Raw genomic sequence first — 144,179 nt, 5'->3', positions numbered from 1 at the left:
TTTGACCCAGCGGCTCACTCAGCCAGGATCAGACAGAAGCTGAAAGTAAGAGGAGGGGGAGGGCTTACACGGATATACAAGTAATGATGATTGGCTAAAGATAGAGTGAAATTCCATGGTAAGCCAATCAGTGACAGAGTTTAGGTAAGTGGGCGTTGCTACCAAGCTTTTGCTGACAGTGAGAGGACAAGAAGTGTTACCGGCGCCAGCCCTAGGGGATAGCTGGGCGGTAGCAAGTGGCAACACAGCTAGTGTTAGACTGTGTAGCCTAAGGGTAAGTGGCTGTAGAGAGACGCGGAGCAAACGTTAGTCTGACCAAAGCCTGTTTAATTCTCAAAATCATTCACATAAGACATAATCAAATGATAAAAGACAATAAAATAAAATACAATAAAAAAAACATTACGTCCCTTTAATAAAATATATAAAAAGACACTAAAAAATATAATAAAGTGCATAATAAAATATTACTTCCAACATAAAACAATAAACATTCATTCTTCACTATTTCAAATATAATGTTACACAATAAGTGTATTAATTATACTAATTTACAAACTTTCACTCTCATACTGCTCTCTAACGCGCGCACACACACACACACACACACACACACACACACACACACACACACACACACACACACACACACACACACACACACACACACAAAAATACAAAGAAATAGTTTTCTACTCGGCTCTAAACACATTAACTGTATAAAAGTCTCTTATAATCAATACCCAGTGTCCTACATGACACTGGTTACGTTTCTTGTGAAAATATAGCTTATACAATGCTCTTCCACGGCTCAACACGAGGCTATAATGGTATCCGTGGAGAGAACGTGACTACAGCAAACTTCTACAAAACACTGCTTTACTTTGACAAAACTCTCAAAAATAAACACAGGTAGTTACACAGTCAGTGCGGATACCATTTAGACCAAGTTACAGTTACCAAAATGAACTTAAATGAGTTTACCTGTGGAGAGACGCGGAGCACACGTTAGTCTGACCAAAGCCTGTTTAATTCTGAGGCTGCGCCAGCGTAGCTCTTCTAGTCCCCACAGTGCGCTTACAGCGACATCTACTTGTGTGGAGGTACATGACAAATAAAACACTTAGTTCTAAAATATGAAAAATAGAATAGAGGGGGTGTCTGTTTCTAAATGAAAACTTAAAATATAGCATTTTTCCAACCTACTACACTCTCCCCTGCTTTAAAAGATGACACTGGCATCTTTCACTAAGTGTTTCAAGTCAGGTTACACACATATTGAGTGTAAATACTTGGTCTGTCAGAAATCTAATTGTTACACCAGTCTGTTCACATCTGACATGTCCAACCTGGTGTCTGGTAATAGTACATGTCAGGTTGTGTCAGGACTTGGGGCAAAGAATAAGGAACATAAGCATCCATCATGTTTGCCCCTGGTCCCCAAGCTTGGTAAGAGGGTTGTCCAACGTGGTTGTAAGTGAACATTTGTCTTGATCGAACTGTTCTAGTGGATCTGCGAATCGTTTCCTCATGTGCATTTGCATTAGGCACATTATTGGACAGTTGTTCCATTTCAAAATCTTCTGTGTCGTTGACATTGTCCATTGCGGGTATCTCCGCAGCTGGAACTGTGACAAGTGGCACTGGCCCTGGTGCTGATTCAGGTTCGACAGCTGGGAGTGACACATCCGGATTTTGTACAACTGGTGGTGTACTTTGCTCTTGCACTTGTTGAGTACATTGTCTTTCAGGTGAAAAAGCCGGTGCTGCGGGTCTGAGATTGTAACGTGATGGAGGTTGAGATTTGTTTTGACACACAGGGACATGTCGCCAGTGATATACATATTCTTCCTCTTCATCAGACTCTTCAGACTCGAGCTCAACAGCTTCCTGAGTTTGTCTTTGTTATTTTCTCTGTTTCTGTCTTTTCCGGTTCACATTTCCACTTTGTTCCTGTTCCAGAGGTAAGTCATTTATTTTGCATTAGGAGATTTCTGCGCAAAACTCTTGGATTTCGGTCACCTGTCTCAGCCTGTACTCTGTATACAGGTCCCTCTCCTATTTTCTCAACAACTCGGTGGACACACTTTTCCCAGTAAGCTCTTAATTTCCCAGGACCTCCTCGTTCCGAGAGATTCCTGACGAGTACTCGAGCTCCAGGTTGTAAGGAGATGCCTTTGGAATGCTGGTCATAGTACCGTTTCCCTTTCGCAGAGCTTTTCTGGCTATTTTCTGAGGCGATTTTGTACACTTCTTGCATACGAGTTGCCCATTTGTCAGCATACTCTTGTTTCGTTTTACAGTCACTTTCAGGTTTTAGGTCAAACAGCAAGTCGACTGGTAGTCTCGGCATTCTACCAAACAAAAGAAAAAACGGTGAGTATCCTGTCGCATCATGTCTGGTACAATTATATGCGTGGAGGATGTGAGGTAAGTGATCTTTCCATTGTACTTTTTTCTCTTCCTGCAGAGTGCGGAACATTTGGAGAATCGTCCTGTTCAAACGCTCTACAGGATTCCCCTGAGGGTGATAGGGGGTAGTTCGAGAGTGAGCTATTCCGGCAAGCTGTTGGAGTCTCTGGAATAGGCTATTTTCAAACTCCCGGCCCTGATCATGGTGGAGTTTTTCAGGGTACCCAAACCTTGGGATAAAGTCATAAAATATTTTCTCCGCCGCAGTTTTGCCTGACTTATTCTTAGTCGGATAAGCTTGCGCAAAACGCGTGAAGTGGTCTACCAGGACTAATATATACTCGTAACCGCCTTTGCTCTGTTCGAGGTGAAGGTAGTCAACTGATTCAAGTTCAAATGGGGCACTGGTTGTGATTGAACCCATTGGAGCTTTGTCTGGGACACATGGGCGTCTTTGTTTTAGGCATGCACATTGGCGGATGACATAATCTTCTATGTCGCGCTGCATGAATGGCCAATAAAAAACGTTCTCTTGCTAAGTGAATGACTTTATCTGCGCCTACGTGACCCATATCATCATGCAAATATTTAAGAACAGTCTTTTTCAGTGAGTTTGGCAACACTGTTTCCTTTTTCCTGTATATCTGTACAGCAGTCCTTTCTCAAGTTGTAGTCTGTTCCATTCATGTATGAGTCTTCTCGTTTCACGTGTCATTTGTTTCTTGTCCTTTTCATTTGGATTCCATCCTCTCCTTTTCAACTGTATCACCTCACAGATTGACTTGTCCTCTTTTTGAGCGGCTCTGAGGTCTTCAGGCGAGAATACAGGGATCCCTTCAGTATCTATGTCATTGGCGTTTGAGTTCAACTGCAAAGCTGCAACCCAGGGAACCTCTCTGTCTCTCATAGCTCTATCACCCTGCCAAATAGCAGATATGACTTCAGGTGGCATTGTCTCTGTGTACTCTGGCAAGTGACTGGGCAATTTAACTGGATATCTGGACAGTGTGTCAGCATCAGCATTGGCTTTGCCAGGGCGGTATTTGATGGTAAAGTGAAAATCAGCCAGTTCACCCACCCAGCGATGTCCAACTGCATTTAACTTGGCTGTGCTCAAAACATAAGTGAGGGGATTATTGTCCGTGAATACTGTGAAAGTTGGAGCATACTAAAGGTAATCCCTGAATTTGTCACAGATCGCCCACTTAAGTGCGAGAAACTCAAGTTTGTCAGAATGAAAGTGATTTTTTCAGCCGGCGTGAGCCGCCTGGAACCATAGGCAATGACAAGCAGTTTGTTGTTCTGTTGCTGATAAAGTACAGCCCCTAATCCTTCATTCGAAGCTTCAGTATGGAGGACGAAAGGTAAGTCAAAGTCTGGGTAAGCTAAAATAGGTGGACTAGTTAGCATATCTACAAACCGTGACACGACTGCACTATGTTCCTGTGACCAGTTAACGGGTGTTTTGGATGAAAGCTGACCATTACTGTTTTTCTTTAACTTGTGAGTTCGGTTTTTTTTGGGTCTGTTCTCTACCTCACTGGAACTTTCTATAAGTTTAAACAATGGTCTTGCTAATCTGGAAAAGTCCTGAATAAATGTCTGATAGTAACCTAAGAAACCAAGGAGAGCTCTTACTTCTCCGACATTCTTTGGTTCTCTCTCTCTGAGCTGGTTTACTGCTTCTAGATCTTTAAGGTCTATCTGAACTCCTTCACTAGTTATAAGACGTCCTACATACCTGACTTGGCGTTTAAAAAGTTCGCACTTGCTAGGACGTAGCTTAACACCATGTTCTCTGAGTCTCTGTAGAACGCGTCTTAAGTCATTTACATGGTCAGTGAAAGTCTTAGAATAACATAAAACGTCATCTAAGTAGGGAGAACAGCACTCGTCTCTTAGACCTTCTAGAACACCTTCCATACATCTCTGAAAGGCCGCTGGGGCATTGGTTAGGCCAAAAGGCAACCGGTTCCACTCATAGAGCTCCCAAGGTGTGCTAAAGGCAGTTAGGTGTTTAGAGTCCTCTTCCACAAAGCCTTGGTGGTAAGCACTACCTTGGTCTAGTATTGAGAACCACGAGTAGCCCCCCAAGTTGTCCAGCAGATCTTGGATGCGTGGAAGTGGGTGACGATCAGGGATGGTTTTGCGATTTAACCCCCGAAAATCCACACACAACCGGAGTGACATGTCCTTTTTTCTCACGCAGACCACCGGTGAGGAATACGGAGAAGAGGATTTCCTTACCCAGCCATGGTCAAGCAGCTTTTGAACATAGTCCTTCACTTCCTTATACAAGGGCTTTGGAATGGAGTTGTATGATGTTTGGACTGGCACATTGTCTGTTAGATTGATTTTGAGTTGGAATACAGCCAATGTCTGATTCACTCTTCGCAAAAACATCAGATTCCTCCAACAACATTTCCAGTATTATTTTTTGTTCTTTATCCTTTAAATGTGACAAATCAACAGGCGGATGCCATTTTTCACTTTTAACTTGAGTGTCTTTTGTCGTTTGGCATTTCTCACCAGTTTTCTGAACTGAACATGAGTTTATATTGTTTGAATCAACGTTACCCTGTCTCACTTCAGTCACTTCTTCTAAACTTCCCAAAATGGTTCTCTTTGGTAGATAAATGTCATGCTTAGTGATGTTCTGAATAGCGACTTTGACAATGTTTGTTAAACCACTAGGAACGGCTACTAATGCAGGGAACAAGTCTAGACCATCTGGAAAGTTGTCTTGTAAACTGGGCTGAAACAAAACTGCACCTCCTCTGACTCTACACTTTATTTCACAGTATTGACTTGCAGGCAGCATTACACCTTTCTTACCATTTTTGACTGTGCATTCAATGTTATCAGCTTGAGTGAAAACTTCTAGTGCTGACACTAAAGCTGTACTGTACTCTCATTAATGCTTAAAGCTTCTTTGAGTAGATCTGTGATATTAATATCAGTCTCTTTGTGGACTTTAATCATCTCTGCAATAACATTACTGCCTAAAATGGGGTGATTAAGACAGTTTTGGGTGACTATAACTGGTACTTGAATAGTTACATGTCCATGGTTACCGTTTATCTCAAATGCCATATCTGCCCATCCCTCAAATGGGACATCACTGCCATTTGCAGCAGAGATCTCAAAAGGCTGGTCTGGGAAGAGGAACGTGAGTGGGAGAATAGGAATGTTTGGTAATGTCTCTTGCATCCATGTTTTTCCCACCATAGTCACTTGAGCTCCTGAATCAAGTAGCATTTGGATTGGAGCACCATTGAGAGTACATGAAACCATACACCTTTTACCAATGAGTTGAGCAAGTCGTTTTCTTGGCTGTGGTGATGAGCGAGTTGACTGCGGTTTTTGGCTGTTGGAGATCTGGGACAATTGGGTTGTCTCGGTCACTGGCTGTCCCTCTCCCGTGACCGTGTCGCGTTTCCCGACACTTTGCGCTGAAGATAACCTATTGCTCAGTGTCCTGTCTGACCACACACAAAACAATGATAGCAGGGGATTATGTTTTGTTGAACGCACGCTTTGCACCTTCCCCGCATTTCACTTTGTGCCTGTGAATATTGTCTCTGAGGGCTAGAGTCAACAGTCTTAGGGATTTCAGGTGGTTTAGTCATTTGGGCTAGATGTTTTGTCAGTGAGGACACCTGTGCTGTTAGTTCTCTAATAGCATCATTTTGAGTCTGTCGCTCTTTGTTAAGTTTTATATTAGTTTTGTCACCACTGTCAAGTGTAGCGACAGTCACGGTTTTAGACTTAACACTTGTACCTAGTCTTTTCTGTCTTTCTGCCTCTTCACTCGTGGACTTAGTGATCTGTTCTAGTAAGAAGTCATCACTAACTTGCACGTCGTTAAGGAAGGGCTTTAAATCACGTCTCACATAGTCAATTTTCTCATTTAACCCCTGATATAGAGTGTGGAGAAAAGTACCCTGTACAAGTTTAGCTTCATAGGTAAAACCAGTACTAGTTTGTTTTGACTCAAAAAGTACACGCTGTTTTAAACCCATTACTCTGTACAAAAACTGTTGTGCACTTTCTTTGTCTGACTGCTTAGTATTACTTAGCTCTTGAAAAAGCTCTGTGCTGTTTTTTTCACGAATGTGAGAGCGGAGAAACTTTTTAAGCTCATCAACATTCAAATCACCTTTGTTGAGTAACATATCTCTGAATGTATCAGGTTTTGTGATTTTAAGTACACTTCTGATAATCTCGTACTCAGAAAAACCTTCACGTAAACCATCATTAATTTGCTTACACAGGTTACCGTATGAAACATCTGAACCAGTATCTGAAATCTGTCCACCATGCAGCATAAACTCTCTGCGTGGGAGCAGGCTTGCAACATCACTGATACTCAATACCTGGTTTCTAAAACTAGATGATGGACTAACCCCACTCAGAGAAGGGCCAACACTTCTGCTGGTTTGGCCTGGAGCAGCGGAACTTTTTGTTGGTTTGGCAAGGTCTCTGTCTTCTCCGGGTGAGTAGTCTGTTGGTAGAGGGTGGAGTTCGTTGATCTGCGGTGATGAGGGAGCAACGAGTTCTCCTGGTGTGATGACAGGCAGGACGTTGGGGTGCACAGGTGCTGGAGCAGGAACCGGGGTCTGGTCATCCCTCTGTGGATGCTCAGGACCCTCGCCTCCAGGACCCGTGGCAGTTGTCGCTGTCAGTAGGTCGGTGACCAGGTCATCGAGGAGGAGGAGTTGTGACATGCCTTCATCCTCTAGAAACTTTAGCTGGTCACTTCTCAAGTGTTCAACGATCAACTCATACAGGTCTGTGTCACTTAACTCATCGATGGTGGCTGTGATACTTCCATCATCAATAGCACGAGTGAGGTCTTGTAGCTGGCTAGTGTTCAAACTGGATAGTTGTCTCTGGATCTTAACGAGCAGCGCCCGCCGTGGTGCATTAGTTGTCATGACGTCGATGGTAGTAAATACTCTCTGGATGACACGCGTACGAGCAGCCTTCCCTGCAGTTCCGGACACATCAAATGGTAGGTTCACTCTTTCACCAGGCAGTTGCCTCTCAAATCATCCCGGACGAGCCCCCAATTGTTACCGGCGCAAGCCCTAGGGGATAGTTGGGCGGTAGCAAGTGGCAACACAGCTAGTGTTAGACTGTGTAGCCTAATGGTAAGTGGCTGTGGAGAGACGCGGAGCACACGTTAGTCTGACCAAAGCCTGTTTAATTCTGAGGCTGCGCCAGCGTAGCTCTTCTAGTCCCCACAGTGCGCTTACAGCGACATCTACTGGTGTGGAGGTACATGACAAATAAAACACTTAGTTCTAAAATATGAAAAATAGAATAGAGGGGGTGTCTGTTTCTAAATGAAAACTTAAAATATAGCATTTTTCCAACCTACTACAGAAGCAACAATGTGAAGCCTGGAGCAGTCTGTTGATTTAAAACTGGTGTTTACAGCGTGGAAGTACAATCACTACTTCAACCTGATGCTGTAAAAAGAAAAAATACATGTCAAGTGTCCTGTTCATATGTAAGTTATTCTAATCTAATGAAACATCTCTCAGCGGTGCACACCGCTACTAAGCTAGTGGCCAAAACAAATTACGCTATCAGAGAAAGACATGAAGCGCTCATGAGTGCTGAAAATATTAAAATGAGCATCACATCCAAGTGTGTTAGTGCTCATTTGAGTCCCTAACATTTTACAGTGCACACATTATTGCTACTCATGTTCTTAGGGATACAAACATTGTCTGGGGAAATTAGTTTAGGTAGGTGCTGCTACTGTTAGGTGTAGGTGCTGTTTCATTTTATGAAGTCAGATGTTTTCTGTAGGTTTTATTTAATGCCAATTTTGTATTGAATCTTATTTTATCAGAAAAAATATCTGACCCATTACTCAGACACCAAGAAACAACCTCTGGTGCTCCTTGACAACCAGATCAAAATTGTTGTGTGCACCCCTGGTTAGTACATAAGAGCCTTATGTAATAACCAGGGGTGAACTAATGCTCAGTGTGATGTGTTAACCTTAAGTGTATAATACAAATGCCTAAATGACTATATATAAGTACATTAGGATAGTAGACAGGTTATTTGTTCAAACAATAACATTGCTAAAGCAGATTCCATATCAATTATCCTGTGTTTAATAGATTTGCAGCCAGTGAATCGAGCAACAGAAATACTTTTAAAAGTACTTTTGAGTACATTTCAGAACCTGTACTTTTTACTTTTACTTGAGTCGTTTTTTTTTACATATTTTACTTCCGAGACCAAGACCAAGACCATAAACATTTTTTTAAATTAAAAAATATATATAAATAAATAAAATAATGAAAACGTTCGACAGTTAAATAGTATTCTCTCTTTAGTTTTAGTTTCTTTTAAATACATTTGACGGACAAAAAAGGTGCCTGCAAAAAATGAACTAAAATATTAAAACTACTACTGCTACTGATAAATTCACAACTATTCTACATATTTGAAAACAAGATTTTTATGTCAGCTGAATGTACAGCAAGTGTTTAAAAGTATTTCTGCCAAGAAATAACATGGTGAAACTAAATAAAACAAACTCAAACCCTGGAGCAGTCATGTGACAAATCAATCAACAGTTCTTGTTGAGAAAGATTATTATTATTCTGGATACAGTGGAAATAGAAACTATAAAAAAGAGTTAAATTGTGAACCTGTTTATATTGTAGTGAAGATATTATATACAAATATGTAATCGGAGTCTAAAGCCACAATAAACACCACTTTAAAAAAAAAAAAAGACTAATATAAGACCTCTTTACAGTTATTTGAGTCATTCTGCGCTTGCGCGACTTGCGGCGATGACACGCTGGTGACGACATAATGCAAGATGGCGGCTGCCCGGACTACAGCCTACACTATTTAATAAGAGCCTTAAATGACATGGATATAATGAAAAGAGTGGATGGACGGAGGCATAAACACGGACACACACGGACTTATTAAACACACACGACCTCGGTAAACGAAACAGGCTTCACCGGACGGCAGGCACTAGGACCCAGAGGCGGAGTAAGTGCGTTCCCGTACGGCATGTACAGGCTGTAATATCACCAGTTTATCATTTTACCAGTTGTTAGAGCTACTACCTTTACCAGGGAGATAATATTTATTACTGGTGATTGTTTTCCGGAGTTTTGCCGGTGATTAGTTTTTATCTCCCTTTCCACTTCGCGGTCCAAACTGAAACCGTAGCAGACACACACACACACACACGTCACTCAGTCACATTAAGGAAGGTTGTGGTCATTATACAGGGTGGATTAAAGAATGAATAAAGGATTGTTTTATCCCGTTCTTCTCCGTGTTATTATCACATTATAAAAAAGTTTAAATATAGCAGGAATTAGTGCTGGTCTCGAACGGTCTGGAGGGAAAATCCCGAGTCCGAGACAAGACCGAGTCAAAATGCTTCAGAGTTCGAGACGAGACCGAGACCTTTAAAATTTGGTCTAGAGACCAAGACCAGTCTCGACTACTACAACACTACCTTTTTGTATTTCTTTTTTTTCTTTCTCATAAAATTCTGACTTTATTCTCAAAATATTGTGACTTTACTCTTGGAATATTATGACTTTAATCTTATAAAATCGCGACTTTATTAGGATGCAACTTAATTCTCATAAAATTACGACTTTATTCTCAAAATAACATTAATCACGTAGTGGCATATTTTTATTTTTATTTTAATGTGGCCCTGCTATGCCATTGTAGAAAACACATTTTTACAATATGTTTGCATGACAGCAATTCATTATTAAAATAGTTTAAATTGGTTTTAATTACTTATAATTAGAAATGTGCTCTATCACTGCAAATTTAACAATACAATTGTGAACATTTCGTCCATGATTACGATGCTTTAAAGTCACATATTCATATCATCTGACTGACAGGGTATCTGTCCTGGATGTACATTTTGCCATGTCAAGTTCTAGCTGTGATGATAGGGGAAAACAGAAAATAAATTTTTCTTTTATTTTTTTATTAAGGAAACATGTTTGTTTTGGAAGAAGCAAGCTCCAGTATCTCACTATAGTAACATGAGTAAAGCTGTGAGTTTTGTTAATTGCATGCATGCTTGCTTTGGTTATGCATTTTTGCCAGGTATGGTACAGATGGTTTAAAAAAAAGAGTGGCAGTGCTCTGATCATGTCTCAGTTGTTACTGGCATTACACAGTGACACATCAAACACTCATCAGCCCACTGCACTGCAAGCCTGTGTTCTGCAGGAAGGAAGGACATAATTGGGTTGGAATGATGCAACACACAGTGTCATTACATACTGACAGGTAGGCCTACCTCAGTATGTCACACACACACACACACACACACACACACACACACACACACACACACACTCAGTAGATTGTATCGTTGAAGGACAAAGTGCATTAATGTCTGGTGTTCACCAGCAGATATACATAATGCATACCACTGTACTCTACATGCAAATATATTCTTTTACAATTGAATGAATACAATTAAACATAATAAAGCTCTAAACACACGCATGCACACACACACACATAAACTCACACACACAGGTGATGGTTGGAAATTAGAGTGCTCTTGATTGGGCAAAACAAACGTGTGTGTGTGTGTGTGTGTGTGTGTGTGTGTGTGTGTGTGTGTGTGTGTGTGTGTGTGTGTGTGTGTGTGTGTGTGTGTGTGTGTGTGTGTGTGGAGGGGGGGAATACATGTTTGGGGGCAATAGGGGATTGCATCATCCTGAGGGAGATGAAAACTACGCCTAACAACAGATACTATACAGACATGAACGCACCCACACACAGTGTCTGAGGGGTACAGTAAGCCCTCATGGATGTGTAGAAAGGCTGGGATTATTCATTAATAAAGAAAGAATGAGTGTGTGTGTGTGTGTGTGTGTGTGTGTGTGTGTATGTGTGTGTGTGTGTGTGTGTGTGTGTGTGTGTGTGTGTGTGTGTAGAGCAGCATAGAGAGTGGGACAGAAAGAGAAGAGTAAAAGAGAGGGAGAGAGGAGGAGCAGGGGAGGAGGAGGTGGGGGCTACACCGTATTAGACAGTAATTAAATAATCATCTGTGTTGCTCTCGTTTACTCCCCTCCCCTCTTCCTCCTCCGCCTCCTCCTACAGCACTAGCGGCCATAACACCTGTCACAACTCATCACGCTCACACACACAAACATACACACAGAAAGAGACTCCAGAATAAATCACATCAAAGCTGTTCACATATTACGGAACCATACATATAGAGCCGTATAAAATGCCTGTGCTTATACATAACACAGAGCACAGAGGGAGCAGTGGTTTTAGGAGACAGCAGTGGTTGTCAAATTAGTTTCAACCCTACAGCTGTATGTCATCTCCTGCCCCCTCACACTTACCACCATACTGCCCCTTCCTATTTATCCCACGTGTGTTTCCGTTGGAATCAGGTAGCTGTAGTCTACCAAGGTAAGACCTGGATGACTGCATGTGACAAACTCCCTTAATGTGTCAGCACTAATTATGGAAGTAAACCAACAGCGAGGCAGACCTGACTGCCTTACTGCACTACCTGTCAAGTATCCCGTTTTGGCCAGGAAACTCCCGTATGTTATCCCTCTTTCCTGCCAACGTCCCGTACTAGTATTTTACCGTAAATATCCCGTATTTTAATGTAATAATAATTAAAAGATAAATAAATAAAAACATTCCTCCACCGTCACTAGCCTTGCGAGAACTGCCACCTGAAATGGCCTGAGTGTCAGTTCTCGCAAGGTAATGCCGACAGCGGCAACAAACCCGGAAACAACTCAGAAGAGAGATACATGAATGAAGACGTTCCGGCAAAAAAAACCCAAAGAACTCGTGTAAATCCGTTGCAAAATGGGACATGGAGTTTACCTTCCTAAAGAGCAGCAGGATGTGACACAGTTACACGTTCTGTTAGATTAGTAACTGAGATTTTAGCGTCTACCACAGCGTGAAATCAGCCAATCACAAGCGTCACAAATATACACTGCTTTCAAAAAGTGTTAAAGGATGTAAAGTCTGCAACCACGAGTGAACCACGAGTGAGCATGATTAATTAAAAGAAAATATGTAATGAAGATAAAATGTTAATGTCTAACTTAAAGACAAGCAACGTGAAATTAACAGTATATGAACTATAAGTATATTAAATAAACACATGTGCTTCATATACCCATTTATGTTTTAATTTAGGCAGTTTTATAATTTAGGAATTAGGGCTAGGCAATATGTCGAGATTCAAGATGTATCGAGTTTTCCATTTTGGTGATATAGAAAACTACAATATTGCATATTTATATATACTGTATATATATATATACATCTAAAACATGCTGAATAGTGGCTCTTGAGGACCAGGATTGGCCACCCCTGATCTAGATTTATATTGTATATCAGCATTTTGAGAAAAAATATTGAGAAATGAGTTTTGGTCCTTATCGCTCAGCCCTAGTAGGAATGTCCACAGCCAGAAAAGGTCCCTTATTTTCAAATCCAAAACTTGACAGGTGTATTACTGCAGCTGGAAAATGAAGTAACATCAGTGACAGTCCACATGTTGGTCCCTGACAATCAAAAGGGAAACTTGTGTTTGTTTGTGAGTGTGTGTGTGTGAAGTCAAACTCTACTCCTGACTTTTAGCGGTAGTTTTGAAAATTCTCTGGTTGGGGAGGATTTTACCTATGGACAGTGTTTTTTCTGGCAAATACATTATAATGTAAACAAGATAAAATGCTGTTAAAAAAAGTCAGAGTCAGTATAACCCCTCAGAATCAGTATAACTCCTCGGAGCCAGTGTAATCCATCAGAGTGTTAAAAAAGGTTCTCCATCCCAAATCAAAGGACCCACAGCTTTCTTCCATGTTCAGCTTTTCCAATGTGTTATGCTTTTTATAATCATCCCTTACAAGCACTGCAAAGGCGGGCATACACTGTGCAATTTTTTTCAATTGTTTTACTCAGCTGCAGCTCAAATTGTGCAACTCAATTGCAGAGTCTGAATGTTCACAGCTTACGATTCATGTTCTCACACTGGACGGACTGACACTATGACACGACCTGACTGCTCACACTGTACGTTCATATACCTATAAGAAGAAGAAGAAGAAGAAGAAGAACTCTGAAGCATTGCCATTAAAATAGAAGTGGAGGAACCCGAAACTGGGGTCCTCCATTGTTGATGGTGAAAAGAAAGGGCGTCTGGTTGACGCCTTTTTTATATTCGCTTCAGACGCGCATATGAAGTGAATATGGGGAAAAAGTTTTTTGATTGTGCGAAACCATTCCTGCGGTGCTCGCATCACAAAAATTTGCACCGCGTCTGGTGTGAACGCAGCATAAATTGCTTCTCGTGACCCCATACATACTACACAATGCACGACACGATAGCGTCGTGCATTGTGTAGTATAGTCGCACAAGTGAAAAATCGGCTCGAAATGGGCCAAAAATCGCAGTGTACGCTCGCATTAACCTGATATGCAGTTTGAGGTTATAAGTACAGTAGCTCTATGAACAGTGTGGGTTTCTGTTTCATGCACACAGGTTAGTTGAGCTAAGTAAAAACTAAATAAATGACTTTGTGTAGTTCTTTCTGTACACTTTTGGCAACTGTGACACTGTAATATGAACTTCAGGTTGATTGATCTACAACAAATATGTCTAATATTGCCACTCTTAGAGTTCCACTGGTGACTGTTTGATTAAAGATATTTGACTATACATTTTCCCCTGTTAATATAGAATTATTGCAATGGAATTCCCTGATCTATACACAATGGTTTTTTCATACCATCAAAAGTAAACATAACTATACTGTATATGATCATTAATTAGTTTCATCAGAGGCCAAAGGTATACAATCAAAACCAAGAAAACCCCCCATTTGTAATGCAATCTCCATCTGGTGAGATATTAACCACAATTATACCTAATACAGTGAATCTACATCAGGAATGAACACACAGTGACAGTTTCACACACACACGGAGAGAGAACAGTAACAACACATACAGTACATATGTATAATTACAGCTGGCCATATGGATATGGGGCCTGTTGGCCAGGCCGATAGGTTTAACTAACAAACACACACACACACACACACACACACACACAAAGAGAGAGGGAGAGCAAAATACACATTCAATAGTGTTGCTGTGAGTTCATTCTCTCACTCATTGATTTATATTCCTGAGATCTGCCACAGGGCCTCACAGTGAAATCCAGCGTACAGTCCAACTATGGGTGGATAATATGGGCACTGTTAATGAAGATCTAAAAATCATGTCTCCGTACCGCAGGATGATCACAGAAATCAGAATAACATCTGCTCAGAATGTATCACTGATTCATCTTGTTTTTTTTGTTTTGTTTTATCATAAATTCAGTCCACACAAAAGCTAAATAATCTGCTTGGAGTTTAGCATATAACGCCAAAAATGAAAGAAAACAAACACTGAGGATGTTGTTTCTGTCGGTTTGTTGGTTTAGCATGACTTCTATTCTTTTACAGAATTAACACACATATGTGCCTAATCTCTGTAGAAGAAGTAAAATAATTAAAAATGTAAAACAGGTTGAATATTCCTGCTGAGACGTAGCATCTCTAACCTCAGTCCACCAGCACAGGAGACACAATAAGACTCAGAGAGAAGAGCGAGGAAACAGTGAAGAAAATGTTTTTGATAATGTCGTCAGCTCGGTAAATGCACACGGCCCCTAAGCAGCTCTGCGACTGTTTTCATGTTGAACTGAAGTACCCACTAATGCGCTTTCCTTCTCTACAGTCAACTTAAAATTGTTGCTGACTGGCTTCAAAAAAGGCACTAGATAATAATTGCCATTTGTCAAAGAAAAATATTCAGTTGTGTCCTGCCAGGCTTTTTATGGTAAAAGTCATTTTCCTCATCCACACAGGTTCTATAATAAATAGTTAATAATAATAATAATTAAAATAAAATTAAAAAAAAAAAAAATAATAATAATAATAATAATAATTGTTAAAAGTGCAAAATTCATTAAAGAAAATGCTCTGTTTTTTGTTTTATTTTATGTTACATACAATAGATTATTCTCAAAAGATTACATTTTGCATATTATGTTTCAATAAAAAAAGGGGAACAGTTGAGTATTGCCACCCATCATGAGTTCATTATATGTAGTTGTCACTTAACATGACATATAATAAAAGTATGAAATTAACATGACTCCAAAATACAGTGCAAGCATAATGCAGTGATTTCTAGCAATCAATCATCCTGACTCATGATTAAGCTGTATGTGGTCTCAAAACCATCCTTGTCTGGCAAACACTAGAATTCACAGTGAGAATGAAGTAAAATCATCCATGTCCCACAATGCAATGCGTGAAAATGTAAACAAACTGAGTGTTTACAGTGGAGATGAAAAGAAACTTTCGAGTGACAATTTTAACCCTTAATATCTTTCTTTCCAGAAAATTATCTTCAATTTATTGATCTATGGGGCCAATACTATGGATTTATCTGATATAATATGTTTTAAAAAAAACAGCATCATTGCATCAGATCAAAAAAAAAAAATTACAATACTACCCATCTTAATCCAGAATGCATTAAATTGCTGCATTGGGATTGGCTGATTAGATATGTGTTAGATTAGATTAGATGGGCAGGAAAACAGAGTGGCTGGTGAGAAAACAGTCAATATTGATTCACCTTTTTTCTAAATCACATTGAAGTGAAACATTTAAGTACCAGATGGTATCCAAGAGTTTCTGTGAAACTTGGTCGTTAATAAGTTACATGGAAACTCTTGAAAGTTCATCATCAGCAAAAACAATGACACACGTTAAGTGTAAATGCAAGAAACTGAGGAGCCAGGATGTGATTATTGGAAAGAATGAGATTTTTCTTCTCTGTTTCATAATGAAAAGGAAATATTCATATTAGGGGAAAACAAACTATTGAAAAGCTGCTCATTAAACCTCATAAATAAATGCAAATCGTCTTAATTAGTTCGAGGACCTTGGGTGCCTCAGAGCTTCCTCTGCTCTTCTCTCTTTTTATCACATGCTTTCTTTCCCCCTGTTGTTTGTTTTGTTGTTGTTTTTGAAGTCCATTCCCTTCGCTATCTTCTCCTCCTTCTCTCCATCGCTGCCATTCGCCTCCTCCCCTTGGTTTGGTCGTTGGACTTGCATCTCATGGTTCTTTCATCAACCACGTAGCCGACCCGGCCTTCGTCCCTCAGGACGCCTGATGAAGAAGGGGTGAGATGAAGGTTTGGGGGAAGCAGGTGGATGTTGCTGGTACTTCTTACGTCCACACCAGCCAGAATTCTGAGTTAAGAACCAACTCTGGCTTATGTTTAGTATGTGATACAGTTGATGTGCAGTGCTTGAGGAACAACTTTATATTTATGATGAAAATCCCAAAACAAATGAGTGTCCAACTTTTCTGATCCATAATGAATACACGCAAATGCACTCTCGTAAAGACTGTATCAGTCAGTTCAGCTGCCTTCTACAGGTTTGTTAAGTGCAACAGTGCAGGCTGGGCCATGGGGCTTTGTTAAGCACAGCTTACTTCTGAAACATATGTTGCTCTGAGAGGGAAATGTAGATTGGACACTCGTGTTGTCACTCGGTCTACCTGTTATTAGTTTAGGGACACCTAATTGGTCTCAGGTCTATCTGTGATATCTTTATGGAGCTCTAATGGGGCCTTTGGCTTGGAGAGGAGGCTGAGAGGAGCAGATAATTGGTCCTGAGGTGCTACACAGGCACACAGCCACTGCTGCGCTCAATTTGCAATTTAGCCGTGGATCTCACACCTATTCACTTTAACAAGGTGTTGCAAATCATGCTACTCTGTGTCCAGCTGGGAGACCAAGGGTCATAAAAACAGATGCAAAATACTTGGAGCTTGTAGTTTTCATTCATTGTTACTTGACAATGTGTCACTGTGACAAATGCCACCACCCTGTGTAGATATTCTCAGCAGAAATGGAATATTGCTGCAACGACCAGGGCTCCTCAGGATGTGAGCGCAAGCGTTTACTCCTGAGAATAAATGTATGAACAACTAAACCTAAATATGAGACACAGCGTGATATCCAGACTGCTCTGATGCACTGAGTGGAATTGGAGATTCAAAATGACTTTGCCTTTTTCCTGTCGTTTTTATTTGTTCTCTGCTTGTATCCAATGTTCATCTGCATGTGTCACATTTTGAATAAACATAAAGAGTGTGAACATCTTCGGTGTCACTAATGCTTGTTTTTCAAGCTGTGTTATTACTTTAACCTCCAAGTTAGTATAGTGCAGAATTAACAGTGCTACATAAATATTAACATTGTATGGTGCACAACAATAATTAGCTACTCATTAACAGTGAGTGACAAATTGTGAACATATAGCATGTCATTGTGTATTTATTATTGAGGCTCTGTGATCTAGTCCACCTGTAGAACTGTAGTTTATCACTTTTTAAAAAGCATACTTATCTGTTCATCTCTTGTTATGGAAAACATGTAAATAAAACCCTTACAGAGACGTTTAAACTAACGAGATCCTGCGTAAATTACGTACTAGCTGTCTAAAACAAGTATGTGGGTTTAATCTGTGTTTCTGGATTGATGGTGCAAATGAATAATGTGAGTGCCTGTGATTGTGTGTTGGCCCTGTGGTACGCAGGTGAAAGCTTTATACTGCCTTGCACTCTGATTCAGCTCCAGGACTATCTTATACTGATCAAGATTACTATGGGAGAAAATGGATTCACAGATTAATGATAAATACATGGAATATACACGAGTAAAATATCCAGATGAAATGCTCAGATCCAAATGAAACACTAAAATCAATGAAAGGCTGCATCTGCTTTAATAAATAGTAGCAATAAAGACTGTAAAACTAGCTAAAGACAACATCTGCAGTCTATTGACATGGCTAATGGAAGTTGTAGTTAAAAAAAGGAGCTGAGGAAGTCACATTGTATCACGTAATATGTTCTTTCTGTGAATCCCTTGGTGCCCAATGAGGGCTTTGCATCACTTGATGAAGTGGCTACCTGGATCACCAGCAGGTGCTGCAGTGTCAGAGTCAGAGCCAAAATTGGTAACACAAGCAAGTGATTAATGGGATGAGATTTATATAGCCCATAGTTACAATTCCTTGGCTCAGAACTAGCATATGCAGAAGTTTATTGTTTAGGATGTTTATTTACTGGCAAAGTGGAAGTTTTGTGTTTTTAAAGATTCAACAAATCTCAAATTTAACAGAAAATGGGTTTGAACCATTTTCAGCTGAGACACACAGCTAGTCTAGGTCATTCTCAACACGTAGGTTAGAACCCTGAAATTGTCACAGGTCCATTTTCAGGAGGTCATAGGCATAAATATATAGTGTGAAATCTTAAAGAGTTAGCAAGATTTGAAAATTGCATCTCCTATAAGCTCCTCCCCCTCCGTATGCTCAGTCAGTGCATCGTCCAAAGCCACACCCATACAATCATGAATGCGTGTGCTCCACATTTCCGAATACAGTGTCACATGATGAGTGTGCACGCAGGAGAAGGAAGGGATGGATGGGTACCTTGGCAGGACGAGACAAGAAGGCACCTGATTGGTTCTTTCCATTTGGACCGAATGGCAAGGATTGGTCAGAGTTTACAGTTTTTACAGTTTTCCAGCTGCTGTAAGAGGTCTGATACCTTTCGTTCCTTTTTCATGTATTGTTAAATGTATAGGGCCGAGCGCCAGACATCCGGCGGTGGGGAGAGGAGGACGGCGGCGGCTGCTCCTCCAGCGGCGGCACGAGCCCAGTCCCGCTTCGCACTTCAGCCTGACTGACCCAGGTCAACCACTGTCTGCATACACAATCAAAAGTCAAGGGAGGCTGGCCCGACTAACTGTTTGTTGATTTTTGTGACAGTGCCACGGCGCTTGTGGCCACTAGGGGCACTTGATGTGAAAGTTACAGGTCTAGCGCCCCTAGTGGCCAAAAGTTACACAGTATGCCTTTAAATATTGATGCTGACGGTTTCTGATTTGTTTTTGCTGTTCAACCAGTTTGTAATACTGATGTTTTTTCTCTCTGTCCACCAACCAGTTCGACAGATGGCAGAGACTGGTTCTACTGGAGGTTTCTTCCTGCTAAAAGGGAGTTTTTCCTCTCCATTGTCGCTGATGCTTGCTCATGTGGAAATGTTTTTTGTTTTTTGTTTTTTTTTTTTTTAAATAAAGAGTAACTAAACCCCAAGGTTTTGGTTGACGTGCATCTCGGATAGGAAATGCCTTGATTGGCAGACACTATACTGTATTTCGTTTTTATACCATTATATTTTACCTTAGTACTTTTTTTGCACTGTTTTGAATTTTTTAATTTTTACATTGTACTTTCCCTGCATGCCCCTCTGTTCCCATACCTGTAAGCTGCTGGAACTGTGAATTTCTCTTGGAGATGAATAAAGTATCTATCTATCTTGATTATAGGCAGGGCTTCTGGAGTAACCATAAAAAAGGAGAAAGTTAGTTTAAAAATGGATGGATGTATATTGTCAGTGAATGTGTCTCTCCAGCATCACCATCTGATTGTATGAGGGTTTTTTTTCTAATGTTGCCCTTCAGTGATGAGATGTTAAAATACAAATAAAAAGGGAATATTGTACCAGTTTGGGTCACAGCTTGTTATTGCTGAGTAATGGTGGATCCTGAGAACCGCGAACCACTGCTATAGAAGTGGTTGAGTGTCATGAAATTATTACCTGAGCACTGACTGGAGATCTTTAAGTTTTTCTGATCAATTATTATTCCTTAAAAGCTAGCAGATTCAAGTAAACCTAATTATTAATTATAAAGTTTTATATTTGAAAGGGAAGATAACTGTTGGTATTAATTAATAAAAGGAAGATTCTTTTAATTCAGACTGAGAGTGAGACTTTAACAAACTAGGGTTGGTTAAAGATAAAGATGATGTGAAAAAAATCGGGATGTGACCTGAGAACGTCAACGTGTTATGTAATATTACCATAGGGTGTGACCCCTGGTGTCACTGACATCAGCCTACTTACTGTGTACAGTACTGGCCAGTGACACACTTACATACACAAAGACTAAACCACATGCATTGAGTAGATACAGGTGTTAAAAATGCATGGTCTTTGCTGCGCTGTATGTAACAGTAGAGACAATATATCAGGTCATTAAAGACAGGACATTTTTGTTCATGAGTGTTCGATCATTTTCAATCATGTTGTTTAAAAAAAAAAAATGTTTAAGTTGTGGACCAGCTGGTCAGAGATGAAATTCAAGCTGCCTTTGAGTGGTTATGATTATTTCAATGTTACAAAACACCCACCGGAGGTCTAATTAGAATAAATGACCAATAAGTCACACTTATTAAAGCTTCTCTCAGCCACGCTCCTCATAGACAGACCTCTTTCCCAACATTGGCATCAAGAGCTTGTGATTTCTCATGTTGTTATTCCCGCTGCTATAAATTATTCAATATTTGTTTGAATAAGTGAACATGAGAAATAATCTCCGATGGCCACAGAAAGCAATATTTAATTGGAATTAAAGAAAAAAGTTTGAGCCTTCTTATTTTGTGTTGTGCTCCTTTCTCTTGCACTCTTGCCTTTCGTACTTTCTTGCATTGTACCAGTGGACTTTTTTCTTCTTTCAAGTAAGTTCATTACGTTTAATTTATTAATGTCCAATATTTAATGTGCCAAAAATGTCAGATTCAAACAGATGAAAATGGGGCATTTTCTCCTGGTATGAGGGATACACAAGCTGTTTGCTGCTTCTTGTTGTGACTCAGGGGGCCACACGGAGGATGGGAGGGGAAGAAACAGAAAGAGAGGGAGGCAGAGGGAGGGGAAGAGAGGGAGAAAGAGTGAACTCTTCAGTCAGACCTGAAGTATATCTTTCACCAAGCCTCGCGTTCCCAAACCACAGTGCTGCCTGGTGCCAAAAGGCACAACTTTACAGAAACTAACCTCAAAACAGGGCTGGAGTCGTCAGGAGGAAGACAACTTTACCCAAACAAATAAACAAACAAATAAACAGTCAGACAAACATTGCAATCTTAGTGTAGCGCTGAAAAAAAGGAACTTTCTCTGGACTGAAGTTTGGGTGGCTCAGAGGAAACGGAGTCACTTCAACTTTTGAGTCGCGATATATTTAATGGATAAAGAAACGTCTGATGCAGTTTTGGTTTTAAGTAGAATGCTGCTGTGTACACACACACACACACACACACACACACACACACACAGACGTAGAGTGTGTTGCTATTGATCTATAAGCAGTTTGTCCTTGATGTCTGTCCTGTTGATGCCGTGATCAATGTCTTATCGACAAATAAGGCAGGAGGTGGATGTGTGTGTGTGTGTGTGTGTGGGTGGGTGGGGGGGTGGAAATGTGTGCGCACAAACACACACAGACACACACACATCCACACACAAGATAATTAGTATACACACATACTCGTGGCTAATTAGATATGATTGCTGTCTTTCTGCATTGGTTAAAAAACACAGACGGACAGACACAAAAACTGTAAACTATGTAATCTGGTGATGTTTAAAAAAACTAGCACTAATAGAGCTGAAGGGTTTATGAATTAAATTAATTAAAATGTAATAAATGACTGTGAGTGTTCTGATCAACATATTAGGATGAGTGAGGGAAGAATGACAGAGCAAAATAAATACTCGTGTTTGTGTGTGTGTGTGCATGTGCGTGTGCAAGTGTGTGGTCTTAGCAGATTCTACTGATAATCATTTGTGACTTTTAATCCCAACACACACACAAATTCAGAGTTGCCATGGCAACCTAAAACAAGCACACAATGCAAGAAGACGGTTTCTTGAATCATTTGCCAATTTGGTTAATTATGTCTTTGTGCCGCTGAATGACCAAACATCCCCCACCCCCTCACGCCACCCACCCCGACTCTCCCTCTCCTCCCCGCTGCCCCTTGTGCTTGGCTCTGGCCTGGGCACAGCCAGATGACGTACACACAAATGCAAAGACACACTCACGCACACACACCTATTGTTTGCGGGGTGTGTTCCTGAAACTTGGAGAGCACTGATTGAGGTAGAAACATAGAACAGCAGCTCTAATGAGCCACTGGCTGTCAGGATCAGTTAGGCGTCTGTGCAGGATCCGGCATAGTGGTGGGGCCATTACACACACACACACACATACACACACACACACACACACTAAAATATTTTACTGTTCTCGTAGTATCTACTGCCCATAAAGAAACCAAATATATATTTTTTTTCCTTAAAAGTCCTTACAGTAGTGAGGAAGTACGGTTCCTGTTACCCTCCATTGTGCGCATAAGTCATTGGGAGCACGTCACACCTCCTCCCCACTCAGCCCCGACGCGCTGCTTGTGTGTTAGCGAGCATGTAATTCATGTAGCTAAAGTGTGTTTGCCGTGTGTTGAGAACGTGCATCCTTTAGTTCCAGTCAGCGAGCCCTGCTGTCCACTACATATGTCCGCTGCTTTTCTGCCTCCATTACAAGAATGTGCAAACCAGCTCTCATACAATGACAACCATCTGTCAATACATACACTCACACACATGCATGCACCCCCAGATTACAGTTAGTTCTGCCTCCAAACAGTAGCACGAGCGTTCGGTTAAAATTAGCAAGAAAATCATTGGAGTCCAAAAACAAAAGGTCTTCGTAGGAGGCACAGCTGAAGTTTTCGATTCATTCTGCACTTTCTTCTTCGGCGCACAAAAAGCAGATTAGCTTCTCAACTCACATACACATTGAGATGAGATCACTGAGGTTGAAAGTGAAGTGAAACCACACCTGGGACTTGAGGAGTCATCTAAAGGCTTCTTTTGCAAAAATGACAAACTGCAGACAGGAAGTGACTTGGTGGCACTATTGACTCAGTCTAAACGCTGTACATTGGCAAACCTCTGTATGGCACAGTAAATGTGTGCCTGGCTGTGAAGAAGTAGACTGTGGAGAATGTTTGCCAACAGCGAGACTGAGCAGCTTAACTCCACGCTGGAATAAAGGTACAGATGGTATCAATTATCAGGAGCCTTGGAGTCTTTTTCCGTACTGTCTGTGCTCATCAGTTCTCCTTTAGCTTAATTACACCTGCGTCTAGTCTGACAACTATTCTTTCTCTTAAAGAAGTAGTCCAGATTTCTGGGTCCTGTGATGGATGGGAGTTACATTATTGCCATCAGCTCATCTGTGTGAAAAGGGCCCAACAACAAGCATGACTTTACCCCAACAAAACAAAAAACTCATTATTACTAACAACATGGAGGTGTAATCAAACTACTAAATATGAAATATATTATTAATAATGGAATTAATGGTGAAGTAAAAATAAAATAGATAATATAAATAAAAATAAAAATAAAAACCAAAAGGACTGGTAAATGGACTTGATTTATATAGCGCTTTATCACCACACTGAAGCAGTCTCAAAGCGCTTTACATATCAGCTCATTCACCCAATCACTCTCACATTCACACACCAATGGTGGCGGGACTGCCATGCAAGGCGCTAGTCGACCACTGGGAGCAACTTAGGGTTCAGTGTCTTGCCCAAGGACACTTCGACACATAGTCAGGTAGTGGGATCGAACCCCCAACCTCTCGATCAGAAGACGACCCTCTACCACCTGAGCCACGGTCGCCAACTGACCTTCAAATGTATATTTTAAGAACCAAAAATTAAAACATTCAGCCACATTGTGTGAGCCTCAAGGCAAAGGCAAATTTCAGTGTTTATTTATATTTTTTTAAAGTATTGTATAGCTTTGATTATTTGGCTGCAGCATTAATTTTGTTGACTAAAAGTTTTTGTCATTTTTTCCGTCGACTATTTTTTTTAAAGTGAAAATAGACTATGACTAATTAAAAACAAAGTCGAGATATATTGTTATTTCCGTCGACCTGTACGCCTCCAGGATTTTGAGGCGTGCAGGAAAGATTGTGGCTGACCCCTCCCACCCCGGTCATAAACTGTTTCAATCTCTCCCTTCTGGAAGGAGGTTTCGGTCCATCAGGACCACAACCTCCAGACACAAAAACAGCTTCTTTCCCTCTGTCACCATCCACATGAACACACCCATATATATTTATATGTATCCTATTTATCCTTTATTCTCTATCTATCCTTTATTTATCCCTCATCTTTTTTTTTTCTTTTTTTTTGTTTGTTTTGTGCACCAACTACCAAGACAAATTCCTTGTACTGTCCTTAAAACTGTACATGGCCATTAAAAACATTTCTGATTCTGATTCTGATTTCTGATGAGATATATCTTGTTGGGAGATGGAGGCTATATTAAATAATTGTTTATGTTTCTTTAATGGTGTTTTACAATATTGATTTTGTTCTATGGCTAAATGCTTGTTCATGAGGATCTTGTTGGGTTTTTTCTTTCTTATTATGAATTTTAGATTTTTGATAAGCGCATTGAGATGACTTTGTTGTAAACTGCTTCATACAAATAAAGTTGATTTGAATTGAATTAACACTTGCCAGTAGAAACATATAAAATTGTCACTGGTGGTCTCGATTTGCAAAGTGCCTACCCAACCCTAGTGGTCACGGCACGTCACTGGTCAAAACGTATACTCTAGCTTAGGTTAGCTAACCAGATAATGTATAGTAGGTTAAATTGTGAATGTGTCAGGGACAAAGTACACACGAGTGTAGGTTTAGAGCTGCAAGTCTTTGACTGCTGGTACCACCCAAAACCTGATGAATAAAATGTGTCATAAATGTGAAATTCATTCAGAAGTATGAAAAACACACATTAAAAATACATTATATAAAGAAAATATATACTTTTCTAATTGCTCCATGACTTTGTCTTTAATATCATGAGCTATGAATTTACTGAAATTGAAATAATTTCTTACACATATCAATCATTCCGTCAATTAATAACTGTATAATGTGTCATGAAGAGTAGGAGGTAAGGTGTAGGAGGACCCACCAGACGCAGAGATAACAGAGGAGGCAGGTGGAGTGGTGTCCAAACACAAATCCATTTATCAACACAACAAAAACCAAAAACTACAAAACTAGACAAAACTCACTAAGACTGACAGGATAGAGGAAAACAATCCACTTAAAATGATGAAGCAAACACTATATGAGGCCTCTCTCATTTTAGAGTCATTAACCTGTAAAATGTTATATTGTGTTGAGTTTTTTATGGTTTATGTGATTAAAGAAAGCTATTTCATAATCTACAAGGTGGATGGATAAAATAAAAATGATACCCATGGGTTTTTATTGTTCAGTTGCTAAGAACACTGAGAGGCAGCACATATTGGCACAACCTCTGTCTTTCCTATACTGCTTTGCCATACAGGCGGACACATATGCTCTTCCTTTATCTGAGTGTCTGTAAATGTCATTTTCAATGTCATTTTTCCTTACATGTCTCCAAGCGAGTTCATCTGTTTCTCCTTTTCTGCCTGTCTGTGCTTGTTGTGGCGACATGTTCGTTTCCTTTCAAATGAGGAAAGTGTCAAAATGTATTCTGTCTGTTTTTCTACATTCTATCCTTTCTATGCTTAAGGATCTTGTTTTGTAAAAAAAAAAACAAAAAAAAACCACCTTTTGATGCAGATTAAAGCCTGTGCCGATCCTGTTGTTCGAGAAAGCAGTCTTTGAGTTGCTGCTCAGGTGGGAGCAGTGCAGAAATTGACCTTCAATGTTTGATGAAGGATTGACAGTCAGAAATGTCCAAAGATGTATTTACAGTAAAACAAAATGTGACGATAACACACTGAAAATGTAGGTGGCTGATAATGAAACCCTTGTAAGGCTGCGGGAGACAGTCATGCATCCATGTGGTTTTCAAATCGTCTCTGTCACCAGGTTGGGATTGTGACACAGATACAGACTGACACACTGAGTAATGAAGGGAGGAAACAGAGGAAGAGGTGACACAGCAATGAAGGTAGAGGAAAAAGAAGAAAATGCAGGGATGACTGTGAGGGATGAAGGGATGGAAGAAGTTGATGGCGGAGGAGAGAGCTGTCACTGAAACTCTGTTAATGATGTACAGATGGCCTCTGAGCCTCCCCTCCCCACACCAGTAATCTAATGAGGAGACGTGGATTACCGTTAACTCAGATTAATTTTTAACATGGTAGAGGAGATGATGGTGACAGCCATGATTATGATCATTATCATAATCATTCCCACTGTGTGTGCATGTGTGTGCGTGCGTGTTGCGTGCGCACACTCATAATTACAGTACACAAGAGTTTTTTCTACAAACCTCATTAATTTGCATGGAGTCTAGACATGGCATCACGTCATCACCCTTTTGTTTTTTATTATAAACAGAGTAGTGACCCTCAATCAAGCTGTGGTAATATCTCTCCATGTAAGGCCACCAGGAAACAGCAAGTAAAATAAAGGACCTTTTGTCCTGTGATGAGTAAACAAGGGAAGGAAGCGGGATGCAAATAAGAAGAGTTCCCATCATCATCAGTTCCATAAATTTAGGAATCAGTGTTGAATCAGCATTGAATATACAGAGAGAAGTCAAAGGCTAGATGCATATAATTAAGAGAAGAACTTAAATCAACTTAAAGAATCTACAAATTAGTTTATTACAGCTTGCTAAACACTGATTTTTCAAAGGAAGATGAATATTAAAAAAGAAAGAAGCCTTTTATTTTGACATAACAGTGAGATTTACCTTGATAACTTGTGATGAAGCACACCATTTTGATTGAGCACTTGTGTGCAAATACGTGTGTGTGTGTGTGTGTGTGTGTGTGTGTGTGTGTGTGTGTGTGTGTGTGTGTGTGTGTGTGTGTGTGTGTGTGTGTGTGTGTGTGTGTGTGTGTGTGTGTGTGTGTGTGTGTGTGTGTGTGTGTGTGTGAGACTCAGACACTGTCTGATCCTCACACCCCTCTCTCTTTCAGCGACATATGAATGCGGGATGAGACAAGGGAAAAACAATCTCTGTCATTGTTGACAGAGACAGAGGACAATGAATTCAATTGTTGCTTGTTGTTTTCAATGAGCTTGGGTCGCCAGGGAAAATTTGATTTACCAAAAAAAACAAAAAAACAAACTCAAAATCAATTAAAAAAACTACAATTTTTCATCATGACCACTGGTTGGTAAAGGAGAAAGCTTGGATTGTCTGTGTTTATCATGACACTTGTTAGGGCTGTGATGATTATTCTTGTAGGTTAGGTCTTCCAAGCAGGAAAAATCGAGAGGTGTGATGGTTTCTGGTATAGTTGTGGATTCTAGTAATGCTCGTTACTGGTCTTTAGAAAATAGTGCATATTTTTTAATCCAATATACGGAGCAAACCCACCAGGCCGCACCTCACACTTCACACTACTTAACGTATATCCTTGCATTACTTCCTTGTTTATTCTACCTTCATAAAGTTCATGAAACCAACACATCCCCACTGCAGCAGTCAACCATCAAATATAAGGATTTTGCATACCAATTATTGATGATGATTCTGGCACCAAAATGGCATTTGTATTTGGCCTCCACACAACATAGGCCCATGAAATAGTACAATACGGATCACTAATGAACCGTGTGTAAACCTCTGTATGTACTACTTGCACATAATTTAATCAAGATGTATCATCGTCACTTTACTATAGTCAAGCTACAAGAGCTCAAACTGCTGAACAAGTTGGTGCTGATTAAATGCTATCAAAACATTATAGTGTATTGCTTAAGTTATGAATGAAAAAGGGCCCTGAATCAGTATTATATCAAAGTATTATGAGAATGGGAAGAATGCATCTCATTATCTGTAACTTTTGTGATGTTTAGATCCAACCTTGCCATAAAATTATAGATAATAAAGTATTTCCTGTTAATCCTCTAGTCAGAGGTCACAGTGTCATGTTTTGGTCAAAATAATGAGGAATCTGCTTCACTGCCATCCTTATCACCACCGTACCTTTAACCCCTTCCATCTCCAGGCGGAGTTCCAGTATCACTGACACAATTAAATACTGTTAAACATTGTTAGCATTACTGAGATGTCACAGTTATACACACATGGGCACACGCATCCATTATAATCCACTTCCTCTCAGCCTGCTGATTCGGGGTCTTTGACGCAGGGATGTAGGTGAAGGCATCGAACGGCAAAACCGAGCTGTCACTTTGCTTGTCTGTCTGTCTTTGCAGAGGCACAATGTGTGTGAGAGGGTGTGTCTTAATAAGCAGGTCCCTAAAAGCTCGCCGATTACCCCAATTAAACAATGTTCCCATCACCATCTCCGGGTCCTGGGGCGCAGGAGGCTGCGAGCCTGTCTGAAAGAGTTGAGGAGGTCAGGATGACACACCCTGTCATCTATGAGCCACACAAATACACACAGACACAGGAACACCACAAGTGTCTCGCACATTTCACTGCAAGAAAACCTAAACATCAGCAGAGAGCTAGGACGTTAAATATATAGACAAAAAGTAAGGAAATGTACAGTATATGTCAGGTTTCATCAAGAACATACAGTATATGTATGGGAAATCTACAGACAAGGGAAAGAAAGAATAAAAAAATGGGAGCAAATTCAGCACCAATTATCATCTTCGCCAGATATTCACAGTTATCTGGATCACAGATCCTGATCAAGGTACATCCCACCTCCCACTTTAAAGCCTAGGAATACATTTCTATCCTCATTAATAAATACATAGTAGGTCCAAATGTATAAGCACCCACATTTTTTAGAAGAATCATGAGGAACTGTGCAATCCAGATCCGTTCTGGATGAAACACTGTGGAGTAATTGAAAATCAGTCAGTTACAAACCTATAATAAGAGATTTTTTCATTTTTTTCAGAGTCAGTTTATTGATTTGGATCTCCAATAAAACTTAATGGAATCTTCCATGGTCTATTTTTCTTTATTCAAAATGTTGTCAAAATGCGTAATTTATTTTTAATGTAATCCTACTAACAAGCAAGCAAATAAATGAATAAATGCAAGTGAAAATATTACCTTCTTGGGGGAGATAAGGCATAAATTATTTGGACAACATAAGTCAAATATAGCTCCAAATGTATGGTTATTCATTTTTACAATGGGAGGTGTTTAATAAACCAGTTTGAACCTCACATTGGAGTTACATTACAGTCGTCACATAAAAAACCACATCTGCCTCAAATGTTTGCCATCAGATGAAAACCTGAAGGGAAAACGACAACCTTTAAGTGACACTTGTGGCGTTGTTACAGCCGATCCCTCCGTCTGACTCCCTCTCTTCTTTTCCTTCATACAGATACAGGCGCATATTGTTTTCTTTCAAACAAACAGTGAAACAGACAGCCGTGTTGTCATCCCTGAGTGCAGTGGTCCCATGCTGTTGTCTAGCTGTCACAACCACAGTTTTGGGCCTGGTGCTGCCAGCACTGAGCAGATCCTATTTAGACAGATAACAACATTCATGTCCAGCTGTCCACATCAGTCCACAGAATGTCTTTCTGAAGGTCCCACCAGATACACTCTTCCTTAACCCTGCGCTGCTATCTCTCCATCTCATATCCACTCTTACATTATCTGAATATATTACCTTCTCTATCGCCTTGTCTGCACGTCACTTCTTCCCCCTCTTGCCTTTATTTTAGCTGCTCAACGAGAAACAATCCTTCAGTGCTTGAAGCAAGGAGAAGCTGTCACGGCGGTTTTAGCAGCTGAATTAGATTAGGCAGAACACAACAAATGCTGGTGAGGTTGAGTTGGCTTTTCTCAGTAGCGTAGCACAGTAAGCCTTTTTCCTTAAAAGAATGCAGGGATATGGTGTGGCTTTCAAGGTAGAGGCAGACATGGGGGGGAGGGGGGGTAAACTGTCTCTCTATTGTTCCATGAATGTAATATCGACACTGACATGAATAATCATAGAAGATTAGTTTTTCAACTAATCCTGATGCAACAAGAAAATATAGGATGTATCGCATCATGCTGCATTATATTCTAAATGCAACGTAGGAAAGTGTCTGCAGCACCAAAAGGATAGATTAATTCATCTTTGTATTTTTATTTCAAACAATCTTATTGGATTGGACATGGCAACGCAGTGGTGACTGTGTGCATAGTTGTGTACATGTGTATTCACATGTGTCTGCTTGTATAGCTGGGAGCACTGAACCATGTATGAATCCATAACTGTACAAGTAATGTGCATTTTGAATATGATTGTTGTGTGTGTGCGAGAGAGAGAGAGAGATGGGAGAGAGAGATGGGAGAGAGGAATACAGAGAAGACCCCCATTAGTTGCCCTGGCCTGAGGCTGAATCCCTGATGATGTCAAACAGTGTAGTAATGGTCCTCCATCTCCCCCATCTTTTAGTGCCTTCATTTTTCTTCCCTTCCTCCAGTGATCTCTACCCATTCCTCTCCACTCCATCACATCATTGACTCACTTTATTCACATCAACACACCCATCTTATTCCGGAGTATTTTTCTGCTTTTCTGTGGTCTGTACAGTAGATAAAGATATCAATATGTTCAGTGACGAGCAGTCACGGTAGGCAAGGTAGGCAGTGCCTACCCAAGGATGAATTGATATTTTGATTATTTGTTTTAATTATAATATAATTATAAATTATTTATTTTTCAATTTCCAGTAGCCTATAATACCTATAAGTTTGAAAGTGTCAGAATTCTGTGCGTTTCATAGCCTAAATCGCTAAACATCGCTATTTCCTAACCACTGTAAGGCAGGAGGAGGCCACACCCCTTCTCAAAGGCATGTTGCTGCTCTGCCTTTGGACGTAACCGCGCTATGCTAAATGCTATACCTAAGTTCACAGTGCATTAGTGAATAAATATCGCGTGACCGCTGCTGCTACCTTCTCTAGCTAGTGGGCGGGATAACACTACAGTCAGGATGACAGCGCTAGACACGATAAAGAAACTTTTTCTTGAGGAAAAATTACAGCTTTTAAAAGATGGGAGACCAACACCTGAGTTACCAGACCTCCAGCAAAGGTAAGGTCAGAAAATTGTTCGTATTTTCTACAGTGAATGGAAGGATTGACTTTGTGGATGAGCCTCACTGAGGCTGTTCTGAGTTTGTTGTTGTTGTCATTTTCTGAGAGTTTCTGTGTTTCCAACACAAACAACGGATGCGCTGCTGTGTCATGAGCTATATCTTGTTGGGACAATATGGAGGCTATATTAAATAATTGTTTATGTTTGTTTAATGGTGTTTATGATGTTGATTTTGTTTGATGGCTAAATACTTGTTCATGTGGATCTTGCTGGTTTTTTTCTTTCTTATTATGAATTTTATATTTTGGTAAGCACATTGAGATGACTTTGTTGTAAATTGTGCTATACAAATAAAGTTGAATTTAACTGAATTGAATTGAATTAACACTTGCCAGCAGAAACATATGAAATTGTCATTGGTGTTGACATTGGTGGTCTCGATTTGGAACGCCCTGCCTACCCTACCCTCGTGCTCATGGCACGTCACTGAATATGTTTGTGCATGCCATGCATCATTTACCAAATTGAGGGTTTTTCAAAGTCATTTCAGTCAATGAAATGTTTGTACAAGCTTGACAAATCCTGCCGATGTCTGCTGTAGACTATAGGTATGAAGCACTTGAAACACTTAAATGTCTCTGTAATACAGTACTGTACATACATACAACTAGAAATACATTTTCCATATTCCTTAATTATTCCTACTTTCACTCATTACAAAGTGCAAAATGCTGAATTGGTCTATTGTGAATGCACTCCAAGAAACAACAGAGTTACGGTAGTTTATTCCCTCTTTATCCAAGCAAGATTTCCCTTGGAGATATTGTAAATACTATCTGCCTGGATTCTGATATGGTCGAGCCTGCCAGTTTCAGGGGACTCCTTGAGAGAGTGAGAGAAAAGAAAAGGTAAATAGGTGTAGACTCTCCCAGACGACACTTAACTATATACTATTATCGGAAGTCACAGTTCTGCCACACACAGGCTGTTAGGTTAATTATTCGTATTTTTGATAAATTCTAAAGGATGGATGGAAGGATGGATGAATGGATGAATGAAAGGATGGATGGATGGATGTGAAGCCAATTCTTCATCAACAGTGTATGTGATGAAGAACTGGTCCCGACGAGCTGTCCACATGTGAGGGCAGTGACATGGAAAAATGTGAGAAATGCGTCGTAAAAGAGAATTCTCCTGTCTTGTCCCTAATGGTCCAAATGAGGCTGGGAGGAAGGACAGGATTGACTGGAAGGAAGAGAGAGTGGGAGGCTCAATGGTTTGCTTGACATGGTCTGAGCCTAGAGACAGTGGAAGACGAGAGCTCAGTGACTCAGGCTCAACACCATATGATCTGGCAGCTTGTCACATCCCAGTCCATCACTGACTCACAATTTTCCACAGAGCAGCTTTTTTCATTTTAAACACACACATAATGACATGAATCATTTGCTTTTATTTGCAGATTGAATTAAAGATTGTATTTTATTTCTGGATTCCTTAAGGTACAACATGATTTCAACAAGGTTTACTTTATCAGCCCTAGTTGCATTAAGGCAGCAAAACACGTCTATAGGTTGGTAATGTTAGTGACAGTAGCATTTATGTAGATGGAAAAAAAGACAGAAGTGATTGGTTTAAAGTGCGAGTGCAGGTGTGACCCAGTCGCTCCAGAAAAACCATGATTTTGTGATTGCAAATATGATATAATTAGATGATCTGCTTGATGAGTGCAAGCACATCATCACATGTACAATAATAAGACTCATAAAAACAATGGACAGCCACGTCTTCAACATCGTAAAAACCTCAGGGCAGGGCGATGTCATTACAAGGCAGTGGGTCTTTGTAGCACACGGGCATGGGCCGTTTTTAGGCGCAGGCTTGTTTTGCACCATTTACATCTTTTACAATCAGTATTAAGTGTAACAGAGGTTTTGTTGCAAGATGTTGGCTCGTTTGTGGCACAGTTTCCAAACCATGCATCAGGCCAGTCATATGCAGTCAGGAATCATATCATTGTACTTAAGAAGGAAGTGGAAGGATGCTTCATGTCCGATAGCCCAGTATAGTGCTACTGCAAAACCAGGTTTTCCTCGATACAATCCTGCAGTAACAGTATTTTCCAAGATTTTACAAAATATAGCAAAAGTAACAATTAAAAAAATAAGCTTCAAGATAAAGGCACCGAATAAAATAACTTTTTTCCACGCGCAAACAATTTAAGCCCCATTTGTTGAAAATGTATCAAAGCTTAAAGCTGATATTCGGAGTTTCTGAGAAATCTTTGTTTATGTATCATTCTTTTGAAATGCGAAAAAATACCTAACTTGTCCTTTACTATGGTCTACTGCCGGTGGTCATTCATATACGTCAATGTATATACAGTAAATCCCGCCTTCGTCCTGCAGACCCCTATACAAATTGCACAACGCGCCGCAATCGCCCAGGCAATAGGCTTTGACTTCCTGTAGCAAAGACTGTCAATTAAAGTGAATGTGCATGCCTAAACTGTGCACAAAAACAAGGCCGCACATCACAACAGCAAACAGGTATCACTATGAGCATGCATAGCATCATGGAGGAGCGCTCCGAAACTCCAAAGCTTCTAGTAAAAAAACAAAAGAAAAGTCCTGGTACAAAACTTGCAGATAAACGTTTTCGTGACCGCAACAGAATTAATCTCGGAGCTGCTTTTCAAAGGTGGAGGGACTCGCGGCTCTTAAAAGGATTCCGAACGGACCCTGATTTGGCAACATTTCTCATGGACAAGTAATTAACATATTTTAATCAAACTACTTTTAGTAAAAACAATACTACACGTGTGTTGATGTGTTAAACATTGTTGTTATGTTCCACAGTGCGTGTACACAAAAGTAGAGGAGTGGCTTCTGGTAGATTGGCAGAGGCAGGGGAAGAAAGTAGAGCTGTTTAGGGAGGGACATCCAGACGTTCACTTGTGAAATTTTTTAAAACAAGTAGAGTCAATAGCGTAACATCATGGTGATGCGCCCCGGTGCAAATTTTATTTTGCTGCCCCCACCCCTGCCCTAAACAGAAATGCATGCTTGTGCACATTACACACTATTGGGTTTACTTTTTTAAAAAACTAAGAAGTTTACATGTTCTTTGTACTTATACTTGTATTTTTAAATACCTTGATGGTGGTTTGTTAAGGTACACAGGAGAGTAACTGTGTAACTGGACAATGAAAAAATTTACTAGTTTTATCAGGCTTTTTGGAGAAAAGAACATGCTAAATATAGCAACAATATTTGCTAAGTCTGTTAATTTATTTATTTATTTACCTTACTAATGGCAACACTGAAAGAAGACACTCAGCCAGTGGGTACATTAAAGTTATGAAGAAGTCTCTAAAACACAAACTGGGGAATGGCAATGGTACATGCCAACTGAAAAAGGGTAATTTACACAAGTCACACCTACTTATTCAAGTACAGCTTTGTGAAAAGTGGTAAAGAGACCGAGTGTGGACTGATGCTATTCAATGAAGTGTTATTATATTAGGCTGAAGCCTTTGAAACTAATGGACAGGTGAATGTTAAGATAATCAGCTCTGTATACCAGTGAGAATACATGTGCAGCCTCCGAGCATCTTCTTATATTGGTGGCAATTGCTTAATGTGAGGGTTTTCCTGTTGTGGCCATTTTGCATTCGTGTTGTGACCTTTTTGCATTTGTGTTCATTTCTTTAAATGCATTCACCTGACACTTCCCGGCCACCGGGTTTCCGCAACGGAAGTGTTTCCGACGGACCGGTATTACAGACGGACACGTTTCTGGCAGATGTTTTTAACCCACCAGAACAGTTAAGAACAAGAAGAAGACATCGAAACGCGTATGACAGTAAGTGAAAGTTGATTAGGATACTCTTATATTTTTCATATCAGGCTATCATATCATAATACCCGTCCGTCTGTAATACTGGTCCGTAGGAAACACTTCCGTTGTGGCCGGTTTGCATTCGTGTTGTGACCTGTTTGCATTTGTGTTCGTTTCTGTAATTGCATTCACCTGACACTTCCCAGCCACCGTAATAAATACAAAAACTACTACTTAAAACCAACACACTGTGATGAAATCAGAAAGTGTTAAATATTAACCTAATTAAGTTCCATTTCTCAGCTTTCACTGATGTTCTTGTGCGCTTGGATTAGATCACAGTGCCTGTGCTCAGGTGTTTGCGATCAAGTAAAGATGCCTGCCTGCCTGAAAACAAAATAAATACAGCGTGGCTCTGCTCTCTGATGGCTGTGGCAGCATGCGTGTTATCTTTTAGTAAATCACAAACTAAATCCTCGCTGCTGCTGTTGCTCTGTTCCTCCTGCATAAAGCTGCCTCTCCGATGTCGGCTCTAATAAATCATCTTCACTGTCGTCTCTGATTCCTCGTCCTCCTCTCTGGACATGTGCTGCTGCAGGTACCAGTTAAGACATCAATTAGTTGACAACAAATCCACCTGTTCAACTGCGCTCAGAGCACGAGACCCCACTGCCAGAAAAGCTTAACTTTGTTTTGATTTCAGTTCCACTGGTCCCAGTTTGCTTACAAAGGCAGTTAATGGCAAACCAGAACGGTGTGGAAATTATTTTGGAGAAACAAAAACGTTTAAAGTATTAAAAATCATGCACTATGGTGAATGGCTTTAGCGCAATCAATAAGACTTCTGAAATATAAACAATGGCTATTCAGGGTTATGGATGGTTGGGATGTCACAATGATATTTACTCACTTCTGCCATTCCACCTTCCCTTATTTAGTGGAATGGTGGCCTAATGGTTAAGGAATCGGGCTTGTAATTGGATGGTCACAGGTTCGAATTGATATGGCAAAATTAATATATCATATTCATTATTAATTTATCATATTAATAAATTGTGGTCCTGCTTATAATAAGATGTGATTCTTTTATGTGTTTTTCCTTCTCCTCCTCTGGGAAAGGGCAACATTACAAACTCACACACACAGTCTATACTAAAGATAAACAGTGGCACTTGCCTTCCTCACATTACATTCACGTCTTCCGTAGTCTTCTTCATTCTCCAAGTCTTTCCCGGGGGGCATGGGGATTTCTAGCACTGTTTTAATATACTGCTCTTTGGTTTTCTTCCATTAGCTTGCATGCCTTCTTCCTGCGCAGGATGGAAAACCTTTTTGTACTCTTTGTCATTCAGTTTCAATTAAATCCTTTTTTTATAAAATCATCACGCTTTCGTCTGGACCTCAACATTCAACACAACGCATAAATCATGGTTTCAAACAAGGACATCCGTAAATTTGACAGAATGTCTCCCGGGCCATCACTGTGGGATGTTGAGCAAGTCCCTTAACCCCAATCCGACCACTCCCCGGTGCACCTGCAATGGCAGCCCACTGCTACCCCTCAGGGAAAATGGATAAAATGCAGAGAAGAATTTCACTACAGAGATGAATGAAGTATACATAATTAACACTGTTTTTGGTCAAACTATGGTGGTGTGTCACATTCATCGCCTACAACAGTGATGCCCAACCACTGGTATGCAGCAACTTATAGCTTCAAAGCACTTTGTGGCTCATCTTCAACTGTTCTACATGGAAGTACAAAGCTGTATGTCAGTCCATCCTACCAAGTAAAGCTACTAAAACCTCTTAATAACTTTCCAGCGCTCAACGTCCAATGTCCAATGTTATTGCAGCACTTTAGTTTTATGTCAATTATTTGACATAATTATCTACTTTAATTTACTGTGGGATCATCAGAATATAGAAAGTCATGCAATGACTATCTTGACTCTCCAACAGTTGATGAAATATGTCATAGCTGAAGGTAAACCTTTATTGTTAATCCCAATAGTGCCTTCGCATATTTGTGTCACTTCACTGTTTGACAAATACTATCCTGTACGTTTGCAGACGTTGTTGGATGTATGGAATGCTGAATAATCCAGACCCTTTTTAACCACATTGTTTCATTATTACTCACTGGTTGAGAAACATGTTCTTTGGTTTCTCTATCACTGAAGATATGAGCACAACTGGTGGGGGTAGTGCACTCACTGCCTCAGTCCGTTCACTGTGGATTTTTGAATGATGAGTAATATTTAACACATTACATATAATATATACATTATCTAGAATTATATAAAGCCAGGGTGTGATATAAAGGGTTTGAAAACAGTATTTTGGCCACAAACACAAAGCCAGCAACTTAGCTTTATTTCATAGCATTTTTTTCATGGTTTGGGGCGGTGGTCCCTAATGGTTCAAGAAGTGGTCTTGTAACTGCAGGGTCACTGGTTTGAATCCACTCTGTAAGCCATCACTGGCCCAAACGGCCCTTTACTCTGACCTTAGCTCCCGGGGCTCTACACTGTCTGCCCACTGCTCCTTAGAAAGTTATAATAAGTTGTAAGATTCATAGGAAAGCTTCTGTCTGACTGACAATGTTTGGATAGGTGAAGCCCGCTAACTTAGATAAATCCAGGATATAATTATCTAGCTTCGAAGTACAGGCCCAGCCTAAGTGAAAATATAATCTGTTTTGATGAAAATATTGATACTCCTATTGATACCCATAAACCTACAGCTGTTTCAAACAAAGAACCCTAGAAAATAACATCTTAAGACATTAGCACTGGGGGTGGATAATATCTTGCTCGTGAATCCAGTGAATCATTCCAGAGCGCTAAATAAACTATTTAATGAGTCCATGAATTAATATCTTGTCTTCTATTTATTTACCTTTTCCAATAGACAATGCGTTAATGTTTGTTTGAAGCACCTCAGACATGACACAGTCTGCTCTGCGTTGCCAGATAGTACTGGTAATTCTACCCATAATTATGCCGTTACCTAATGCTGTTATTTTAAAAGCCGTTACCAAACACTGATTAGGACACTATTTTCTTTTCAAAGCAAGAGTTATTAGATAGTGAAAATAAGTCACTACTGTTAGGGAATGTGATTATGATCGTCAATGCTTACAGTATGCAGCTGGTAAGTGTCAAAGGAGCAGTACTGTAGATTTGCCAAAAAGTCTCCTGTTGCTGATACAGTCTCTGCTCCACAAACAACTGCAGATTATCAAAGGTCTGAGTCCATCACTTTGGGACATACTGTATACAATTACCTACATTTGAACTGAAACTTGATAAGATGTGATTCTAGATTCTAGAAGCAATAACATCCATCCATCCCTCAATCCATCTGAGAATCAAACCCAGGCATTCTTGCAGCACCATGCTCCTCACCAAGCAACTAGTCATTTAGATGTCGGTTATTCAATGCCTTGTTAGATAGCAGTAAGTGTTACAGTAAATTCCATGGGTTTAAAAAAAAACAAAACTTAATGGAAGCTGGTGGAGGTAAACAATGACAGCAGACAAAGAGGTGGGAAAAGGAGGCGATGAGGTATCCGTGTCTCTCATTCTGTAATGAGACAAAAAGTAAACACCATTGGAGGAAACACTGACACTTGATGCTGCCCATCGTTGCTGTACCTGCCCACTCAGGTTTCCCAGTAGACCATTCTGCCAGCCACGGGACAAAAGCAGCGCAAAAAGCCAACACCTCTCTCCCCCTTAGGCGCCCGGAGACAAAAGAGGGAAAAAAGCGATACAACACCTTTGTTGGCTGGGATTAAAACATGTTGCGTTCTCTGCCTGCCCCATTCTCTCTCCCCAGAGGAGCTGCAGGAAACTCTGTCTTCGTTCTTGGAAGCTCATAAGAATTCACTGTATTATTTCCCAGTTTGCTTTTGTTTGGGTTTCGTGTGGTGAGTCTTGTAGTCCTGTGATGAGCAGAGCAGCCTTGGCACAGGCTGAAAAGGCAGGCCGCTCCTTGGGCTCTGTGATACTGGTATAAAGTTATTGGTGTAACCAGACTAGTGCACCAGCCTGATTGTTTATGAATGAAACAGAATAGCGGTGAATTACTCATCCTAAATACTCCAGAATTCACACATGGCTAAACACAAAGTGAAAGGCACAGCTGTTTTATAGCAGAGCTTGCATGAAATAACGACCTGATCTGTGATCACACAATTATTGTAATGCAGCACACGTCCGATAAAAGCAGCCTCTTTCTCTCCCAAGCAGACTTACACCATTCCTGTGACTGTTACTCCATTAATTTAGGGGCCAACATGCTCAGCACTATATACTTCAAATCCACCACTGTTACTCGTGGCAGAGAAGGTGGACCTGACACACGCACACACACCACAGGGGGTTTCTGCCAATCTGGCAACCACAGTGGGAGGTCTCACTCTCATCAGCACAGCAGGATTCAGACCACTTGTGTGCTTCTCCTCACAACTCTGCTGCACAGCCAGCAGATGATGAACCTGCAGTTAACTGTTTGTTATTAGCTTTCCCATGTTATGGGGCTTTCCTTCAGACTCTGACTTATGTTTACTCAAAATTCAAAGAGTGAAAGAGAAGCATTATAGTAGATACAAAGCAAAACACTGACTCAAATATTTAAAGAAATCTCTAAATTAAACAGAAATCACTGGTTACACCAGCTCATGCTTGTCCATGAATCAATGTTTCACTTGCAAGTAAATCTAAGTTAAGCTCTCCTTTTCTCTACTGCATATGACTGAGGGGGAGATTTTTAAAAAAAATTATTTTATGGTTGATTTCAAATTCTGTTAAATGTTTTTAAGGTTTTTATTGTTAATCTTCCTTTCGTCTGTTTTACATTTTTTTTTTTTAAATTGTTGTTACTCTGGAATCCTTCTATTCTCAGGGTTTGAGCATTTTCAAATATTATTCGATGATTACTCACTAACTTCAGCCACCTACGTGTCAGTCTCACACTGTTTAAGGGGGAGTAAAGGCCTCCTTGGAGAGCTCTTCCTCTCTGCTTCATTGTCAACTACGAAACCGCACAGGATTTGTTGCCCTTTGCGGTCACAGGTTTTTTCAGATCACGTATTATGTTTATCCTCTTTCAGTAAAAAAAAGAGAGTTACATTGGCATCTTGACCTTTTCCTGGTTTTCTTTTTTTTGAGAGCAACCAAAAGCAGCACGAGTTGGCATTTTGACCAAAAAAGCTGACTAAATAATCTGATAAGCAGGCTGAATGCTTCACTCTAATAGCAAACAATGGGCAGTGGGGGCGTGTAACATCATCAATCATGTGATTTCAAGATGACAGAGGTTACAAGGTTTTGTTCAAGTAACTTTCGTCAAGTGCTTTTCAAGTAGCCACAGCTACTAACTGCTCCTCAGAACCAAATGGTTAGCATCATCTTACCTACTTCACGGGTCAGGGCGGTAGTGAAGCACCATTGTTGTTTTGAATCTGCAGTCGCAGGGATTTTCCACCTGATAATCACTAGAATGTCCTCTCTGTCTCCTCCTGTGCACGATCAGCGTGTCCTCTGTTCACTTAGAGCAATCTAGGACTTGTACAGATACCTTTAAGCAAAAGGTTCAACAACAGTCTTAAAGTAAAGTTAGAAAATAAACAACTTGATAAAAGTGGATGTATTGGAGTTAAAATCTGTGGTGTCTTGTAGAAGATCAGGAGGAACTCTGCTGCATTTTGATATCTGATTATCCTGCAAACTCCGCAATTTATCAATCTGCCACGATTTCACAGCTAACAATTGGTCATTCCAGGCCGGCTTCATCCATTACTTAAAGCCTGTTGGTGTTTCAGCCATGAAAGCAGCTCAGCATCAGCATCTGATGAGTGGGCCTGTGCACAGCCACAGTTGCTAAACATTGTGTCATTCACTTCATCTCAAGTCATATTATTATGACATGAATCTGTTGATGCATTCCAATGCCTTTAAAAAGAAAGGTAACACAATAAGTATTCTTAGTATGTTATAATCAACCACTTCAAATGTATACATGTTTAAACTTTTGGTGGCTGGTGAGGTAATTGTGGCTTCACGTAAGGCTGCTCAATTAATTGAAATTCGATTACAAAAATAACATAAAAAACGATTATTAATATATATATATGTATGTTTTATTTATTTTTTGAGATGCTTTATTCGCTAAATAAAACAAATCCACTATTTTGGACATCTACAAATAATAAAGCTTGGCACACACATATTAATACTAACTTTGAGTTGTTTAATCAACGCACATGCAAGCTCCTCCCCTCCGCCCCGCCCCTCTCAAAGCCAAAGCTAACATACAGGCAAACACAAGGAAAGTAGTTGCTAGTGTTCTTGAAACATGGCAGGAGAAACGCAGCAAAAACGAAAATTAAACAAGTGGGAAGTCAAATTCTCTTCTATGGGAACACTTTGGGTTTGATGATGAAGATCTAGAGCAAAGACACACCATGTGCAAAAAGTGTTTTGTTTTGTGCAAAAGTGAACATACTTGATTTTAGTGTTTGAAGGATTTTATTTATGTTTAATGAATATATGGTTTTTTGTATATAAATACATATATAAATATCTTTTTGATTGACAAATAATCGTTTGAATAATTGTGATTTCAATTGACTAAAATAATCGTGATAATCATTTTTTCTATAATCGAGCAGCCCTAGCTTGATGTAATTTTTCTAACAGATCATTGGTGTTACCTTTCTGAGAACACGGTGTAAATACACCATAAGCCTTTGTTGAAACCGTCCTCTCCATCCTGCATACACAAACAAAATCCTGTTATAATAAACACTGAGAAACTTTAAAGTGGAGTTGTATTGAGGTGTTTTGTAAGTCAGCCTAATCCCCCTTTACTGTATTTGTCCTGTCATTAGAACTGTATGAGCTTGGATTCTTGTGACACAGGGCTCTATTCAGCTTTGTCGCCCACAGCCAGCTCACAGCAGCAAGCTTAGGTTTCCGTCAGGCTTTCTGTGGCCCCAAAGCAGGCTTTCATAGATGGAAGGGACCCTAGGGGCCACACATGGCACAACACTAAAAGAAAAAAAAGTTGTGTAACAGTTTTAAAACTTGAAGATTCAACACACAATATATTGTTTACTCAGCAGCTTTTTATTTTTGTGCAAATTTCAGGCAATGAAGTATAGCTGAGAGACAAGAGATGTGCTTTTCATCACAAGTTCTGCTTTCAATCATGTAAGTGTGCCCTTTTCAGCTTGTAGGTGAAACTTTAGCACTACATGAGCTGGTTTAATCTGCTCCTCTGTTTAAGGTGTCTCCAAGCAACTTAATGGTCAATATTAAGACTATCTCTATGAATACATTCACCTACACAGATAAAAACATTTAATTCTCACAGTGCTTTGAACAAAAAAACACTGTATGCTGCTCTTTTGTTCATAATAAGCTCAGAGAAAGTCATCTTCTTTTGAATACAGTACTATGAAGAGTTATACGTTATATTATTGGGCGTTTTAAAACTGAAATATAAAGCTAAGATAAGATGGCACCATGAAAAGGGAAATAAGTCATTTCTCAGACAATATTTCTCCAATGAAGGAGCTGAAAAGAAAGATATCCCGCATTTTCTGTGTTGAATAAATCTAATACTTGTAACCATTCATTGTGAGTGAGAGCATGCTCTACTTCACTATGTTGTGCTGATACGAGGTAGTAGAGATCGATTCATTCACAACTGTAAACCAGTAACACACACATTCAGAACAGTAGGACAGGATGAGCATCACTAAGTTGTGATATTGCTTTTACTATCGTGCTTATTGCTGGCTTATAATGATACTAAAATGGCTCAGATGATTAAAAAAGGCTTTGATTATGTTTTCTAGCGCTTCATGTGTGACCATATGTCACAGGGTGACACACTTTACTAAACCCTCTCTATTCATTACAACAAATACTAATCCAACACAGCATGAGCAAGTTTTATCAGACTGCAACACTTTAAGACTTTTTGTACATTTTAAAGCAAAAATAAATACAAGGTAAGGCCAGGTGTTCACAAGAAATGACAAATCAAAAGTGTCGTTGTGACCATCACTGCTCGGCTGAGTTTGCGTTTACTGAAGGTTCTTCTACATAGCTTTTCTATTTTTTATTTATCTATATCTGCACATGCTGTCGAAGGTCAACAATACATGAAGTACAATCTTTTTACGACAGCAATGCATGTTTTGTTGCATAATTGTGACCATCACCAGCCCTCCCTAAGGAAGGGTAATGAAATCTTTATTAAAGGGATAATATAAAAAGAGAGTTACACCTAGGTGAGGGGGAAGGGAACACGGAAGATGGAGTTAGTGGGCAATGGAAGGGATGGAAGAGTCGACTCTTTTAAGGTGAGCGTGAAATGTGGTGTTATAGTTGTGCAAATTGTGCTTACTGTGTTGCGTTATCAGTTCAGCCAGTCTGTTGACAAGTGTGGAGAAATTGAAGCGGGTGACATAGCATCCAGCTTAAGTATAATGATGGTCGTGAACAGGAGTGAGTGGTTATACCTAAAACTACGTAGCTTTTCTAGATTAATAGATATCTATATCAACATTTTTACGAAGCCTTTTCCATGAGTCTTAGCAGATTTCAAAGGACCGTGCACAGCTTTATTTCACCCCTTTTAATGCAGCCCTCACTTGGGTTGCTCTTTGTGCTGGTGTTCCCTGAGAGCACCAGTGAAGGTAGCCGTCCACACGTGCAGGGCCGTTCCAGCAGAGAGGGTGAGGAAGAAGAGGAAGGCCACTTGGAAACCAAACCAATCCACCATGCCACCCGCCAGAGCGCTGAACGTAAGCTTACCCAGAACCTCCAGGGTGGCCAGGAAACTGTAATGAGTCGCCTAAGGGACGAGAGAAAGCACGAGGTAGGTGAGGCAGAAAGAAATGAGTGAGAGATTAAAAAGAAGAGATACAAAGAGAAAAGGGAGAAAAAGAGGAAGTGTAAGTGGGTGAAGATGTGCACTGAGATATGGGCAACAGAAGTGAAACTTTAGATCATTTCTAAAAGCCTTAAAACAAAAAAGACCAATCAGTGGATACAGATGAACTTACTAAAAGAGATACGTTTTTAAATCTGTCGAGAAAAATTAACCAAAACAAACAAACAAACAAAAAAGAATGGACTGAAAGAGAAGACGTGAGATCATGAACCCAGTGGATGGAAAGAAACCAAACCCAGACGAGAATGTGATTTGAGCCTGAAGGCCTGGAAGGAGTGAGAGAAACTGAGAGGATGGATATTACCTAAGCTCTCCAAATCCAATCTTTCCATCATAAAGCACAGGTGCATCCAACAAACACACACAAGTGCAGTAAGATCAATTTAAAATGAACTTTAGTCATTTAAAGAACAAGGTAAATAACTTTTGTCATATTTAATTACAAATGTAACAAAAACTAAAATGCAGGTGAGTTATTTACCATGTGTAAAGAGATTGTGTACTAAATAATTCTACGCTGATTTATTTAATTTTGTGTAATCATTACTCCCAAAGCAACACAACGCTTGGAGAACAGAAAGGATGAAACAGGTTGAGAACCACTGAGTGATGACAACCCTCCAACAGAGTAAGATTTCCAGTCTTTGCTCTGATCAATGTCTAAGATCTGATTGAAACTGTAACAGTCACAATAACTGACATCTTTTGATTGATTAAAGGTTTGAGTTTGATGAGTGATCGTTTCTGAGCAGAGAATGCCTGTTGGTGTGACCGCAGCTAAGTGGAGTGCCTTTATTCTGAGCAACTTGTTTAACAGATTTGGTTTCTTTCTCCTGGGGATCGTTAACAAGCACTCACACTATCCGTTTTCTGTTACTGGATAGCACACATATACATACACATGAACACACACACACACACAAATAATGCGCTCCCTTTCTGTGTGTGCAAACGCACATTCTGACTCACACACAAACATGAAAAAGCCGACGTATAAATGCGTCGTGAGAACTTCTCGGATAAACCCTTGTTCTCATAGTCACACGTTGTGAATGCGCTCTGCTGTTGTTCGTTTGATTTAATCACTGACTCCTGATATCTGTGCTTCAGTCGCTGTTTTTCCTCCCTCGCCTCTTTCTTCTACACTTAAAGTCTGACTGCAATTTAAATGATAATTTGTCACCTTCAGAGGCCGACGGTGTGACGTCTGAATGGCTGTGCGAACAACGACCACCTCCAGGCAACGATGGCCCAGTTAAGACGAGGACAGAAAGAGTTATGTCAAAGAATAGAAAACCGGAGAGGAGAGTAAAAAGTCAGTGGTAAAAAAAAAAAAAAAAAGAGGCTGTTTAAAGGATAGAGAAGGACAAAAAAATATCAAGGTAGGAAAAACAATGGCCACGGTTACATGATGTTTTATTAATTCGGAATTAGTTATTCCAAATTAAATTATTCGAAACTAAAGTGTTATGCTTCGTGTTTACATGGAAATAGTAATTCTGAATTGAGGTTTACATAGTTTTTTTGGCTTTATTTTATTCCACTTTAGGTCTGGGGGTTGGGAAGGCTCACATCTATTGGGAAAAAAACACTCAACAAACCTTTTATTGTTCGCTACAACATAGAAGACCACATGAGAACTGTTTTCAATTTTATTTTTATTGTAGTTTTGAAGCAACAGCTGGACAATAACACACAGTTTCACTTTGGTCCGTTGAGTAGAAGCAGATAGGAACTAATCACTGCTAAATAAAGCCCAATAAAACTCCGGAAAACAATAACCAGGAATAAATGTTTGCTCCCTGCTAAAGACAGTAGCTCTAACAACAGGTACAATGATAAACTTGGTGATATTACAGCCTGTGCATGCAGTACGGGGACGCATTTAATCCGTCTCCGGGTTTTAGTATCACCTGTCTGGTGAAGCCCGTTCCTTTTCCCGATGTCCGTGTGTGCGTAACAAGTCCGTGTGTGTCCGTGTGAATGTCCGCATGTTTATGTTTCCGTCCATCCACTCTTTTCATTGTATCCATGTATTTTAAAGCTTTTATTAAATAAACAGTCTTGGCTCCAGTTCGCGCGGCCACCTTGGTTTATGTCGTCACCACGCATCATCGCGACTGGCCAAGCATGCGCAGAATGACCGGAACTAACTTAAAGCGAAATTACAAGATAGAGGATTTTGATTCGGAATTAAAATCAGAATAAACCTGCCACCTAATTTGGATTTAAGTTTAATTTGGAATTAAATTTTCTTAGGAATTAAGTGTTTACAAGGTCAGTTTAAACTTTTATTCTGAATTAAAAATAAAATTTCCCATGTAAATGTGACCAATGTTACAGAGAGCAGGAAAAACTAAAGGAAGGAGGCGGATGAATAGAAACTGGGTGTGATGATAGGCTTTGGAAATTTTCCAGGCGCAAACAGCTGATAAACAGCTATAGGTGGATATGGGTGTGTCTGGGATCGCCCTCTCATTCCTCGAAGTGAAAACCAAGGAAATGACCTAACACTACGCAACAGCACAATTACACAGAGACAGAGCAGGGGAAGCTGGGAATATAAAAGATAAGCCACAGGAGACGACCAAACACCACAAAGCAACACGATAAATCACGAAAAATGATGACAAGCAACTGAAATGGTTGTGTAACATGAGATTGTTGGCAGAGCTGAGGAAAAACTGCATTTACCTGAATGCTTTCCTCGGCCCTCTGGGTGCAATGCATCATGGTAGTGAAGGTGATGGTGGTGATGAGACCGCCCAGGAAGTGTTGAACACTCATGCTCAGGACAGCCATACCTGAGGAGGCAAACAAAATGAAATACAAAGTTGAACTGCACACAAACACTCGGCTTTTTTTTCTTCTGAGCAACGCTGAATCTGTTTCACTCTTTTGTTGCCTCTGCTGCGTTCTCAAGACAATATTCAACGCAGGAGACAAAGCAGCAGGAAACGGTAAACTGATGAAGTGCGCCCTCTCCTCGATCTCATCTACAGAACACATGTAGTGTATCCTCTGAGGGAAAGCAGAGCGCAAACACAGAAGAACCACAGAGCCTATCTGTCTCTGCTCCCGCTAACACTGAATTATTCACTCGAGCCGCTAGAGTTTTTGCAGAATAAGTGTCTTCAGTCAGCGACACAAGGCTGCTGGAATCACACAGAGACGATGATTGATCAGACTCGAGGAGTCGGAAGCGGAGGGTTATCATGTAATATTGAAAAATCTGAAACTGAATGTTTTTCACCCCTTTTTTAATTTGAGAGTTTTCCTAAAGTCTTTGTTGTGGTTTTAATATGGAGGAGGAAGAGGAGGAGGAGGAATCCTCAACTTCTGCTTGGAGATGCTCAATACAGAAACAGAGAACGCTGTGGATACAAATTCATAATGCTTAGACATGCCTTGCAACCTAATCCAATGTGTCATTCAGACATGACCTGATGTTGGCCTCAACGTTTCTACTACAGGCTACTTTTCCGCTAACTCCTAAAAAGTGGCTAAACATCATCTGAAACCTGATGTACGCAAGGTTCAGGTTGGAAACTCAATATACGGTACACTGCTTGAAACTTATTAATCCAAAAGTTTCAAATATTTTGTCCAGGTTTCAATTAACTTTAATTTGTACAAGTATGATTTGGTTATTATGGTTGTAGTGTAGAGGTGTGCATTGCAATGAATCTGATGATACAATACAGTTTGAGATTTGCATGTCACAATACAATACAGTATATCCGATACTAAATACGATATACATTGTGATACATGGTGATATCAATAATAACAAATGTCACAAAAGGGTATGAAATAATTTATTTCATTTTTTAAAAACTTACGACTTACTAGAACAAGTAAATGGTAACTAACTGTAATTTAAGCACCAATATCAAAAAACAAGTGGTATGTTTGTCAAACTGTCCGATTGCATTTTTCACAAAACGTTTAACTTTTGCTTCTACAACAGATTCTGATTCTGTTAAAGCTAGGGTAGGCGATTTTCTCCAGATACACTTTTTAAGTTTTGGGTTGACAGAAATTAAGATATTATGTGCTCTCAAAAAGGAATGAAGAAAATCCATCATCTGTAGCAGCTGTAAATCTGTAAAAACTTCGACTAATGGAAGAAAAAAAAAAAACGTTTTTTTTTAACCAATCACGTCTCCCTGTCTTCCTGCTCGTTCTCCATCCCTCACATGCACGAACTCATCACTGACAGAGTTAAAGAAGAGTTTTTAGTCATGTTTTTTTAACATATAAGGTAAAGTTTATTGTTTACTTACTGCTGAATGAGACATGAGACAACAAAATTTCTACACAATACAATGATCAGCTGAGCTCCTCTTCTGCTGCAGCTGTGCGCATGCATGTGAGTGAAATGGAGCACAGGGGGGAGGGGGTAAAGGTGGAGCCGTCGGGGATGCTACATTCAAAATCATGCTCGCTTTTGAAAATCGCCTACCCTACCTTTAGGTTCGGAAATTCTTTGAAAAAAAAGTAACCAGGAGTCACATGGTCACGGCAAGCAGGATGGCTGCTGGTTAGGGGCTCTCTGCTTTCTGACATTTAAAGCAGCTAAACAGAAATGCGGCTTTGAGTGGGAAGGATGCCGGCTTTCTGTGTTTCTTGATATGATCAAAGAGCTGATAGACAAGAGGAAGGCTTTACAGCGGTGAAACAAAAGCTGCAGGAGCGCAACGTTAAACACACCCTGGGGTTGCCAGAGAAATTACGGGTGAACTGGAAGGGCAAAAAGGTGAGCTTTAACTCGGCAAGGGCAGCGGAGAAGTTTTTCAATGATGATAACCAGAAGGAGGACGAACAAGAATAGGAGACCTCAAATACGACTGTTGTTATTTCCAGGAGCCTCATAGCAAATGCTGTGTTTGACTGTCGGGGAGTGGGCGGATCCTATCACCTGTCATCCTGGATGGAGTGAAAAGGAACGGAGCAGCATCTCACAGACCTGATAAGGTTTTTCTTTAGGTTTTTCTTTTTTCCCAGGCAGCATTAAGCAGCTTTAACGGGGTAGATTCTAAGTTGTATATGTTATTTTATTTTATTTCATTTTGCATATTGTTTTTTGTTGTTTTTGCATAAAAGAAATGTTCCTTTTCCATGTAAAATGGTTTCATTTTGGCTGGATGCACTCACATGTTAGACTCTTCTCCAGGGGTCAGGAATATGGATATGTTTGTCAAAAATGCACAGTTACAAGTTTAAATATATTGTAAAGTGCAATCTGTAATGACTGGTAAATAAATTAAATGTATATCTTGGAATATTAATGGGTGTGGGAATCCAACCAAGAGGCGTAAAATAATGACATATTTAAAAACAAATCAAGGAGACATAATATTTCTTGAAGAGACTCACATAAATGAGGGGGAAGAGTTAAGGGTTTAAAATGGGATGGGGAGGTCAAATTTTTTTATGTAGTTCCCGTTCAACTGCTCGCAATGATGTACTCAGTCTCATAAAAAAATAAATAAAATAAAATGTACATTTTTCATTATTAAAAGAAATTAAAGATGATTAGGGAAGGATGATATGTGTCCAAGCTATGATAGAGGGTGTAAAGTTAATACTTTGTAACATTTATGCACCCAATAAGGAAGACCCTCACTTCTTTCAAAATGTAGATAAAGTCTTGGGAGATATGGAGGGACAAATAGTATTAGCAGGTAATTTTAATGACATGATGGATCTTTTTCTTGACAAGAGTGTGTCTTAAGGGTCACTTAGGTCTAAGGGAAAGAATGCCGTTTACATGTTAAAGGAAGATATGGGCCTAATTAATGTATGGAGGTTAATTAACCCTTTCAAAAGGGAATATATATTCTACTCTCATTGTCATAAATCTTATTCTAGGATTGATCCGTTTCTAATTTCAAAACTGTGATAAGTTGTAATATAAAAACTATTGCACTTACTGACCATGCTATCAAACTCTGTATAACATTAGGACTGGGGAATGTAAAAGGTTCCATGTGGAGAATGAATGTCTCACTTTTACAAGATTAAGCCTTTGTTGAATAATGACTTAAAGCATTTTTTTTAAATAAATATTGAAAGCACAGAGCTTTTTCAAAGTGTGTGAAAAGCATCTAAGGCTTATGTGAGAAGAAACTATGCTTCAAAAAAGCACATGCTTCAAAAAAGAAAAAGAAAAGTCAATTTAAAATCAAACAATTAGAAGGAGTAATCAAATTAAGAGAGAATACATTATCTGAGCAGTATGTTGATTTAATGTATCAGGATATTTGTAGGCTTAAATTTCAGTTACATGAAATGTATAATAAAAAAGTGGAATATTCCATGTCTAGGTTAAAAACAACATTTTATGAGGGAGGGGAAAAAACTGTTAATGTGTTAGCAAAACAAGTAAAAAAGGATGAATTTCTAAATATGATCCCTGCCATTAAACAAGGGGATACTCTGGTAACGTCATCGAAAGACATACATTGTACGTTCAAACCATACTACGAAACATTATATACTTCCACATTGTCCGATGATGAAAACCAGAGAGAGTGTGAGGTCTTCTTCTCCAAACTCAACCTCCCTAGGTTATCTCAGGAATTTGCAGAATGTTTGGAAGCACCAATAACAGAGGCAGAAATTAGAAACGCAATTTCAGTGATGAAGACATATGTATATTTGATAAAATTTTGATCAACTTAGTTTAAATTAACCTAATTTAAATTATCCTGATGACATCATTCCAGACGGTAATGATAAACAAAACTAAAAAGGCACAAGAAAGTTATTTCACCACTAGGGGTCAGAATATTTGACAGTATGAGAAGTTATCATTAAAACCATGATGTTTAAGACTCTACAATCCCTGGCGTTGATGGTTTAGTCCACAATAACAGAACAACTTGTCCCACAGAACTTCTGTTGCTCTAATGAGAAGTTGTTCGAATGTAACATTCTAATGATGTTGCTCAAATGGACCTTCATTTAGTAAACCGGAAGTTCCCACTGAAACGGTTGTACTTGAGGTAGCTTGTTGACTGTAAATGTGTACCTACGAGGCATGGACAAAAGGCTGGAATAAAAGAATTAATGGACAACACGGACTGAGTTATTCTTAGTTTGCCAGGCACAACAGTTCGAACACTGAGCAGGTGAAGATGATTAAAGCTGATCACGTTCTCATGGAGCATCATTGATTTCATCATTGCATCACACGCTACTATTGGGCCTTGCTTTTGACTCACTCCACCGAATGTGGCTTTTTTTGCAATATTCGACCGAATATATTTGGTTGCTGAATATTCGGTGCACCCCTAGTTTTAATGTATATGCTTAGTGCTTTTAAACAAATCAACGGCTCACATAAGGATTGTGTGCAGTAACATTTAAATATGGAAAACATCAGACTTCATTAAACAGCTGGGAGAAGAACAGAATCACTGCAGCCTGTTTTACACGTAGCCTCCATTTTCTCCCCTTTCTCAACTGCATTGTTTACTGCACAGTTTATGGTGTCTTCTGACATCTTAATTTTCACAGCAAATGTTTAAGTTAGTCTAGCTATTGTCACTTACAAAATGTGGTCAACAAAATTAACACCGTTATGATGCTGTATTATAGAAACAAACAAACATTTTTTCCTGGGTTCAAGACAGTTTACAGTTTTCTGTATTTAAGACAATTTCTCACCTTTCATTAGTGGCGATGGCTCGAGTACAGTGAGTAGAGAACTCTGGAAGACCATGCTGATGGTTCGCAACACAAACACTCGTCGCATCAAGGCCCCGATGCTGCAGAGAAACCGTCAAACTATTGTTAAAAACCAGGTTCAACTTTTGGATACGACACTATCGATGAGCAGTGTGATACGTGTTGACAATCACTCCAGGCTAGTGTCAATAATGCTAGACTTTTAATGTTACACTCGATTACACATACCAACACATGCATGCACATGCACAGTTAGGCGCGTACATGTGCATTAAGTAAACAAGTCCCCAGACACTAATTGATTCCCCGTTAGTTCAAGAAAATCATCCCCCCGTGGGTTTGGATCATGACGTAATCAATAACCTAAGGAGATCCCCAGCATGAAGGGGATAATTAATCACTGTTAACATACATACAAACACACACATATACACACACACACTCGCGCAGTTGTGTGACATCAGGGATTAACAATGCCAATCACCCAGGGGATGCCTGCCACTCAAAGGACTGTGTGTTTGTTTATGCAGCCTATCCTTTGTGCATGTAATTATTTGTGTAATAAGGTTGTGAAGAGAAAGAGGCCTGTCACACTAAGCAGGATATCTGATTTAGTTAGGTAAGTGCACACTGTTAACCCAACTAATTTTAAACCAATTTAAGCCTCTGTGACAGTGACAGCCAGAGGCTAAATGTTTTCAGGATGCCTGTCTGCACCGTGCTTGTTAAAGCTCTCTCTTTAGAAGAAGTTTTCTATCAAATTTGGCATATTTGTTCATGCATGAATTCAAAGATTTTATGATCTGCAAACTAAACGTCAAAGGCTAAAGTCAGGACTCTGACCTCTATATGTTTCTATACATCTATGAATATAGTTTACTTTATAGTCTTCATCCTGTGGAGCCAAGTATATCCTATTGATGCCCACACATTAGATTGTTCTTTACATCTCTCTAAAAGTAGCAATAAACCATTGCACACTAATTCATTCACCATCCTGTTATTTAGCAGGTTGGCATACTATTAGATCTGCCAAAAAATGTATTGTTTCTGACCTGACTACAGCCATCACCAAGCAAAACCTACAGGGATCATACCACGGTTGGGGTCAATTACATTTTTCAATTACAATTATCTCTTCAATCATCTATGTATTTTAAAATTAAAATTACAATTGTTATTTTTACTGTGAAAGTCAATTACCGTATTTTTCGGACTATAAGGCGCACCGGATTATAAGGCGCACTATCAATGAATGGGTCTGACTGGGTCTATTTTCATACATAAGGCACACCGGACTATAAGGCGCACCAGTTTGTTATTATTATTATTATTATTATTAAGACGCATTAACGAAATAAAATAGTCAGATAAGTCAAACTTTATTCAACTCATTAAAAATATTTCTCAACATTGTTCAGGTTTAACACATAAAATACAGAACAATACACTCACTTTTTCAGTTCAGTATGTTGAAGCACAGTAGTTAATTTCATATATAAGGCGCACCTGATTATAAGGCGCACTGCCAATTTTTGAGAAAATTAAAGGATTTTAAGTGCGCCTTATAGTCCGAAAAATACGGTACATTTACGTTCTCAATTACTAAAGTTCAAATTTAATTAATCACAATTACTGAGCCTGAAATGAATAAGCCCATAAAACGTAACCTTCCACTTGTGTTAGTATCTCTTATGATAATGGCTCGGTTTTGACCCATGTCTTAAATCATCTGTAAAATACACTAAAAACTATTATTTATTAAAAAATATTTATTTGATATTGTTTTTCATCCCTTGGTTACCTTGTTAGGCTTCCTTATCCATGGAAATATTGGTATTAATGTTTTTGATGTGAGCCTTTTTTCTGTCAGTATAGTCCTCAAATTCAATGGAAATATAATAGGTAGTGGGAAAACTTGATATGAAAAATATTTTAATGATTGTGTACAACATATGTGTAAGCCTTAAAACTGTAGCATGGTTCCCTAGATTTGCATTAATTAAATTGTAAATGACAGTTTTTATAGAATTTCCACACCTGCTCCAACTAATCAATCTGTAAGCACATAGGGTGCCTATCTATGGTGATCATGTATGTTTACATTTACATACTGTATGTGTTATACATTTATTACTTTTGAAAAATGGTTTCAAAAGTATATTGATCGTCATGTTTGTATGTACTGTATGTGTCAGGTTCTGTTTAGTTTTTGTTTGTGTGTAGCCCATGTGGTTCTCTTTTAGTTATTCTGAGTCTTTGATTATTCTGTTTTTTGAGTCTGGCCTCATGTGTTAACTCTTGTCTTTGTGTTCTAGGTATTCCTGCTCGTGTCTCCACCTCCCAGTCATTTCAGTGTGTTTGGCTTGTGACGGATTAGCGGCCTCATGTTTTGCACCCAGGTGTGGCATCCTGCCTCCCTCTCTCTATGCACTTGGGTTCACACCACTAGACCATAACAGTATGTTTGTTTGTGTGTGTTTGTGCACACAATAATGTCCTCTATTTTTGACGAATCCACTTAATTTTTTTTTCCTGTTAATTGGTTTTTGGGCACAGATGAGACCATTCAATGTTGGTGAAGGTAGGTCACACCAGAAAAATATCAAAAATCGCAAAATTCCAAATATTTAACAAGGGCAAAATTTCTAAAACTCATACCTCTGTCAGATTTTCATCGATTCGTTCAAGATTTTTGCAGGATGGTGTAAGGCTTTGACATGCAACATCTGACCAAGCAGGATCAAGATCCGATCCAAATTGCTGACTCAGCGATTTTTGGAAATTCACATTGGAAAGCCCTCTACTAGTTGTTGGTTTTGTCCAGAATTTTATCAATGTACTCTAATATATATGTTACATTTTTAAATTCTACTGTCCATGAATGGGAGACAGCCCAGTGAGTGCATGAGGTGACTGACAGTGGGTGGGGGTGATTAAGGGACTGGAGTGCAGCTTGTAGGTGGTGCGAGATAGCAGGGGTGGATTTTTGGTATTTATAGGAAAAATCTTTAGCCAAGCACTTGTTTGTTGTTTATTCACGAGGCTATAAAACTTTAATAAAATCATTTGCTCCCCAATGTAATTGCAGTACTATATAAATAGTGCCATGAATAACATGTAATCAATGAAACTGATTTCACTAATCAGCAGTTAGAGTTATATTTACTTGGATATATTTGATTTGATAATTGATTTTACTTTCCTAAAAGCCCACACTCATTCTAAGGAGTCTAAAAAAGCTTTGGATTATTCAGACTTTAAAAGGTTTATTAGACATTCAGGGAGTTTGTCAAGTATCATGACACTGGCTTGCAATAAAGTGAATAGTTGTACTTAGTAACTGGTATGTTGTTGTCTTGAGGCTGGGACACACTGTGCGAGTTTTTCAATCGTTGTACTCAGCTCCAGCTCAAACTGTCCGACCCAAGTGCAGAGCCCGAATGTGCGCCGCTCACGATTCATGTTCTCACACTATACGGACCGACACTCTGACACGATCTGACTGCTCATACTGTATGTTCATACACAACACGTTGAGGTCTTGTTTCCAGAAATGCAATGTACAAATTAGAAGAAGAAGAACTCTTAAACCATTAAAACAGACAAAGAAGAAAAACCTGGAAGTGGAGAGACACTCGCAAATCTCAGCAAAAAGAGCTTTAAAAAAGAAACTGGCTGGACAGACGTAGGCAGTACAGTCCGTCAATTTTACAGCGGTCCTACGGTGTTCGCGCACGTGCAGTGTGATGTCTACGGTAAGCCGGTCCATGGCACTGCTTCAACTGTGGCATACCCTCACGAGGAGCGACTGGATTTCAAACATGTTTGATTTCCTTACGACCATACGATTGCTGATCGGGAGCTGATCATGAGGTGTTCATCGCTTCTCGTGACCCAATGCATACTACACGATGCACGACTCACGATTTAGCTGAGACTCACACTATCCCACAAAATAGACGCACAAGTCAAAAGTCAGCTCGAAATGGGCCAAAAATCACACAGTGTATGCCTGCCTTTACTCTTCTCTATTCATCCAACCACTTCAATGGTAATAGACACCAACCAGTCACACACACAAAGGAATATCTATAACTTGACATTTCTGATTACAATCAAATCAGGTTGGATTATGTCTGATTTACAGTAAACGCATAATAATTACCTCATTAACAAAACATATCAGAGAAGTAATGAAAATTTTTTCTATAGGCAAAGATCATCATATCAAATGTATTGTGTATTAATATTTCTTCAATGTGACACCAGTCTTTTTCTCTGTAGTTCTTAAGTGTCCAGAAGTAGAAAAGGAGGCTCTTTAAAAATAAACTCGAAATCTACCTGTTTGCTAGTGTGTATATTGTATAATAGCAATAACCTAAAATGGACATGGTCTCATTGTTCTGGTCACAATCACAGACCATTACATGTAAATGGTCAACACCTCAGACCATTCTGAGACACCGTTACATTCAAAACCTATTTATTTACTAAAGCATACACCGTATAGTTAATTCAAGCGGACAAGCTCCATCTTGTAGTGATCTTGTACTGATTGTCGATCGTCGAGGTCACTACATGAGCCCATTACAAGATAAAACATTGTCTGTAATGGTAGCATCAGAGCACGTGGGAGGCCGCACAACGTTTAATATTAACCTAACCACTAAGAACGAGTGTATCATAGTGTATCAATTTATTCCTGCAGTCTGTGCCTTCTCCTCGCCCTCCGATCTCTTTTCTGTTTCAGGTGGCTTGATGTCGGAGCTGGTGGTTCCTGATTGATGGTTCGCGGCTCAACTTGTCTGGAACACTCAGATGTACTATCCTTCTATCCTATTCTGTTTGTCCTTTTGTCCACTAACCCCAAACAGTCAAAGCGGATGGCTGCCACCTCTGAACCTGGTTCCATTGGAGACTTCTTCCTATAAAAAAAATAGGGAGTTTTTTTTCTTCCCACTGTTGCTAAATGCTTGTTCATGTGGATATTGTAGGGTTCTTTCTTTCTTTCTTACTACAGACTTTATATTTTGTTAAGCACTCTAAGATGACTTGTTTTCATTTGCGCTATATCAATAAAGTGGAGTTGAGAGTTGAGTTAAGTCTTGGCCCTGCTCTGCTCACCTCTGCTGGAAAACCAATCCTGCATCATTCAATGACATCTAAAGACACCCTTCTGTCTCCTTTACCTCTCCTTCTCAATGACAGCCTTTCATATCAGTCACTCTCAGGAGATGCTGTGTGTGCGCGCGTGTGCGTGCGCGCTCGTGCGTGAGAGGGAGAGAGAAACCCACACGACATCCTCCTCCCTCAGACCAGGCCCAGATAAGACCTGTGTTCTCAGGTTCCTGGTAATGTTTTTTTAAAGGTGGTCACTCTCTGACCACTAACTCTCTCTAGCACAGATTTTAGAGGCGAAAACGCAACTAACTCTACAGTTATTTTACTACACGCGTTGTCGATATGTCGTATGGGCAGTTGTAGCTGCAAGATGTCAGTTTAGCAAGAAGACGTTTTATATACATAGGACATCTAGAATATTAGCTTTATTCATAACATTGATACTGAAAACAAAATGAACAACAAAGCAACAGTAGCCCACAATAACAGAAAAAAATGTGTACCTGCAGAGGCCACAAAACTTTAATAAACATATATATACATATATAATCTAATACTCAACTGTTTAAAATGGTCAAAAATAGTTAATTTCAACCAGTTTTGACGATTATATATTTCATGCACAGTGATCCACCCTTCATGATGCAATTGTTGTAATAGATAGCTGCCATTACATCACTGGCCATAGGGAGGTCTGGGCTATAATGTGATCCTAGTAAAGGCGGAGGGAAAACCTTATGCAATGACAGTCAGGCACAAATGACACAATGTCAATGTACCTCGAGGGTGAACAGGAAAGTGTAACATCCTGTGGTTTTAGCACTAATCAGAAACACAATAACATCTCTGCAAATGCAATGTCTATATTCAATAATATTCACAAGAAATGCACATTTAAAAACAATACTTTAAAACCCCTAAACCTTTTAAGTTATTTACTTCAGTGGACCCCAACCTTTTATGTGCCACGAACCTTTACAATACCGACCGGTAATGGTCCATGGTCCAATGGTTGGGGACACTTGATTTGCCTGAAAGTATTGCTTGTAAACCTTTTAACAAAAGAAATCAACTCAACAGAATATCAACTGCATGCTGTGTCGTTAGGCAACAAAATAAACCTTAAGTTGCTCTGATTAAAAGAATAACACCTTGCATGGGAGCTTTGACAGTATGTGCATAAAAAGATAAATGTGGCTGATAATGTAAGGCCATTTCTATTTAAAATGTGAAAGACTGAATAGTTTGAACAAAAAAATCCTTCCCAGGGAGAGACTTTTGTTACAGTGGCTCCAAGTAGAAATTATAACGAGGCAAAAAAAAACACTAACAAAGATACACACATGATTAAAACAGTAAAAAGTAAACACGGAGACCAAAACATTGATTGCATTACCACAATAATAAGAATAACGATTCAATATTAAATAAGATTGAATACAAATAAAAAGGATTAAATACAAGTGCAGATATACATGTAAATGGTAAAATGGTAAATGGACTTGATTTTATATAGCGCTTTATCACCACACTGAAACAGTCTCAAAGCGCTTTACATATCAGCTCATTCACCCAATCACTCTCACATTCACACACCAGTGGGACAGGACTGCCATGCAAGGTGCTAGTCAACCACTGGGAGCAACTTAGGGTTCAGTGTCTTGCCCAAGGACACTTCGACACATAGTCAGGTACTGGGATCGAACCCCCAACCTCTCGATCAGAAGATGACCGACTACCACCTGAGCCACGGTCGCCCATGTAAATATAATGCAAGACAATACAAGTAAAACACAAGCAGAGGATATGAGAAGCTTTGGCTTTGTTTCATATTTTCTATTGCCACTTAGGTTTTTAATGTTTGCAGCTAACATTATTTTTGCTTTAACAGGTTTCCTTTAAATTATGAGTAACTTTCTTCAACCAACAAAACCTTTCTCCTAGCTGCTTTTGTGTATCTTATCTAAAGTGCACTGTACTATAAAGACTATCACTATTGTGTCCACTAAGTGACACTACCGTTAAAACGATTGGACAATTCCTTAGCTGGTACTTGAAGCATTTATAATAGAGATCAGTTATTTTTGTGAGTAATTTGTGTAAATGAATAAAATACAGAGAAAACTGATCACTTTAGGCTTCTAAAAAAATGTAAATGTAAGCTTTTGTTTGACAATATTTGAAGATGATCCCTCGTCTTTCTATGATATAAAATAATTGACTATTTGGAAATATAGTAAATCAACTACGATTTATTAATTCAAGTACGGCTGAATCAAACAGTTTCATAATGTCTAATGCATTATGCAGGGTCACCAATACAGTGCTCACAAGCACCCGGTAGCCCTCATGGACCATGTCAGGGGCCCTCAGGAGCTCTAGTCATCAATGAGCTCCACCTAAAATCTGATTAACTTTCCAGGATTCAAACTCACAAAAATAAATACAGATGTAGTTAGTATTTAATAAAGTTAAATACTGCTGCATGTGATAAAGTTTTAGTATTAAATTAACCATCTTTAAATGTTTATTTTCATGGAAACATTGAGACAAATGTGCATGGGTTGTTGTATGTTTAAAAAATATTTTATTTATAACAGTTTTATGAAAAGTTAAAAGTTGTTTGTTTGTAGCTAGTAAAATAGCAAAATTGGGTTTTTCTATGAAATGTAAAAAATGAAACAATTGAATAAATTAGGAGAAATAAAGCTTTGCATCTTGAAACAAACATTTCCGGCCTTTTTAAGTGCCTGCTAGCCTTCCTTATTATCTTATTTAAAGTAAATTGGTGTGTGAATGTGAGAGTGATTGGTTGAATGAGTTGATATGTAAAGCGCTTTGGGACTGCTTCAGTGTGGGAATAAAGCGCTATATAAATCAAGTCCATTTACCATTTACCAAAATGTAGAATTTAAGTAGCTCATTTCAAACTGGTAACTATACAATACTATGAAGTAGATCACAGCTTCAGAAAGGTTGGTGACCCCTGGTCTAAAGTTTACTTTTTCAAACATACTTTTCCATTACAGGTTATTTCTAAATTCACTTTTAGCATCGCATTATGACTCTTATAATGTAAAAGTATCACACTAAAGAGTTGTGACGGCTACCTGAACTGAGCGAGCAACAGGCCTCCCAACGATGACCCACAGATGGAGAAGCCCATGGCGATGACGCCGTTCCAGAAGCCGAGCTCCCTGGCGGTCATGTGGTGATCCAATAAAAACAGAGGAAACATGGTAACGGCACCTTGCTCACCTGTTTTTAGAGGGAGACAGCGGACAAATAAAAAGGTGCAGTGAGATGAGAGTCCCAAACACTGGTGTACGTTTAAAAAAAAAAAAAAAAATCACTTTTTGTTTCTGATTGTCTGTGACAAAGCATTATATTATTCACCTTCAGTAAGTGCATACAACACCTTATGAGTTAAACAGGCCCAATGAAATCCCAGCCTTACACAATGAGAACGTCGCATCAAACTGTTTAGCCTGTGAACAAGAACAACGTGGTTTCCTGAGATGACGACTGCAGAATCAAACGCAGCACGTTGAAACGCAGTGCACCTATTCCTGGAAAATGTCAATAATAGATGCCTGACAAGAAAAAGAATACCCTCAGTCACTTTATCAAACGGGGGCCTAGCACTTTTCCTGAAGCACAAAGAGAAAAAAACAACAAAACCACTAAAACTTGGTAGATGAAACAGACCACTTCAGACCTTTCAGTCAAAATAAAGTTTCTGTCAGGCAGTGAGACTTCACTGTGCGGTGTTCAGTGTGGGGGTGATGTTCTGCTGAACATTACAGTAAAAAATTCAGTGGTGCCGACTACACTCCATTATTATATTAATGGAGACTGACTTCAGAAAGACAGTGGGACCAAGGAGCCGTGTGAGTGACAGCTTGGCTCCCAGACTGCTGTCAAAGACGACGCAACACAACCAACGACTCACTCAGTCAGCCAGGAGACAAACAAAAATAGAGAAAGGAGAAAAAAAGATGAAACGGATCAAAATGAAAAAAAGAAGAAGAAGAAGCTGAGACACTTCCAGTGATCCACGGCACAAGCAGCAGAATTGGCAACGCAAAAACTGTAGTGTGACACTCTGACTGAAAAGTGGGGATGAAGATGTGGATTTTTTGTGATGGAAACAGTTGTCTCAAACTTCTGTCACTCATGTCTAAGGGTTGGAAGCTTACAAGAGGTTAGCACATGTAGAAATAGCTGACTTTAAGTAAACAACATAGGTTTCTAATGCTTATAAAAACTCCTCTACCTGACATACGAGTTTCCTTCTTTTTCAACAATAAACCCTCCACCAATTCTCCCTGTCTTCATGTACATCCTTATTAGCATTTAGAATAATGACCAATCTTTAATCCAGTTAAGAACAAAGGGTTTTGTTTGTTTTTCATGTAATTTCGCGAGTTTTTGTTTTGTGCATTTTTGTTGTTTTCTGTGTTCTCATTGTTATACAAGTTTTTGGAGTCATTTTGCATATTTTTGTAATCGTTTTGTATATTTTTCTGTCACAGTATATTCATTTAGTGACTTTTGCCATTTTTGTATATTTTTAGTTATTGTTTATGTTTATGTAATTGTGTACGTTTTTTGCCATCGTTTTTTGTGCATTTTTTTGTAATTGCGTTATTTTAATACATTTTGTTCATTTACTTTGGGGTCGCTAGTTATCCATGTCTGCTGTAATATATGCCAGCATGTGTTCCTAACTGGTCTAACTAAAACCTACTGTCCAAATATGTTGTATAGATTTAAAGACACAGTATAACCACTTTACCAACAGCTTGTCTAACGTAGTAACACATCCTAGGCATTGAACAAGGTACTAGGAATCTATGGTATTTAAAACTATTTACAAAATGTAATACTTATCAATTTTGCACTAATAACCAACATTAAATAACAAACAGCAGTCACACAGTAAACTATTGACCTGTAACTTGTGACTTGCACTGTTAAAAGCATTATCTGCTGTAGATGTTTAAACGTAGTTGAAAACCGTACGTACACAATGCTTGCAATATATCACATGAGATAAATATTTCATTACCGGTACTAAGACTTGTAAAATTCTAATTTTGGTTCCCAAAAAAAATATCAAACCCAGTAGAAAAAAAATACAAACTATAAAATGAGTTTTAAAAAGTGCCCTAAAGGATACCCTTAGGATTGCTATTTCACACTGCATGACACAGTAGTTCATTATTACTATATTATATAGAACATATAATACTGCATTAAGTTACAGTTAATTTCTACCATTTACAGCATTAGATCTCTAAGAATCATTTATATATATATATATATATATATATAGCCGTTCTCATGGACGTTATTCATGTGATATACATTTAACATTGTGATATACTGTATATTTGCTCTAGTTTGTTCCCAGTTTATAAAGGATAAAACAGAGACCTTCAATCATCTAATGTGACAGTAACCTGCATTTCTTTGTTTTATATTTATTCGGCGTGTATAAATATTAAATCTAAGTAGTAGTGTGACTTTGAAACTGAAACAAAAGGGTAAACAGAAAGCAGTTTGAGTTAATTCTCTCTATCAGGTTGAAAACTACACAAATGAACAGTGAAACAGAAGATAGTGAACAATAGAATCTCTAACACAACTTGACAATAAAAGTGGCATTTATTCATTGATCGAACCTCCAGATGGGATTGATAATAGATCTCTGAATTGTGCCTCTCTATGGCCTTGGGGGGGGGGGCTGCGCTGATCTCTGCATTATTCACATTTTAATCTGTCATCCTCTGTGCTGAACTGAGTTGCATCAACTGCGCGATAACCATGTTAGTCATAATAAAGTAAACACTGGCAGGAGCATTACCCATGATGCCGAGTTGTTTACCCATGGTTCTGCACTCCCGTGCCTGTCTGTCTGTTGTTTAGCTCAAAGCTCAGAGCTTTCACAGTCCTGCCTTCAACTAATTATTTCTTTAAAGGGGAGGAGGGGGAAGGGCATTCAGACAAACACAACCACGCTGATTACTCCTTTCTATAAATATTCTCAAAGCAACAATTGTCCATTTCAGCGGGGATTTCATTAAACATCCACAAAGATTAAGAAGAGTGGAGGAGAAAAAAGTGGAATTATTGGGGGGAGGGTAAGAGCAAAGACAAGAAATCTAAAAAAAGAGAGATAAAGTTTAGGACTGGGAGTAGCGAATGAAAAAAAAACAGCCGCTCGAGAGAAAGAGCGGTAAGTGAAAAGGAAAATGACAGACAGGAAAAGTGAAATGTAGAGCAGGATATGAATGATCATGAAGTCATAAAAAAGACGATGCAAGCTAGAGATGAGTGTAGAAAGGGGACAGCAGTCTGGGATGGAGACAGCTAGCGAAGGACAAGGAGGTCAGGGGTGGACGAGCAGAGGCTTCGTTAGTCAGTGAAGAGGAAACAGAGAATGGATGGCAGACGCTAAGAACACTGTTTACACACCACAAAGACAAAAAAAAAAAAAAAAAAAACTTTACAGTACAACGGGAAAGCGTAAAGAATAACTTCTATTACTATCAGAAAAACAATACAGCAAGCATTTGCCACAAAGTATTTGCTTGAGATTAATCTTTTTAAATGATTATTTAAAAGGTTCATTTATTTATTCACCTTTTGGGGAGGAACATTTTCTAAGGTAAAGTCCAATTTATAGCTTATAGCTTATTTATAGTGCCACTTTATTATTCTATTTGTATTTACTCTTATTTCCAAATTGTTATAACTCCATATGTTTGCTTTTACTCATTGTACATAAGATGCCTCTTTTTACTATTTAACAGTCTGCACTTTTCTGGTCTATTCTGCACACCCTGAGTGATCTTGCCCAATGTAAAAAGTGAATTTCTCCATAGTGAGATTAATAAAGGATTTCTTATCTTATCTTATCTTAAAACTGCATCACATTTTAGTAGATTGTACATGTTTTTAATTTTAAAAAATGCTTATGATTACAAAAACATATACTTAATAATATACTGTATATGATATTTAAAAATAATATATATTATATAAAAGTCAGCAGTAAGCGCCACCTTCCTCCAGAGGTGACAAGTAACAAAGTACAAATAATTTTTCTGGTATCTGTACTTTAATTGAATATTTATTTTTTTGGCGACTTTTTACTTTTACTTCTTACTTTTAAAAACAAATATTTGTACTTTCTACTCCTCACATTTTAAAAATGTAAACCTTTTAAAACCTGCAAAGATGACGCCACAACGTAAAAAGACAAACTTTTGGTAGGTTGAGCTTTTTTCTGTTAAGCAGGTCCCTATTTTTATTTCCATGTATCGCTTTACTACAAGTTCTTTAAAATGTTAAACTCAAAGCTGCTCTGGGTTTTATTGAGCATTTGCACTTGTTTTTTTTCTTGACACAATTTATTTACAAATTGTATTTACCGTATTATGCGGGTTAAATTCTCCAGGTGTTCAGTGGTAACAGATTTAACTTGTTTCCATGTACCCAGTATTTTACTAGTTCTTAAAAATGGAATTTACTGGTTTTACTTTTTCACTTAAGTACATTTAGTAGGATGTACTTTTTTTACTTTTACTCAAGTAAGGAACCAACTTCAATATTTTTTACTTTTACCAGAGACATTTTTTATTCAACTATGTCTACTTTTACTTGAGTATTGAAGAATCGTACTGTTGGCACCTCTGTCTTCCTCTAGCTAAAAAGTAGTGAAGGATAGATTTTAAAGTTAACAGGTTTTTTGGCTTCTTCCTAGAAATCATTTACTTTATCATTCATGTTTAATGGCCGGGTAAACAGTGTTTTAACCATGTACCAGTATGATTTTACTCTTAAAATATTTGTGAAAATTTATGTTTCAGTAGAGTTAGTAAACCAAATGTTGGGACTGAATTATCTTAACTGTGTACAATAGTTTTTTCTTTAGGGAAGACCTCCGACCAATCAAATTTCAATTGCAGTTATTCAAAGTTATTCCTTTTCATTTTATGTAATCCACACATCCATTACCCTTAAGTCATGATGAAAACAGATGTATAGTATAGGATAGTGGGTAGGGAGTGGGATCACAGGAGGATAAGGTTGAGCCGAGAATGAGAGGTCAACGAGGACAGTTGGGTGACATCCTGATGTCAGCGCAGAAGCTTAGACAAAAGAGCTAGCAGAGCAGGAGAGATTATCAAGCAGTCACCATGTAAAAACCACTTTGTTATGGTAAACAGAGACAATAATATGACATGTTTAAATACAACATAGATATGTGTCAAAGCCATGTTGAATATATGTAAAAAACACCTTTCAGGTCTTCCAGTTTACAGAGGAGAAAAAAGTAAACAAGAGCTTAAAGACCATCTTTAAACATAATGTTACATAAGTCGGTTTAAACAACACAAGAACTGGCAAATTGATGCACATGTCAGAGTTTTACCTTTTCTACAGGGAAGTAGACATTTACAATACTAGGACTGAATCATAACATAACCTAATTGCTAGAGCGACATGAGCTCTAGCACGGTCACATTTACTAGCTCAAACAGGAAGAGATTCAATTTCCGATGTACAGTGCATACGGAAAGAATTCACAGCGCTTCGCTTTTCCCGCATTTCATCATGTTACAGCCTTATTCCAAAAGGGATTCAATTCATTTTTTTTCCTCAAAATTCTACACACAATACCCCATAATGACAACATGAAAAACACTTTTTTTTTAAATGTTTGCAAATGTATTAAAAATAAAGAATGAAAATATATCATGTACATAAGTATTCACAGCCTTTGCTCAGTACTTTGTTGTGGCACCTTTGGCAGCCATTACAGCCTCAAGTCTTTTGTAATATGAAGCCACAAGCTTGGCACATCTATCTGTGGCCACTTTGGCCCATTCCTCTTTACAGAACCTCTCGAGCTCCATCAGGTTGGATGGGGAGCGTCGGTGCACAGCCATTTTCAGATCCCTCCAGATATGTTCAATGTGATTCAAGTCTGGGCTCTGGCTGGGCCACTCTAGGACATTCACAGAGTTGTCCAGAAGCCACTCCTTTGATATCTTGGCTGTGTGCTTAGGGTCGTTGTCCTGTTGAAAGATAATCCGTCGCCCCAGTCTGAGGTAAAGAGCGCTCTGGACCAGGTTTTCTTCCAGGATGTTTCTATACATTACTGCATTCATTTTTCCCTCAATCTTGACTAGTCTACTGGTTCCTGCTGCTGAAAAACATTCCCACAGCATGATGCTCCCACCACCATGCTTCACTGTAGGGATGTTATTGGCCAGGTGATGAGCGGTGCCTGGTGTCCTCCAAACAGAACGATTGGCATTCACGCCAAAGAGTTCAATCATTGTCTCATCAGACCAGAGAATTTAGTTTCTCATGGTCTGAGAGTCTTTCAGGTGCCTTTTTTGGCAAACTCCAGACAGGCTGCCATGTGCCTTTTACTAAGGAGTGGCTTCTACCATAAAGGCCTGATTGGTGGAGTGCTGCAGCTATGGTCGTCCTACTGGAAGGTTCTCCTCTCTCCACAGAGGAACCCTGGAGCTCTGTCAGAGTGACCATCGGGTTGTTAGTCACCTGCCTCACTAAAGCCCTTCTTCCCCGATCACTCGGTTGAGAGGGAGGGCCAGCTCTAGGAAGGGTCCTGGTGGTTCCAAACTTCTTCCATTTACGGATGATGGAGGCCACTGTGCTCATTGGGACCTTTAAAGCAGCAGAATTTTTTCTGTACCCTTCCCCAGACCTTTACCTTGAGACAATTCTGTCTCGGAGGTCAACAGACAATTCCTTTGACTTCATGCTGGTTTTGTGTCCTGACATACACTGTTAACTGTGGGACCTTATATAGACAGGTGTGTGCCTTTCCAAATCATGTCCAATCAACTGAATTTACCACAGGTGGACTCCAATTAGGCTGTAGAAACATCTCAAGGATGATTAGTGGAAACAGAATGCACCTCAGCTCAATTTTGAGCTTGATCTCAAAGGCTGTGAATACTAATGTACAAGTGATTTCTTCATTTTTTTATTTTTAATAAATTTGCCAAAAATCTCAAACAAACATTTTTAAGTTGTCATTATGGGGTGTTATGTGTAGAATTTTGAGGAAAAAAGTTAATTTAATCCCTTTTGGAATAAGGCTGTAACATGAAATGTAGGAAAAGCGAAGCGCTGTGAATACTTTCCGTATACACTGTAAATGATGGTGCATTTGGTGTGGTTTAACATGTTTATATCTATCTCAGTGTTGCTCGTACGACTCTCTCAGGGCACCATGTGGTGGCTGTTCATTAATTCATCTTCTCCCCTTGGCCTCCCTCCCTGCAGTCCCTCTCTCTCCCCTGGAAAATACCCCCTGCTCTCTCAGCCCAAGTTTGTCACTAAAACTGATACAGCAACACTTTTCTGCTTTCCCAGAAACAATATAACACTCAGCTTTTTCTCCTTTTTTACATTTTAGGTATAGCTGGTGGTTAATGTAAAGGTTCTCTAAATTTGTAACTTTGCTTCATTGTTGAAACGTGTCTACTCATGTTTCAATTAAATCTTTACCTTTGATTGTTATCCATTCACTTCATTCAAAGATGATAATCACTGTCTGCCACCTGTAACAGTGTTCTAGTTTTTTTGTGCAGAACATGGTGACAACCATTTGGTTCTACAATCTTTCTCTAAATAACATATCTTTACTATACTGTAGTAACTTTGTAAATGGTGCATTTACACAGCGGCCACTGTGGCTCAAGTGGTAGATTTAGAGGTTGGCATATCGATTCCGAGGCTTTAACAGTCCCTGTGTCAGTGTCCTTGAGCAAGACATTAAACACTAACTTGCAATGGTAAGGATTACCACTTGAGTTGCAGCTCTGTGCCATTAGAGAGAGAGAGAGAGAGTGTGTGTGTGTGTGTGTGTGTGTGTGTGTGTGTGTGTGTGTGTGTGTGTGTGTGTGTGTGTGTGTGTGTGTGTGTGTGTGTGTGTGTGTGTGTGTGTGTGTGTGTGCGTGTGCGTGTGTGTGTGTATCAACAATAAATCCATAGGAACTGCTCAAATGGTGATAAAAGCTTTAAATAATAATTTAATCTTCATGAGCGAGTTGGAAAAACAAAATTAAAACCCAAAATATCATTAAAATATTAATAGAGAGATAGACAGAAGAACAAAAAAATGTTTGAGAGGAAAGACTGGAAAGAAGTCATTGAGTGATTATTAGGGTAGAATGAAAGTTAATTCATGCGTTATGGTGAAGCCATTATTACTGTCGAGGTTATAGTCACAACTAAGGTTGGGCGATATGGACCAAAACTCATATCTCGATATTTTTTTCTCAAAATGGAGATATACAATTTAAATCTTGATCATTTTAATTCCAATAAAGTCTTACCAGAAAGACAATTGTGGGTTTAATTTGCTGATGCAAAATGCCACACAGGCCACTTTAGTCTTTTTCTCACAAGGGACAGCATGTGTGAGTAAGTTCTGTAGTGTGGCTTGTTTAGGGGAAATTCTGGGTTCAGGAGAACTCAGTAATCCATGTAACTGTGCTTTTCATGTTTTTCTGAAAAGTAGCAAAATCAGCCACTCCTAAAACGAGTATTTTGATACTTGTGGCAAGAGATCTTGTCACACCCCTAAAAATAAGCTATAAAACACATATATATATATATATATATATATATATAGGCAATATTGTAATTTTCTATATTTCCAAAATAGAAGTTGATATATCTTGAATCTCGATATATCCACCAGCCCTAGTCACAACCTCTCTGTGAGGTCAGTAAACGCCCGATTACTCCAGTGTGAGCTGGGATGGGCTCCAGCAGAAAGCGACCAGGTTTAGTGAATATAGGTGATGCAAGTTGATGGTCATGATGTCCAGTCTGTTTGTTGCTCTCATTGTAACATTCACATTTAAACTTGAATGGTGCTTTCATCTCGTCATTTTTAAATTGCCCTTCAATAGTGATTTTCCAAGTTTTTTTTAAGTGTATAACAGCATCTCAAAGCAGAATAACCCTTCAGTTTATCACACAGACTTGTTAAACTTTTGGTGTCGTTAGGTGCAAGTGTTAAATTTTTACTTAAAAAAAACAAACTTGTGTGTACATTTTGCCTAAATTCTAGCAAATACAATTAAAATTAGGGATGTCCCGATACAAATTCTTATTTATTTTTTTTTTCACTTTCGATACGATACCGATATTGCAGCCTTGCGTGTTGGCTGATGCGATATTAATCTGATACGATATCAGCAAGAATCATACATACTTTTATTACTTATTTTGTAGTGTGGAATGTTAGAAAAGGCTTAATCAAGTGATGTTACTCAAACAGAGAACATTAGTCAGCAACAGTAGGTATGAGGAAAAACTGACCCATTTATTATCAACCAATTGGTTACATTAATATTAACCTTCTACAATATATCTACTCTTGAATAAAGATAATATAACAGATTTTAGATGTCAATATCGAATTGGACACCCCTAGTTAAAATGTCTGGTTCATTATCCAAACCTAAATACAAATCAAAGTTTCCATTGTTTGCTTCTTTTCCACCTTTAAAAAAAAAAAAAAAAAAAAACATTTTCTTTGCCGACAACATCCTACTAACCATCCCTGCCAACATACCCAGACAGTTCTCCCTTCATGGCTGTGGCCTCAAATGGCACAAAGGTCACTGTTCAGACATGAGGCTTGCAATGATTGGCCACAGTGTAGGATGCAGCACAAGCCCCGAGATCATTAGTAATAGATGGGGAAGAGGGATGTGTGAGAAGTGGGGGTCTCAGACAGTCAGATTACTGGTCTCACACAAACATGCCCACATACCCGCTGAACAAAAACAATACTGTCTCACAGGGGTAATTATGCTCACACATCCACACGTTATCTGAAATAACTGATACTTTTTTTGTTTTAAAGGTGGTAAATTGTGCATTTAAAGTGGAAAACTACTGACAGAAAAGTTATTGTGTTGACAGTGATTAATTATCAAGTATCAACTAATATTGTGTGCCAGTGTGTGACAGAGAGAGTGTTATTCAACGGGGGGGTTGGGAAGGGAGATCTCTAGACAGGTTGGAGGGTTCCCCCAACCTTCATATTTTGTCTAGAAGTGTTGTCTGCTGGGGCTTATCTGATTACTGAGCCAACACTCTCCCAGACAAAAAACATGGATACACTCTATATAATAATAAAAAAAAAAAAACAAAGGCATATACATTCACGACACACACTATGCAAATGTAAAAGGACAATTACATTCCCACCACCCACGTACACTCATACACATAAACACATCAGGAGGATGCACTGTTTTCCTTTTCAGTTTCTGAACGCCACAGACACAAAGACACACTAATCCTTACATAATCCCCTGCTGCTTCCAAACACCAAAGTCTGGTCATATACACCCCCCCCAAACACACACAAGCTTGACTTTCTTCAAAAATGTGTTGAAATATTTTGCGATCCATTCAATCATACATTGTAATCCATAATGCTGGAAATTAAAGATTTATGGAAGGTAAGAAAACTTATAAGCTAACAATTATTGGATGCTCAAAGTGCAGACTACGTGCGCTATGATGACATGAACTCCCTCGCAACAATTACTGCTTCAACTTCTTCAATATGATCAGAGATGAACTCAAACGTCACGGAAATACCAACAGAGACATCTAGTGGTGATTTGTGGAACCTAAAGAACAGGAAGAACTCATGGTTTTCCCAATTTATTCAATTTTTAAAACAATCTAAATGTGCACAGTAGGTAAACATGCACACTGGCTCTAGTATACAGCAGTGGGTTCCAACCTTTTTCTTGTCGTGGCACAATTTTTAAACAACTTTTCTTTTTTTTTTTTTCTTTTTTTTATTTTACAGTATATTACATAAGTAGATTTATATTTGAGAAAGTGAAATTATAGAAGACAGTTGTTTGAGATTGTGTGTGTGTTGTTTTATTTTGAAAATGAATTATAATGATTTAAGCTCTGAGCTTTCTGTCTCTTCCTGCACTGAACATTTATTTCAGTGATATTATGTATTGTTTTTTGTCTGCAAAATAGATTTTTATTTTTTTTTTTTTTAAATATCGAAATTCAAAAATATAATTTTAATCAGTATGTTTTTAATTGTATTATTACTTGACATTTCAGGAGACCCCATTTTATTTCCAGGTGTCCCCACTGGTATACCGTAAAGTTTTTGTTTTGGGGGGGGGGTTTGAGCAAAACTTTAAAGGGATGAAAAATCTTTGATTCATCCAGTGACACTGGATACATTCGGGAACTTTTCCTACATCATTACTTTTAGGGTAATGTAACTGATCATATTCTGACATAATGGGAAGGCAGTGGCTATCTGTACGGTTGCCGTATCAATATACCAACATTCTATCCGTATACAGCACCTCTATTTGGCCAGTTTAGGTCATGTGATAGGTCAGTCATTGGCCAGTTTAGGTCACGTGACTAAGACTAAACCTAACCCTAACCTTAAAAATTGTTGCGATATTGGGTTATAACCTAAACCTAACCCTGAACCTAAAACGCTACGTACATGTACTTTGATAACCATACCAATACCAATAGGGTTTGTCTGTACGGCAACCGTACAAATTGACACTTTCTAATAGGAATCCTTAACAGTATCTTTAATCTTCATGTGATTGAGGTGCACACACTGTTAGAGCTGACTCAGACCTACCCAGTTTGTATGTGAGGACATAGAGGACCGTCCAAGGTGTTCCTGGCACTGCGAGCAGCTTCCTCCACACTCTCCATGGCCTCACAGCATCCCCTCCTTGGACTCCCCGTCTGCTGCCATCAGCCTGCTGGCCTCTCAGTGTCTCTTCATCCAGCACAGGGGCCCCCCACACAAACAGAGCCACCCCTGCATACACAAACATCAACAGCAAAAACATCCAGCTCCATCCAGCCACGTCTATGACAGCGAGCAGCCCGCCTCCAGCAAACACTGACCCTGCTTTGTAACCCACCACCTGTGCTGTGTTGCCCAGTCCCAGTTCCCCACGCCCTTTCAATAGACTGACAGCCGCTCCATCCACAGCAATATCCTGAACAGAGGCCAGAGTGTTCATGGCCAATAAGGTGCTGGCTACTCCCCATATTTGTGCCTCCGGGGCCAATGCAGCACTGGAGAGACATGTCAGCGCCAAGCCGGACACCGTCCCCACCAACCAACGTCGCTTACTGCCGACTCGGTCTATCAGGGGTGCCCAGAGGACTTTGAGCACCCAGGGAAAATAGAGGATCTTGGTGAATCCAATGCGAGTGAGAGAGTGGCCGGCTCCTCGTAGGTAGACAGGAAGCAGGGAAGACTGAAGACCATATGGAATGCCCTGGACGAAGTACAACAGGCCCAAGAAAACTAGTTTGTCGTTCATGATCTAGCTCCAAACGTGACTCACTGGGTGAGCAGACGGTGCAGTGGTCCATGGGTCAGGTCACTGTCATGATAAAGAAGAAAGAGTAGGGCTTTAAAATGCAACAAATAATCCAAGACTTTAAATAAAAATTTCATCAAAACAAATTAAACATGGTAAATTCTTTATTTTCTCATGTTACCAGAATATTTTGAGGCCTAAGGTGTTGCATTTTTATGAGACAAAAAAAAAGAAAAATGCAAAAACATACTACCAAGTAGGGGTGAGTGTTGGAAAGGATGTTGCAATACGATATGTATCACGATACAATATTATCACGATATCTTGCGATATTCTACCCAGTTAATATTAAAATTAAATGTAGAGATGAAAAATCTAAATCATGTTCGTCAGAAGATATTGATCATTCAGAGGACAAATTGAGTCAAAACTATTTGCTTCAAAACATTATATTTATTATTATTATAATATCTACGGCGCCATCTATTGGAGTGGAGGTGCAGAAGTGGCACAATTTTCAAGGTTTTTATGTAGGAATAGCAGCTGGTCAACAAGCCCAGTAGTTAGCAACATCACTTTTTACAGTAACTAGTACTGTAACGCAATATTTTTCTAAAGAAATAACGCCGTTACCGTTACAATATGGTGCGTTTGTCCATTACTTTGCTAGCTGCAGTGAACTTCCTGTTTACAGTGGCGCTACTTTTTTTGCGGGACGCCCTGCCAAACACGGTAAAACAGAAGAAGAACAAGAAGCATTGTCATCGTGTTTCTGTTTACATCACGTGCGCCAATCATGGCGAGTCAATGCGAGAGCAGGACAAGCTTCTCAGAGTGGAAATACGCGCATTATTTTTGTCTCCAAAAGATGCATCAGTGAAGCTAAGCTAACGCTGCGGCTGGATTTTAACGGACTGTGACTGTTATCCAGGAACAGGTCAGCCAAACTATTGCACGGTATGTTGTTGTACATATGCAGCCTGTCGCTGCTGCTGAGTCACTGCTAACAGCAGCTCATTAACATGATATGTTTAGCATTGTGTAGCTGAGAAAAATGCTGTGAATTAGTTTTTCCACATTTATTTTTATAAGCATTTTTAACAGCAGAATGTGCACCTGGAATATGCACAGCTTACTTTACATTACTGTGCTAAGGAGGAAAAATTACAGTTTTAATTTTGGAGCAGCTGTTTTGTGCTTTATATGCACATCATATATGGTTGTTTTATAGCAGTTGATCAGCAGTGGATTAATATATTATTACAGCACTAAGATGAAGCTGTATGGACACAAATGACCCAAAATAAATAATACACTCTTTAATTCTAAGTAACTCAAAAGTTACTTTTTCCAGTAACGCATTACTTTTTGGTTAAGTAATCAAAATAGTAACTGAGTTACTTTGTTTATGAAGTAACTAGTAACGGTAACTAGTTACTTTTTTTCAGTAACTAGCACAACACTGGTAGTTAGGCCGCTCCACTGAGAAGTGACAATGTCTCCAGCAGTAGGAAATACATGTCCATGAAAATGTGAAAAATATTGATTTAATATCAGAAAAAATAAAATAAATATTTCAATTTTTTTTAATCGATTTGAAATCGGCACCCAAAAAATTGCGATATATCGTGAAATCGATTTTTTTCCCCACACCCCTACTACCAAGACATGCACACATTTTGTCTTTGATTTCAACACTTCTTGACACAATTCTGACAAATTAACTCAAATTAAAACAAATTCAAGTGCTTGGTCTGAGAATTCTGCTCAATTGATGTATTCCACTTTCTACTGTTATTGATGCAAAACACAAGTAGAATCTTGTAAAAAAAAAAAAAAAAAGAAAAAAAAAAAAACAGTAAAAGTTCTTCTGGAACTTATTAGGTTACTGATTGCTTTCAGAATTTCATCATTTTTGAGGTTTTTGTTTTCATCTATTCATTTTTTATTTTTCACTGTACATTTACAGTTGATATATTCGTTAAATGTGATTCAACTGCTGTCTTTATCTGTCAAGTGTGTGTCTGGGTATTGTATTGCATCCATAATTTGCAGTATTTATATATTAAAAAAATGTTCTATATTAAAAAACATGGATGTTCATAACGTGGACAAATTATAAATAAATAGTAGTAGGGTAAAATGTCTTCATTTACTACGTTATTAGTCAACCACCGGCTAGCAAGGCAACAATTGGATCCGAAACACCGGTTAAGTTTTAACTGGTGTCTATTATACTTGGTAACCGTCTTCCTACTGCTTTGCTGTTAGCTACCTCCAAGCTACCACCCCTTCAGTAAACGGAACTAAACACTAAATAACTGTGTTTTATAACAGTTAATAGTTTACATGAGAGAGTAAGTAGCCGTAGTTGAACAAAAAAGACCAATGTAAGAACTGAGTCAACAGATAAAATGGTCACCAGCTTAACCATAACACCGGCTCAAGTTACCAGCAAAATTGTACCAGACTATCGGGCACTCCTCAATGTCAAACGACTTTATCTCCATAAAAGGGTTCAAAACTCCCATGTTTAATTTACCCATTTATTTTTCTGTTATTAGCAAACGTGATATTGATCAACTTAGACACAAGCAGTCTGGCTAGCCTTAGCAGGCTAACATGCTGTCATGCTAACAAACTGATGGATTAAACACTATTGAATAGCATGTTGGAAAAATAAGGTCTTTGTATCAACCATATGACTGAAAATACTAGTTGTGTGTCTGCAGTGGGAGAAACTTAACACATACTTGGAAGAAATGTGGTTATCCAGCCGTTAGCTTAACCGAAGGTGATCCACTCGTTTATAGACGCCAGCCTGTCAGCTGGGGGAGCTGTGGTTGCCAGGTTGGTTGAGAAGTATCCATTTTAGTTTATTTTGAAATAGCAATAGTGTTTTTCTTCCAGTGTCTAGCAGAAACTATAAAAAGGTCGAACTGAAGTCAAATGCATTCCATAAAGAAAATATGATAAAAGGCATTAATGAATTTAATTTGGATCTTTTCTTCTTTCTTTTTCTTGATTCCAGCCAATTCTTTAGATTTTGAGCCCATGTTAATAACTGTGACTTTTTCCAAAGGAATTAAAAAAACAAAACTAAATTTGGTCATGTGGAAACTAATAATAATAATAATAATAATAATAATAATAATAATAATAATAATAATAGATTTTCATTATTATTATGATTTTCTTTTTTTTCTTGTCTGCACATGCTGTCAAAGGTCAACTCTACAAGAAGTGCAAATATTTTTAAGACAGCAATGCATGTTTTTTAATTAATAATAATAATAATAAAAATGAAATCCTGCACAATTCAAAAACAGTTTCTTTGTTTCTTTGTTTTAGTGGGGTTTTTTTTTTTACAAGCACAAATTACACAGCCCAAATGAGTGCATTTCACTCCACTGAGCAGGATTAACTCCCATCTTAAATAAACTATAAAAACTAGTAGAGTGAAGCTAGAATTCACTGTTTTATTTCCATTTTGTGTCATTTTGTTTTAACGCTATCTTTTATTGGTGTCTATACTACACAATAGAATTCTATTGTATCTATTTGTCGCACATTTTCAGTTACCACCAATGCTATCATTGCAGCACTTGCATCCTAACTCATGCATTATAATAACCTGTAGGTGAACTAAATGTCTCTTGGGTTTCTGTACTGCCCATAGTACCACATTTTTTAAGAAGGGGCTACAGGGGTTATTAAAATTATTCAAATTAAAATATTGTGACTTTGTTTTAGTTCTGATTCATTAGTATGAATATATATTAGTTAAGTCTATGCATTATAATTGACTGGGGGCTGTGTGTGGGCCCTAAGAATTGTCATCACCTTTCCCCCCATATGACAGCACTGCCCATAGGAGTACCTGTGTGCCTGTGATTTTGTATGTAGTACCTCTAACTGTCTGCTGGCCTGTCCAGTGCCTCATCCTGCTGGATTATGTGTGACACTCTGATGAATTGGTGCATCAGATGAATGTACGAGTGGATGCTTGTATACAATGTCAAATAGTCACACTCCACACCTTAAATGTTTTAACTGCCGTGTTGCATCACATATCGTTACTTTTTCTAAAGATCACGGATGTTCTGAAGCTTTGCAGTTATTGTTTTCTATATTATGTTTAAATTTGTAAACACCTATTATGATGCACCAACACCCCATTTTGGCTCATAAGATCATTTTTATAAAAAAAAAAAAAGTTATAAAATGGTTAAAAAAATATATATAACTTGATCTTCTTGAAGACAGAAAAAATATAGCAGGGGATATTAGACAAACATACCACATAAATAGCTGGAATGCGGTAGCTAAGCATTTATAGAGAAGTGGCTTTTTGATCTGTTGACGTCTGTCTGCTCATCTTATTCTAAAAGACTAATTTACCAAGTAATTGATTGGTCACCCATTAATAGAAAACAAACTGGCTTTAGACCATTATGAGACGGTCTACTGACAATGTGTAGCTGCAAAAGGACAAAAGCAAACTGGGTTTCAGGACATACAATCTAATAAACAAGGGTTTATTTTAGTCATTGCAGTTGTGTCCTTGAGCAAGATATTTCTTTATTTCAGCCACTTTGTCTTGTGTGAATTAAGATTCGGTGGTGGCGGTGGAAGGACAGCAGATTGATAGTCAAGCTTTATTTTCACTGCAGTAGGACTACTGTGGCTACAATCATGCCTCTAAAATTCATGATTTTTCTTTTTAAAAGCACAAAAGTCTCCAAAAATCTACAAATAAGATTGAATAAGTTGTCAAAAGTTTTGTTTGACATGTTAGCTTTTTCGGGAAAACTCACTTTATGATCAGGATTAATCAAGCTTCCTAAACATAAGCAGGTTTGACATTAGTACAACAATATCTGATTAGCTTACTGTATGTTCAAAGGGGTTGTGATGAGGGTTATTAGCAATTAATAAAGACCAATCTGCTATGCCTTCATAAAAGCTTTTATTTGCATGTTCTCAAAGCTCCTTCAAAGGCATTTCATCACCAAAGAATTGGCACGTGATTAACTTTGAACATGTGTTAGCCGCTACAATATGGATCAATGACTTTAGTTTCTTTCTGAGCAACAAAGATTCTTGTTAGTACGAAGCAAATGTTTCTCCCCTCGGTTGACGTGCAGGTTGCTGCAGATTGACGGTGGCATGTTGGAATAAAAGTGAAGCGGTGGGAATGAGAGATCTGGTGAAGCAGTGCTCAGATCCACGCAAATGTTTGCTCTTGGATGTTGACGTCTTCTTGAAAGACTTATTTCTTCATTAGCTTTTGACACAATAAGTGTTATGGTTTATTTGACTCTTCAGAGATGAACCACATAACCGAGCTTTGGTCCCAGTGATGAACTTTTTTTAGTTTTCACCACAGAGAGCAAGCAGAATCTTCTCGTAGTCTCCTTTTGTGTCATCCTAAAGAAAAAGGAAGAAAACTTAGAGCTCCTTAACAGCTGAACATCTGGAATGCTTTTCACTGGAATGTCATCCATCATTTGCTCACCAGAATCTCCTGGTAGAGAGTTTTCCCGTAGTTTTTCTTGTACTCCTCTTTGATTCGCTGCAGGTCAATTTCAGAGCGGCTCACCATGATGCGGGTCAGGATGGGTTTGCGTGTACCTTTACCCTGCATGTTCATAAAAGTTAGTCAGAGAGGACATTGATTGAGCATGTGTTCTTTCTAAAAGTTCTTGCATACCTTCATGGAGAGGTGAAGCCTCTCTGCAAAGTAGCCAGCCCTGCTTCCACAACACTTTACTGCAATGAAGAAAAGCAGTTTGTCACTGTATGGAAGTTATGAGTTAGAGGGTAAAGCTCTAGTAACACGCATGTCTTTACCCAATGCTGTAAGACAGCGCTCAATATCTCCCTTCATCTCCAGGTCAATGGCTTTAGCCACATCCACTTTGCTGTACTGTGAATACTTTTCAAAGACTGAACAACACAAAGGAACAGAAGAAACACTGTCAGACCACAAAAAAGATCCTGCTTTATGGGTAAAGAGGTTACCTTTACGAAGGTGAGGGGCACTCCTGGAGGTTAAGATGTCAATGAAGACGGAGACATCTTTGCCCTTCCTCCCCTCTCCAGCTTCATAAAGAGCCCTGGCATCGCTGTCAACAAGCTCTTCAGCCACTCCTTCAGTTCTGCCAGCCTGCAGCAAGTAGGAACACATCATGCGCTAAACTGCAACAAAAAGGCTTCAATGCCAAACAGCACCCCTTTATATATATATATATATTAGAAAAAATTTCAAAAACTATAGCACAAATAGTTAAAAATTGACTTTTTCAACTCACATATTCATTTTAAATGCAATATTTATTCAACCAGAACAACAATTAGGTGACTGGATTTCCTGATATATGATGCATGAAAGTGTGAGTGTGCTAAGGGAGTGACTGTTTATATATTGTAATCCTACTCAGAGTATATCATGGACACAGAGGCTGTAAGGAGTGTTATGTTGCCTCAGAATATTAGCATGTCCGGCTCCTGTGAATGAACGACAGCTCGGGGTAAATCTGTCACCAATCAAAAGTAAATGTAAGCAGCACATGGTTACCTTGCAGAGCTCCAAGAGGGCAATCCTGAATTCTCCACTGGTGTCACCCCTGATGTCCTCCTCCAGATCCTTGTTGTATTCTTGGATGGAAAAAAAAAAAAAAAAAAAAAAAAAATCAAAAAGCAACAAGTTCATGGCAGCATTTATTGAACACCTGAGGGGTATTCCAGAAAGTGGGTTATGTTCATACTCTGAGTATGTTCGGGCTCAAATGAGGAAAACTCTGTATCCCATTCCTGAAGGCGAGGTATGATCTTCTCCGAGTATGTCACCATGGTAACATTCTCCGTGAACTGAACCTGCTCGCTGGCAGGTTTTGTCTAAGAAACCCTGTTTTTTTTTTTTTACAAAAAGACTCGGGCCATAAGGGATCTAATTCGTAATCGTCCGCCCACCTGAACGCGCTTCTCAAGGAACACTTTAATGTACCATGACACTCTTATCTGACACACATTTAACATTACACATCACAGACGTGCTCACATCATTACAAATGTAATGCCGCTTTACTTTTTTTTTGGGGCAGTGAGTTAAGGGAACACTCTTGGGAGCGTAGGGTTGGGGGGTTTGAATCCATGCTCACTCATCTTTTTTTTAATAACGTCTTTTTTGGACGTCGAGATGACTCTGCCGACTATATTACATTAAAAATCAATATAGATCGCTTACTTCACCCATCGGGGTGAATAAATCGCTCTCTTCCGGGTGGTTGCCATGGCAGCTCGTGTGATCTTTGCTCAATTGAGGATGGCTTTGTATCGCGTTCGTGCACGTAAGTAACCCAAGGTTTACATACTCAGGGTTGATTGACCCACTTCATACCAACTGTAATGGAATCAGATACCCAGAGTATGTTTACCCAAAGTTTATGGATAGACTCAGATTTTTTTGAACCTCCGTTCTGGAATACACCCCTGAGCTGTGAAACAGATCAACCATAACACATACCATCCTTATAGACCCTTTTTATGTCCAGGATCTGTCGGTTAGTCCTGGAAGCTAAAATCTCCACCAAGGTGTCCTCATCTGTTCCCATTCCCTAGGATAGAGGTAGGCAACTTTTAGCACAGTGGGGCCGCGAAAATGTGTTTAAGCGAAGGGTCACATTATCAACATTCATGTCAGAATTTAGAATAATGACAAAAAAAAAGAAAAAAAACAACAAATGTCATTCTGTGTATATTTGTTGTATTGCAATTTTGTGCATTTGCATTGTCCTTTTGTGTATTTTTCATGTAATTTCTTTGGAGTCATATTGTGTATTTCTGTTGTCGTTTTGTTCATTTGTGTGTTTTTGGAGTATTTTCATGTCTTTTACTGTATTTTCCTGCAATGTTATAATTCTTTGTACTTTTTAATCCTCCGGGTTGCCAGTTGCCCATGTCTGTCTTAAGACATAGCATGCGCAGACTGACATTAAAAACAGACCCCTTCATGAACACAATTAAACATAACACCATTTATTCACCCAATGTGAACTGGTGAATTAATACATGGAAATGGGGCGGATTTAATTGCCACACCAATAAAAAGCGAAAAAAACTGATGAAGCAGACAGATTAACCTCTCGTAATTATGGAATTGTAACTTGGATGAGGTGCCTATCTTGGGACGCGTATGCATGCGCGTACCTTCATAGCCAGTTTCAGCTGTTCGGCATCGTACTGCGCTGGTGTTTTCAGCAGAGCCAACACCACTTCCTCCAGATCTCCCTTCAAAGCAGACTTCAGTGCCACTTCCAGCGGCTACAGGACAGCGACAGAAGAAAATGGAGCGTAAAGTTTGTGCTATAACAGTTGTGTATGAGGTAGGTGTATTTTACTAGAAAGTCGTCATCGTCACTACCTTCCCACTGGCCTGATGGTAGGCCTCTTTGAGCTGCTGCCTCTGCTCATTGCTTCGCTTGACCAGAACTTCAATGATGGTTTTTTCATCCACTCCTGCAGAAACAAAAGTAAATGATTAAAAAAATGTTGGTATTAAACATAGTTATTCCTTTTTTTATTGGTTATTCCAAGGGAGGCGTAGCACAATGGAGGGTTGTGATTAAAAACCTTGCCAGGAACAAGAGTTGCAAATTAGCCTGAGCTAGAAGCCCCACCCATTTTCCTCTTTATCTGAAGCAATGATGTTTGTATTGGCCTTGATAAATAAATTAAAAAAGCAGCATATAATAGCCAGATTTTTTTTATTTTTCTTAATGTGTTGCCAAATGAGAAATAAATCAGTTAAATTATTGGCTATAACAGCAACACAATGATACCAGTAAGCCACCAGAGGGTGTTCTGGTTTCTATACACCAGAGCTAGCACTTCTTCCAAAGTGGACACATTGCACAAGCAAAGCATGTTCACACAAGCTCCAAGTGTCCATGTAAACATGCAGAGTTTACCTTTGGCCTTGATGGCCCTATCCAGAACTCCCGCATCACCATTTGGGCTGAAATTAGGGGCTGCAGTCACCGTCCCCTCATTCCTGAGGACCTGAGGGACAATCAGACGAGTATGATACGTGTAAATACTTTACTTTAGCTCATGCACATGAGATAGTGTGCCATTGTTGAATACTATGCAGGTATGCGTGGTATTGTCAACACAGTTTTGTCTGTATTTCAGCTGACTGCCTTCCTCCAGATAAAAGAAAGAAAACAAACTAAGCTGAAACTGGATTATTGTTCCCTGTTACTGAATAGTTTCAAACTAAAAGTCCTCCATATATGTATTCCTGATGGGCTGCACAAAAAGGAAAAATCCTGCAGCACTTCCTCCCAACGACCAGGAAAAGAGAAGTAATACTTTACTGATTGTAGGGTTTAGAAAGGGAGGGGCTCGAATTCCGGCTTCTGAGTCATACGCTCACAAGATAGAGTGTGGTCCGTTCGCTCTCTATCTGCACGCTTCCTTTCACTTTAAAGTTCTATCATCTTATCTCTGCGCTCTGTTTTTAATCACCTTACTATGCTTTCATTTCATTCCACCACTTTCTCCTGTATTTTCTGACTTTCCTCACTCTAAAAAACAATCCATGTCATTTTTTCCACGGCAGCATGCCACAGGAAGGAGAAGAAAAAAAAAAAAAAACATGTTAGTGGAACAGAAGTACAGTTACTTACTGACTCATCGGGCATGCCCAGATAGACCGTCTGCTGTAGGAAGGCTTGGATGAAAGACATGGTGGGACTGCAGGAGTCTGACTGGAGAAGAGAACACAACCAAATATGAGCATCTGGAAGCTTTAGAATTTTAGAAAATAGAAAAAAAAAAAAAGAAAAAAAAGTGAAGCTATTCCATATAAAACCACATTCATTGACCATCAATTTGCTAAATCACTTTTTTTTTCTCTATTATTTTACTATGCATACTTTCCAAAAGACATCAGGTTCACTTTGACCAATTTTGTACAGATTTGCACGTTTACTCTGAGTTTATGTGAGATGGCTGCTCATAATGAGCAGCATGTGTAGAGAGCAGGGCACAGCCTGGCCACACCCACACTACACTCCGAAGTCCATTAAAAGACTGAGTAACCAATCAATTCAGTCTCCTTTCAAACAGAATGAATGGAAAATGACAAGCTACACTTTTTATATAACGTCCTATGCAAGTAATACAATGTTTGTCTCTGTTTCTGTCCTCGCCTCCACCATTCCTCCTCCTAGAAGTTACACCAACACATTGATGGAGACTTTAAACAACACTCAGTGTTACTGTCTGAGGAGAAACATGGATCATCAGGATGAATCAGTTACTCACCGTGCGGCAGAAGAGGAGAAATAAGTCTCTCTGAGGGTCAAGTAGCGACACTGGGGTAGAAACACAATATTTATACCCAAACGAAACCCCACCTAGCTACGCGTCGCAGCTCGGCCCTCCTCCCTCTGCACAGCTGGCGCCCCGTGCGTGACTTGGCACGCTGCGTAACGTCGTGCGTCAAAACCAGGAACAGATTGTCCGTCCACAACTTCAAACAGCTGAAGTCAAACAATATGTTAAAACCATCAAACACTCCACTAATATGAAAGCCACCAAGACTTATGATTTATGTGTTCTCTTCTTTTGTTTAATATTTTACTCTGAAGCTGTACCTCTGTATCTTTCCCCCTGGCAGTTGTAATTTTACTTTTTGTATTGTACTGTTTTATATGTTTGAATAAAGTTTTTGGGGGGGAAAAAAACCTTCAAACAGCTGCCAGGTTTGGAATGTCTGTGGAAATCACTTTTACGTTCACGCGTAACTATATTTGTGAGTATAGAGGTAGATTTGTGTCTTTATAATTAAATTTAAAAAAAAAAAAAAACCCTTTTCAACAAAATAAAAAAGAAATCATTTTTTTTTTTAAAAAATCAATAAAAAAAAAATACTTCAATAAATAACATTTTAAAAAAGGGTTCAAATGAAATTATTTTGGTTTCAATTTTTTTTTATTGTTTAACACTTTTTTTTTCTTTGATTTGAATTTTTTTTTTTTTTTTTGGATTGAAAAGTTTGTTTTTTTATTGAATAATAAAGACCCAAATCTAACTCCATATGTGAGTGGCTGTTGTATAATTTGTTGATTATATACTTTACTTTTGTGCTATGATTTTTGTGTGAAAGGGTCTTAAAAACTATAGAATCCATGCTCCTGTGTCACACCCTGGTTTTAATTTGGGGGACCTCATGTTCTCCTGAACTTTTACAAAGTAGTAAGGCTGAGAAAAAAAAGAAAAAAAAAATTCTAAAATGAAATGGCCATTTTAACTTATCAAGATTAATATTTATATATTACAATGGAGAAAATGTGCATATTTACTGTCGAAATGTAAAGGAGCTTACTGTTGATTAATGTGTATCTAATACAAGCTGGGTTGTGTGTGTTTTCCTCTAACTTTGTTCTCTACAAATGTAATGCTTTTTTAAGTCCTCATTTTTCATACATTAAATAATATTGAGCTTTTGTAAATATATACATAGCAATAATATACAATAGTAGAAGTTTTCCAAATCCACATGTGTCAACCAGCAGTATTCAATGGCCTCTACAACATACAGTAAATTAATCATGTTTCAATAAATCACAAGAAAAGACACTATTTTACTGAACAATAGTACTGTTAGTTTGTGGTAAAATTGTCAAAAAAATAGCTGAAAAAAAGAAATAAAATGTTTTCCTATTACTTTGAAATTAAATGAGAACTGTTTCCGAGTACCCCCTGCAATATGCTCGTGTACCCCTGGTTGGGAATCACTGCTAAATTTACCCAAATTAAAAAATAAATAAATAAATAAATAAATAAAAAAGGTCACAAAATCAAGTATACAAGTGAAGATCCTGAAGGGACAAATACAGTATGTGTCACAGGTTTGTACATCTTTTTTATCTGTCCTAATTGCATGTCACTGGTGCACCTTTTATTCCTCACAATTATAATCATCATCAAAATCATCATCATCATCATCATCATCATCATCATCATCATCATCATCATCATCATCATCCAGAGCCACTAAACTACTACATAGTTACTAAAACTATGCAATGTACAAGCATTATGTTCACATCTATTTGGATCATTGCAGTATAAATACAACAATAATAATTCTCAACCTCTCATCTCAACATTTCAGTGCTTGTTCATAACATTTTTTTACATACACACACATTAAAAATAATATGCATGAATATAAAATACAACTTTTATAATCTTGCTATGATAAAAATGTGAATTGTCAAACTGAATAAAAGCACAAATACAGTTTGGCACATGGTTTCTACATCATCTAATGTAACAATTTTTTCTAGTTAATGATTAATTAATGATTAATGACATTCGGGGCTATATACTGTACGTATATGACTTGAAAAGGTAACTGACGCTGTGTGTGATTTATGTGCATCAGACTGTAGTTTATCACATTTTTTTCTCCAAAGACGCCTCATAAGGAGAGGAGGTCTTGTGCTCCATGCACCCCTTTTTAACTTTGAGCTTCTGCTCCTTCAAAGGTCTCTGCACGGCCCTGCCTCACATACATGTTGTTAAGGGAGTAAAGTGAAGTTCCCAGATAAATGACAAGCAGATTCAATGAGTGACAGGGTATGGAAGAGCTTGTCTTGTGTTGAAATATGAGGTTACAATCTCCATCGTGCACACAGAACACTGGAGGAGGACTATTAGCATCCTTGGACCAACAGGCAGTACTGTCTTTAGGCTAGTATACCTGCTGAAACTCCATCTCTGCAGGGTTAATATTTAAAGACTGTTGAGAGTTTGGTTCTCCAGAGATCAGGTTCAACTCATGCGTGTTCTGGATTGCATAGCAGCACACAAACTGTATCAGAAGGCTTTCCATCTGATCAGCGAACCAGGATCTGAATTTCAGGTATTTTTTTAAATTGTGTATAATCAATGTTCAGTATTTTAAGTTTTTGTTTTACTTCCTTTGTTATAACTTTACATTAATTTTTTTTATGATACACTAGTTTTTTTTACAAGTTCACGCTGGGTTATTGTATTGCATCAGTTTCTAAGTGAAATTGGTGAATATTGCATAAAAATGAGGGGAAGTGGGATGGGATTTGAAAAAGGATGAAAAATTGGATTGCATTCCCTGACTAAATTGGATCTATAAGCTTTCTGACAGCTGCAAGTATTTATAGGGATAAACACGGGTGTGTGATTTAGAATAAAAACACATGGTGAGATATTGTTGTTACAGATGTAGAAGAAGAAATCAGTTCATCCTTTGGGACAATAATGAATTCAAACTTTTTCTCAGCAGGTTTGGTGACTTTCACTGATTTTCCTCAACACAATGTATATGAATTCTTCTGGGACTGAGCGTGGATCTTATTCATTGACCTTTCTGGGAAAGAAAGTGGGGAGACATCACACTGTTGCCCCTGCGGGAAAACAACGTGAGTAAAAAGCACCACAGGCACATCAGAGAAACCTAATAGTACTCTTTATTGTGGTACAGATTACTTTATTCTTTTCTTTTTTTACTGTATTTTTAATTAAACTTTTGTTGAATATACTGGGATAAATATTGGCAGACAGTAAACAGACTCCCAATGACAACACTCGCCAGTCAGGGTCACATAAACAAGGCTTGAGACCATACATGCATCCACCTACTGTTTTTAACCCTCCTGCCAGTGTTAAGACTTGTTTAAACATGCACATTTTGGGACTATGGGACAAAAGCAAAGTGCTGTTTGAAAAAACGAATTTCAGTCAGGATCACTTTAGTCAAATAGCTTTATTTAGCATGCATTTAGATTTGGTGGTAAGGCTCTGTTCTGGGACCTCTCTGCCCTTTCCAGAAGCTGCAATGGAAATCTTGAAGCAAAGGACCTCCCATTCACTTTTCCATGAGCTACATGGAGAGGCATAAGCAGAGAGAGCGGTCAGCAGGACCCCCTGAAACAGAAGCACAGATGTTTAGATGGCAACAAAAGACAGTGTTTAATTAGACAGAAGAGGAGGAGCTGGGGTGGGGGTGGATTGCGAGGCATTTTCAGACAAAGTTTAGATTTAAATGCAGAGCTGAGACCAACTCTAACCAATGGGAAGCATAGAACCTGATCAGCTGGATGATTAACTGTTTAGGAGATGGATGCTGTCAGTTTTTCACAGCTATTGACAGATGAAGGGGCTGGACTAGCTTGACTTCCGTGACTGCCTGAACTAACGCGATGCCCAATTTTAATAAGAACATAAAAACTCCACCTATGACGGTAATGAAACCCACGGCCTTATTAATGTGAGTTAAAAATGCCAACCACTTCCTCACAAACAATGGAAAATTTACTTGACTGTTAACAATTTCATACACAGCATTTTCAAAATTAATCATAGAAAGACACGCACGCACACACACACACACACGCACGCACGCACACACACATACACCTCAAAATATTATCTATAATATAAATATACTTAATGAGTAAAATAAAACAAAAAACTAAACAATATTTATACAAAAAGTACACAAAACGACAACAGAAATGCACAAATATATACAAAAAGGCTCCAAAAACACACAAATTGACGCAAAAAATATATATAGTACATTGGAGAAAAATACACCAAACAACAAAAATATGAAAATGACTCAAAATACACCAAACTGAATATTAATACAAAAATACACAAAATGACAACAAAAATGCACAAAACTACACTAAAACATATACAAAATAACTCCAGAATCACGCTACAATAGAAACAAAAAACAATAATTATACAAAAAGAATACACAAAAACACAACAGAACGATACAAAAATACACTTATTGACTCCAAAAAACATACATTACAGAAAAATACATCCAAATGAAAAAAACAACACATTTATCAGGCGCATGTCCCATAGAATAAAACCAGGGAAATTGCACATCCTATTTTACTTTGCATCTGCTAATATACCCCTTTATAACATTACAGAGTATTATGTACACCTCTTTGTACATCCAACCTACAAACACATACTCATTTGGTCATAATTGACAACTCTACTTAAGCTCCCACTATATGAATACATACTTCTGACAGACACTGTACTAGTTTAAAAAATAAAAAAATGTGCTGAAACAGGATGGGTTAATGGTGCTCAGGCACATGAATCAGAAACATAATGCAATCAGACAGAGCTGGTTTGTATTAATGCAATATTAATTTAATTTCAGTGATCAAAGAAAACTCTCTTGCAAAAAAAAACATTTCCATTTCCATTAAAATGAGTTGTCAAGGAGCTCAGACTGAAAAAAGCAGGATCTTTAAATTCCTGAACAGTCCTCCTCTTGTATTAGGGAATGATTTATTTTCTTCAAGGTGCGGCCATACAGGCTGCATGTCTCTACACACAGAAATGCCTTTACTCAACTGAATTTTACAGCATCAATAATGATGCAATTCATTCATGACCAAATGACTTTACCAGTCACACCTTTTTGTTATAATAGATCCCTCATTAACCCATTGACACTAAGCATTTAGAAGTGCTGGTTAGTAAAGACCTGTGCTTCAGGGGGAACATATTTTTGGCCATGGTCATCTTCTTCTTCTTCTTCTTCTTCTTCTTCTTCTTCTTCTTCTTCTTCTTCTTCTTCTTCTTCTTCTTCTTCTTCTTCTTCTTCTTCTTCCCCACAAATTTTGCTCAATTGGCACCAAACTTGATGCAGTACATCCTCAGACTGTCTTAAGCAAATCATCCACACAGATTTTAAATTTATTGAGAACTGAGCCTACAGTGCATCAAAATGTTTGACCATAAATGGTCATGTAAATATATCTTATATATATATATATATATAAGTTTTATTATCATAAAAATCCATCATCTGCAGGTTTATTATTTGAAGGCTGTTGAGAGTTTGGTTTGACTTTGAGACCAGATCACGAAAAAAAAACAGAATTTATCTGAACTGTTGATCATCTATGTAACTAGGGGTTTTTTTTTTCACTGTAAACATTATTTCTGTTAAAGTGATTGCTTCACCCTAATGACAGTGAAAATGAGGACAAATAGAATTTCTGAACGTAATAATGACTGAATAAGATCACACCCACTGTGTGAATTTGCTGAGTGAGGATTTGTACATCTGATAACAATATATGGTTGAACATGGGTGTGTAAAGCGGAATGAAACATGTCAGGCGATATAATTGTCGATAGAAGATAGAACATTTTAAATCAAATCTTCAATCTATTTTTAAATCCCTGTTGCACAGCTGGTTATGGGCTTATACATGATTTTGGAAACGTTTAGGGTTCTTAAACCAGAGTCAGGACATCTCGGAGTTCAAGATCTGCAGGTTGGGTAGTCATTATTTTCATATATAAAACAACAAAATATTTGAATCATTTAATAGAAATAATGTTGTAATAACTTAAAATAACATTTGCAATTGCATAGTTCATTAAGTGAAGTGATGTAAAACCAGAATGACGCTTTTGGTGTCTATGAAAAGTGCTTTATAAAATCCAGTTCATTATTATTATTGTTATAATTTGAGTTATTGTAAATTGGAAAGCTAATTGTTTTACGCTTGCATAGCAGTAAAATTTTGGAAACCTTCACCCAACATTTGCATCATGTTAAATATCTAAACATCAATATTAAACATAAACAGCATAAATTAAGAAGAGTAGGGACAAAAAAGTACTTGATTTTTTTTTTTTTTTTCTATTTTCTTTTTGTCAAATAAATGTGCATATTTATTCACGTTACTTATGGGGCGACCGTGGCTCAGGTGGTAGAGGGTAGTCTTCTGAAACGAGAGGTTGGGAGTTCGATCCCAGTACATGACTATGTGTCAAAGTGTCCTCTGGCAAGACACTGAACCCTAAGTTGCTCCCAGTGGTCGACTAGCGCCTTGCATGGCAGTCCTGTCCCATTGGTGTGTGAATGTGAGAGTGATTGGGTGAATGAGCTGATATGTAAAGCGCTTTGGGACTGCTTCAGTGTGGTGATAAAGCGCTATATAAATCAAGTCCATTTACCATTAAGTTGAAACATCCAAAGAAAAGATCATTGCTTTGGTATTTAGGGCTGCAAATGGCAGTAAATTGTGTTTCATTAACATGAGGATTATGAGAGGGTCCTTGGAAAATGTTCTCCCATGTCAGGGGTCCCTGAGTCAAAAAGGTGACTTAGGACCAGGGATCAGAAGAATAATGATTAGTTTAGATTGTTACAGGCGGTGGCATCTGTCCTACAGTATATACCCAGTATATACCTATCCTGAGTTTATAAAACTTGTTCTGTCAATTAGAAGCTGAAGTTACTGTTGGATTATGTGCTTATTTGTTATGAGTGTAAAATGAAAGTGTAAACTAAACATTACCTAATAGCTGCTGCCTGAGGGCAGTGTTTATTAAGAAGATTGACAGGCAGGCTGTTTGTCAAGTGTTGCAACTCTAAAACTAACATTTTCTTCTGCATTTGTCTAATTATTCTTCTCCGGTTACAGATCAACAGTTATGCCGTCGCTAGTAGTAATTGATATGTATTGTTCTTTTTTCCCCTTTTGTTGCTTTCCTTTTCACTTTGGTCCTAATGCAGGAAATTGCCCACGTTTGGCTCCAAGGTTGGAATGATCAATATTTACTGTAGAGTTTGCATGTTATCTCCCTGCTTACATGGGTTTTCTCTTGGGGTGCTTTCACACATATAGCCCGGTGGATTATACATTAAAAAATGTATGTTTTATTAATTAGAGTTTCAAAATGACTTTTAGGAGGGACTGAGTCAGTGCCTGTCTCAGTGGGTTACATCTGTGATAGACTAGTGTTCTTTTTCAGAGTTTACACCAAATGCTGGGTATAAGACGATGTATACCAGGGCTGTCAAACTCATTTTAGTTCAAGGGCCAAATAAAGACCAGTTCGATCACTAGTGGGAAAACGAACAGTTTCATCATTGATGTGCCTAAGTTATAAATTAGACACAAAGTATGGAAGGCATCAATAATATATAAGCTATACATTTATTTAATTTATTCTGACCAACTTTTGAAATTACAGGATTTTGGAAAGATTTTGAGTTCTTTCAACAACAATTTACAAATGAGTTATTTGGCAATTTAAACACTGATTCATGTTTTCTCTTGTCATATTCAGGGCCAGATGGGGCCCCCGGGACTTGAGTTTGACACGTGGTTTAGACCTAACCATAGACTTTATTGAAGATGAATGCAGAAATAGATTTCATCTTTTGATTTCTCGATCTTTACTTATTGTATTTTATCTACTAAGTTGCCTGGGAGATGTCTACAGCGTCATCTACAGCTCCCCTTGAGCATATGGTGACCTCAGAGACTGTTCAGCTCCCAGTACCATTAGCAGAGGATCTACCAGGCAGTGTACCAGAGCTCAACGACCAGAGGCCAGAGGCTGAAATCCATCCCCACACACAGTGTAAAACCCCTACGAGGACAACACCACAGGTCAGACCTGAAGTTTAGGCTTCTCTTTCTGCATCCATTCAAGTGTAAGCACAAGATGACATGTATGAGAGCAGCTCTGCCAGTCATTCCTGACATATTTCTCTGTTTTTCTGCTGAAAGGTGTTTCTGGAAGGAAAGTAGCAGCATGACAGCACGCCCACATTCCTGTACCACAAAACTTGGAGAGGAGAGTGGGTGGGAGGGGAATGTACGAGACAGAGACTGAGGAAATACTCCCACAATGACAGTTTATTGAATATTTTAGATAAGGCTGGACGCTGAAGTTGATATGGAGGAGAAGGGATTTTCCCAACAAGTCAGAAATACATTGTAGCTATTAAAATGATTTTAATAGTCTTTTTCTGTATTTTACAATTAAGACAGATGTGTAGCTAATTTTCTGTATTGCATTATAAAGCTTTAAAACATGTTTTAAAATCAAATTATCAAAATCTAAAGGATGCAATAAAATGTATTTATCTTGTGCTCTCCATACATTGAAAGTACCATAAATCTAAAGAGGGGCTTAACAACAGTCTCTGTAAATGTATGCATGCAAGGAGAATCAGTGTATTATTTTTATATCGAGAAGAATTTAACTGCATTAGATCATTTGGAAATAAAAACACAAAACACATGCACACAAAAACATACTTTGATTTGCTGCAAGGTTTCCACTTTTATCTTAAAGGAAGAAGGCTCAGAGTATCAGGAACTACCGTGGATGTTTCTACATTGAGTTACATGTTCTCCCCATGTTTTACACTAGTTTTCAAGGACTTGGGATTTCCCCCACAGTCTAAAAACATGAAGGTTTAATGGAATATTTGGAGCATGAATGATGTGTAACCCTGGTTCTATCTACTGTATATAGCTCTGGTTCTAGCTATATAGCTCTATATATCTATATGTCCCTTTATATCTATATCTTATATCTGTATATGGACTAGTTCAGTGTGTAGCTTACCTTGTGCCAGCAGACAGCTATAAGCCTTTATTGGATAAGGTGAGAGATGATAAATTAATCTGGTAAAAATCCCATATCAAATCTTATTAAAAAATATTTTAAAATAGTGTAAATGTGAAAATATTTAGCTGTAACAGCCTGTACTGTGATGCACTTTGTCACATGCCTATAGTTTGTTAGCTTCGCAAACAGTTTATCTGCCCAAAAACACATCCATAACACATTTGCAGCCAAAGATACCAACATAGGAAACTTTATTAATAATGAATGTGACTAACGCAAACCATTGCGTTTTAAAGTTTATAAAAAAAATCCCCTGCTCAAAAATAAACTTTAAGAGGTCATGGGGTGTGGCCTATCAATCAAAAATGTTATGGCATGACTGCTAGCAGTTATGGTATATGAATTAAATCACTAATATGCATTGTGAATGTTTTAAATGTTGCTTATTTCCTTTTTCTGTCATTCCTCTCAAACTGTCTTCAACTGTTAACTGTTAATGCCTCATAATTCCAGCCATTGTTCATCACAAAAACCTGTGGATGAAGAGGTTTTGGGCTTTAAACACTGGATTGGGAAACACAAGGAAGAAGGTACCAATCGCACCTCTGTGCCTCAGTGTGTGCTGGATTATTGGATATGGGGTTAGCATGATGTTGGGACATGTGGGCAAAATGTCTGGTATTGTTTTGGTGATGTCAAAGTGTTGAAGAGCATAAATGTTCAGTAGGAAAACCTAAAGTAAGCTGGATGTAAAACAATATAACAAGATCGTCTTTTTGCTGTGTGGATTAACTTAAATTTATCCAGCCTGGTTCAAAATAAATAAGGGGATAAATGATCATTCCCCAATTACCTTTATATTTGTAATTGAATAACTCAAAAAAATGATGGTTATTCTCCAAAGTTGTTGTGATCAAGCTGATACAGGTTAAGGGTCAAACATTGGAGGGTTTGGGGTCATCAATGGCTTCATTAAAGTGAAATAAGTGGAAATAGTGGAGGTTGTTATTTCAGAGCCTCAGCAGCAGGGAAGCAGGAATGAAGGTGAATCATCCGGAGTTGAGAGATCTCAGGACGTCCAGATCTGCATCTCTTCTGAGTCCACTGAGCTCTGCATCACTCAGGTCAAGTACATGAGCATTTTGAACAAGCCAGCATTGCATTCACATGACAAAGACACAAACAGAGGAAAACGTATTTCACTTCATCTTACAGTAAACCAAGCTGTTCTTAGACACCATGGTGTGTTTGTTTGATGAGAATGGAGACACACAATGAGGTCCCTGTCAGACTCTGTGTTGCTATTTTTCTCACAATCACAAGCTGCCCTGCAGCCACTGCTGCACTCAGATGTTTTTAAAGAGCACAGAGATGCAATGCTGTTGTTCACTCTGTCTGTCATAATGTATGTTTACCAATGATGGGGACTTCCAATCATGACCTAGTTTTGTGCGTTGGGTGGGTTGGTACTGATCATGGATGGATGTTTTAGATATTTGCTGTTTAAAATATTGCAGATAGCAAAGGACATAGGAGATGAAGCAGAAACACAAAAAGAGAAGACGAAAGCTCAGAGAACCTTCAGGAAAACAGCAGCATTTGGTGTGGATTATAGAAATAGAGGCTTAGGCTTCTAATGATCACATGACCTATAGGTAATAAGTGAGAAATCAGGCCGAACAGGTCTGCATATTGTCTATTTGTATACAATATATATGGTGTGTAGTTGTATATTTAAATATATACATATACATTGCATATTTAAATGTCTGTAAATGTTTATGTGTATATGTTTCAATTTATTTTCCACTTTTCCTATTTTTTATTTATTTTTTGTTGTTGTTTTTGCACTTCTTTTGGTGTATTTCTTGTTTTATACCTATACCTTATATCTGAGGCTCTTTGTGCATGAGAATGGCTAATCTCACTACTCAATAATTTAACAGGGTTGCAGATTTAAAGTTTTAAGTCACAAAATATGATAACAATCAGTCATAGTTTCAAATTAAATAATAATCTTATTTCCAGGCCTGCAGTGATTCAAATCAACCACTGGAGGGCGCTAAAGCCTGGCTGGAGGAGCTGAAGTAGAGTCTGTACCAAAGGGAGAGGGAGATCACTGAGCTCCATCTCTTCACTCTGTTCTAGCACTATAGTGCTTCAATCTGTAGTGCAGTGACCTGTTAGATCAGATGATTGAAGGCTCCTGGGTTGCTCTGCACAATGCCAGAGATAAACTGAACTCTTACCGCATGGAGAATAAGGGAAATGATAGCAGATAATTGGCTGGAGCCCAAAAAAGTGTAAATGATTATCTAAAATACCTCAAATGATCACATTGTTTTATTTCATCCATTGTTTTGTTTAAAGGTATTGTGGATGATGTTATTTTGGCTACAAATTCCGGGTGGATCATCAAGACTATTGCTCCTCCTAATTGTCAATCATTCTGGTGATATGTTTAAGTAAGGCCATCGTACATGCTAGTTTTCGCTTGCTGCGCATGTGCACTTTTCACTTCCTGTTGGCGAGTGAGACATAGAGGGAAGAGTGCAAATCTTTTTTTGGAAAGGAAGCTTGTATGAGCGTTGCCGACACCAACTTGTAAACAGAGCTGTGCACGAGGACAACTGGGCTCGTGCACACTCTATCGCACACGATTAATAGGCGTTCTCTTTTCGGAGCAGGTAGAGTGTTGTGCATGTGCATTTTTTCAAAAAGTGGAGAGGGCGTTTCTTTTCTAAACTTTGGGAAAATACCTGTAACAAACAGGTCATATTGTGCTTTGTGTACAGGTCAGATTGATACAAGTCCAGATTGGCTTCACTTGAGCAAACAGTGAAGGAGTGTAAAGTCTATTATCTAGCTTTGCACTGCATTAGAAGTGGAAATGTAATGGTGAATGGTAACAGCATTTTATGCTCTGCACAAGTATTCACATGCATGGAAAGTTGTGTAAAATATGGGGTGCCAAGTGTAAAATTTAGTATAAAAGTTGTAGCGAACACATTTTCATTATTTATCTCACTTTTCTCATATTTAGCACATTTTCCTACATTTAACACAACATTTAACCACATATATAGAGGTAAAAAAAAAAAGCATTACATCTAAATATTTAAATCTAAATGGTATATGTTATATCTAAATGTTAAATCTATATCTAAATTTTAAATCTAAATGTTATATGTTATATCTAAATGTTAAATCTTATATATAAATGTTAAATCTAAATCTAAATAATATGTTAAATCGAAATGTTTAAATCGAAATCTAAATGTTATATATCATATCTAAATGCTTACTCTTATATCTGAATGTTGAATCTAAATCTAAGTGTTAAATCTGAATCTAAATGTTGAACTTAAATGTTTTGCACATATGCTAACTGACCCCGCCCCTTGTTACCTCAACCAATACACAAGCAGAGACACACACAGCCGATCCCACCCACCTCTTCACCCTTCACCGATGCCCTCCTGGGTGATCACGTATGGCTGGTTCTCTCCCAGCTGCGGAGATTGAGCGAGCTGTCATGGCAGGTGGACGAGCTGCCCTTCACAGTACACTCCCGCAACACAACAGTGCAACACAGTTATTAATATGTATTTTAATGCTATAGTTTGTCGATGTGTGTTAATTTGATGCGACATGCTGAGATCTCCTAGTTTACATATGATTATGGTAGCTGAATAGATAAAGAGGTTCGCTTGAAAGCATAAGGTCTTGGGATTGATCCCACCATGGGCCTCCTTTTTCATTTCATCTTTTTTGGGATGTCTGGAATACGTCTCCTGAGCAGACCAACGTTGAAAGGACTTGATGGCCTGAAGTTGAGACGACGTCTCTGGCGGTTGCAGAATGAAAATTTTTACAACTTTCTAGACAACCCCAAAAAGACAAAACTAGAAAGGTGGCCCATGGTGGGTTTGATCCCCAGGACCTTATGCTTACATATAGAATAGTTTTATTTAAAGTAAAAAGGTCTCAGCTAAACTAGAAATATCATTAGAAATCATCATTCTTCTTAATAATTTATTTGTCTAAATGTTTACCTATCTATAGATCATGTCAAGTCATTTATACTGTATACATATATATATATATATATATATAAATATGTATCATTTATCTGATCCGGTATAAAACACAAACTGGGACGTCACTCCTTACATGTACATAATAATACATAGTTCTCCTAAAATGACGTTAAACTACAATGTAATAAATTAATATACAGCTGTTGCCATGCAATCGGTGTTTTTGTTAAGCTAGTATTTTATTTGTTTCTGTTTAGCACTAGCTGTTAACATGCCTTAGCATGGTCGCTCTGCTAGCCTGTTTGATAATGCACGACAATTCATTAATCCATGATAGTCAAACACTGGCTTACCTCTGGCTTTTCCACATTTTTCTTCCTCTTCTTTCCGTTTTTTTCTTCCCTGGGCACCAGATAAATAGTTTGGTTGTTTAGACATGACGCTACTTGCTGCAGCAGTAAATAGTAAACAACTGGTCCGAGCTGCTAGCCCTGGGTCACGCCTCAGACAACCTGTCAATCGATTCGGGGGGTCGGGAGAACTATTTAAAACTAGACTAACTAATTATTAATAATACTATCAAGTTAAGTATACTAATATCAGCGCTTTGATTGTTTAATTAATTACATTTTAAAAAGTGTTTTTTTTTTTTTTTGTTTTTTTGTTTTTTGGCACCCATTATAATGCCCGGGGCCATTTGCCTATACTGCTTATGCCATGGGCCGGCCCTTACTGTCCACTCAGAACCCTTTGGATTACAATATGCTCAAAAATAATTATGGATTTTTAACCAAATCACGCCAAAAAAATGTACATACTGCAGCGTTAATGACAACCTTCATTACACCTTATTCATGCTAATTACAGGTGTCACATCATAATAATGAGAGCGTAATGTCAGCCTTGTGTATAAAACTTCTCGGTAAGTGTTCCCCTTTCCTCTAAGTCTTATATCCTCCAAACTAGTGCATGCAGTAAAATACTGACTCACAAAGATTTAAGAAATGAAAATGGAACTTTTTCAAAACTATAATCATTATTAATTACTAACCCTAACCTACATACATTTTTTTCAGTCAACAAACACTAAAAGTTGTTGTTTCCTATGCAACTTCAGGCAGTTTTCAAGAATATGAGAATAAATGTGAGGCAGACTTAAACTCGTGTCCTTAAAACACATTATCATCCAAGTGGGACTGTGCCTGAAAGCAACTCGTGAGTCTTTCTGTAGAAAAGATAAAAAATTTAGCAGCGTATATAATCACGTCTTGAATAGTCAGGGATGTTCTCATGAGTAATCCTCTCTGACACCTCCTTTACTGTGACACTTCTTTCTATTTAGCTGATGAAAATAGGACTGCACAATCTCACACTTTGTTTCCCCTAAAGATGTCTGGGACTGTCTTTAATCTGGGTGTGTGGGAGGTCACAGCACTGTTAGGCGAGCTTGAGGAGGATATTCAAAAATATGCAGAGCTTTTATATTTCAGACTCCTTAGAGGCTACATGAACAGTTTGATGATGGAAGCCTGAAAGCTACATTAGAGTGAGTTAGGGACAATGACTGGAGGGAAAGATGACGGGTGAGAATATAAATGGAATCAAACTAATAGCCTAGGAAACAGTTAAATAGAGTATGGGGAGATGATGCCTGATGAGGACATGGATCAATCCTACATGACCACAGAAAGAGGCCTGAAGGTGGGATGGCACATCTGAGAAACCTCATTTCTCCATATTTTATTTGAACTGCAACTAAAGCTCTTTGTGGGACTCACATAGAAAAACATGTATTGAGATTTTAACTTTATTGTTGATTTGAAGCAAAAACTCTATAGAATCATAAGGGAGAAAATGAAGAATGTCCTAAATGAGAGATGAGTGTGAGCAGGAGAGAGCAACGTTGCAAAAAGAACGTACATACAAAACATTATGTGTTCTAGTGTGATAAGCAAAGTTACTATCAATATAGCTTTGTAACTGGGCCAAAAGGACACTTCTGTGAGATAAAACATACTGACTGACCCTGGACCATAAACCACATTTCTGTATTTATACACTGGAAATAGAAAATACAGTAGTTGAACCAACTTAATTGTTTCTATTAGTTACACCTAAATGAGTTCAGTTCATACATTGGATTAACACAATATATTGAATTAGCATAGATTTAATTTTTCATATGTTCTCTAATCAATGTTTTGCATTATTCTAACTTAAAATGAAGGCAAGTCAATTTAAAATGTTCAGTTTTTCCAAATCAATAATTAGTATAACTCAAAAGTAAAATACTGCTTTGCGATGAGGTTTGATGAGGTGGGGTTTAACCGGCAACCCATCGGGTTACAACTACGCTTCCGTAACCTATAGGCCACCACTCTGCCTCTAACCTGATATATGGTTTGATGAAAATGACTTATTCATTTTCTCCAGAGATTTTTTTAATGACATTTTGGAGAAGGAGGAGCTGTCACAACTTCAGACCCACAGCATCACGAGAAACGTAATTGAGGCAGGTTCACTCAACTGAGAATTACGTATTATAGAATGCCTTCCCTATAGCTATCATGAAACTCACTCAGAACTTTGAGTTACTTTACATTTTTAGAGTGATTTTGCTTCCTGTACTTTACCAATGTCTGCATTTGATCTCCTGTCTTCATTGTCAGGCTAACCCTACAGTCATAAATGTACTTGTCTCCCTCCGCTTGCCAGTTCATTAAGCCTAATTCCCCTCACAAGCTCCAATTTTCCACCTTTCTACCTTCTAATTTGCCTACTTATTCACATCATATCAAAATGTCAGTTCAGCTCAGACTCAAACTGTGGACCAAACGGCGCCATCAGGCCAAGCAACAGCTCCTATGACCTGATGGTCCACATCCTGTCCAGCCCATTAACTCTGACAGACACACACACTGACTGTAGCAACAGAGCATAAACTGTGTTGAGACAATAAACATTTGTTTTTTTAATTGAACACCAGTATTACAGATATATATCTGCAAAACTCCAAATAATGGAGTGAAGCTTTTACGCTAAAAAAATGTGCTGGCAAGAAAAAAAGCTTCTCCATTACACGGACAAAAGTTCAACTCAGGTAAAGCTTTGCCTATCAGCAGGGAAGGATGGTTTCAACCGTGTTTTGCAACATTCGCCAGAATGTGGTCTTTCTGAAATGATTCTTTGTTTAATGAGGGTTAATTGTGCAGAGCTCGTGTTTTCCCCAAGTACACCATTTAAAAAAAAATGTGTGTACTTCCAGACAGATCGAAATAGGCACACCAGACAAAGTTATGTGATCTCATTGTTCCAGGGAGACACTGGAGCAGCAGGAGGCGCTTTATCAAAGCATCTTCCCAATTATGTTGGCCGCCTTGTAGATAGGCCAATCCAGCCTTCCAAAGCACACAGAAGCAACAAGAGCAGCAATCCCTTCAAGAACCGATCAAAAGCAGCTCCTAAAGCAAAAGAAAATCTAATTTACAACCCAAAACCATGCGATGTCAGCATTTACATCAATGTCCATTTTATCACCCATGTCTCTTTATATATTTTTTTCTTGGGACAATAAATTACATTTATATCTTTTATTGCTTGACAAATGTTTTCACTTTTCATGATAACAGATGATTCGTGGCAACACTTTCTTCCCCTGCATATAGCCATACTTCTATGAAACAGTGAGTATAAATCCATTACACCGAGGGCTAAAGGGTAAAAAAAAGTATAATGTGCACAATACAAGGCTGGATAGTAAAGGTCAGAGCCGTAGAGAAAGAGTTACGTCAACTCCGTTCACTCCAATGGTTCATTTTTTTCACAGCATTGGCGGCTCATGCAGACTCGCATTCGTTCCCCGGAAGTAAGCAGTTCACTGGTGAAGCCTATTGAATCCACAGCACAGAGAGTGTTTGTGATGCATTTTTGAACATTTAAATAATCATATTGGATATTATTATTATCAACGTATGTAAACTCATTAACGTGTGCATTAAAGCATGTTAGTGGAGTATCCCCCACTAAACTAGTAGATTAAGGGATAAATAGCAGATCACGGGTAAGGATCTGCTCACGTTACTGGATAAAGTAACACACAGCGTTAACCTCAAGGTTCAATGACACTGAACCTTGAGGTTAACGTCTCAAGGTTAATGATGGCATTAATAATGGACATTAAGGCCATTTCATCCAATGACGTAGAATTAGGGACAATAAGTTTGAAATAAAAATGAAATAAATAAATAAAATAAAATACATTTAAACTTAATTTATTTTTGCTGTAGTAAATTAAATTAATGAATTAAATATAACTTTAGGACACATGATTGTACGGTGATGAGTGAAAAATGAGGAATGGATTTTTGGAGTACGAGCTAGGATCATATTGCATATTTGAGATTTCTAAACAGGTAACTTATGGATTTAAGTTTTTAAGCTTTGAGTTTCTCCTAGCTGTAAATATCATGTATAAACTCAGGTAATTATTATTATGGCATAGGGAAAGGGAGGTTAAAAGCTCTGAGTGAGATTGAAACCACACAGAAGTTTAAAATAGGCCAACAGTGTTGAAAATACTGTCAATAATGCAGTTATTGACGTCAAATTATCGAAAATTCCAGTGATGTCAACTGATTTCTATAGGCCGCCAGCGACATCCGGGGTTCGAATTCAGTCTTACATGAATCATGTGTTTTGGATTTTTTTGGACCTCTGTTGTGGCAACTCTCTCTCTAAAGGACTCTGGTAAAGGTTCCACTGTGTGCAGTAGTCCACTGCTTTATTCAAAAGAACCATCAAAGGTGTAAATGCATAGAGATGTTATATAAACAATGGTGTATGACCATTAACTCTGCTCACAGAGAACACAAGATCAAGACTATACACCAGTTACACATACAGATTGACCACTTCGAAGTCCACAATCAGAAGTCATCATTCAACCATCTGTGCTTTCATACTTTGAGTATCAATATTTGCAGAAACCTCTTTGAAGTGACAACTTTTGACTTGGCACATGCTTTGACTTCATTCCATCATGAAGGTGACTTAGATCACTTCATTTATTTATTTGTATACATTGTGTTTAATGTGTCAGAATTTTTGTGTTGAGTTGTGTTCTTGGCACATGAGGATTGTTGTTTTTGTTGGACCGTTCCTGTTTAACTGGTAAAGTGTAATAATTCTAGCAGTTTGTGGACCATTTATTGGCTTAAGTAACTCCACATAGATATGCAAACTGGGGGGCTTAATTAAAAGCATTTTGCACAAGGCCCTCACATAAGCCAGAAACAATTCTGGGTGTACATGCATACACAAGGAGAACTTGAAAACAAAACATGGAGGATAAGGTCACATCTTTTAAAACCAAATTAAAGCCTGCTTCCTTAACCGTTACACCACCACATCAAAATACTTAATTTTGTTACATTTAGATTTTCTTATAAAGCATGTATTATTTCAAATTATGTTCAGTAATGTTTTTTCTTAAAGTAAAGTAGGACTTAAAAAAGACCATTAGGTCTACATTGTAAGTTGTAACCAGTCCATTTAACAAGGTTTCCTTGGGCTTTGTGTCTACAGTATATACCCAGCTCTGCAGACACATGGTTAAAAGCAACCCAGATTATTCCCGTTTTGGACTGAAATTAGCTCAGAATGTGGGTGTGGACAATGATGCTGCTGTGATGCCACGAATCCTCGTCGTTCTCCTTCTTGCAGCACACAGAGCTGCTGTCGGGTATAAAGCAGAGCAGCACTGACAGAGGGTCCGGGTCGGTGAGCAAGGCACCAGGATTCCTCACAGCAGCAGCTTCACCCTCAACCATAAGGTAACAAACACTTCACTCGTATTTTTATTTAAGTTTATTCCACTGTGACACAAATATTTTTTTTTTTAATTTTTAAGTTTGTATTTCATGAACATTTCACCTTTTCAACCTTTTCAACCTTATTAAAATGATGATAATGGTACTTCAATGTAATAGTTTCTAAAATACTTTATTATTATGCATTTACTTAATCAGTTTTATAACAAAATGTATAAATGATTTTCAAACCTTTTGCTGTTCCCTGCTTGATTATTAACTAACAGAGCAATGCATTTTTGTTTGTTTGAATTGGTTGTATAAAAAAGTAATATTATAAGTTGAGAACAAAATTGACATTTTATTCAATTATTCACTAAACAAATCAGTTTAAATAATTTTGGCATTGAGTAATTTAAAAACAAATGCAAACTTGACTCTATATATTACGCAGCACCTCACAGTTTATTGTATTCCATGTTCATGTTTCTCAGCTGCAAATTTGTGGAGGCAATTTTTAGATTTATGAATTTAAAATAATATGGACCATTTTGTTTTAGTTCACTGTTGGTTTCTCTTTTTTTCACAACCTTATAATACCCAGTTGTATTTGTGCTGTTTACATGTTTTGACTGTTTTCAGCTATTGTAAGGATTTACACCACAAGGGATGCATTTTTAAATAAAATATTCTGTGCATTTAAAATTCTTTTGACTCCCACACAAACAAGTAGGTCAACAACAATTTGATAAACATAATTTTCAACAGGATTTAAACACTGTTTAAAACAAATAAAAAAAATACAAATAAGTGCTTTTTGGAAAATTCTTCTAAAAAGTGTTTTTGAGTTTCAAATTGTTGCACCTTTATTAGTATTTGTTTGAACAAACACAAGTTACCATTTAGAGTAATATTTACTTCTGACAGTTAAGCAGTGCCATTTGTGACATTCTAACTAACCTATACACATGGTTACACTGTCACTAGGGGTTACACATGTAAACTATTTGGCACTATATGAGTTTCCCTTTTTTTTTGTTCGTTTTTGTCTTTATCTTATTTTGTTCTGTCAGCACAAAGCATGTGATGTGAATGTGAAAATTGCATGATCTTGTTGATGTCTACACAGCAGCTGTGATGTACAAGGCTCACAATCTCATGCTTCCTCACTGTTTACAAAAGATGTTTCAAATTAGAGAATCAAGATATAACCTCAGAGGAATTGATCTGCTACAAAAACCCTTGGCGAAGAGTAATACTAAGAGGAGGTGTTTATCAGTCAAAGGAGTTGATCTATGGAACGGTCTACCTATACAACTTAAGGGCTCCAAAACTATTCATGCATTTAAGAAAATGTACAAGTTAAATATTATAGAGAAGTATAGAACATTTGAATGAAACATGAGAAAAGAAGTTGATCGAGGATGCTTAATATAATATTGATTATTGAAGTTTAAGTTTTATGTTTACATGTTACCATCGTTGGTATGAGAGAAACTGTATAATTGTGTCATCTTTGGACATACAGTAGTGTTTCAGTTGTAAAAGGGGTTAGGCAAAATAAGTCTAGACTTCAGCTTAAACCCCTTTCGGTCAGGCATCATTTAGCGGTTGACATTCTTAATGTATACATGTTTTTTTTTCCTGTCGTGTAATGTGTGGGATCTTTGAATGACCTTAGATCTGGATGTTCACAATGACCGAAGAAATAAACTAACTAACTAACTAACTAACTAACTAAATGAACACACAAACTACTGGATGTTTCTCTCAGCTTCTATTTGTATGTTTCTCAGGGGAAAACATACCAGTATGAACTCCCAGTCTGGTAATGGGTGTGACCATCAGGTTTCAAACTGGGACTTGAAATCACAGCAAGAAGATGGATGGAGAACAAACGTCGTACCCAGTCCAATTGCAGACCCTCCTATTGTTTACACAAAGGTACCAAACATATGAGTCTGAGTTGATTTGGAATTTAAACAATCTTATTAGAAAATACAAATTCACATTTGATGCTCTTTGTAAAATTTGCTTTCTTTGGACAACTGACTTTATAATGAGCAATTATTTTAAGTGTATTATCACCAAAATGTGAAAACAACAGGAAGTTTAGGATTATTTTTCTTGTGTTTTGTTGAATGGATCCAGAAGTATAGTCAACTGAAAATATTGGACTTTTCATACATAAGCTATTTAATTACTTACTGTCTTGATTTGATGTGCTGAATATTATGTTTCCGACAACTTTTGATTGACATTTGGACAAAAGACAAGGAAGCTAAAACAACAAAATACAGCTAAAGCGCTGTTGAATTGAGTTTTTCTCTTCTGTTATCTCAGTTGTTCATTGACAATGCTTGGCATGAGTCGTGCAGAGGCAGGAAGAGTCCTGTGTATAATCCCACCACAGGGGAGCTGCTGTGTGAAGTGGAGGAGGCTGACTCAGTGAGTAGATTTTTACTGTTAACAATCACTATGATGAGCTTTCTAAAAATCAGCTCATGTAATACACAAGATTTGAGGACAGTGGAATGAATTTAGCAAAATTACAATTTAAGGATGATATGAAACGTAAATTAAAGAAAATATGTGTTGTTTGAAACTCTTTTTTTTTTATTTCGTGTAAATATGTGACGCAGTCTTTTTACCTATTTTTCTTTGGCCGTTTGTCTACTTTCTTTGTCCCATTTTTGACACTTTTTTTTCAAATTTTAACTTCTTTTTGCCAATAAATATCAATTTTTTTGTCCATTTTTGCAAATTCTTTTTAACATTTTTTTTTTTTTTCCCATTTTTCATCCAAATAAGATACCTTTTGCTCAAAAAAAAATTCCTTTCAATAAACACTGTTTTCTTTTCCTGTTTCCCCTTTGCCTCCTTTTGTTCAGCATCTTGCCATTTTTCACAATTGTTTGCCACATTTTGCTCATTTAAGCTACTTTTTTCCATTACATACCACCACTTTCTTCCTTTTTACCCATTTTTTTGCCACTCTTGACTGCTTTTTTCCCATTTTAGTCACCTTTCACTCTTTTCTTGCCATGTTTTTGCCACTTTTGCACCTTTTTATACCAGCTGTTATTAATTTTTTGTCACTTTACTTACACTTTACTAATTGCAGGTCATGTACTGTACTTTATCACCATCGGCTTCCGATGCAGAGTCTGTCCCCCTGGACTGGCCCACTTTGGGTCGATGCTTGGTATGCCAGATGGCCAGTCCACCCCTGCTTGTAGGAGATGATTTACATGCAATTACAGTGAACTGTATAATGCATATATCAAATAAAATAAAAAACTGTAACACCTGAGACATTTTTTTTTCTTCAAAATATTAAGTTCTCATCTCGAATTTCTAAAAAAATTTAAGTGAAATTTTTATTGGGTGGAAAAATGAAAAAAAATATTATAACAGTATATAACACTATAACTGTAAACAAACAAATGTGTGAGCTTGGGATGTTGTATTCATGTTGCATAGCAATCATGCACTTACACCTATACTTGTTACAGGAGGATGTGGATAAAGCAGTTAGGAGCGCAAGGACAGCCTTTCAGACAGGGTCACCATGGCGATCCATGGATGCTTCTGATCGAGGTCGCCTACTGAATAGACTGGCTGATTTGGTGGAACGAGACAGAATTCTGCTGGCAGTGAGAAACACGCACTGACATGCAGTACACAGAAATAACACGTTGTCATTTACTGGTGCACTGAACTAAGTCCTTTTCATTCACTTTGCAGACACTGGAGACCCTTGACAGTGGTAAAGTCTTCATCATGGCTTATTTTGTAGATCTAATGGCTACAATCAAAACTTTGAGGTATTATGGTGGCTGGGCAGACAAAATTCATGGAAAAACTATTCCAGTAGGTGAGACTTTTACCAGTCTATTTCTTATTGATTAAAGTGACAATTCTAAATCATAGTTTGCAAAAAATAACATTTTACTAATATTGTTGCTATTATTTGTATCTTTTCTTTGTAGATGGGGATTATTTTACCTACACACGACATGAACCTGTTGGTGTATGTGGCCAGATCATTCCTGTGAGTAGAAAAATGTGATTTGACTGCATACAAATTTACATATGTATACATTTTAAAGCTTTTACTTTGTTTGGTTTCTCAGTGGAACTTTCCACTGATGATGTTTGTGTGGAAAATTGCTCCGGCTCTGTGCTGTGGGAATACTGTGGTCATCAAACCTGCTGAACAAACCCCGCTATCAGCTCTGCACATGGCTGCTCTCATCAAAGAGGTGCTTAAAGACTGGATGGATGGATGGATGGATGGATGGATGGATGGATGGATGGATGGATGGATGGATGGATAAATGGATGGATGAATGGATTGATGATGGATGATGGATGATGGATGATGGATGATGGATGGATGGATGGATGGATGGATGGATGGATGGATGGATGGATGTGTGGATGGATAAATGATAAAAAGATGGATGGGTGGATGATGGATGATGGATGGATAAATGGATGGATGAATGGATGGATGATGGATGATGGATGATGGATGGATGGGTGGATGGATAAATGATAAAAAGATGGATGGGTGGATGATGGATGAATGGATGGATGAATGGATTGATGATGGATGATGGATGATGGATGATGGATGGATGAATAAATGGATAAAAAGATGGATGGGTGGATGGATGGATGGATGGATAAATGGATGGATGAATGGATGGATGATGGATGATGGATGATGGATGGATGGTTGGATGAATAAATGGATGGATGGATGATGAATAGATAGATAAATGGATGGATGGATTATGGATGATGGATGAATAAAAGGATGTATGGATGGAGGAATGAATAAATGGATGGATGGATAAATGGATAAATGGATGGCTGGATGGATAAATGGATGGATGATGGATGATGGATGATGGATGATGAATGATAGATGATGGTTGATGGATGATGGATGGATGAATGGATGGATGGATGGATAGATAAATGGATAAATGGATGGATGATGGATGATGGATGATGGATGGATGGATGAATATGTGGATGGATGGATAATGGATGGATGGATAGATAAATGGATAAATAGATGGATGGATGGATGTATGGATGGATGTATGTATGGATGGATGGATGGATGACCTCAATCACTTATTCCTGTCTTTGTTCAGGCTGGTTTTCCCCCTGGTGTGGTGAATGTGTTGCCAGGTTACGGTCAGACAGCAGGCAGTGCCATTTCACACCACATGGACATCGACAAAGTGGCCTTCACTGGATCTACTGATGTTAGCGCTCACTAACTCATCTATAAGGAACCTCTTTGAACTGTGTTTCTTCTGTATTCTTGTGTTACACTGTCTCATCTTTAAAAGTGACATTCTTGATTTAATGTAAAATCCTCTGATTGTTGGCAGATTGGAAAACTCATTCAGAAAGCTGCAGGTGAAAGCAACCTGAAGAGAGTGACACTAGAACTTGGAGGGAAAAATCCAAATATTGTTTTTGCAGACTGTGACTGTGAGTTTTTGAACCCTCTTTCAATATTTCCTTTCACCATTTTTTCATATATTTCATTTCTACACAAATACTACGTTTAGGCCTGTTTACATGCAGAATGCATTGTAGAGCAAAATAACAATCCTGATGCAGGTTCTGTTTGATGATTTGCAGTTTAACATTACACATGCCATCAAACAAGTCTGAGCATCATGGTCCTACGTTGGTGATGACCAAAGAATCTGGTGGTTTTAATACAAAGTACAGTAGCATTGTTCATACATTAATTCAATTTTTTTATTATGTATATTTTTGGACTTGATATAAATTATTTTATGGTATTTTGGCAGAGATTTACAGTCAATTTAAAGTATTTGCATTGTCTCACCACACTTCCAATATTTAACCATCAACAACTTTCTTTTCTTTCTACTTTGAAACTTAAGCAGTATGTAATCTAAATAAGGCCCCAAAAAGTTCAGTCTTTTAGTTTAGCATATTTTGAAAATAATACTGGGTGTCATTGATTTATTTCCTTTTTTATACACTCAAAAATGTAATGAAGGGTAACGAAGTGGAAATATATAAGTTCCACCTTTCTTTTTTATGTATTATCATTTAATGGTGTGTTCAGAATCATGTATGTGTGTTTTACAGTAGAGTACGCAGTGGAGCAGGCCCACAGTGGTCTGTTTTTTAACCAGGGCCAGTGCTGTCTTGCTGGATCCAGAGTTTTTGTGGAGGAGCCGATTTACGAGGAGTTTGTTCGCCGCAGTGTAAAGATGGCCAAATCTAAAGTCCTGGGAAATCCACTGCTTCCAGAGGTGGATCAGGGACCACAGGTGATATACTGTAGTAGTCCTAAAATCAGTATATACTGTATATATATATAAATATATACAGTATATATATAAACAGAAAAGCACATGAGCTGCTATGTCCTGTTTTTGGCAGATTGACCAAAAGCACTTTGATAAAATAATGGATCTGATAGCCAGTGGAAAGAGGGAAGGGGCTACACTCGAGTGTGGAGGGTCCGCATGGGGTCAGCAGGGATGCTTTATCCAACCCACTGTCTTCTCAAATGTTACAGATGACATGCGCATCGCCAAAGAAGAGGTGCTGTTCCCAACCACAACATTTAAAACCTTGTTATATAGCACTTTGAACCAGCTTGATATACTTTTTCTCTCTCCACATTTTCTTGCTGTATGCTCAGATATTTGGTCCAGTGCAGCAGATCATGAGTTTTCAAAGTGTTGAAGAAGTAATCCAAAGGGCCAATGCCACACCCTACGGCCTGGCAGCAGGAATTTTCACGAAAGACTTCAACAAAGCCCTCATGGTCTCCTCTGCTCTGCAGGCTGGCACAATTTGGTATGTACCACCTTCAAAATGTGGAAATGTCCACACATTTTACAACAAAGCGCTACAAACTATGCTACTTTCTTCAAAATCAGGGTCAATTGTTACAACGCCATGAGTGCTCAGTGTCCCTTTGGTGGTTTCAAGATGTCAGGGAATGGGAGAGAACTGTAAGTTGTTCCTAAACAATAATCCTATATTTTATATAATCTGAGAAAATATTGCGACTAGTTAAAGCTGCTCGGGATGTGATATATTGAAGGTATTTCTTCCAGAAAGAACTAGATCATTTACTTAAACAAATTGTGGAAGGTATGATTGATGGATGAGTGTTTTTGACTCCATCATAAAAATTAAGTTCGTTGACAAACATTGCATTGTGGGATTGGGAATCTTGTAGAATGTTCAAAGTTACATTGCATTGTTTCTACTTCATTCTTATGGCGATTTCTTGTGGGGTTTTTGGGCCAGGTAAGGAAGACAGTGATTCACTTCTTGTCATTTTTGTTTTTGTTTGTTCATGGTGTTCCCCATGATATAAAAAAAATAACATTTTGGCCGTATTAGGTTGTTTCTGTGGAAAGCCACAACATCAACATTGACAATTGTTTTGGCCCAACTTTGAAATCATAAAAACACCAGAAATGTCACTTTGGCGGTGCTTTTGGAGGCGCACTGGCATCAGTAGTAAATGAGAACTACCTTTGGATGAAAGACAGTTCAAGATCGTCCCAAGCAGCTTTAAATAAAGATTGTTTTTCTATATAATCATTTGTGTGTTCTACCTTTAGGGGAGAATATGCTCTTCAGGAATACACAGAAGTCAAAGCCGTCACCGTCAAAATCTCACAGAAGAACTCCTAACACTGTTGTACAGCCTTCTCTTGGCTTTTTCAAATCTTAAGCCATGGAAACACTTCATCATGCCAATATATGATACAGTATGTGTGTCTTTACCAGCATTAAGTATGATATACGATGTGAGTGAACTCAAGGGACCTGTGGTATGTTTCATTTGTTTTATTTCCAACTTTAATTAAAATAATCTTTTTTTTTTTTTTTTTAAATAAAGCATTATACAAAAGTTACAAATACAGTTTACAAACTATTTACGGAGATTCCCAATTTTTTTAGATAGATGAAGTCAATCCATTCCTTCATGTCTATTGTGAGACATAATATACAGGAGTTGTGTTTCACACATATAGGACTTCAGGAACTTAACTCTATTATTTCATCCTCCAAACCATCGACCTGCCTTTCAGATCCGATCCCAACTAAGCTGTTTAAAGAAGTTATTCCCCTAGTCTGCCCATCTTTGTTGGAGACAATAAATATATCCCTATCAATAGGCTACGTGCCACAGTCCTTTAAAGTAGCTGTAATCAAACCCCTTCTCAAAAAACCTACTCTTGATTCCAGCACTTTAGCAAACTACAGGCCTATATCTAATCTTCCTTTTATTTCAAAGATTCTTGAGAAAGTTGTGGCAGCTCAGCTCTGTGAATTTCTTCAAAACAACAGCCTGTTCGAGGACTTCCAGTCAGGCTTTAGAGCTCAACACAGCACAGAGACTGCTTTAGTTAAAGTAACTAATGATCTACTCTGGGCTTCAGATGAAGGACGACTCTCAGTGCTGGTTTTATTAGATCTTAGTGCAGCTTTTGACACTATAGATCACTATATTCTACTAGAGAGATTAGAGAAATTACTTGGAATCACAGGGACTGCCCTAAACTGGTTTAAGTCCTACCTATCTGATAGGTACCAGTTTGTACACGTGAATAATAAGTCTTCTGTGTACACTAAAGTAAGCTACGGGGTTCCTCAGGGCTCTGTGCTAGGTCCAATCCTCTTCTGTATCTATATGATCCCCCTTGGTAATGTTATGAGAAAATACTCTGTTAACTTCCACTGCTATGCTGATGATACCCAACTGTATGTATCAATGAAGTCAGGTGAGACAAATCAGCTATCTAAACTTGAGGCCTGTCTAAAGGACATTAGGGCCTGGATGGACCAAAATTTTCTTCTTCTCAACTCAGACAAGACTGAGGTCATTGTACTGGGCCCGCGACACCTTAGAGAAACCTATGCTAGCCTAACTGCCCTAGATGGCATTACTCTGGCACAAAGCACAACTGTTAGAAACCTTGGGGTTCTATTTGATCAGGACTTATCCTTCAACTCTCACATAAAACAAACTTCAAGAACTGCCTTCTTTCATCTCCGTAACATTGCTAAAATCAGATCTATCCTGTCTCAGGGCGACGCCGAAAAACTAGTCCATGCTTTTGTTACCTCTAGACTGGATTATTGTAATTCTCTTTTAGCAGGCTGCCCGAGCAAGTCGCTTAAGACACTTCAGCTGGTTCAAAATGCTGCAGCACGTGTACTGACTAAAACTAGGAGAAGAGATCACATTACTCCTGTATTAGCCTCTCTGCATTGGCTTCCCATAAAATATAGAATAGAATTCAAGATTCTTCTTCTCACTTATAAAGCCCTAAATGGACAGGCACCAGTCTATCTCAAGGAGCTTGTAGTGCCATACAATCCCCCCAGAACACTACGCTCTCAAAATGCTGGACTACTCGTTGTTCCATTCATCTCTAAAAGTAGTATAGGAGGAAGAGCTTTCAGTTATCAGGCCCCACTTCTCTGGAACCATCTACCAACCACGGTTCGGGGGGCAGACACCCTCTCTACCTTTAAGGTTAGGCTCAAAACATTCCTCTTTGATAAAGCTTTTAGTTAGGAACCAGCTCATAGCTCATAATTAAGATGCAATAGGCATAGACTGCCGGGGGGGGGGGGTCTGGCATGCTCGGTTGGAGAGAGGTTGGAGAGGGCGTTAAGAGAGAGGTCATTTAGGTTAGAGAGGGACCGGAGAGGGTCCCATTCCTCTTTCAAACACTCCCTCTATGTCTGCTTACTCCCTTGTGTGTTTGCTCCTGTACTCCTTCTGGCTTTTGTCTTGCAGGTCCGTGGGATCCTCAGTGTGGAGTTACAGAGACTCAGCGGCTCTGTCTCCACCCTTTCCTCTGCACACACCCAACACAGCATAACGTGGATGGCTGTTCATCATAGGAATGGGATCCACACAAGGTTCCTGCTGCTTAACAGAAGGTTTTCCTTGCCGCCATGATGAATTCATGTTGGGTGTGGGATACATATGTATGTGTATATACGTATATATGCATATGTGTGTATCCATAAAATGAAGAGTCCGTCCTTAAGACTGCTCTACTGTAAAGTGCCTTGAGATACCATTGGTTATGATTTGGCGCTATACAAATAAAGATTGATTGATTGATTGAGTTTGTTCTTGTCCTAAGGCAATCACACAATATACATCTTCTGTGCCAGATTTGCTGTGAAGCAGAGCTGCTCACCTTTTTACCCTCAAGATGCCTATTGTTACTCAGAAAACACAAAATCTTCCACCTTCAAACAAGTACGACCAAAATTAACTTTGTCGTGTTAAATTGTATAACTCTAACGTACATGTTTATTCCAGTGGCACTTTAAGTGTTTGTGGTCAGCTCTTTTTTTTGTGACTCATCTTCGTGGATGCCCACCCCGACCCCTTCCTCTGGCTGGACCAGGTTGAGGCCCTCTGGTATTCAGGGGCGGCCCCCCTCTCGGCCCAGGTCCATGCGTCACAGGCCCTCTGGGGTTTGGTGCAGCCAGTGAAACCTCTTTCTGCAGGTTTACTCCATTCCCTGATGATCCTGGCTTGGTCTTGGTAGGCTTGCTAACTTTCTCCACTTTGATTTCTGAAAATAAAGGAAAACAAATAAGAAAATGAGACATCTTTGTCATTAACTGCATTTAAAACACTTAAATATCGCTCAAAAGTTTTTACGCTTTCATGAGGAGGTCTTTTAGGTGTTTCAATATTGAAATGTGTTGCAAAAGCGCCATGGAAACACTTTTTCCTCAAATACATGTCACAGGACGTGACATACCTGGTCACATGACCACTTCTCTCCGAGGACAAACGTGACGTGGTACGTGTAAACAGAAGACCCAGACAGTACTTAGCAATATACTTTAAAATTATGACTAGCAAATTAGACGTGAGACAACAAAGGAATACAGAGTGTTATAAGAAGGTTTGGAGCATCCGTCTTTCTGCAGCAAAATCTCGCGGGATGAGATTTCACGGAATTTGCAAGGCGTCTACCCAAAACAACTTTCAATGGAAACACATTCAAAGCACAATTATACTTGGTCAAGATTTAGAAATATCGCTTTTATTTCGCAAAAAATCTGTCATGGAAACCCCGCTATTGAGGAGGTATATGTGATCGTACCATCCAGGGGAGGTTCCTCCTCAATGGGACGTGGGATCAGAGACTTGTTTGGTAGCAAGTCTTCCAAGTCTTTCATCACTTGATTGGTGCTGTCTTTGTTGTTTCTGCGGTTTTTCTCTTCATCTCGAGCCTCAAGTGTTAAAGAAAACATTCAATACAACAATATCAGTTTCCCAGAATATTTAACTAGAAAACAAAACAACACTTGTACTGACCGCTTGCATCTTTTTTTTTAGGTCTGTATTGGCTTGCTGGTATCCTTCAGAGACTGCATTCAGGTAGTAGAGAGCCAGCCTGTTAGACAGTAAAGTTTGTGTTTTGATTTCCTAGCTTGATGTCAACACATTTTCACATACTGGACCAGAAAAAATTAAATGTTTGGCAATGCCAACCCTGCAAGTTCAATCCCCTGCATATCAATAAGACTTAAAAATATAAAAAACTGGCTGATCTTCAATGTTATGCACAACATTTTTTTCGCTTGTATATCAACAAAGTTTGTGACATATTTGCAAAAATTGCACTCACACCATGAGCAGGACACCTGGTATGATGAGCCCAGGGTTTGTGGCATATGTAAAAATGTTTCCAATGAAAGCTGGTAGATCCTGATCAATCGCCTGCATCACCACATCATACATTTTCTCCTGACCACTGCAAGAGGAAGAAGAAAAAAAAATCAACCTACGTGAAGAAATTTTGTTTTCATGTCAGTTCAGTTATTTGACATTTACTGACCTAAACGGTCCGCAGTCAAATGATGGGGACAGGGTCATGATTGTGTAGACCACAGGAAGCAGGCTGAGGAAGAGCACGAGCAGCAGAAGGCCCATGTAGAAGTTGTTGGAACGTGAGGCTTTGAAAACTCGCTCATGAGGAACATTGCAGGACATCACGGCCCAGCACTGATAATACATGGAGGACAGGAGACGCAGCAAGTTCACTCCAACCAGACCGGGAGCGTAAAATGCTCCCATCCTGGATGAAATAACAGTTTATTATTTTTTATCTTTGTTATCAAATATTGTTTATTCAACACAAACAAATACAGTATATATATATATATATATATATATATATATATATATTAATGTAAACATGCACTTCACATTAAATTTATCGTAAATGTAATGTATTTTTACATAGCAAAGAAAGGTGGCTTATATCACTTTTCAATCAAACCATTTTCTTAAGCTTTAAAATATCAGCTGTTGATACCCATGTTTCATAGCTCACCATATCATTCCTTGATTAAAGATGAGCCCAAGGACATTTCCACTAATGTCAAACTCTCCATATGATGGCTGGAATAAACATCACAACACAATAAGCATGAAACATGAACAATTTCTCTTCTTCTACTGTTCTCTCAATGCCTTGCTCTCTCCTTCTGTAATTAAGTTCCTTAAAGCTGTCTACAGTTTCAGGGGTTGGGATCAGCTGTCTTGCCAGAAGTGACTACATGGTATCAGGTTGACCAGAACTCATCATGAACTGTGTCCTATCATGCAGCACTTCTGTGCTCATGCCCTAAGGTTGTCAAAACTATCAATAAATGTACATCAATGTTTGTTTCTTGGGAATAATATTTCTAGTGTACTGATTCAAAGCATTGGGTGCACATAGGGCACAGTGATGCTTCCTTGTTTTTCTAATAAGTTCTAATCTATCTAAGTTTTCTGCAGATATTTGTCTTAGTGGCCTAAAGGTGCCAGCAAGCACACAAGTTATCTCTAAGATTCTGTTTTTCCATCATGTAATCCCTTTGTATTATCCATGTTTAATTTAGCCTGTGTGGGTCTGCCCCACCAGAACACTGCTGATCTTGTTTGTTTAATCAAGACAACTGTTTTGACTCAGACATTTTCATAAACACTGTGTTTAGCTAATTTGCTGATATCAATTACCTTTAGGAATCCATAAAATGAATTGTAATATCGACCTTGGGGAGTTTTTAGATATATTGTAATCATGTTGCCCTGCTCCTCTATCACAAGTGTGCGCACGTAGCCAGGCTGAAATGAACTTGCTTAACTTAGCGAGTTGTAATTGAGATTTGTAGGACAGCTTCAGTCTGACGGACAATGTTTGGTTAGGTGAAGCCAGTTAACGGAGATAAATCCAGGATATAATTATCTAGCTTCGTAGTACAGGCCCTCTGTGTTTCCAAGTATCCTGTTCATGTTTCCACCTCCCAGTGATGTCAGTGTGTTTGGGTTGTGAGTGATTAGCTGTCTCATGTTTGGCACTCAAGTGTGGCTCCTTCCCAATCAACCGTCCCTCACTATTTAGGTGAGTGTTTGGACACAGAAAGATTGCTGCTTTGTTGTCTATGTGTGATGTGGTGGTTTTCCCTGCTCCTAGTTTTCCCTTTGCCTGTTTTGGTTTTTGGAGTATATTAACAGGACAAATGTTCTACAACTAGGCCTCTGCATCTGGGTCCTCCAACAAAAACCTCAACCTTGACAGTTAAGCAGTTATATATGGAGCCCCTAAAGGGACACGGATATTTATTTATTTTTTATTGCGTGCTCACGTAAAAGTTACACGCGAGCGCGTGATACTAGTATTGCGTAAGCGAGCACAGAAAGGTTAACCCTAAACCTAAGGCTGAAATAAAGCTTTACTTGATCACGAGCAGAGCATGCAGCCTGATCACTGATGTTTATAAGCGTGCACGTAAAATATTTTATGTGCGGGCTTAAAACTATTACGTGCTCCCTTAGAACTTTTATGCACTCACGTATTGGTTTCACGCGCTACGTGAAAAAAATAATATTCGTGTCCCTTTAGGGGCTCAGTAGTTACATGCATTTAAATTAACAAAACGACAAACAGCGGTCACAAAGTAAGAAACGTAAATCCCCCCTACGATTATTAAAGTAATTCTGATTCCAATAATGAATCTTGCAAAGGCTATTTTTAATTTCATAGAACTTAATATAGCTCCACTAAAAGTCTCTCTACACACCCCACCAATACTAAAATGAATGACATCACCAATAATTTTCTTTGAAGACAAAGTAACGTGTGCAGCCTCACAAAAGCACCTAAACCTTTTTTAGGAGGTTGAATCTATATTACAAAGATATTTTTAACAGAGAAATGTAGAGATTCAATGTAATGCCTTAACAGCAACACACAACAAGTTCTTACAAATCCAGCTTCCAGGTCCCAGCACCAGCAATAATTAAGGAAGCGAACGATAACAGCTCGCAGAAAGTCACCAATGAGGATCGTCAAATAAGAGACCTGCACATCGGACACGATCAACTTCACAAATTCCTACACATGAAAAAAGAAAACAGAGAAGAAGTATCAAACTCTAAGAGCATGTTAAGATATCTAATATGTTGGTTGAGGTTCAGGTCTAGGGGCCTTTTTGTGTATGAAAGGAAATAATAAAACTCTCGGTCTCTCTTTAACTCAATTTACTGTAAACACAACTCTCGTATCGCTACGCTAAAAGTTAAAACACAGCGGTGTTGACTGGAAAAGGCAGAGGTGAGGCCAACCAACCCCGAAGAAGAGCGGCCACTGATGTCACTCTTCTGTGCTGTGTGGGTTTGAGAAGTCAAATTGAATTATGATGCATGAAAACAAAAATGCAATGACCTCTTTGCTTTCTTTAGTTGTGTCACAAAATGAGCAGTGTTGAAGGAGAAAATGAAAATGCAATTTTGATTATTTATCACCAATTTGATTTAAGAGTCAAATAAGCCTTTCTGCTGGTGCATTTTAATTTTCAAATTTTCCATTTCAAATTGAATTTTGGTACCTATTTGCTGGGCCATCTTTTGAAAATTAAAACGTAAATGTGATTTCCTTCATCATTTTAATTACGTTACAAAATGAGCACCCTTGAAGAAGAAAATAAAAATACAGTTTGGTTTATTTATTATTCATTTTATTTATGAGTTCAAAAATGCGGCTATATTCTGAAAATGAAAAAGCATTTCTGTTAATCCATTTTAAACTGAATTATGGTACAGATATGCTTCCCTATTTGTGTGGAGCTTGCATGTTCTCAAAAGATTTGAATTGATGATATTCTAGCAACACCTGAGAAGGAGTAAGGACCAATAAAGCAGACACGCTTTGTAATGCCTTTGTCTAGACCAGGGGTGCCCAATCCTGGTCCTCAAGAGCATGTTTTAGATGTTTCACTCTTACATCACACCTGATTCAAATGATTAACTGAAAGCTCTGCAGAAGCCTGATAACAACATCTAAAACATGCTGGATAGGGGCTCTTGAGGACCAGGATTGGGCACCCCTGGTCTAGACTGATGTTCCTTACTATTCCCACCCCAGTCTCCCAGCATGGTCCTCTGATAGCGTCAGCTGGATGCACATTTGGAGGAGGTACATCTGTTGTGTTGTAGAAGGAGCTGTAGTTGGCGTAATAGTGTGCCAAAGCCAACTCGGTTTCATTCTTAATGATCTTTTCTCTCTCCAACTTTAGAAGAGAAAACACAGACATAGCGAAATTGATTACTCGTTTTTATGACTCACACTATTAAAATGACTCTTTTGGTTAGGTAATGTGAGCTGAAGAAAACATACATACAATTTCGTGTGAAAAACAATACTTTGACAGACAGTTTACCTTTTCATTGACTTCATCAAACAGAGCAAACAGGAAAGTATAAAGGTTTCCCAAGAAGAGAGCAAAGATCCGTGCTAGCTGCCACTTGAGGGCAATTCGAGGATGATAGTCTTCCAACTCTGCGATGGTTTCAAATAGAGGAGGACACACCAGCCCAAGCAGAGACATCACAAACTCCACCTGAAACATTTTGTGACAACAAAAAAAGACTTCACTCTCAAATATAGGCAACATTTTTTTCTCTAACAAGACCAAAAAGTTTTATGTAAACCTGCCTCATTTTTCTCAAACCAGGAGAGGTCAGCATTGTCCATGTCAGCAAAATCCTGCGAACGTTTCACCACGAAGTAGATGAGATACCCACTGCCTCCAAGGCAGCAAAGTATTAGAAAGTTTGCAAGAACCCTGAGGAAACGTCGGAGATGGATGTTCTCATCTTTCTGGTTCTCCTGTTCGTCCACTATGGATTCCTGCAGTCCAGAGTAAAAAAAAACAAACACGTTTCAATTCAATTAATTTAGCATCTAAAATCATATTTAAAAAGCTGCCTTTTTTCATGTATTCCTAAAATTGTGCCATAGTGCTTACTATGATCGAATGGATGACACTCAAACAAAAGGCAACAAGACATATTACTGTAAGTGTAATTCCACAAACACACCATCAGTTAATCTTAATCTTGCCATATACATGTAACAAAAGATAATGAATAGCCCTGAAAAAGATCAAGCAGGTTCACATCAGCAGATTTTAGAGAGATTTAATTTGTATTTGTATTTGTTTCGGCATTGAAAAAACAGAGGCACTTTTTCACATTTAAGAATGGTTGTTCTCAGGTTTGATAGGCATAAAAGATGATGACGTCCTCCTCCCATACATTTAAATAACCCATTAACCTTGAAGCTGGTGGTAATGGAGGCATATTTGTTGTCTGCAGTCTCTGGGTTCCCTATCAGGTAGTCCCAGCTGGTGAACATCTTCCAGCTGAAGGTGAAATCCCCCTCGTCTGCTCCGTCTCCTCCTTCATTTGCGTTACGAGCCATGCTGACAGCGTAAGCACAGAGAAAACAGTGAACCCAGCCATAGCATGTCCATTTATATAACTAGTCCTGCATTTTGGTGTGTTGCCTACGTTCTAATGACAACCATGAGGCTGTATCCAAAAATACCAACACCCACAAGCAGGTATGACAAAGGAAGTCTGAACTTCAGCAACCCGATTTGCTTCTCATTGTTGTAGAATCCGTAAAACAAAATGGAATACTTGCAATAACCCTGTGGAGAAAACATAAAGAAAACTTATTTGTAAAATAATTTTTAAAAGGCCAGAAATACAAAGACTATCTCACTTTTGTTTTTGGTTACAACTATGAACATAAGCACATCATGTAATTTATGACAGTATTTCCATTGCTAATAAAAAAAAAGTACATATATTTTGTCACACTATGACAATATATTGACACTTCTTTCTTTTATTCTTCACCCCATGGGGCATAAGGCATCAATCATGTTTATCTATGGTAATCTTTGGCTGTTTGTTCTGTGGTGGCCTTAGAACTGCCTTGTTTCTTTTCTCCCTGGTGGTGTCCATCTAAGAACCACTTTGGGGATCCAGAGCATTCGGAGTACGATCCAACCATTCCACTCTGGGCGTTGTTCTATGATGTTTCAAATGGAAAACGTGTGATCTAAGCACCCTCTGACCTCTCCGAATCCAGCCTATTCTTCATGGTGTATGTTGTCCACAGAAGGCTTTGCTGGGGAAAGAAATCAAGAATAGTTGCATGCCACCTTTCTGTGTCCTTTCATGTTCTTCCCGTGCTTGCTTGAGTTTCTCAGGGTACCCCGTTTTTATCCCACCATCCAAAAGCATGATTGTTCGATAGATTTGAGTCTTTACATTGCCAATAGTGGGAGTGAATGGGAGTGTGAATTACTGTCTGCCTGTTTGTTTTTTGCCCTGCTATGGACTGGTGCCCTGTCTAGGGTGTATCCCCGCCTAGCGCCCTAGCGCTGGATATAGGCACCAGAAGACCCCCCTGGGCCTGAAAAGTAGCAATTGAGTTGGAAAATGGATGAATGGATAGATGATTACAGACAAGGCTCAGGTTCAGGCTCACCCAAAAAACATTCACAGATACAAACACTCACTAATGTCTCTGAAGGTACGCCCTTAACAGGAGAAAGGGAGCTTGCGAGACAGAATCAGAGAAAGAAGCTGTGACATTGTGGTCCTGATTCAATACTTTAAAATACAACCCATGTAGCACCCTGATGACCATGTTTTTTTCTAGTCCTGGCTGCTCTACAAGGACTTTTAAAGGACTAAACCTTTAGTATTATATATGATCTTTTGATAGCTTTTGAGCTTGGAGTTAAAATTCTGCACAGATACCCTATAAGGAAACCACTGGTTAAGCCTACCATGAGTTTTGAATCTGCGGACTGCATAGCCTTCAGGGTTAATGTAACCCATAAACCTTCCTAACCATGACAAGGTAGACACCCACATATAATACCACTTTTTAATTTTAACTGCACTATTGCTCTACCTGGCTGTTGATGCATAACAGTGAGAACCAAAATCCTCCATTAAATGGAATGAGCTGAACAAATAGTAGGGATGATATTACAGAACTTACTGTCAAACCACATTAGTCAATGTCATGCAGATTTGTTCCTTCATGCTAAGTAGGAAAAAAAATTAAGTCCCTGTTGAATAACTGGTGATCTTCACCTCAAAGTCAAAAAGCACTGAGTAGTCCATGGCAGTGTCCTGCTCAGCTCTGGGCACAGTCTTTCTGGCAATGGTACCATAGGGAAGACCCATGAGAACCTAAACAAAGGGGAAGAGTCCTTGTGAAGAATGAGTACCATTTCTGTTAGGGATGCACCGAAAATTTGGCCACCGAAAGTCGGCACAAGAAATGATCCGTACAGCGATGGATACGAAGAACCAACATGATTTCACAGGATAATGTGACAGTGTCAAAAATATAATTGTTTCACTTTTTGAGGGAACATGCTTGAAGACGGAGAATCACACAGCACAGGTGAAGGAGACCAGAGTGCTGACGTGAGACACAGTGCTCATGTTAGTGTTGTGTTCAAGACCGCACTATCCGAGACCAAGACTTGCCCGAGACCAGCATGCACCGAGACCAAGACAAGACCAAGACTTTCGGGAGCCGAGACCGAGTCAAGACCAAGACCGAGACAAACCGAGACCAAGACCAAGACCAAGACCATAAACATTTTTTTTTTCAATTTAAAAAAATAAATAAATAAATAAAATTATGGCAAGGTTCAACAGTTAAATAACATCTCTCTTTAATTTTAGTTTATTTTAAATACATTTGACGGACAAAAAAAAAGGTGCCTGCAAAAAATTAACTAAAATATTAAAACTACTACTGCTACTGATACATTCACAATTATTCTACATATTTGAAAACAAGATTTTTATGTCAGCTGAATGTACAGCAAGTGTTTAAAAGCATTTCTGCCAAGAAATAATGATTCTTTATTCTGATTCTTTCAGTTGTTCAGGTTTAACAGGTCACAGATTTCACAAGATAAGATTTTAGTTTGAAAAAGCCTTTACACAGGTTATTTTTATTAATTCACTTAGTTGATATAGTTTAATTTGGTTGCTGTAATATAACTGGATATTCAATTCACAAAGATTTCCAACTGTAACTGTAAAAGTGAAACTTTCTGAAATAAAACTACAAACAAGTTGTCAGCAGTGTAAAAAACATAGAGCTACAGGTAGATGTGAAACTAAATAAAACAAACTCAAACCCTGGAAAAGTCATGTAACAAATTAATCAATAGTTATTATATATATATATATATATATATATATATATATATATATATATATATATATATATATATATATATATAATTATTATTATTATTCTGGATACAGTGGAAACAGAAACTATAAAAAATAATTATATTTTGAACCTGGTTTATATTGTGGGGAACATATTATATACATACATGTAATTGGAGTCTAAAGTCACAAAAAAACCACCACTTTAAAAATATTTAATATTATTTGAGTGCAACTCTGCGGCGATGACGCGCTGGTGACGACATAAACCAAGATGGCGGCGGCCCGGACTACAGCCGACATTATATAATAAAGCCTTAAAAGACATGGATATAATGAAAAGAGTGGATGGACAGATGCATAAACATGCAGACTTTCACACGGACACACACGGACTTATTAAACACACACGAAATTATTAAACACACACGGACTTATTAAACACACACAGACTTATTAAACACACACGGACCTCAGTAAACACGGTAAACGGAACAGGCTTCACCGCTCGGCTGGCACTAGGACCCAGAGGCAGAGTAAGTGCGTCCCCTATCCAGCATTCACAGACTGTAATATCATCAGTTTATCATTTTACCAGTTATTAGAGCTACTGTCTTTACCAGGGAGATAATATTTATTACTGGTGATTGTTTTCAGGAATTTTACTGGGATTTTTACCGGTGATTAGTTCATTTCTCCCTTGCGCTCCGCGGTCCAAACTGACACCGGAGCCACACACGTATGAGTGTCACACACGTCACTCAGTCACATTAAGGAAGGTTGTGGTCATTATACAGGGTGGATTAAAGAATGAATAAAGGATTGTTTTATCCCGTTCTTCTCCGTGTTATTATCACATTATAAAAATGTTTAAAAATAGCAGGAATTAGTGCTGGTCTCGAACGGTCTTGACGGAAAATCCCGAGTCCGGGCAGCCCGAGTCCAAGACAAGACCGAGTCAAAATGCTTCAGAGTCCGAGACAAGACCAAGACCTTTAAAATTTGGTCTCGAGACCGGTCTCGAGACCAAGACCGGTCTTGACCACCACAACACTAGCTCATGTTCTCAATTACAAGAAAAACAGACTTCACTGTAATAAAGCAGAGAAGTTACTCCCCATCAAGAACTTAAATACACTTTGTGTAGAGGGAGAACATATTAAATGTATCTTTCAGCAGCCTTGTCAGTTATAGGCCTCTACATTATTATTTAATGTATACATAAGTGGGGTCAAGTTAAACATTTTATTTCATTTTATTTTATATTTGGCATTGCTGAAATGTCAGTGCTGAGTAAATGTTTTCATGTATTCTTTTAATGGATTTATTCATTGATGCATTATGATTAATTCATGCAATTGTAATGCCTTGATTTCAGTAAGATTGGTACATAATCAGAGCCATAAATGCAATGATACTAATAATTGGCATGATCATTTATTTCAGTGTTTTTGGTTTTCCACTTTGTTTTCATTATTTTGGGTTTTCAGTGTCAGCCAAGAGTTTTCATTTCGGTGCATCTCTAATCCAGTGTAACATGCATACATGTGTTGTAAAAACAGTCATACCTCAGGAAGAATCACCAGGCCAAACATTAATCCAAACAGGACCATATTCAGACCGTACATCCACCTCAGAAAAATAAAGTAAGAAGCTACGGATGATCCAAAGTGACCTATGATTGATTCAAAACAAGAAACCTGACTCAGAATATTTGACATTGAAAAGGACTGTTTTGGTATATCTGGTACCAACTTTCCACATCCTTGATCTTCCTCTCCCATGGTATGCAAGCTGTTTTGAAGTTCTCAAAGTCACGCTTGAACTTGATAAATTTCTATAAGGATCATGTTGAAAATAATTACTATGGTTGCATTGTTGACTGTAAAAATCACTTCAATATGTGAACAACTCTCCAACTCAAGTGCAATGTGTGGCTTACCTTGGCCATCATGACTTTAAATGCATACAGTCTCCTGCCTTTTCCTTTCCCGAGGGCGCCTTCGAACTTCTCAACAAAATCCTGAGCCTCCCTATTCATCCAATCAGAGAACACAAATACATCTTGGTGAAACAAAACCCAATCCAACATGCTGCTTAACACTGCTGCCAATCCAACCAATAAATTAGTTATAGTGTGCAGGATGTTCAAACGACAGCAACAGCATGGTTTACTGATGGATGATATATTTGAATAAGTTATGAAACCTGGCAAGCAAGAGGTCAGTCAGCCAAAGCAGCATCCACTGAATAGTGTCAGCGTCAGGAAAGAGTTAGGCAGAACAAACATTAGGGTTGGGCATCGTTTGGATTTTAACGATTCTGATTCCAAGTCTTAATTTCGATTCCTGTTCTAAACGATTCTCGATTTCGATTATTTGAGGTGTGCAGATAAACAGGTCACAGGTTTCACAGGATAATTTTTTCATTTGAAAAAGCCTTTACGAAGGCCATTTTTATTAATTCACTTAGTTGTTACAGTTTAATTTGGTTACTGTACTGTAACTAGGTATTCAATTACAAAAGTCCCCAGCTGTAACTGTAAAACTGAAACTTGCTGAAATAACACAACAAACAAGTTAACAGCAGTCAAAAAAACAAAGAGCTACAGCCCAGGTAGATGTGATGTGTGTCACAAATCAACAGTTCTTGTTGAGCAACATTATTATTATTCTGGATACAGTGGAAACAGAAACTATAAACAATAGTTATATTGTGAACCTGTTTATATTGTAGGGAAGATATTATATACATAAATGTATTTGGAGTCTCAAGCCACAAAAATTGCACCTCTTTAAAAAGAAAATAGACTATTATAAGACCTCTTTCCAGTTAATTTGGGACCCGGAGGCGGAGTAAATGCATCCCCGTACTGCATTCACAGGCTGTAATATCACCAGTTTATCATTTTATCTGTTGTTAGAGCTACTATCTTTAGCAGGGAGCAACTATTTATTCCTGGTGATTGTTTTCCGGAGTTTTACCGGAGTTTTTACTGATGATTTGTTCCTATCTCCCTTCCGCTCTGCGGTCCAAACTGAAACAAACTAGTACAGGCATTTATGAATCTAAAAAAAGAATCAAAATGCAAACATCTTCGTAACGATTCCGGAACCGGGCGTCAGGAACCGTTCCTGTTTGGAACCGTTTCTCTGTGCCCAACCCTAACAAACATCGATGTTTGAATTCTAAAAATATGAATCGAGGATAGAGACATACATGCCAACAGACTAATCTACACACCTCCCAATATATTGCATTTTTTATTTTATTCTGTGGAAAAGACAGTGACCACAGTCAGCTACAGTCACTGTGTGTTTATGTGCATTTGGGAGCCACGATATTATAATCTATTATAATCATAGCCTTCAAAAACTATGAATAGGACTCCAATAATATCTTAAGCACTGCTGATTTAGACACCATATTTGGTTTCAGTACAGGTAGATTTTTAGAGATTTATAAAAAATAAAAAATAAAATGGTTACCCTGCAACTTTGGTAGATTGCCTATTTTAACATCATGTCCCACCTTTTCACCAAAACCAAGATTAGTTCATTTATTATATCATTTGGTAAATATATATTTAATTTATTAAAAACATTTTTCTTCATTTCTGTTCAAAATTTAAAAAAATAAATAAATAAATGCCACCATTGATTTAGTTTAGTCTTGTATTCATAATGTGTAACAATGTCAAATAATATTTCTAAATTGTTGACTAAAACAAAACATTAAGCTTAGGACTGTCTGCTTGGTATACACACTTGTCAGACCTACTTTGTACAGTTATTCCAAAGTAGTTTTTATTTATCCACAGCACAGGAAACAGAAGTATCAAACAGCTGGGAAATGCAGTTTAATGATTAAAAGCTGCATCACATGTACATGACATAAGTGATGATGGATGTTGGAAGGAACACAACACAACACAACACAACTACTAAACAACAAAAAAAAAAACACTACATCAGTGACACTTTACAGCACTAGCAAACAAAGCCAGAATCACAAGCAAAATAGCAGGAAAGATTAGACAGAGTTAGCAGCTTTTTGGGGAATTTCTTTTGTTTTGTTTTTTTACTTGAGCACATCGAGTCTCCTCTTCATGCGCCAGGGTTTGTTCCTTAATGTCGCGACCAGTTTCTTCTTCTCCTCTACCTGCTCTTTTAAGGCTTCCATCTCCCCCTCTGACAGTGACTCATCATCAGAGCCAGAGGAAGAAGATGAGCTGCAGAGAGGATATAGTTAGTGACAAGAAGCCTCAATATCATAAAAACACCTCGACAAAATGAAGGAAGAACAGACACTGGAAGAGGGAAGATACTTCATACAATTTAAAAAAAAAATACATTTAAAATTAACAATGTCTCTTCCTTACTTTGATTGCTGATTAAAAAAAAACCTATGACATAAGTTTTAACTGTTAACTATATTTGAAAAGTGCAACTATCAGGTTAAAATATGCATCATGTTAGCATTGTGACACCTGCTCCTTTGTGGTTATTGACCCCATTTAAACACAATGTAATGAAGAGCAAGGAATGAGCCCTGCACAGGTGTCATTCAGTTTCAAGTGGCATCCTTTGTGCACACACTATTATTCTAGGAACGCTGTCCGATGTCTAAGTAAACGTGACTTGAAAATAAGAGTTGTTGTCAGGTGCGTTTCTTTCAGATTGAGTCAAGGTGCAAAAAAAGCCCCTGAGATCTGCCAGTGGGTGATTTAAATGCAGCATCATCACATGCAAAGTTATCCAGATTTGCCTAAATTCAGCACCTGTGCACAACTTCATCTGTAAATGTATGTGTAGCTGGGTGTGTAAGTGGTTAAAAAACCATCTGTACTTTACCTCTGATTAGCTGGTAGCTTACTCTTGTGTAGCTGGTGATACAATACTGACAAATACTGTTTGAGTGAGATTAAAAAGTGTATGAGACATAATGACAGGTGGAAAATGCCTATTTTTCTCCTCAATTTCAATAATCAAAGCAAATCATCAAACAGTTTAAAGCAAGTAGTTGGGCAGGGAATAACCAACCAAATTAAAAGCAGTATGTAGCTATGGATAATATTGTAATATTTACAAATGCAGTAAATTTGTCAATGAATCATCAACACTTTACATGTGGGTCACTACATTTAGTGCACTGACTAATCAGAAAAAAAACATAATAAATGTGTATTATTGTTTCCTGTAATCATCACAGTAGGTGAAGGTGTGTCATGGCATCATTTTGAGTGAAGTGAAACATTCTTTCCAATCTAAGTTGAGGGCAGATGTGTGAGATAAAGGGAAGGTATCATTTATACCATAGGGCACTGAAAACTAAGAGACTGATTTAAAATTCTGCCAGTACTTCTAATCAAACTGGAAGAATCTGTGTGGTGTTTAGTTCTGTTGTCTTATGCATTTAGTAATGAATGTGATGATAAGATTACATCACCAACAGAGCAGAAAAAATCATAATTGATTAATATCATAATTAAATATGGTAGGACTTGAGGATTTAGTTATTATCCTAGCTAAGAAATAATATAATCCAAACATCTGCTGTATTATGTGTATTAATAACATAAACTCTCAGAGAATACTGCACCTGCCATTCTTCTTTTTCTTGTCCTTCTCACCACCTTTACTCTGACCTGCTTTCCCTTTCACATTACCCTTCTTCTCCTTATTCTGCTGCTCCTTCTCCTTTTTGGACACTGTCTTTCCTCTTTTTTTTTTGTCTCCTTCCCCTTCGCTGTCCTCCTCGTTGTCCTTGGGGGCTTTCTTTCTGGATGCTTTGGAGGTTTTGCTCTTCACGCTGCGATTGTCTTCATCATCATCATCTTCGTCATCATCCTTAGCTCTAGCTTTGGTTTTCTTTCTTCTGCCTTTTCTCCTTGGGGTCTCGTCTTCATCCTCGTCCTCCTCATCTTCACTTGGTTGTTTGGCTTTGCGTTGTGGTTTGGCTCTTCTGTTTTTAGCTCTTCTTCGGGCCTCATCTGGGATAAGGGCACACGTTATAAATCCAAATTAATAAATTATGAATACGTTTTTAAAATGCAGTTATGTCTGTTCTTTAGAGGCTACCACACAGAGGAATTGTATATTCTAAACATATATTACTTAAATTAAAGTTATACCATTATACCTATATTGTTGTTATTCTACAATTTTCAAACAATAATGACCCACCTTCACTTCCACTATCTATCTCAGCATCCACCTCCATCCCAACTGGAAAAAGGATCAAATGCAACAACATCTTAAGCATGAAACCAAGTAAATGCACTTTTAAGATTAAAATGTATGAAAAAAAATTAAACTCATACCATCTTCAACTTTGACTGCAACATCGTTTTTCCGCTTTGGAGGCATTTTTTACCCTTTTTTTGCTTTTTTGTCCAACTGTCCTCTTCAAGGTGATCCTGCTTCATTGTCATCCATATTTCTCTAGCACAGGCAGCTCAAGGCACAACATCGAGGAGCGAGTGAGCAGAACACACACACACACACACACACACACACACAAACACACATGCGTGAGAAATAGGCTCCTTGACAACCGTTGGGGAAACACAGTGTATTCAGTAACTGAACACACATCTTGAGGTTGAAGAAAATGGAAACATTTACACTGCGTTATCAAGAAGTCTAAAACAAATATATTATGGTGTTAAGTTTACTTTTCTGTTTGTGTGATGTATGTCAGTCGAACCGAGAGCCACAAAAAGGTGTCAATTCATTCTCCTATGAAGGAGTCATTGTGAACATTACAGGAGAACAACGTTAAAAGTGTACAAGCCTGGTTGGTCTCTATGGAAATTATAATGTGCCATTTTGTGTAAAAACTGTATATTTTCATTTTGTAGGCTGTTACACGTGATCCTCACTAATGAACTGTTAGTCAGGGCAATCAATTACCTCACAGAGACGTTTGGAAAGGTCTCTTCATTGTTTAAAGTCTTCTTTAACTTGATACCGAGACAATACATCCATAATGAATGAGCAGTTACTTTATCCCTTCCTCCTGTTGACATTTAATAAAGACACATGTGAACAAGAATTGCACATACATTAACATTTAACCTAGGTAAAGAGGAAGCAATAGTCTTAAACATTTTTATAAATGCGGTTACATTGAAGGGCAACTGGTCAGCAGCGCGTTTTAGCCTTAATGTAATTATCTATTAACTTAAAAACCAGCTGGAAACTTTTCGACGCTGATAGGATCTTAGAAATCGACAGTTTTATCTCCACCCCACTGTTGACGATTGCTGTTCTAATGGGATAGATTACAGCATCCTGCCACCATAAATAGGATAAGCTGTCAAAGAAAACGAATAAAGAAAAGCATGTATATACTGTATTTGGTGTTTAAGACTTACAAAGCTAACAATATGGAAAGTTTGATTTTGTAAGTTTTACAGTAAACTCAAATTGTCAGAATCTGTATCCCTGACATATTTAATGGTAACAATCTGATTCCCTGATATCATCATCTGATACATTGATATCCAGACATGGTGCCAGGGAGGCACTTTGTGTGGAATGCTGAAGTGTATCTATTTTCTACTTCCAGGTTATGGAAGTGAATTCTGACCTTTTTAAAAATGCACAAGGAAACCTGAGACACACAGCTGCTGTGCAACTGAAAGACAGCAATGTACTTGTGAGAATGACCTCCAATAACTAATCATTCAGCATCCATCATGGATGCTATTTTGGTTCACACTGCAAATTCAGGGGTGGATTTTCTTCTTATTATTATTATTCAGGGTGTGGTCAGACTGTGTGTTCTCCCTATGGATATGGCTTATAATATTGGATTGCCACCACTTAATTCAGCTGGATCGGATACCCTGATTATTCATGGGCATGGTTCAGTAAAATAAGTCTGCCTGTCCTCACAGCTGAGCCACACACAAACTGCATTGTGCACTAATACAGGCCCTCTATGTGATAAAACGTAGATGTTTTAAAACCTGTTTATGCAGGTTAACACTAGCATTGTGTCTACAATCTGCACTGGACAACGCCTGTGATGTAAAACACACACAAAGTTCGTTTTCGATGGTGTGTCGTTCTGTCCACCAACTGGACAGAGCTGCTAAATGTCTACACCACACCTGTTTTTGAGAGACGCCTACAATCGCAGCACTAGTCTGAGAAATCAGGCGCTGCGATCAAAATGCAGCACAAAGCTGAGCTTTAGGTTGCCAAAATAGGGGCCCTAGAGTTCCCATTTAGCCAACGATTCTCACTAACCCTTTAAACGCTCACCTTCCTTTGTTCTTATGGGTCGCAACATCCACTGCTTTTGTTGTGTTAAAGCAAAGGTTCTCAACCTTCAGGTCAGGACCCTATTTGGGGTCGCAAGATGCCTTCAAGAAACTAAGAATATTTTTTTTAATAATTTGAGCCCATTTTGGGTAATTTTTACCCTTTTTCTGCAACTGCACCAAGCTTTCCATATTTTAACCTATATTTTGATCACTATTTCTTGACATATTTTTGCTAATTTTAATGCATTTTTGTTCAATTACTCCCATTTATGTGACTTCTCCATCAAATTTATTGCCTTTTCTGCAAATTGTCTGCACTTATAAACTCTTTCCACCATTTTTCCACTAATGTCAGATATGTTGACCCATTATTGTCACTTTTAACCTCTTTTTTTCTTTTCTTTTTTCTCGTAAAAATATATTGTCAACATTTAAAATTTAAATTTAGATTTAATATTTAGATTTAGATTTAGATTTAACGTTTAGATCAACTTTCCAATGTTTTGCCCCCTAGCTGTAGTGCTGCTCCCTGTGATCCATGTTTTACCACTGGCTGCTTCTAGCCAATGAATAGCTCTTTTTCATCTTCTGCCATCGCTTCTTCACATTTTTGATGAGTTGCCGAAAGAAAGGTTTCCTTGTGGGACAATCTTCTTCCTTGTTCATCAGCTCAGTGTAAAGGAGGTGGATCATCTTCCTGTTTTTCTCCTGTGTTTTCAATAAGATGTTCCTGTCTTTCTCCAACTGGCTCTTCTCATCCATTAAAGACACAAATCTACCTCCATACCTCTAAGTACACATGTTTAAATGCTGATGTATTCATTGTTGTGTGCTCTAAGTCACTGAGGTGTGACTCCTGTAAAAAAAAAAGCTACTTGGATTTTATCTTTCTTTAATTTTGGCATGATTTTCCCTCTCGTTATTGGGTTGAGTTGCAGATGTTCATTGTTCAATGGGAATGTTCAAGTTTTAAATTTCTAAAGTTAAAGTTCTAAAGTCAAAGTTTTACAGTTAATGTTCTAAAGTTAAAGCTCTAAAGGTAAAGTTCTAAAGTTCTAAAGTTAGGTTCAAAAGTACCAAAATAAAGTTCTATTGTTCTGAAGGTCTAAATTTATAAAGTCCTGAAGTTAAAAAGTTCTAAAGTTCTAGGTCCCTATTTTGAGTGCACAGCAAAGTCCACATGGCGCACCTCGAGGCAGAGTTGTGTAAATTATTCAAGGTGTGGTTAGAAGATGTGTTCTTGGAGGAGAGAGGCGTATACCTTTGAGCTCAGGTCAGGATTGCGACCACGTCATTCAGCTGGATCAAACTTCCTTATTAATCAAGGTCGTGACTCAGTAGGATAAACGTGCCTAGGAGGAGAGTTGGAGACCAAATAACTCTAAGGATAGAGTTAGTCCATATACCTTAGTTGAGGTATACGGCCTAACGTTGTGTTTAATTTAAAAATGCCTTGGAAAATGTAGCTTCTGTGGATGCAACTGCCCTATTTGGCCATGAAAGTAGCTTAAAGAGTAACAACATCCTAAGGTTTTGGCTGACCTGCCATTGGGGGGAATTTTCAAAAATTATGGGTGGGGCTCCTGGAGCAGTTAAGACACACCAAAAACCTCCAAAGAACCATCTATACTGTAGAAGCTGCCACATAAAGTGGACCTGCTATGTCTGTTTGTGTGTTACTACTGTTAGGTGTGTACCAGTATTACTTTGTTCTGCCGTAGTAACTGAAGTCTCTACAGGTGCGATTTTGCCTGATATATCCCTCGTCCGTGTGAATGACATCTGATATGACCTAGGTGTATTCGCCTGTTGTATCACTTCTCTGTTCTCTCAAGGCAGCCATACGGTGGTCATGTAGTGTTGTCAGTGAAGCTTTTCATGTTTGGCCATAAGGGCATAAGGTGACAGGGTACTGTGGCAGAGTAGTTTGCAGCTGTCAGCCCATCAGGAGTTGTATGGGAGAATAGCCACACTCGAGAGGTGTAGCACAGTACATCAGCTGTTGTTTTCCCCCCCTACACCTTTCCACAGTCCTTTCACAGTGGCCACAGCCCTTTCAGCTTCCCCATTTGCCTGTGGGTACCGTGGGCTACTCGTGACGAGAGTGAACCCAAACTCTGCTGCAAAATCCTTGAAGTGTTCACTGCTGTACTGCGGTCCATTGCCCAACTCGGTTGTCTCCGGTATCCCGTGGCGACTGAATGTGTCTTGCTGCTATTACCGCAGCAGCATACGTCACTTTAAATTTGTAGCCACCTCAATGTACCTTGAAAAGTAATCCACAAGAAGAATATAAGTCTCTTCATCCCAGAAGAATAAGTCAGTCCATACGCTCTGCCAGGGGCACTGTGCTACTGGTGTTGTAATCAGAGCTTCTTTGTGCTCAGCCCTGTGTTGTGAACATGTATTATAGTTGTCCACAAGCTGGCTGATCTCCACCAACAGTCCTGGCCACCAGACGGATTGTCGGGCTCTTGCTCTGCATTTGAAGATGCCTTGATGACCACTGTGGAGTACCTCTAGAGTTTGCTGTCTCATGCTGAGGAATAACCAGTCTTTGTCCTCTGAGCAGCAGCTCACTTGACAGAGTGATGTTTTCTTTCTCAGGCCAGTACAGTCTGAAGTCTGGAGGTAGAGGATTTTTTTCTCGGTCCACCCTGACTTACAGTATTGGATGAGTTTGGCACAGACGGGGTCCACGTGTTGTCTCTGCTGGATCACTTTTAGTCTTAGCTCTGTAGCTGGTAGGTATTGGATCACTGAGTCCACAAACACTTTGAAAGTTTTTTGGTGCAGGGTTTACGTCTTAGAATGTGCTTGGGTTTTAATACCTGAATGTCAGGTAGTTGGAGTCTTTAAACTCAACACATGAATGTATGTGTGATGGATGGAAAATTGTGTGCATGGATTGAGCTTGTGCACGCTGTAGCATCTTGCATGGCTAACTTTTTGTTTGTTTGTTTGTTTGTTTGTTTGTTTGTTTGTTTGTTTTACACATGACAAGATCTACTCCTATCCCACCTTTTATGCCATAACTGGGTATTGGAAATGAATCACAATAGACTAGAAGTCAAGAAATGAGACATTAATGTTTAAGGTAAGAATGGTAGATTGTTATCAGGACAATGAAAATACTGTAAATGGTGGCTATAAAAATACACGTGTATCATCTTGTTTCCTTATGATCATCAGTAATAAACAGATTTATTTTTTACAAGATAAACACCTTTTTCTTCACAATATGTCATCTGTTCAGCATCTTTACATAAACTACTTAAAGTGCTTGGGTTTGGGTGTGCGGTACTGTCATACACTCAGTGTCTCTGAAGGCTTGGTACTCTGTGCATCCTGGTCTCACTTTGACGGGGGAGGCCAGGGAGGTAACCAGGAGGACCGGGGTTAACATGCTGGTAGGTCCTGGGTGCAGACCGACGCAGTGATCTGTCTCCAACAGGAGGAGCAGGGTTACGCCCATTTTTAGAATAATAGTGCCTTTGTCTGCTGCAGTGGATTTCATTAACATCTGCCAGAGGAAAAGGTCAAGAAATACATTTAAAGTAGGTACATCCACAAGGCACAAAAATGCAGATTTAACTTTGTGTGACAAGAGCACACAAACACTGAATGGCTAAAGAAACATGATGGTAAGAAATTGCTGAAAAAACTAACATCACAGAAGCTACAAGTTAAACTATTCCTCAATTTTACCAAGATTGTTCGTCAATCTATAGGAAACAATGCTGCTTCAGAAGAACATTATTGTTTGCTTTGTGTAAGTAAATATGTTTTTGTCAGTTGTTTGATAAACTAGCATAAAATGCTCTCAGTTTAAAGCCTTTGTATTTCAAGAGAAGAGCTAACCATGGGACGTTCTTCCTTTTTTTTTACATGTTTCATGTAATAAACCTGATGTGTCTCACCCTGGTGCCTCCGTGGTGAAACGTGTTTCTGTTGTGATGATGCTTTTCTGGCCTCTTCCAGGTCCATCTGGGCCTTCAGCGCTGCTCTTTTGTTTTTCTTCTTGTTTTCCTCATTTTGCTTCATAAATGAGACATGTTTCAACAGTTTATCCACAGTCGCAGTAAAGAGAAAAACAATAGGTTTAAATCCTTTTATAAGTTGAATTCAGCAACGACTACAAAGATTTGACAATGCTTATTATACTTGGTTTTTCCTGTGTGTGTGTTTTCTCACTGCTATGAGTGTGAATCTAACTCTGCTGTCCTCTCCTGGAAGCATTATGACACCACAGCCAAAGTTTCAGCAGTGACAATGACCCCAACAGTAAATATTCACAGCATAGAAAGAAAAGAAAAAATCTCATAAATATACAGACCATCTCGAGATTCGTGTCAACTACAATGTGTGTAACATTATAAAATAGTGCAAAAATGATTCGTAACATAACTGATCATGTTGACTACAAAAAAATGTGTGTCAACACGTCGTTTAATAACTAATTATTTATTCATTTTAGGATTGTTATCTTTCATATTTTTTATTGTCATCTTTTGTTGTTTTTATAGTTTTAGGATTGTTATCTTTCATGCTTTTATTTTTTTCTTACGTTCTAAATCCTTTAGAGCAGGACGTTTCAATATCAAAAACCTTCTTATATCCATTTTTTAATGAGTATCAGAACGAGAGTTACAGAGAGATTTAGGCTGTAGCATTGAGCGGAAGACGCTGACCGCAACGCCAAAAAGTAACTTAGTAACCTAGTAAATAACAAAGTAATTCATGTATATTTTGTACAGTCACTGTGTTTTATGGTACTTAAAATATTAGCATATTATGTAGATTATATTAACTATTTTATTTTTTTACTCTAATGACAACTTTTGACCACTAGAGGGGGCAATGCTCCTCCGCAATTCTGCATATGATCTGCACACCAAAAAAAAGAAGAAGCTGATTAAACAAATCTATTCTCATGCAATGTATATTTATAATTGACTATTTTTTACAGGAATGTATGTGTGTATGTATGAATAAGGGGAATTTATAACATTATGGATGCTATATTTAGCTTTAGTAAATCAAATCTAATTGGTCTAAGTCAACATGAATTAAGGCAATAAGTTTGCAATTTTTTTTATTTATTTTTTTTAAGTAAAGTCAACTAATTTGGTGTAGGTGCCAACATTTTAAAAAATGAACAGAGATTGTATTCCGATGGTAGTGAAAAGCATTTTAAAATACTATAGGGTGTTCTGGAGCTAACTGGTATTTGGCATTGGTAGTGTAAGTGACACTTTCTTACATTATATTTTAGCTATGATAAGAACGATTATAAAACATTCCCCTTATGGATGGAAGGTTAAGTTTTCACTTATTGTACTTCAGCAAAAATGATTGGTTACAAAGCGCTGATCTTTTGGTTTCATCAGTTTTACAAACAAACAACAGCACTTTAGTTTTCAGTTAATAATTAATGCTACACAACAATATTAAGGCTGATTATGAATAACCGTGAGACATGTTCTTAACCACTAAGTCACTAAACAGGTGAGATGTGTTCTTTAGGGTAATTTTATTTACTATCAATTAAACTCACCAGCTTACTATGAATGTTGCTAACATACACCATTGGAGGAAAAGAGGAAAAACAAAAAATATTTGTTTACCATTTGCAGCTTTTTCTTCAGTTTCACATTAGCTTCTTTGTAGTTTTTAGATGTGGATTGCAAATAATAAATAGCCAGTCTAAATGAGTGGGGAGGAAAAAACCACAACAACAAACTGACTATAGCATTAATAACCAAACAATGTTTTCAAATGGCAACACAGATTAAACTCATCCTCCTCTTTACTCACACCATGAGTAAAATGAAGGGTAACACCAGCCCAGGGTTGGAGGCATAGCTGAACACTTTACTAAACCAGACTGGGAAGTCAGACTCCAACGTCTCATGGATCACATCAAACATGCGGTTCTTCCCACTGAGAAGAAGTACAGATTAATGCTGAAAAACGCATGTATGGGTTTATTTAAGGACCAAAATGTTGAGTTGCCACCATTACCTGAAGGGTCCACAGTCAAAGGATGGAGGGATGGTGACAATGGTGTAAATGGCAGGTAGAGTGGACAAAAACAGGATTACCAGCAACATGGCCATGTAAAAATTATTGGAGCCAGAGGCTTTAAAGACCCTCTCCTGTGGTACATTACAGCACATCACAGCCCAACACTGCAGGTACATGGAGATGTGGAGACGGAGGAGGTTAAGGGCAGGTAGGCAGGGAGCGTAGAAGGCTCCCATCCTAAGGGGGAAATATCAGGCAAAAACGAATGCAGGACAAATAAAAAATTAAATGACCTGAAATGGAACACATTAAACGCCACTGATAATAAAACAAGTGGATGTCTGAAGCAGCTAATTGAGATATTGTCAGTAAAGAATACTCACCATATCATGCCTTGATTAAAGATCAAACCCAGAACATTTCCACTGACATCAAACTCGGAGTAGGATGGCTTTTAAAAATGACAAAAACAGTTTTTCAATTAGGGAACAATGAAATCTAATGCATTAACCATGGTCAAATCTTAATTTTTGTGATAACATAACTCACAAATCCAGCCTCGAGGTCCCAACACCAGCAATGGTTAAGAAATCGAACAAGCACGGCTCTCAGGAAATCCCCAATCAGCAGTGTGATGTAGGTTGTCATTGTGTCAGATATGATAAGCCGGACGAACTCCTGAAAGAGTTTTTTAAAGTTAATTTATTCATCCTCTATACCTGTACTTTCACAAACTGGTATTAATATTATTGTCATTGTTACTAAAAATGATGATTTCAAAGTAACATTGAGTTAAGCAGTGTCATAGTTTTTGTCGACTATATTTCTTTAAGTAATAATAATGGCTTGGATTTATATAGCGCATACAGAAACTATATTCATTCACACCAGTCACTCACACAGTCATACCGGTAGTGGTAAGCTACAATGTAGCCACAGCTGCCCTGGGGCAGACTGATAGAAGCGTGGCTGCCATTTTGCACCTACAGCCCATTCATACAGTCACCAATAACTAGACGAGAACAAAAAAACATGTGAATGGAAACTATCCATCCATTTTCTGAACCACTTGCTCCTTTTTTCAGGATCGAGGGGGTCTGCTGGTGCCTATCACCAGCTCTGGATGGGCGTTAGCTGGGGGTACACCCTTGCACACATTGCAGAGCGACACGCACAACCACACACACTCACAATCACTCCTACGGCCAATTTAGAAAATCCAATCGACCTAACAGTCATGTTTTTTGGATGGTGGAAGGCAGCCGGAGTACCCGGCATGGGGAGAACATGCAAACTCCACACAGAAAGGACCAAAGTGTCCAATGGCTTGAACCCAGGATCTTCTTGCTGTGAGGCTGACGTGTTAACCACTACTTCACCGTGCGCCCGAAACAAAAACTAAATCAAAATATTTTTATATTTTAGATAATTATAACATTATAATTATATCATGTTCACACATTCATCAGAACTTTATATATTTTATTTTAAAACTAACCATTGCATTATTCAGATCAGTTTCTATTTTACAATTGTGATTGTTTTTTAAATTATCTATTTACATGTACATCAATGTTGGTGGCTTTGGCTTGTATTCTGTAGCAACAGTTAGATCACATTATTACATTTATTGCATTTATTGCAGTTATTTAACATGGATAAGCCACTGACCTGCCCCACCATGGTCTCCCAGCAAGGCCCTCGGGGGACATCAGCAGGGTGGAGGCTGATGGGTGTAGCTGTGCTGTTTTCTGATACCGTGCCATTAAAACTGTTTTCCCACGTAGTGATATTGTACTTCACTATCATCTCCTCCTTTCTCTGACATATATACACAGTCCAAGTTATGAATGCTGGAGCGTTACGGTCCAAATCACCCTTTAAGGTTGATCTTACTTTCAGGTTGATCTCATCCATGAGTGCGATGATGAAGGTGTAGAGGTTACCTAAGAAGAGGGCAAAGATGCGACCCAGCTGCCACTGTAGAGCGACTCGAGGGTGATAGTTCTCCAAGGTGCTGATAACATCAAACAGCATTGGACAGAACATTCCCAGTAAAGACATGACCATGTTTACCTGTGAAACACATTGATATACATATAATATCATAGAGATCATTTACATTTAAGTGATGCAGAAAGAGCTTTATTTGTAATGACTGCTGCTGTCCTAAATACTGTGATTGATTCATCAATGCAATGTAATGCTTTTTGTGGACATACAACCACAAATATAAATATTGTACATATTTCCAGGGAGCTGAATTATTGATTATTCTGTTTCTTTTCATAGTTTTATCTCATTTATTTTGTTTCTACCTCATTTCTTTCCCACCAGGTGTGGTTTTCTAGTCCATCAAGGGCAAACTTCTGAGAGCGACGCACCACAAAGTAAATGAGGTATCCGCTACCGGCCAAGCAGCACAGGACCAGAAAGTTGGCAAGCACTCGCAGGAAACGAGTCAGATGGATGTTGTCATCCTTCCGGCTCTCTTGCTCTTCTAGGATTGCCTCCTGAAGAGAGGATGTTAGAAATTGGTCTGTTACATGTAAACAGTAACTGGGTATAGTTATTGGTTGTTCATTAATTACTAAGTTATAAAACCAAGCTTCTGATCACAAAATAAACACTTCATTGGACCCTTTAAATGCCACCTCAGATACAGTATATGATGTTGGGTGGACAATCTGTGATACGAAAATACAGAAGAAACATTAGTTTTGTGATCAGAGATGGACAAAGTACTCAACTTTTGAGGGATAGTTCAAATACTTCTACTTGTGTATTTTCATGTAAAATACACAAAAGTACTTAAAGATCCTAAAGATTACAAAGACTGTAATTAGGAAAAACACTGATGCACAATCTGTTCCAGTAACAGAAGTAGTTACAACTGTATAACATTGTGTGGAGTTTCACCATAACGTTTAGGTTTGTGTTTAGAAATCAGATCAAACCAACCAAATTACCGATTATTTACAAAATTAACAAAAAGCTGTTCAATAGGCTCAACATCTCAAAGGCAATAACATTTCAGTGAACCAACTCAGTAAACTAAAACCTCCAACATCGGCCTAAGATATGGCCACGGATGCTCAGCTGGAGTATGTATGTATATTCTACTGAATCAAGGATCCAAACCATAGATATAAAAAGGTTTACTTCTATGGTCCAAACAACACTCTCTGACTTGCTCTAGCACTGAAGAGCATGACATGTTAAAGCCAAGGTATGGCAGTAGGACTGGGTCAAACTAAAACATTTTTTACTTTCCACTACTGGTTATGTGTTTGGCAAGAAGTAAGACCATCTTTTTGACATCTTTATTTTGAAGTAAGGTTTGGGTTCCCTAAACTAACTACAATTTGATGCAGAATATAATGAAATTTGTTTATGAACATGGATAAAGCCTTGCCCACCCTCACTCTTATAAAAATAATTAAACAAATAGGGAAATAAGGCTAGTTAACCCCTGCTTCGGTGAAAGGTGGTCCCTCCCACCTCTTATTTTTGGTACTGTAAATAACCATTACGCTTCTCTGACTTATTCTAAGACATCTCCACTGACCTTGAAGCTGGTTGTGATGGAAGCAAACTTGTTGTCAGCAGTCTCAGTGTTTCCAATTAAGTAGTCCCAACTAGTGAACATCTTCCAGCTGAAGTTGAAGCTGTTGTCATCTCCAATCCCAGATTCATTTGCATTACGGGCCATCCTATAACACAACAATAAGCCTGGCACAACGTCCTTCTTCTCCAGGACAAAGAAAAATGTGCAGGTGTGCTAAACATACGTTCGTATGACCACCATGTAGCTGTAGGCTACTGTGCCTACACCAACCAGAAAGTATGACAGAGGCATACGAAACTTAAGCCAGCCAATTGCACGCTGGTTGTTGTAGAAGCCATAGAAGAGGACAGAATACTGAGCGTAACCCTGTAAAAGCACAGTTTAGTCCTACAGGCAGTGGTGTAAAAAATCATGTACAAGTTTATTTACGGTACATGAACCCAAAGAACTGACCCCAAAGTCCCACAGAACAGCAAAGTCCATGGCACTGGCCTCTTCGGCTCGAGGGACAGTCTTTCTAGGAATGCTTCCATAAGGCCGACCCATTAATGCCTATTAGTGCAAATGTTGAGGGATGAGATGAGAAAAAGATTCAATGTCTGGATGTGTTTGTGATAGGACATACCTCTGGTACCATTACCAAGCCAAATGTCAGGCAAAACAATATCATATTGATTCCGTACATCCACCGCAGAAAGATAAAGTAGGAGGCAACGGAGGAGCCAAAGTGGCCTGAGGGTCAGAAAAAGGCAACATGTCAAAGAATTACCACATATACACACAAACACACGCGCACACACACCAGCAATCGTATTACAATGACACATCAACCAAACCAACTTTCAATTTCCTTTATTTTCATCTCCCATGGAATTAAGGTGGTTTTGAAGTTTTCAAAGTCTCGTTCAAACTTCATCCATTTCTATTGGTAGAGATTTACTAGTTAGTACATGTTTCCATTTATATGATAGGAATTCTTTTCAAAATAAGTAACTGCTTGCCTTGGTCATGATAACTTTGTAGGCGTATATTTTCCGGCCTTTACCTTTGCCCAATGCTCCTTCGTATTTCTCTACAAACTCCTGAGACTCCCTGAAAAAAGACAAAAACTTGATGTTAAGTCGGTGGTTCCTAAACCTCCTCAGCTCAAGACTAAAAACAGACATCAAGTCTCTCTCAAAGACCCAATCATAACATAACAAAACTAACCATGTATTGATTAAAAAAAATAATAATAATTTTCAAAATTAAAACAGGATTAAAAATAAATAACGATCATCTTTGGAATCTTAACTTTCATTTTAATTTGGTTTGCTTTGCTTCGGAGTTGGTCATTTGACTTTAATAAATGTTGACCTGTTTTAGGACAATACAGAAGAAAACTCCCCAAAAGTGTCAAAATCAAGATAAAATACCGTAAGGAAACAAGTTTCTTCTTCATTGGCCATGGTTTCACTCTCAGACTTTGAATGAGCTTCTTCCTCTCGTCAACTGCCTCCTTCAGCTTTTCCAGTTCCTCCGGTGACAGACACTCAGATCTAACCTCTTCCTGCTCTTTATCTAGCTCCTCCTGTTCCTCCTTATCCTCCTCACTCTCTTCTTTGGTTTTCTCCTCATCTGAACTAATAATATATCGAGTTGTCACACTGTAAATTATTCAATCAGTAAACATTTATTCATATAAATGTACCTGTTTTGAACCTTCTTGTGCTTTTTCCTTTCTTTGGATTTATCTGTATTTTTACCTTCAGACTCCTTCCTTTCTATGGTTTTGGGACTTTTATCCATCTTCTTTTCATTTCTTTTTTCAGTTTCTCTCTCTGCAGTCTTTGTTTTTCTTGTTTTTTCATTGTTTATATTCTTATTAGTTTTTGTTGCTTTGACACTTGATGTTTGAGCCTCCTCCTCATTCCTTTCTGTAGTTCTCTCTTTAAAATGTTTTTCTCTTTGTTTCTTGCTGCTCTCTCTTTTCTTAGTCTGCCTTTCCTCTCTACCGTCTCTTGCTGAGGATGAGCTTCTCCTTCTCTGATGCTTCTTCTTCTTTTCTTTTTTATCCCCGCTCCTTCTTCTTCTTTTTCTTCTTCTGCCACTCTGTCTTTCCTGCTCATATTCATCTAGGGAGAAAAAGGTTTAACTTTTGTCACCTAGATTTTTTTATTATTATTTTTTTTTTAGCATAATCAGCAGACTGCTCTTTTAACTCGTCCAATCATCTTTCAGCATATCATTTAACAGGATTTCACTCAAGTTAGGATGATGTATAAGTTTTTGATATCTGGATTTAGTCATTTTTACATTTCATGAATCAACAAATTAACAGACATCATGATAGATGTACCCCATTATATGATTTATTTAAGAATGATGTTCTGTAATGGTGCTACCATACATTTACATGAGGGCACAAAGGTGGAAAACGTTTCTTATATTAACCAGCCGGTGAAGCATCATCCATATAGTAAGATGAATTGAAAACATCACGTTCACAGGGTGAGTATTCTTTCTTATCATCATTACACGTCCCCATTTATACCTCTGCATATAGCCAATTATAAACTCTGTTTATAAATTAAATGACTTTGAGTCTAAATAAAGAATTCCGTTAACATATTACTTGTTAATACCTAATAAACACATATAAAGTATAATTACGCTTTACACATCATCCCAACCCTTATAATTGTGAAAGGTAATTTATGTGTAGAGGTTATTTAAGTGTTCAGATTGCATTGTAATGTCAGGGAAGAACATGCATTTCATTTAACATAAATGTTTGACAGTCATAAATAGTGCACTTACCATCTACATCCAGTCTAATGTCAACTGTAAGAAAAATATAGTTCCATAATAAATTATAGATATTTTAAGAAGGCAAATAGTAATAATAACTTCCTTCAAAGCATATAGATTTTTATCTTGCAATTGTAGATGTGAAAATTTTAGTTCTTCTAAAAGTATATCCTCTTTTCATAAATTTTAGTCATTTACTTCATTACCCCAGTTTAATAAATCAAGGTACGCTGACCTTTATTTTCCAGTTCAGTGTTGCATAAGTGCTCTGACACTATTATACTGTTGTTAAGAGGGGTAAAGAGGTATACAATGAGACCACTGACAGCGCCAACACAAATTTTTGTAGTTGATCCTTTGATGTGTGTCCCTAGTGTAATCGGAGTGATCACATTCAGGTTATTAAGACCGGGTGCAGTAAAAGGGCACAAAGGACACAAACAATGGAGGAATAAAGGGTGACCGGGTGACTGTGCAAGTCCAGCAAAGACAGCCTAGGGCCAGGGGCCAGCTAGAGCCTACAGAAGTTGGAGCATCATGAAACTTAATCATTTAAACTACATTATTTCATTGGAATCCTCACAAATTTTTCTTTCTATGAGATTTCCTTCCAAAATTGACCACTATAGAACATTTCTTAGTTAAAATAACTAAGGCTGAATAATAACCACATTTTAAAAAATGTGTCCTCCTTTAACAATTGGGTCCATTCCATTGTTTGATGTGAAAACACAATAAAACTGTAAAAAGTGAATAAAAATAAAGGCAACCGAGAAAAAGGCTTACTGTCATTTTCAGAGGTGACGAGACTGTCCAGACTGTCCTGAGACATGGTGCTCTCAAGGTCCTTTATCTCCTCAAACAGCAACCAGAGGCCGTGTGAGCCAATACCTATAGACTTCTCACTACCCTTCTCCTTCTCTCATCCTCTGCTGATGTAGCTTGTCTAAGAATGGGTGTGTGCTTGTTTATGCATGTGTGATCTGAGGAGTTTATACATACCGAGTACCTCACATGAGAAGTTCACTTTTTCCTCCCTTCGCTACCTATCGACCCGAAACTGGAACAATGATTGCAAGGAAACCCTAGAGCTACACAATTTCTCTAGCAATCAATTATTCACACAGATATGACTTTGTGTGTGTGTGTGTGTGTGTGTGTGTGTGTGTGTGTGTGTGTGTGTGTGTGTGTGTGTGTGTGTGTGTGTGTGTGTGTGTGTGTGTGTGTGTGTGTGTGTGTGTGTGTGTGTGTGTGTGTGTGTGTGTGCGTGCGTGCGTGTGTGTGTGTGTGTCATGAGGTCAGTATAAAGGGTAAAGCAGAGGTCACAAAGTGTGTTTAGTAAATTCACAATGCGTTCATCCAGATTGACAGATGACATTGATACGGTTATTAGTGATGTCCCGATACAACTTTTTCACTTCCGATACGATACCAATATTGCAGCCTTGGGTATTATTCGATACCTATATTGATCCGATACGATATCAGCACGATTCATACATACTTTTTTTACTTGTTTTGTAATGAAGAATGTTAGAAAAGGCTTGTTCAAGTGATGGTACATTATACTTTTAAAAGGCCCATGTTACGCTAAATCAACTTTTCTGTGCTTTGAACATCATAAAAGTGCTATTTGGGCTTCATACACATGCTCAAAGTGTTTTTTTCATTGATTCCCTCAATCGTTAGTTAGAGGGTGATTTGCTCCTTTCTTACTGCAGGGTGAGCCCAAACACTTCGCTACAATTTGATGACGCGTTCCCACTTCGATGACGAATTTGATGCGGCACTGAGCTGGAGAAGCCGCGCCTCCAGGAAGCTCTCTGCCGTGATTGACATGTAAACAGACATGCCCACGAAGGTGAGCATTTCAGCATCCTTTGTGCAGTGCTATGTATGTATTGTCTACAGTACATGTATGTACCGGAGAACGCCCCGCCCCCACGCTCTGTCTCATGTTTATAAACCAGCATGAGCTCGGCTACAGAGTGGGTGGGAGGAGAGTGGGCCGTCCTCTGGCCCTACGTCACCGTGCGGGAAGGAGGAAGTCAGCGTCCCGTCTATAGACACGCCC

The 144,179-nt window shown here is 38.4% G+C and overlaps 5 protein-coding genes and 1 long non-coding RNA gene across 10 annotated transcripts; 2 read left to right on the top strand and 4 right to left on the bottom strand.

Annotated features, from left to right (window-relative positions):
- Positions 1–42,389: 42,389 nt before the first annotated feature.
- Positions 42,390–75,487, bottom strand: mfsd3 (major facilitator superfamily domain containing 3). Its single transcript, XM_028458537.1, has 6 exons — positions 75,237–75,487; positions 71,784–72,546; positions 60,175–60,322; positions 51,920–52,020; positions 46,940–47,049; positions 42,390–44,146 (listed from the first exon to the last, which is right to left on the bottom strand). Exons 2-6 carry the CDS (start codon positions 72,481–72,483, stop codon positions 43,940–43,942), a joined length of 1,266 nt encoding a protein of 421 aa, XP_028314338.1. The 5' UTR covers positions 72,484–72,546; positions 75,237–75,487; the 3' UTR covers positions 42,390–43,939.
- Positions 75,488–77,044: 1,557 nt separating this feature from the next.
- anxa1a (annexin A1a) lies at positions 77,045–82,953 on the bottom strand. 2 transcript variants are annotated; one of them, XM_028458048.1, is made up of 12 exons: positions 82,816–82,953; positions 82,176–82,256; positions 81,456–81,546; positions 80,909–81,003; positions 80,695–80,808; positions 80,012–80,102; positions 79,064–79,143; positions 78,508–78,652; positions 78,337–78,432; positions 78,197–78,255; positions 78,002–78,124; positions 77,045–77,913 (listed from the first exon to the last, which is right to left on the bottom strand). In XM_028458048.1, exons 2-12 carry the CDS (start codon positions 82,233–82,235, stop codon positions 77,857–77,859), a joined length of 1,011 nt encoding a protein of 336 aa, XP_028313849.1. In that variant the 5' UTR covers positions 82,236–82,256; positions 82,816–82,953; the 3' UTR covers positions 77,045–77,856. The 2 variants fall into 2 exon arrangements, with proteins under 2 accessions (XP_028313849.1, XP_028313850.1); XM_028458049.1 differs by having other exon boundaries at positions 82,176–82,252; positions 82,816–82,890.
- Positions 82,954–85,345: 2,392 nt separating this feature from the next.
- Positions 85,346–91,279, top strand: LOC114469142 (uncharacterized). 2 transcript variants are annotated; one of them, XR_003674732.1, is made up of 4 exons: positions 85,346–85,423; positions 85,820–85,958; positions 90,805–90,995; positions 91,116–91,279. It is a non-coding gene; the product is annotated as an uncharacterized LOC114469142 (long non-coding RNA). The 2 variants fall into 2 exon arrangements; XR_003674733.1 differs by having other exon boundaries at positions 85,367–85,423; positions 85,823–85,958.
- A 10,455-nt stretch (positions 91,280–101,734) lies between these two features.
- Positions 101,735–109,840, top strand: LOC114469315 (retinal dehydrogenase 1-like). The gene is made up of 14 exons (XM_028456694.1): positions 101,735–101,836; positions 103,609–103,756; positions 104,156–104,260; positions 105,328–105,468; positions 105,560–105,689; positions 105,805–105,866; positions 105,949–106,077; positions 106,984–107,097; positions 107,227–107,329; positions 107,966–108,150; positions 108,263–108,427; positions 108,528–108,685; positions 108,769–108,843; positions 109,465–109,840. Exons 2-14 carry the CDS (start codon positions 103,625–103,627, stop codon positions 109,535–109,537), a joined length of 1,572 nt encoding a protein of 523 aa, XP_028312495.1. The 5' UTR covers positions 101,735–101,836; positions 103,609–103,624; the 3' UTR covers positions 109,538–109,840.
- A 2,172-nt stretch (positions 109,841–112,012) lies between these two features.
- tmc2b (transmembrane channel-like 2b) lies at positions 112,013–127,912 on the bottom strand. Its single transcript, XM_028457481.1, has 20 exons — positions 127,768–127,912; positions 127,631–127,672; positions 127,047–127,437; positions 125,530–125,676; positions 123,388–123,478; positions 123,201–123,282; positions 123,014–123,120; positions 120,342–120,440; positions 118,734–118,876; positions 118,498–118,645; positions 117,877–118,071; positions 117,602–117,781; positions 117,293–117,451; positions 116,149–116,277; positions 114,229–114,296; positions 113,731–113,970; positions 113,521–113,646; positions 113,208–113,286; positions 112,993–113,122; positions 112,013–112,452 (listed from the first exon to the last, which is right to left on the bottom strand). The coding sequence occupies exons 1-20, from the start codon at positions 127,811–127,813 to the stop codon at positions 112,235–112,237; spliced, it is 2,820 nt and encodes a 939-aa protein (XP_028313282.1). The 5' UTR covers positions 127,814–127,912; the 3' UTR covers positions 112,013–112,234.
- A 4,957-nt stretch (positions 127,913–132,869) lies between these two features.
- Positions 132,870–143,056, bottom strand: tmc1 (transmembrane channel-like 1). 3 transcript variants are annotated; one of them, XM_028457647.1, is made up of 20 exons: positions 142,892–143,056; positions 142,115–142,138; positions 141,006–141,429; positions 140,731–140,937; positions 140,317–140,407; positions 140,156–140,237; positions 139,941–140,047; positions 139,769–139,867; positions 139,539–139,681; positions 139,316–139,460; positions 138,066–138,260; positions 137,644–137,823; positions 137,419–137,568; positions 136,297–136,425; positions 136,131–136,198; positions 135,745–135,984; positions 135,538–135,663; positions 135,348–135,426; positions 133,641–133,758; positions 132,870–133,243 (listed from the first exon to the last, which is right to left on the bottom strand). In XM_028457647.1, exons 1-20 carry the CDS (start codon positions 142,935–142,937, stop codon positions 133,035–133,037), a joined length of 2,862 nt encoding a protein of 953 aa, XP_028313448.1. In that variant the 5' UTR covers positions 142,938–143,056; the 3' UTR covers positions 132,870–133,034. The 3 variants fall into 3 exon arrangements, with proteins under 3 accessions (XP_028313448.1, XP_028313446.1, XP_028313447.1); XM_028457645.1 differs by having other exon boundaries at positions 137,419–137,823; XM_028457646.1 differs by having other exon boundaries at positions 137,419–137,823; positions 138,132–138,260.
- Between the last annotated feature and the right edge of the window lie 1,123 nt (positions 143,057–144,179).

The sequence above is a fragment of the Gouania willdenowi genome, chromosome 9 (genome assembly GCF_900634775.1).
Source record: "Gouania willdenowi chromosome 9, fGouWil2.1, whole genome shotgun sequence".
In the NCBI taxonomy this organism is placed as follows: domain Eukaryota; kingdom Metazoa; phylum Chordata; class Actinopteri; order Blenniiformes; family Gobiesocidae; genus Gouania; species Gouania willdenowi.
The sequence above is the reverse complement of the archived record's forward strand: the minus strand, read 5'-3'. Positions and strand labels throughout refer to the sequence as shown.

Bases quoted from the DNA above. Each gene is read 5' to 3' on its own strand.
- mfsd3 (XM_028458537.1), bottom strand. From the start codon at position 72,483: ATGAACGACAAACTAGTTTTCTTGGGCCTGTTGTACTTCGTCCAGGGC. The intron at 60,323-71,783 runs GTAGGTCTGAGT...CTCTAAAAACAG, and splicing joins TGTCCTCACATACAAACTGG to GTGAGCAAGGTGCCGTTACC. The intron at 52,021-60,174 runs GTAGCCGTCACA...GTTTCTCTGCAG, and splicing joins CTGTTGCTCGCTCAGTTCAG to CATCGGGGCCTTGATGCGAC.
- anxa1a (XM_028458048.1), bottom strand. From the start codon at position 82,235: ATGTCTTTCATCCAAGCCTTCCTACAGCAGACGGTCTATCTGGGCATG. The intron at 80,809-80,908 runs GTAGTGACGATG...GCTGTCCTGTAG, and splicing joins ACCATCAGGCCAGTGGGAAG to CCGCTGGAAGTGGCACTGAA. The intron at 78,433-78,507 runs GTAACCTCTTTA...TGTGTTGTTCAG, and splicing joins TGCCCCTCACCTTCGTAAAG to TCTTTGAAAAGTATTCACAG.
- LOC114469315 (XM_028456694.1), top strand. From the start codon at position 103,625: ATGAACTCCCAGTCTGGTAATGGGTGTGACCATCAGGTTTCAAACTGG. The intron at 106,078-106,983 runs GTGCTTAAAGAC...GTCTTTGTTCAG, and splicing joins TGGCTGCTCTCATCAAAGAG to GCTGGTTTTCCCCCTGGTGT. The intron at 107,330-107,965 runs GTGAGTTTTTGA...TGTGTTTTACAG, and splicing joins TGTTTTTGCAGACTGTGACT to TAGAGTACGCAGTGGAGCAG.
- tmc2b (XM_028457481.1), bottom strand. From the start codon at position 127,813: ATGCCTCCAAAGCGGAAAAACGATGTTGCAGTCAAAGTTGAAGATG. The intron at 117,452-117,601 runs GTAAACTGTCTG...TCTCTTCTAAAG, and splicing joins TTGATGAAGTCAATGAAAAG to TTGGAGAGAGAAAAGATCAT. The intron at 113,287-113,520 runs GTGAGTGCAATT...ACTGTCTAACAG, and splicing joins CCAGGTGTCCTGCTCATGGT to GCTGGCTCTCTACTACCTGA.
- tmc1 (XM_028457645.1), bottom strand. From the start codon at position 142,937: ATGTCTCAGGACAGTCTGGACAGTCTCGTCACCTCTGAAAATGACA. The intron at 139,682-139,768 runs GTCAGTTCTTTG...GTGCTTTTACAG, and splicing joins CTGTTCTGTGGGACTTTGGG to GGTTACGCTCAGTATTCTGT. The intron at 138,261-139,315 runs GTCAGTGGAGAT...TCCTCTCTTCAG, and splicing joins CCATCACAACCAGCTTCAAG to GAGGCAATCCTAGAAGAGCA.